The sequence below is a fragment of the Coregonus lavaretus genome (assembly GCF_964263955.1).
Source record: "Coregonus lavaretus genome assembly, chromosome: 1".
Classification (NCBI taxonomy): Eukaryota; Metazoa; Chordata; class Actinopteri; order Salmoniformes; family Salmonidae; genus Coregonus; species Coregonus lavaretus.
In genome coordinates, this window is record NC_139988.1 from 75641775 (window position 1) to 75785953 (window position 144179).

At 44.7% G+C, this 144179-nt stretch overlaps 1 protein-coding gene across 1 annotated transcript; it reads left to right on the forward strand.

Annotated features, from left to right (window-relative positions):
* Positions 1–8337: 8337 nt before the first annotated feature.
* Positions 8338–119321, forward strand: LOC311099758 (transient receptor potential cation channel subfamily M member 4-like). The gene is made up of 27 exons (XM_084140502.1): positions 8338–8560; positions 10675–10736; positions 11090–11267; positions 11643–11823; positions 22523–22692; positions 22887–23064; positions 27780–27844; positions 28058–28291; positions 28590–28692; positions 46712–46833; positions 48509–48805; positions 50679–50780; positions 51078–51336; positions 53661–53806; positions 54097–54209; positions 54506–54607; positions 60332–60378; positions 60779–61011; positions 63097–63212; positions 69676–69808; positions 74399–74573; positions 76042–76207; positions 76584–76765; positions 87425–87557; positions 91539–91611; positions 113688–113781; positions 119268–119321. Exons 1-27 carry the CDS (start codon positions 8504–8506, stop codon positions 119297–119299), a joined length of 3753 nt encoding a protein of 1250 aa, XP_083996628.1. The 5' UTR covers positions 8338–8503; the 3' UTR covers positions 119300–119321.
* The last annotated feature ends 24858 nt before the right edge of the window (positions 119322–144179 follow it).

Below are 144179 nucleotides of genomic sequence, written 5' to 3' on the forward strand. Positions count from 1 at the left end.
TACACCCATCATTATCTTATTTCCCAGCATGCTCTATTGTAGGTTAATTTTCAGAATTGTTTATTGCAATATCTGTGTTTTTGCATGTACAGTGACTGTTTGATTAATCTTATGCTACACAAAGATAAATAACATACATTTTTCTAAACTAATCCATTCTGTTAAAAGTTGGATTTATTGCACCCGTTACTGAGATGGTTGTTCCAATTTAGATGATTTAGGTAGTCCTGTTTACAAATTTTTCACATCCAGGCTGTCATTCTAAATGCATTTTGTGGGTGATTGAAACAGTGGCGACCCGTCACTCAGGGCAGGTGGGTTTTGAGCCCCACAGTTTTAGCTAAAAATATATATATAAAAATAAAAACAATTAGTGGCGGGGGGGGCTTGCCTTGCCTGTTTTGCATGTTATTTTGGCATTAATACGTGTTACATATCAGTTAAAAAATAATACAAAATCATTGAGTTAATAAAGCGGCATACAAACATGGTCTCTTTTTTCTTTCTTGAGTAAGGCAGCTCCAAAATGCAGGTGTTTCAGCCTAGCTCAGTGCTTTCTGTGGTGGTGGGGCAGCGAGCGGGAAATACAGAGTGTAGGGGTTGGTAATATTGTCTTGTTGAGCCGTGATTGGCTCAGTGTTCTGTTACTCATGGGGACACTACGTCTCTGCCAAGTCTAAGGGTAGAGCTCGAAAATTCAAGCCCCTTGGGTGCTGCCATAGAGTTACATTAGAAGTGCCCATCCAAGAAGGCTTAAGGTCATTGGCCACAGATAAAATGACGTCAAATCACGTTATATCTACAGTAGCTTTCATTGGACTGATCATGTCAACATCATGCTTTCAAAATCTTAGCTAGCAGTCATCATCATGAATCAAGTCGACAATCTACTGGCAAATCCTTTTTAATCCTTGTCATATGAAGAGAAATAATGAAGAGAAATGGTGCTCATCAGCCTCTGGACATAAACATTACACAACAAGTTGGAAATCGCAATTTCAACAAAGAGTGGTTTGGAAGGAATCAGTGGCTAACTGCAAGCATTGCAAAGCAATCACTAGCCTGCTATTCAGTGGAGTGGCTAGTGGAGGCTAGCTAGCTCTCTAGCTGGAGGTAAGCAAACTTCTCATTTGGTGTTGAGTATAGCTTAACCATGCATTAGATCGTAGGTTGGTAGTTAGTTGTAGTTAGGTATTGTATTTATTATAGGTTAGTATTGTTGTTATTGTAGGTCATTGTAGGTTAGTATCGAAGCACGAGGCTAGCTAGCTAGCGGGTAGCTACTGGTAACGATTAGCTGTTCCCACTGTTAAATGTGCTTCTAGCCAACGTTTAATTTTTGCTGTGTTCTGCGTTAGCTGGAGGTAAGCAAAGCTGGAGGTAAGCGTAGCTGGAGGTAAGCAAACTTCTCATTTGGTGTTGAGTATAGCTTAACCATGCATTAGATCGTAGGTTGGTAGTTAGTTGTAGTTAGGTATTGTATTTATTATAGGTTAGTATTGTTGTTGTTGTAGGTTTCCGTAGGTTATTGTAGGTTAGTATCGAAGCACGAGGCTAGCTAGCTAGCGGGTAGCTACTGGTAACGATTAGCTGTTCCCACTGTTAAATGTGCTTCTAGCCAACGTTTAATTTTTGCTGCGTTCTGCGTTATGTAAGGAACTAGACACGGACATGAATCATCTGTTTAGTGTGCTAACACACTCTTGGCAGTTTGTTGTAACCAAGTATTGGTGCTAATTGTGTGTTAATGGATGCTAGCTTGCTAGTTAGCTACGGCGTCATAGCTAGGTATCGTGGGTAGCTACTGTGTCTTGGCAGTGTCTTCCGCCGTGCCGGCTGTAGCACGAAGCGAGCTAATTAGCCGTTTTTTTCGAACAGAGTCAGAGTCAACACAGTAGCCATTGTGTGCCGGGTGTAGCACGAAGCTAGCTAGCTAGCCGTTCTTCAAACAAAGCCAACACAGTGGCCATTGCTAGCTACCCAGCACGACCAGCGAACGGTGCGGTAGTAGCTAATTACAATATACTTGTCCTAGCTAGCCAATGTTGAATCATTGCTGCGTCATGAAAGGAACTTGACACAGACACGAATGATCTGTTTAGTGTGTTATCACACTATTGGTGGTTTGCTGTGACCAAGTGTTTGTGCTTGGCTGTGTGTTACTGGATGCTGGCATGCTGGTTAGCTAGTTAACACACTATTGGTGGTTTGTTGTGAGTATTGGTGCTTAACTGTGTGTTAAACTGTGTGTTATTGGATGCTAGCATGCTAGTCAGCTATGGTGTCATAGTTGGCTAGCTGAATAAAGTGGGTTTGAGTTTATTCCTTTAAACATTGAACAACTGTTCAGTGAAACAATTTTAGTTTCTGAGGTAGAAGTTTTTGGTGAGGGAGGCCCCCCTCTCTCCTCTCCCAGATGCTTAGCTCATTTCATTCCGATCTCCTCTGCATTTTTGTAGCCATTTGCTACAGCCTGTCAACTATGCCTCTGCCTATCCCTGTTCTCTCGTCTCTGCACAGGCTACACAAACAACGCACAACACCGCGCGGCTGCTGCCTCTCCAACCTGGTGGTCCCTGCTCGCACCCCTCACCTGGAGTTCCAGGTCGCAGGCAGCCTCTGGAACTGCCGTTCTGCTGCCAACAAAGCTGACTTCATCCCAGCCTATGCCAACCTCCAGTCCCTCGACTTCCTGGCGCTGACGGAAACATGGATCACCACTGAAAACACGGCTACTCCTACTGCTCTCTCCTCGTCTGACCATGTGTTCTCGCATACCCCGAGAGCATCTGGTCAGAGGGGTGGTGGTACAGGAATCCTCATCTCTCCCAAGTGGACATTCTCAATTTTTCCCCTAACCCATCTGTCTATCTCCTCATTTGAATTCCATGCTGTCACAGTCACTAACCCATTTAAGCTTAATATCCTTGTCATCTATCGCCCTCCAGGTTCCCTTGGAGAGTTCATCAACGAGCTTGACGCCTTGATAAGTTCCTTTCCTGAGGATGGCTCACCCCTCACAGTTTTGGGGGATTTCAACCTCCCTATGTCCACGTTTGACTCATTTCTCTCTGCCTCCTTCTTTCCACTCCTCTCCTCTTTTGACCTCACCCTCTCACCGTCCCCCCCTACTCACAAGGCAGGCAATACGCTTGACCTCATCTTCACTAGATGCTGCTCCTCTACTAATCTCACTGCAACTCCCCTCCAAGTCTCCGACCACTACTTTGTTTCCTTTTCTCTCTCGCTCTCCTCCCACACTACTCACTCTGCCCCTACACAGATGGTAATGCGCCGCCGCAACCTTCGCTCTCTCTCTCCCACTACTCTCTCCTCTTCCATCCTATCATCTCTTCCCTCTGCTCAATCCTTCTCCCTCCAATCTCCTGATTCTGCCTCCTCAACCCTCCTCTCCTCCCTTTCTGCATCCTTTGACTCTCTGTGTCCCCTATCCTCCCGGCCGGCTCGGTCCTCCCCCCCAGCTCCGTGGCTTGATGACTCACTGCGAGCTCACAGAACAGAGCTCCGGGCAGCGGAGAGGAAATGGAAGAAAACTAAACTCCCTACCGACCTGGCATCTTTTCACTCCCTCCTCTCTACATTTTCTTCATCTGTTTCTGCTGCTAAGGCCACCTTCTACCACTCTAAATTCCAAGCATCTGCCTCTAACCCTAGGAAGCTCTTTGCCACATTTTCCTCCCTCCTGAATCCTCCCCCCCCCCCCCCCCCCTCCTCTCTCTCTGTGGATGACTTCGTCAACCACTTTGAAAAGAAGGTTGACGACATCCGATCCTCGTTTGTTAAGTCTAATAACACTGCTGGTCCTGCTCACACTGCCCTACCCTATGCTTTGACGTCTTTCTCCCCTCTCTCTCCAGATAAAATCCTGCGACTTGTGACTGCAGGCCGCCCAACAACCTGCCCGCTTGACCCCATCCCCTCCTCCCTTCTCCAGACCATCTCCGGTGACCTTCTCCCCTACCTCACCTCGCTGATCAACTCATCCTTGACCGCTGGCCATGTCCCTTCCGTCTTCAAGAGAGCGAGAGTTGCTCCCCTCCTCAAAAAACCAACACTCGACCCCACTGATGTCAACAACTACAGACCAGTATCCCTTCTTTCTTTTCTTTCCAAAACTATTGAGCGTGCCGTCTTTAGCCAACTCTCTTGCTATCTCTCTCAGAATGACCTTCTTGATCCAAACCAATCAGGTTTCAGGACTGGTCATTCAACTGAGACTGCTCTTCTCTGTGTCACGGAGACTCTCCGCACTGCTAAAGCTAACTCTCTCTCCTCTGCTCTTGTCCTTCTAGACCTGTCTGCTGCCTTTGATACTGTGAACCATCAGATCCTCCTCTCCACCCTCTCCGAGATGGGCATCTCCGGCGCGGCTCACTCCTGGATTGCGTCCTACCTGACCGGTCGCTCCTACCAAGTGGCGTGGCGGGAAGCTGTCTCCGCACCACGTGCTCTCACCACTGGTGTCCCCCAGGGATCGGTTCTGGGCCCTCTCCTTTTCTCCCTATACACCAAGTCACTTGGCTCTGTCATATCCTCACATGGTCTCTCCTATCATTGCTACGCTGACGATACACAACTAATCTTCTCCTTTCCCCCTTCTGATAACCAGGTGGCGAATCGCATCTCTGCATGTCTGGCAGACATATCAGTATGGATGACGGATCACCACCTCAAGCTGAACCCTGGCAAGACGGAGCTGCTCTTCCTCCCGGGGAAGGACTGCCCGTTCCATGATCTCGCCATCACGGTTGACAACTCCGCTGTGTCCTCCTCCCAGAGTGCGAAGAGCCTAGGCGTGACCCTGGACAACACCCTGTCGTTCTCCGCCAACATCAAGGCGGTGACCCGCTCCTGCAGGTTCATGCTCTACAACATTCGGAGAGTGCGACCCTGCCTTACACAGGAAGCGGCGCAGGTCCTGGTCCAGGCACTTGTCATCTCCCGTCTGGACTACTGCAACTCGCTGTTGGCTGGGCTCCCTGCCTGTGCCATTAAACCCCTACAACTCATCCAGAATGCCGCAGCCCGTCTGGTGTTCAACCTTCCCAAGTTCTCTCACGTCACCCCCCTCCTCCGCACACTCCACTGGCTTCCAGTTGAAGCTCGCATCCGCTACAAGACCATGGTGCTTGCCTATGGAGCAGTGAGGGGAACGGCACCTCTGTACCTTCAGGCTCTGATCAGTCCCTACACCCAAACGAGGACATTGCGTTCATCCACCTCTGGCCTGCTGGCTCCCCTTCCTCTGCGGAAGCACAGCTCCCGCTCAGCCCAGTCAAAACTGTTCGCTGCTCTGGCACCCCAATGGTGGAACAAGCTCCCTCACGACGCCAGGACAGCGGAGTCACTCACCACCTTCCGGAGACATTTGAAACCCCACCTCTTTAAGGAATACCTGGGATAGGATAAAGTATTCCTTCTAACCCCCCCCCCCCCCCCCAAATTGTAAAGTGGTTATCCCACTGGCTATAGGGTGAACGCACCAATTTGTGAGTCGCTCTGGCTAAGAGCGTCTGCTAAATGACGTTAATGTGCCCTTGAGCAAGGCACTTAACCCTAATTGCTCCTGTAAGTCGCTCTGGTTAAGAGCGTCTGCTAAATGACTAAAATGTAAATGTAAAAATGAGTGGCTGTGTGGTCCCAAGTCTGGGATTAAGGGTCTCTTTTCCAAGCTTAAAATGATAAACATTCAACATTGGCCATGCTGTCAATTAAGCATGATTTGTGACGTGCTCAAAACAACTGTTAACTCGGAATTGGGAAATCTAACTTCAGTGAGTTCAAGACAACTGGGAACTCGGGTGAAAAACGAGGTCCGACTGGGAAAATACGTTTTGAACGGTCATCTAACTTGGAATTGTAAATTGGGAACTTGGGCCTCTTCTAGAGCTACGACCTGAAGATCACTGACGTCATCATGATTCGACCTTGTTTTTTTTTCGAGTTCCTAGTTGTCTTGAAAGCACCATAAATCCAGAGAATGCCAGGCTTTGATGACGTCCTGTTCAAGTGAGCACAGCACAACAAGGTGAGTCCAAAAATGTATTGTATGCTGCTGCATAAATTATGTAATATGCCAGGGAGATATGTATACTGTAGCTAAGAAAGTAATACTAATTGTATGTTGTGTAGTAAGCTGTTAGTAGCCCATGTGCCTCACTCTAATAATTTGGTCTCTTTTCCCCTCTTAATTCCACCTACTGTTCTGACTTGGTGGTGCACATGTAGCCTATAACCTGTTTTAGAGAAAGGTAATCATCGAATATTGTAAGTGTTTTCATTGTCTGCTTATATGCCCCCTTTATTTATCCTGCTGTTCTGACTTGGTGTACAGGGAGAACACTGTATTTCAAAAGTGCTGAACAAATAGTTATATTGACTACGTCCGTCTTAGCTCGCTCATTAATGTCTTAATCGAAATTACCTCTTATCTGCTTGTCGTCCCCTTATGCCATAGTTTGTACATCTCAATTGTCAGTAGAACCACATTTGTTTAAGCAAGTCAGCCATATCAGCTATGTTTTATTAAAAGGCAGTAAATGAGGATGAATGAAATGTTTCGCTGCCAGACAAAGCTCCGCTGATAGCCAGGTGTTGCAGTGGTAAGATGTTGGGACTGCTGTTGGGACTCTGCTGTTGGGACAGCTTTATGTAGGCCCTAACGTTTGTCACCGTTATAGTGCAATTCATGTATTGTTTGGTGTTGTGCTGTGCTGTGTTGTGTTGTGTTGTGTTGTGTAGTGGCTTTGCTGGAATGCATCCCACATTTTGTTGTTGTTTGCCCCACCAAGATTTACATGCTAAAATCGTCACTGGATTGAAATGTCCAATTGTTGGATAAACTCACTCTGGCTGGATTCCAATAAGAATTACACATCACTCTGCTAGTGACAGGAAACCGAGGCTTTGCCACTTTCACCATATTATGCTGAAAAACTGTTCAATACTCAGAGCTTCATTATCTGTTCACAATGCACATTAGGGACCTCTGCCGGCCAGCAATAAATAGCAGCGTGTGATTTTTAGACATACAACAGTGCAGAAAGTGTGGTTTCACATAAGACAATTTCACCACATACCCTCACATCACTAAATGTTCCATAGTTCCCTACTCTACCTGCTAAGCTACCAGTCAGGTGAAACTTTTAGTACAAAATCCAGTAGAGGTCGGTGTTTGAAAGCAGCTTGGAATCGAAGAAAGCACTGGAACCACAGTGAAATCAATGGGATCTCACATTTTGCTACACACGGTATGAAAAACCATGTGATCAGATGTGTATTGTGTGACAAAACAGCACATTTTAGAGTGGCCTTTTATTGTCCCCAGCACAAGGTGCACCTGTGTAATGATCATGCTGTTTAATCAGCTTCTTGATATGCCACACCTGTCAGGTGGATGGATTGTCTTGGCAACAGATAAATGCTCACTAACAGGAATGTAACAAATGTGTGCACAGAATTCGAGAGAAATAAGCTTTTTGTGCATATGGAACATTTCTGGGATATTTTATTTCAGCTCATGAAACATGGGACCAACACTTTACATGGTGCATTTATATTTTTGTTCAGTGTATTATGAACTGTTAAAGGTGGAGAGTTTGGAGCATATTCAACTTTATTATCTGCATTATTACATTATAACAACGTTATTATCCCACCACTTGAGTGTGCTCACCGATGGACTGGTACATTCATCAAAATGTTTTGCTCCAAAATCAAAGTTTGTCAGTCCGATGTTGAGAGGGGTCCATGTTCAGCTATATGTTTCAATCCTAAAGGAATGGGAACTAAAGGGACAGTCTTGTGTCTTATCTTTCTCATTGATTTGGGATTGAGGCATAACTGGATCTACACAACAGATGGAGTGGGGCGTGGACTCATCTCAACATGACTACTTTTGAGGTTATCACTTTAACAGTGCTCTGCACCCAGGAGATTATTGTGTGTGTGAATGACAAATATAATCAAAGGTTTTGTGAGGTTATCACTTTAACAGTGCTCTGCACCCAGGAGATTATTGTGTGTGTGAATGACAAATATAATCAAAGGTTTTGTACAAAGAGAGATGCGTCTATATTTAAATGTATTGTAAAATAAAATTATAATATAAATGTCTGTAGAATTGTGTTTGGTTGTGGTTTGACTTTCCCTTATTTTACAATTTCGGCTCAATCTACCGTTTGTCAAATCCTGCACATGCCTTAAGTATCTGTCTAGACTTGACTTGTTATTCATAGGCTGCATTGGTGTTCCCCCATTTTCACGATACATTTTTTTTTCAGATTTCCTTCTATATACCTTTTCATGATTCTAACCACACCTACCTAGCACGGACACGTCGCCGAATGTAACCACAACGAAACTGGATTTTCATACTCAATTCTGAACCCTCAACACATGGCCACTCATTTAGAAAAGTTTCAAACAAATGGATAACCTATCGGTTCATAGCTTTACTTGAATAAAACGACAGATATTTGAGATGAGCGATGCGGAAGGAGAAGGCGGCGGCGAAATGTCAAAGACGGAGAAAGATGAGGTGGGAATGCTTCAAAAAGTTGTGAGAAATTGTATTCCGTTGTAAACTAAAGTTTACTGTACTATACGGTATTGATTTACCGCATGATTTTACGTGGGAGCAGTTCATGTGGGGGTATTTATTATGTGGGGACTAGGCTACGATTGAAAAAGGCTGAGCGTGCGGTGGATCTTTGAATGCGTGGGTGGCGCGGCAGCGTGAAGCTTTCAACACCGCTTCAATCAACATTTTGAAACTTGTCTTAAGAGTAGCCTAGCTATGCACTACTGTAGAATGTGGGATAACAACATATTTAGGGTATTATTCGTTTGTAAAATATATGTAGGCTATTCCTCCTGGTATCACATTATCTTACAATTGATCAAGTTTTAAATCTCAGTGGGCATTTATGCATTGTCATTTTGTAACACTTTCACTGTGTTCCAAGCATCGCCAAAAGTAAACATGCTGCATAAACATGGATTTTTAGATACACAGCAAATTCCCCAGTGTTAAATCAACACTGAGAGTGTTACATCTACCACTGGTCTGATTTAACACTGGTCCAGTGTCTATAGGGGTCCACACCTTTCAGTGTTAAATTAACACACTACTTAGTGTAAAGCCTTATTTGCATATTTCCCAGAGTGCCTTGCCTTTCGAGTATAGCTTCTGGAAGTAGTACTGCAGCACCCCCTGATCAATCACAATTAGAAAATAATATATATATATTTAAAATGTTTCCCCCGCACCAAATTAGTGCACTAGGCCTGTATTACTCCTGAATGAGCTGAGAAAAATTCTCATCAGCAGAGCAGGGAGAAAAATACCCATTTTCCATTTCAGTCCTGTGGCCTTCACCAAGTGTGAACCTAAGCAAATATATTATCATTAAACTTAAATTCTTTAACACAATACAACACATATTTTATAAGGCCTTATGTTGAGGGCCTAGTTTTACCCCTTTACAGTGGCCTGAAACTCATGGTGTACAGGTAACATCAGGACTGCAAGTCACATTATGCTGGCTTGCAAAGTGATGTGTAATTTCTATTGGAATTCAGCCAGAGTGGTGATATCCAACATTTTGAATTTTTATTTCCCCGCAACCTGCATTCAGAATGACGGCCGGGTTGGGGAGATTAAGATATGAGACTACCTAAAGCATCTAAACTGAAACAGCCATTTCAGTAACGGGTGCAAAAAGTCCAAGTAACATGTTGGATTAGTTTAACAAACTGTATGTTATTTATATTTGAGTAGCATAAGATTAATTAATCAATCAATGCAAAAACATAGATATTTAAACAAAAAAATCTACCTGCAATAGAGCATGCTGGGAAATATGAAAATGATGGTTTTTAATACCTGAATCAACACTAGAATGTTACACTGAAGATCAACACTAGGTCAGACTGGGCTATTTGCTGTGTAGGAGTAATAATATGGCAAATGGGTGGGAAACTGGTGGCAGAGTTTATTGAAAATTATGCCATTGTTGATTAGAGGTTTTTTTCATTAATTATTTTCTCTTGAACAATATGGTCTATCCACTAGAAACTGATGACATGGACAATATGGACACATATATAAATATGAAGAAAAAAATGAATATGTTAATACATTAAAACAATTGTTATTCAAGTATAAATTACCAAAGTTACCATATATTGCCATAGATTACCTGTTTATTACTGAAATTACAGAAAATTCTGGTAACTTTGGTAAATTACCTGTAGTTTTGCAACACTACATGGCACTTATTTCAAAGCACCTATTACTCTCAACCTTTGGGGGCCTCGGTGAGGTTTCAAGGTGTCCCAGAAAAAGCTGGAGAAAACGTACAAATAGAAAACAGCAGCAAGACCAATATTTTTCACATGTAATGGATGAGCACAGTTTGACAGGGGTTGAAATATAAAAAACAGTGTCATATTTTGCAATTAATATTGCAGAAGGCCTAACAGTTAGGCCTACTCTTAATCTAGTGGGGCCCCAGAGTTTTTGAAAGTCTCAGAGTGGAAACAGAACCCCTGCCATAACGCACCAAATCATGTGTATTTTGGATCTTGAATCAATCAAATATCATAAATCTTGATGGTTATAAACTAACCTTCTCCTAATTATAATTTCAGAGCTGGATACCCAAAATTATCAAGAAACGAGTGTGCACAACTTTCGTAGAGGATTCTTTCAGGTAAAGTCTAATTGCATTCCCAGTTTCCCACATTCTCTACATTTATTTTATTAACATTTCTAATTTTTCACCTATTGCGCAAAACAATGCAAGCTCAGGAGGCCAATAACTGTGTAAAGCTTGAATATGGTAATGATGAAGAAAATTATGATGGTTATGCTTATAATGTAAATGATCAATGTAATGATGATGGTGCTGACTATAATGATGATGCTGATAATTATTGTATATTATAAAGAGACTCTGCACACTACACTCTATTTGTTTATATTGAGCACCTGCCAAAAACATTGGATGTGCGTATGGAATCTTTTCCTATGCTGCTGCTGATTGTCCCATTCCCTCTCCCTTAGTAATGGCAGGCTGTGTCAGTGTGGGGGTACGCGGGACACACATGAGTCAGTGGCTCTGGGGGATTATTTCAGCACAGCCATCGTCAGCCACTGGGACAGCTCCCAGCATTCCTCCGAGTACCCCACCGACGCCTTCGGAGAGCTGGAGTTTGCCGGCGCCAGCAAGAGACACAGCAAAGTAGGTGTTTGTGAGTGTGTGTGTCTGTCTGTCTGTCTGTCTGTATGCTTCTCCCTCTCCCGCTATCTAGATCTGTTTGCTTTCTCTTGCTATGTATGTACTTGTCTGTCTGTGTCTGACTGTTTCTCACTCTGCTGCTTCCACCTTTCATAGACCTTTCTTTCCCCTGTCAACATTCCTTTTGTCCCTGAATTGATTAATCATCATCACTATGGCTTTCTGGTAGTAATGAGAGAGCAGAGACACAGATCTTTTACATTAGTGCAGATGAAGGGAAGGAGATGAAGAGAGTATACTATACTATATACTTTATACTATATTATAGTATAGACTGTCTACTATTGACATTTACCGTTCTTTCTCTCTCTCTCCTAGTTCCTGCGTCTCTCGTGGGACACCCCTCCTGCCATCGTCTACACCCTGTTGACGACCCACTGGGGGCTACCTCCGCCCAACCTGGTTGTGTCAGTGGTGGGCGGGGAGGGGAGGGCAAAGGTCAAGACGTGGGTACGGGAGGTCCTGAGGCAGGGATTGGTCAAAGCCTCCCAGAGCACAGGTACTGATGGAACCATTTTACATTTACATTTTAGTCATTTAGCAGACGCTCTTATCCAGAGCGACTTACAGTTAGTGAATACATATATTTTTTTTTATACTGGCCCTCTGTGGGAATCGAACCCACAACCCTGGCGTTGCAAACGCCATGCTCTATCAACTGAGCTACATCCCTGCCTCCTCTCCCTACTCAATGGCACTTTCTCAACATGCATGTGCATAAAGATGGCAGAATACAGATATGACGTCATTGTTTTAGCACTATGTACAGAGTTTTAAACTATGGCGCAAAACATTGTTCAATTGGGATCATGTATACTGTGCTAAATACAGATATAAAAAGACAGTAACGGTGAGAAAGCTACAATACAGCAAACTTATCAAACGAGGTAAGTCCATGGAGGCCGCCAACTTTGTGCACGTCCGCTATTGTAAATCATAATGAGTAGGTGAGTTTATTTATATACTGTAATCAGTGTCGGTCGGTGCCGTTTAAGATGAGGACAATTTATTTTTCCTTTTTTTATTCCATTCAGCCAGCTCAATGTAACGTCGACAGGTTTAGGCTACTACATGATACTCTAATTTTCCCTGTACACGTCATGAGGTTGCTACAACCTAGCCTATGAATGAAAGTTTACAACGTAGGAGCACAGTTCGAGAGACATGTTTTTGTAATCAAGGTGACAGACAGTGACACATTCAATACCGCCTTCTACACTCTTGCCTGCATCTAGCTGATCTAGGGTGTAATCATTAGTCCAACAGTTGCAAACGAGAGTTTCTGCTGGATGAATTCAGGTATGTTAATCCCCGTTTCGTTCCGTTTGCTTCCGTTTATCCCCGTTATTCAACAGAATCGGTGGAATGAATACAGCCCTGATCACACGCACACACAGTTCACTTTCATAGCAGCCAAATACAAACAGCATGATCACTTTTATGTTGTATAATTCCTTCTCGCATCTATGCGATCTCCTCCTCTCACATTTTCCCTTCACTTGTGGACTTCAGTGCACAACACATCAGCTGTCTGTGACCAGGCAAAAAAAACTTCCCAAGCTAAACCTTCATATCATAACCGCTAACCGCTACACACAGCCTATGTTGTTGTCACCATATTAGTTAACGTCATAGCCGTACAGTGTACTGTCAGCAAGCAGTTTAGCAGTTAAACCGGCGGGCCCCGGTGGCATTAAATTAATAAAACCAGAAGCTTACCTTGACTTGTAAGAGTTCCAGTGTTGGATAGCCAAAGCCAGCTAGCTAACATAGCACCCCTCTCTGTTTGAGCCAGGTGTTTGAGTAGGGTAAACTAGCTAGCTACATTCACTACCTAAGTAAGTGAGGTGGGAAAAAAATACAACGAAAGGTAGCTCTCTCTCTCTCTCTTTCTTCTCCTTCATTTTGGAAGAAATTGATTTGTTCAAAACTGTTCAAGGATTGTCTTTCTCTCTCTTTGAGTCAACTTCTCACCACATTTTATGCACTGCAGTGCTAGCTAGCTGTAGCTTATGCTTTCAGTACTAGATTCATTCTCTGATCCTTTGATTGGGTGGACACCATGTCAGTTCATTTACATTTTAGTCATTTAGCAGATGCTCTTATCCAGGGCAACTTACAGTTAGTGAGTGCATACATATTTTTTTTATTTTCATACTGCCCCCCCGTGGGAATCGAACCCACAACACTGATATCCTACAGACCCGACAAGGCCCAAATCCCCGTCATTCGCATGAGGAAGAGACAGAGATATCGTGGACGTAGGTCGGGGTGCCTTGTAAGGATCCGACGGCGAGCGAGTAAACTGCCGCTCCCATCAATCCTATTAGCCAATCTTCAATCATTGGAAAACAAATGGGATGACCTAAGATTACGGTTATCCTACCAACGGGACATTAAAAACTGTAATATCTTATGTTTCACCGAGTCGTGGCTGAACGACGACATGGATAACATACAGCTAGCGGGCTATACGCTACATCGGCAGGATAGAACGGCTGACTCCGGTAAGACAAGGGGTGGCGGTCTGTGTATATTTGTAAACAACAGCTGGTGCACAAAATCAAATACTAAGGAAGTCTCGAGGTTCTGCTCGCCTGAGGTAGAGTATCTTATGATAAGCTGTAGACCACACTATTTACCAAGAGAGTTTTCATCTATATTTTTCATAGCCGTCTATTTACCACCACAAACCAATGCTGGCATTAAGATTGCACTGAATGAGCTGTATAAGGCCATAAGTCAACAGGAAAACGCTAATCCAGAGGCAGCGCTCCAAGTGGCCGGGGACTTTAATGCAGGGAAACTTAAACCCGTTCTACCTAATTTCTACCAGCATGTTAAATGTGCAACCAGAGGAAAAAAAACTCTAGACCACCTTTACTCCAAACACAGAGACGCATACAAAGCTCTCCCTCGCCCTCCAGTTGGCAAATCTGACCAAAGCTCTATCCTCCTGATTCCGGCTTATAAGCAAAAACTAAAGCAGGAAGCACCAGTGACTCGGTTAATAAAAAAGTGGTCAGATGACGCAGATGCTAAGCTACAGGACTGTTTTGCTAGCACAGACTGGAACATGTTCCGGGATTCTTCAGATAGCATTGAGGAGTACACCACATCAGTCACTGGCTTCATCAATAAGTGCATCGATGATGTCGTCCCCACAGTGACCGTACGTACATACCCCAACCAGAAGCCATGGATTACAGGAAACATCCGCACTGAGGTAAAGGGTAGAGCTGCCGCTTTCAAGGAGCGGGACTAACCCAGACACTTATAAGAAATCCCACTATGCCCTCCGACGAACCATCAAACAGGCAAAGAGTCAATACTGGACTAAGATTGAATCGTACTACACCGGCTCTGACGCTCGTCGGATGTGGCAGGGCTTGAAAACTATTACAGACTACAAAGGGAAGCACAGCCGCGAGCTTCCCAGTGACACAAGCCTACCAGACGAGCTAAACCACTTCTATGCTCGCTTCGAGGCAAGCAACACTGAAGCATGCATGAGAGAACCAGCTGTTCCGGATGACTATGTGATCACGCTCTCCGTAGCCGATGTGAGTAAGACTTTTAAGCAGGTCAACCTTCACAAGGCCGCAGGGCCAGACGGATTACCAGGACGTATACTCCAAGCATGTGCTGACCAACTGGCAAGTGTCTTCACTGATATTTTCAACATGTCCCTGATTGAGTCTGTAATACCAACATGTTTCAAGCAGACCACCATAGTCCCCGTGCCCAAGGACACTAAGATAACCTGCCTCAATGACTACCGACCCGTAGCACTGACTGTAGCCATGAAGTGCTTTGAAAGGCTGGTCATGGCTCACATCAACACCATTATCCCAGAAACCCTAGAGCCACTCCAATTTGCATACCACCCCAACAGATCCACAGATGATGCAATCTCTATTGCACTCCACACTGCCCTTTCCCACCTGGACAAGAGGAACACCTACGTGAGAATGCTATTCATTGACTACAGCTCAGCATTCAACACCATAGTGCCCTCAAAGCTCATCACAAAGCTAAGGATCCTGGGACTAAAAACCTCCCTCTGCAACTGGATCCTGGATCCTGGACTTCCTGACGGGCCGCCCCCAGGTGGTAAGGGTAGGTAACAACACATCTGCCACACTGATCCTCAACACAGGGACCCCTCAGGGGTGCGTGCTCAGTCCCCTCCTGTACTCCCTGTTCACCCATGACTGCATGGCCAGGCACGACTCCAACACCATCATTAAGTTTGCCTACGACACAACAGTGGTAGGCCTGATCACCGACAACGATGAGACAGCCTATAGGGAGGAGGTCAGAGACCTGGCCGTGTGGTGCCAGGATAACAACCTCTCCCTCAACGTGACCAAGACAAAGGAGATGATTGTGGACTACAGGAAAAAAAGAGGACTGAGCACGCCCCCATTCTCATCGACGGGGCTGTAGTGGAACAGGTTGAGAGCTTCAAGTTCCTTGGTGTCCACATCACCAACGAACTATCATGGTCCAAACACACCAAGACAGTCGTGAAGAGGGCACGACAAAGCCTATTCCCCCTCAGGAGACTGAAAAGATTCGGCATGGGTCCTCAGATCCTCAAAAAATTCTACAGCTGCACCATCGAGAGCATCCTGACTGGTTGCATCACCGCCTGGTATGGCAACTGCTTGGCCTCCGACCGCAAGGCACTACAGAAGGTAGTGCGTACGACCCAGTACATCACTGGGGCCAAGCTTCCTACCATCCAGGACCTCTATACCAGGCGGTGTCAGAGGAAGGCCCTCTAAATTGTCAAAGACTCCAGCCACCCTAGTCAAAGACTGTTCTCTCTGCTACCGCACGGCAAGCGGTACCGGAGTGCCAAGTCTAGGTCCAAAAGACTTCTCAACAGCTTCTACCCCCAAGCCATAAGACTCCTGAACAGCTAATCATGGCTACCCGGACTATTTGCACTTCCCCCCCACCCCATCTTTTTACGCTGCTGCTACTCTGTTAATTATTTATGCATAGTCACTTTAACTCTACCCACATGTACATATTACTTCAACTACCTCTACTAGCCGGTGCCCCCGCACATTGACTCTGCAGCGGTACCCCCCTGTATATATAGCCTCCCTACTGTTATTTTATTTTACTTCTGCTCTTTTTTTTCTCAACACTTTTTTGTTGTTGTTTTATTTGACTTTTTTATTAAAAATAATTGCTCTGTTGGTTAAGGGCTGTAAGTAAGCATTTCACTGTAATGTCTGCACCTGTTGTATTCGGCGCTTGTGGCCAATAAAATTTGATTTGATTTAATTTAATTACTGTGTAAGTCTATGGAAGGGAGTGAGAACCATGAGCCTGCTAGGTCAATGTACCCAGAGGAGGACGGAAACTAGCTGTCCTCCAGCTACAACATGGTGCTACTTTACAGAGTGCTGTTGAGGCTGCTGTAGCCCTTCATTGCAAAACAGTGTGTTTTAATAAATTATTTGGTGACATTAATATATTTTTATCTAAAAAGGATAACCTTTTTAATATCTCACTATTTTTATTTTTATGAAATCCATTAACTGTAATATATTGTGACCATCAAGGACAATACAGTGGCTTGGAAAGTATTCACCCCCCTTGGCATCTTTCCTATTTTGTTGCCTTACAACCTGGAATTAAAATGGATTTTTTTGGGGGGGGTTTGTATCATTTGATTTACACAACATGCCTACCAATTTGAAGATGCAAAATATTTTTTATTGTGAAACAAACAACAAATAAGACCAAAAAAAAAGAAAACTTGAACGTGCATAACTATTCACCCCCCCTGACTAGACCATTCCAAGACATTTAAATGTTTCCCCTTAAACCACTCAAGTGTTGCTTTAGCAGTATGCTTAGGGTCATTGTCCTGCTGGAAGGTGAACCTCCGTCCCAGTCTCAAATCTCTGGAAGACTGAAACAGGTTTCCCTCAAGAAATTTCCCTGTATTTAGCGCCATCCATCATTCCTTCAATTCTGACCAGTTTCCCAGTCCTTGCCGATGAAAAACATCCCCACAACATGATGCTGCCACCACCATGCTTCACTGTGGGGATGTTGTTCTCGGGGTGATGAGAGGTGTTGGGTTTGCGCCAGACATAGCGTTTTCCTTGATGGCCAAAAAGCTCAATTTTAGTCTCATCGGACCAGAGTACCTTCTTCCAAGTTTGGGGAGTCTCTCACATGCCTCTTGGCGAACATCAAATGTGTTTGCTTATTTGTTTCTTGAAGCAATGGCTTTTTTCTTGCCACTCTTCCATAAAGCCCAGCTCTGTGGAGTGTACGGCTTAAAGTGGTCCTATGGACAGATACTCCAATATCCGCTGTGGAGCTTAGCAGCTCCTTCAGGGTTATCTTTGGTCTCTTTGTTGCCTATGATTAATGCCCTCCTTGCCTGTGTGAGTTTTGGTGGGCGGTCTTCTCTTGGCATATTCTTTCAATTTTTTAATAATGGATTTAATGGTGCTCCGTGGGATGTTCAAAGTTTCTGATATTTTTTTTATAACCCAACCCTGAGCTGTACTTCTCCACAACTTTGTCCCTGACCTGTTTGGAGAGCTCCTTAGACTTCATGGTGCAGCTTGCTTGGTGGTGCCCCTTGCTTAGTGGTGTTGCAGACTCTGGGGCCTTTCAGAACAGGTCATGACAGATCATATGACACTTAGATTGCACACAGGTGGACTTTATTTAACTAATTACGTGACTTTTGAAGGTAATTGGTTGCACCAGATCTTATTTAGGGGCTTCATAGCAAAGGGGGTGAATACATATGCACGCACCACTTTTCCGTTATTTATTTTGTATTATTTTTTTAAACATGTTATTTTTTTCATTACACTTCACCAATTTTGAACTCTTCCCAGCCTGGTGCAGGTCTACAATTTTGTTTCTGGTGTCCTTTGACAGCTCTTTGGTCTTGGCCATAGTGGAGTTTGGAGTGTGACTGTTTGAGGTTGTGGACAGGTGTCTTTTATACTGATAACAAGTTCAAACAGGTGCCATTAATACAGGTAACGAGTGGAGGACAGAGGAGTCTCTTAAAGAAGAAGTTACAGGTCTGTGAGAGCCAGAAATCTTGCTTGTTTGTAGGTGACCAAATACTTATTTTCCACCATAATTTGCAAATAAATTCATAAAAAATCCTACAATGTGATTTTCTGGATTTTTTTTCCTCAATTTGTCTGTCATAGTTGATGTGTACCTATGATGAAAATTACAGGCCTCTCTCATTTTTTAAGTCGGAGAACTTGCACAATTGGTGGCTGACTAAATACTTTTTTCCCCCACTATATACTGAGATCATGTGACAGATCATATGACACTTAGATTGCACACAGGTGGACTTTATTTAACTAATTATGTGACTTCTGAAGGTAATTGGTTGCACCAGATCTAATTTAGGGGCTTCATAGCAAAGGGGGTGAATACATATGCATGCATCACTTTTCTGTTATTTATTTTTTTGAATTTTTTGAAACAAGTTATTTTTTTCATTTCACTTCACCAATTTGGACTATTTCGTGTATGTCCATTACATGAAATCCAAATAAAAATCCATTTAAATTACAGGTTGTAATGCAACAACAAAATAGGAAAAACGCCAAGGGGGATGAATACTTTTGCAAGGCACTGTATATTGGGATTTTAGGCTAATTCTGAAACTCTCGGTTTTACTAAGTCATAACATTTGCTGATTTGTAAACTTAGCCACAAAAAAAAGGAACAGATTGAGGAACTGCAACAGTTTATTTCTGTAAGTGCGTACTTATAGCAACAGGAAAGACACTAAGAACTGAGGAGGACAATTCTCACACTACTGTATGACCTCTGCCTTGAACAACCACTATAAAACTCTCTCTCCGTGCAAATTCCACATTGACTGTGAGCATATTTATTGTTTTCTCTTGAACTCTTACAGTGGGGAAAAAAAGTATTTAGTCAGCCACTAATTGTGCAAGTTCTCCCACTTAAAAAGATGAGAGAGGCCTTTAATTTCCATCATAGGTACACGTCAACTATGACAGACAAATTGAGAATTTTTTTCCCAAAAAATCACATTGTAGGATTTTTAATGAATTTATTTGCAAATTATGGTGGAAAATAAGTATTTGGTCACCTACAAACAAGCAATATTTCAGGCTTTCACAGACCTGTAACTTCTTCTTTAAGAGGCTCCTCTGTCTCTCGTTACCTGTATTAATGGCACCTGTTTGAACTTGTTATCAGTATAACAGAAACCTGTCCACAACCTCAAACAGTCACATTCCAAACTCCACTATGGCCAAGACCAAAGAGCTGTCAAAGGACACCAGAAACAAAATTGTAGACCTGCACCAGGCTGGGAAGACTGAATCGGCAATAGGTTAACAGCTTGGTTTGAAGAAATCAACTGTGGGAGCAATTATTAGGAAATGGCAGACATACAAGACCACTGATAATCTCCCTCGATCTGGGGCTCCACGCAAGATCTCACCCCGTGGGGTCAAAATTATTACAAGAACGGTGAGCAAAAATCCCAGAACCACACGGGGGGACCTAGTGAATGACCTGCAGAGAGCTGGGACCAAAGTAACAAAGCCTACCATCAGTAACACACTACGCCGCTTGGGACTCAAATCCTGCAGTGCCAGACATGTCTCCCTGCTTAAGCCAGTACATGTCCAGGCCCGTCTGAAGTTTGCTAGAGTGCATTTGGATGATCCAGAAGAGTATTGGGAGAATATCATATGGTCAGATGAAACCAAAATAGAACTTTTTGGTAAAAACTCAACTCGTCGTGTTTGGAGGACAATGAATGCTGAGTTGCATCCAAAGAACACCATACCTACTGTGAAGCATGGGGGTGGAAACATCATGCTTTGGGGCTGTTTTTCTGCAAAGGGACCAGGACGACTGATCCGTGTAAAGGAAAGAATGAATGGGGCCATGTATCGTGAGATTTTGAGTGAAAACCTCCTTCCATCAGCAAGGGCATTGAAGATGAAACGTGGCTGGGTCTTTCAGCATGACAATGATCCCAAACACACTGCCCGGGCAACGAAGGAGTGGCTTCGTAAGAAGCATTTCAAGGTCCTGGAGTGGCCTAGCCAGTCTCCAGATCTCAACCCCATAGAAAATCTTTGGAGGGAGTTGGAAGTCCGTGTTGCCCAGCGACAGCCCCAAAACATCACTGCTCTAGAGGAGATCTGCATGGAGGAATGGGCCAAAATACCAGCAACAGTGTGTGAAAACCTTGTGAAGACTTACAGAAAATGTTTGACCTGTGTCATTGCCAACAAAGGGTATATAACAAAGTATTGAGAAACTTTTGTTATTGACCAAATACTTATTTTCCACCATAATTTGCAAATAAATTCATTAAAAATCGTACAATGTGATTTTCTGGAGAAACAAAATCTCAATTTGTCTGTCATAGTTGGCATGTACCTATGATGAAAATTACAGGCCTCTCTCATCTTTTTAAGTGGGAGAACTTGCACAATTGGTGGCTGACTAAATACTTCTGGGTAACGACAAGTAGCTGGTGCGGGCCCGTGGCCTTGTCACTTCAGGAGAGAGGAAATGGTCATTGTACTCCAAATTAGTCCCGTACCCCGAGGGGTGATGGGGAATCGTAGCAATCCACTACTGTTCACAGCAGTCCCGCCCTCTACACTCTCTGACCCTTTGGTTACCAAAGTTTTACAAGCTGTGACCCACCTTTATGAGCCTTTTTGAATTTTCCTGTGACCCTTTGAATATACTAGGATGACTAAATATTTGGAAAATCTTGCTCTCTAACCTGTCATTTCCATAGGAAGGAGAGGGGTCTTTCAAGAGATAATACAATTGCATGTGTTAGGTTCTGACAAATAACCAGTAAAAATGCACGGACTACTACGGAAAGCTCCAACCAAGTTTATTCACCCAGAGGGTCAAACAGCTGAAAAGACAAAAACATATTTACATAAGCACATATATTTATGGCTTCCTCCTATGCTGAGTCTCCTCCTTACACCTCTGGACAGCCAATACTTCTCTGTTGCTAGACAGGACTTTAGTGATGCCTGTTCTTTCTCGCTTCATCTGACCTGACCTCTGCCCAAATTCCTCAGTCCTCCCCAACTCACGGCTGCCCTGTTGACTTAATAATAATAATAATAATAATAATAATAATATAATATAGACTTGTACCAGACTGTTGCCCTACTCCTTTCCATAGGATCCCTGATGTCTAACCATAACATTTTCTAATACAATGTAAACATCATGCATTCCCCTCTCTCCCTTATTGACATGATTAAAGATCTTTCAAGTTGTCCCCTACCAAGGAGTTCATATCTCTAGGTATTCAGCTCCATCTAGTTTATTAGTAAGTGTGTTTATTTATTAAATCTTTCCACCTTTGCTATGTCTCAGCCTCCTATGTTACGCGACATATAACATTCCTTTATGTGAGTTGCTCTGGTTTTTAGCATTTCATGGAGAAGCTCTACTCCCACTACTACCACTCCCCCACTCCAGCTTCACATACGACACCCACCATTATCTAGGTTAAAAGCTATTGCTGATGCAAGCACAAATAACATTGAACTTAAGAGTGGGAGTAAAGAGAGAGTAATTGGCTCAATAAGGAGAGGGGCGAGGAGAGGACAGATGTATTTAGACAATCAATAATCCTGAATTAAATATAGAAAATTATGAATAAAGAACCAGTGATAATGAGTGAGTGAGTTGCCATGACTTTTGATTTTGTAGCATTTAGTCTCTATAAAAGTGGTCTCACCATTCTACAACATTAGGCCTACTCAGTTGTTTTCCTAGCAAGCAACTGACAATGACAGAATTGTCTGTTAACTTTATTAGCTATTTCTCTTGAATCATAGTTGCTCCAAGTAACCATCATTACTTGTCAATGTAAAACCATCTTACCACTTTGAACTGGAAATATACTTGATCATGTAATAACACCTCATGATATTATTTATTTATTTTCTCTCTCTCTCTCTCTCTCTCTCTCTCTCTCTCTCTCTCTCTCTCTCTCTCTCTCTCTCTCTCTCTCTCTCTCTCTCTCTCTCTCTCTCTCTCTCTCTCTCTCTCTCTCTCTCTCTCTCTCTCTCTCTCTCTCTCTCTCTCTCTCTCTCTCTCTCTCTCTCTCTCTCTCTCACACACACACACACACACACCTACTACTACAGGAGCGTGGATACTGACGGGAGGCTTGCGTGAGGGTGTGGGGAGGTGTGTAGGGGAGGCGGTAAGGGACCATGCCACCGCTGCCGCCTCTGTCTCCCTGACCAAGGTGGTGGCTCTGGGCATCGCTCCCTGGGGCCTGGTCCACAACCGCCAGCAGCTGGTCAATCCACAGGTAACGCACGCACGCACCCACGCTATCGTGCCGAACCAAACTGTGCAAACTCAGATATTTCCTTTCCACATTGTCGTTTTCAGTATGGTTCCAGAAACTATGGTAGAAATTATGGTGGATGTCTTGGCTCGGTTTGGCTCAATAGTATGAAAATCACTCACGTTCTGACCATGTCTAGTTTCCCCCTCTCTCAGGGTAGCTTCCCTGCTAGGTACTACTTCCAGAACACGTCCCGTGACTCATGCTGCCTGGACAACAACTACCAGGCCTTCCTTCTGGTGGATGATGGGAGTGTAGGCCGCAGAGGTGGCGAGGCAAGCTTCAGGGCCCGGCTGGAGGATTACATTTCCCATCAGCGCACAGGCATCTGGGGTGAGAGACATTGGATTCAAATACTTCAATTTAGTCTCTGTTCTAATTCAGGCTAAACAAAAGCACATGCCTCAGGTAAACCATGTGAGAAATAAGGGCACTACTTCCGGTGGAGGGCATCTTTATTCGAATCCATAGTAGTACAGTGGGGAAAAAAAGTATTTAGTCAGCCACCAATTGTGCAAGTTCTCCCACTTAAAAAGATGAGAGAGGCCTGTAATTTTCATCATAGGTACACGTCAACTATGACAGACAAAATGAGAAAAGAAAATCCAGAAAATCACATTGTAGGATTTTTAATGAATTTATTTGCAAATGATGGTGGAAAATAAGTATTTGGTCAATAACAAAAGTTTCTCAATACTTTGTTATATACCCTTTGTTGGCAATGACGCAGGTCAAACGTTTTCTGTAAGTCTTCACAAGGTTTTCACACACTGTTGCTGGTATTTTGGCCCATTCCTCCATGCAGATCTCCTCTAGAGCAGTGATGTTTTGGGGCTGTCGCTGGGCAACACAGACTTTCAACTCCCTCCAAAAATGTTCTATGGGGTTGAGATCTGGAGACTGGCTAGGCCACTCCAAGACCTTGAAATGCTTCTTACGAAGCCACTCCTTCGTTGCGCGGGCAGTGTGTTTGGGATCATTGTCATGCTGAAAGACCCAGCCACGTTTCATCTTCAATGCCCTTGCTGATGGAAGGAGGTTTTCACTCAAAATCTCACGATACATGGCCCCATTCATTCTTTCCTTTACACGGATCAGTCGTCCTGGTCCCTTTGCAGAAAAAAAGCCCCAAAGCATGATATTTCCACCCCCATGCTTCACAGTAGGTATGGTGTTCTTTGGATGCAACTCAGCATTCTTTGTCCTCCAAACACGACGAGTTGAGTTTTTACCAAAAAGTTATATTTTGGTTTCATCTGACCATATGACATTCTCCCAATCCTCTTCTGGATCATCCAAATGCACTCTAGCAAACTTCAGACGGGCCTGGACATGTACTGGCTTAAGCAGGGGGACATGTCTTGCACTGCAGGATTTGAGTCCCTGGCAGCGTAGTGTGTTACTGATGGTAGGCTTTGTTACTTTGGTCCCAGCTCTCTGCAGGTCATTCACTAGGTCCCCCCGTGTGGTTCTGGGATTTTTGCTCACCGTTCTTGTGATCATTTTGACCCAACGGGGTGAGATCTTGCGTGGAGCTCCAGATCGAGGGAGATTATCAGTGGTCTTGTATGTCTTCCATTTCCTAATAATTGCTCCCACAGTTGATTTCTTCAAACCAAGCTGCTTACCTATTGCAGATTCAGTCTTCCCAGCCTGGTGCAGGTCTACAATTTTGTTTCTGGTGTCCTTTGACAGCTCTTTGGTCTTGGCCATAGTGGTTTTTGGAATGTGACTGTTTGAGGTTGTGGACAGGTGTCTTGTATACTGATAACAAGTTCAAACAGGTGGCATTAATACAGGTAACGAGTGGAGGACAGAGGAGCCTCTTAAAGAAGAAGTTACAGGTCTGTGAGAGCCAGAAATCTTGCTTGTTTGTAGGTGACCAAATACTTATTTTCCACCATAATTTGCAAATAAATTCATAAAAAATCCTACAATGTGATTTTCTGGAAAAAAAATTCTCAATTTGTCTGTCATAGTTGACGTGTACCTATGATGAAAATTACAGGCCTCTCTCATCTTTTTAAGTGGGAGAACTTGTACAATTGGTGGCTGACTAAATACTTTTTTTCCCCACTGTATATGAGACTAGCTTGTTGTTGCTTGTTGGGCGGCAGGTAACTTAGTGGTTAAGAGCGTTGTGCCAGTAACCGAAAGGTCGCTGGTTCTAATCCCCGAGCTGACTAGGTGAAAAATCTGTCGATGTGCCCTTGAGCAAGGCACTTAACCCTAATTGCTCCTGTAAATCGCTCTGGATAAGAGCGTCTGCTAAATGACGTAAATGTAAATGTTGCCACCTGACTGCATGGCTTCACCCTATCCAGTTCTACCAGAAACACAGCAGCAGGGCAACAGAGACAAAAGGAGGCCCAGTTTGAATCCTTTCATCCTCCCTTTCTTGAAGTAATCACTCATCAGCATGACTAGACAATCATGTTAAATCAGTGATCACCTCAAGGAAGGGAGAGGCATTTGAAAGTATTCGAACAGGGCCTCCTTTTGTCTCTGTTGCCCTGCTGTCGTGGTTCTGGTTGAACTGGATAGGTTAAAGCTGTCAGGTGGCAACAACAAGCTATTACCATATTACTTATACTAGTATTGATTTGAATTTTAGAGGATGATTAATCTTTACATTTACATTTACATTTACATTATTTAGCAGACGCTCTTATCCAGAGCGACTTACAGGAGCAATTAGGGTTAAGTGCCTTGCTCAAGGGCACATCGACAGATTTTTCACCTAGTTGGCTCGGGGATTAGAACCAGCGACCTTTCGGTTACTGGCACAACGCTCTTAACCACTAAGCTACCTGCCGTTACCACAGGGGTTCTCCCCCCCCCCCCCAAAAAAAATAAAATAAATATATATTGTAACTTTTTTTTTTAAATATCCATGGCATTATAACCATTCCATGCTGTTATAATAACCTATGACCTCTGACGTCAACTAGTTGGGTGCTGAAATGCCTAGAATAGCTATTGCATTTTCAGGTTGACATCTTGAGAGTGCACAATGCAATCTTGTGGCGATAGTAAAGCACTGCATGCATGATAGTAAGATTTTACTACAAATGCATCTGTTGGACATCAGCCATGGCATACAGTGAGGGAAAAAGTATTTGATCCCCTGCTGATTTTGTACGTTTGCCCACTGACAAAGAAATGATTAGTCTATCATTTTAATGGTAGGTTTATTTGAACAGTGAGAGACAGAATAACAATAAAAAAATCCAGAAAAACGCATGTCAAAAATGTTATGAATTGATTTGCATTTTAATGAGGGAAATAAGTATTTGACCCCCTCTCAATCAGAAAGATTTCTGTCTCCCAGGTGTCTTTTATACAGGTAACGAGCTGAGATTAGGAGCACACTCTTAAAGGGAGTGCTCCTAATCTCAGCTTGTTACCTGTATAAAAGACACCTGTCCACCGAAGCAATCAATCAATCAGATTCCAAACTCTCCACCATGGCCAAGACCAAAGAGCTCTCCAAGGATGTCAGGGACAAGATTGTAGACCTACACAAGGCTGGAATGGGCTACAAGACCATCGCCAAGCAGCTTGGTGGGAATTGGTGCGATTATTTGCAAATGGAAGAAACACAAAATAACTGTCAATCTCCCTTGGCCTGGGGCTCCATGCAAGATCTCACCTCGTGGAGTTGCAATGATCATGAGAATGGTGAGGAATCAGCCCAGAACTACACAGGAGGATCTTGTCAATGATCTCAAGGCAGCTGGGACCATAGTCACCAAGAAAACAATTGTTAACACACTACGCCGTGAAGGACTGAAATCCTGCAGTGCCCGCAAGGTCCCCCTGCTCAAGAAAGCACATATACAGGCCCGTCTGAAGTTTTCCAATGAACATCTGAATGATTCAGAGGAGAACTGGGTGAAAGTGTTGTGGTCAGATGAGACCAAAATCGAGCTCTTTGGCATCAACTCAACTCGCTGCGTTTGGAGGAGGAGGAATGCTGCCTATGACCCCAAGAACACCATCCCCCCGTAAAACATGGAGGTGGAAACAGTATGCTTTGGGGGTGTTTTTCTGCTAAGGGGACAGGACAACTTCACCGCATCAAAGAGACGATGGACGGGGCCATGTACCGTCAAATCTTGGGTGAGAACCTCCTTCCCTCAGCCAGGGCATTGAAAATGGGTCATGGATGGGTATTCCAGCATGACAATGACCCAAAACACACGGCCAAGGCAACAAAGGAGTGGCTCAAGAAGAAGCACATTAAGGTCCTGGAGTGGCCTAGCCAGTCTCCAGACCTTAATCCCATAGAAAATATGTGGAGGGAGCTGAAGGTTCGAGTTGCCAAACGTCAGCCTCGAAACCTTAATGACTTGGAGAAGATCTGCAAAGAGGAGTGGAACAAAATCCCTCCTGAGATGTGTGCAAACCTGGTGGCCAACTACAAGAAATGTCTGACCTCTGTGATTGCCAACAAGGGATTTGCCACTAAGTAATGTTTTGCAGAGGGGTCAAATACTAATTTCCCTCATTAAAATGCAAATCAATTCATAACATTTTTGACATGTGTTTTTCTGGATTTTTTTGTTGTTATTCTGTCTCTCACTGTTCAAATAAACCTACCTTTAAATTTATAGACTTATCATTTCTTTGTCAGTGGGCAAACGTACAAAATCAGCAGGGGATCAAATACTTTTTTCCCTCACTGTAGTCTAGTTATTCTGCCAAGTGTAGGAGAGCATGCCGGACTAGCCATTACATGTCACATCATGTCTTTTCAATGAGCTTATCAACATGTAAATGCAGGCACACAGAGTTGAAAAGGTAATCTTAGACGATTAACTCTTAGTACAGTAACACACATTAACAAAATGCATTGCGCTAAAAACGTATTCTTCAAATTATGTTTCTCATATATCTTTGTAGGAACCCTGTAATTACACTAGTGCTTTCTTGGTTTAGCTGCACTACCTGCCACAAATAGTCACAGAAACTTTTGAGAAATTTCAAGCTGTTACTTAGTTGTTTTTGTTGGAAGTTGTAATAATTTCTGAATGTCTGTCTGTCAGGCAGTGGAAGCATTGACATCCCCGTCCTGTGCATGCTGATATCTGGAGAGACAACCATGCTGGAGGTACAATCACATGATTTAATTTCTTATAGTCTGAGTAGTTTTATTTACTAACTCTTTTTGATAATCAATCCATTAGTTGCTCATTGCTATCTGTGTATATTGCAAGGCTTGTATATCACTCTCACTCCTCCCTCCCGTACTTCCCTCCTCCGTCCTCCCTCCCCTCTTCTCTCTCGCTCTCTCGCTCTCTTACTCTCTCGCTCTCCTTTTCAGCGGTTGGATCTCTCTCTGAGGAACTCCATGCCCTGGCTGGTGCTGGCTGGGTCAGGGGGTGTGGCCGACCTCGTGAGTGACATCCTGGAGAGCCTATCGTCTACGCCCCCTTTGCTGTCCTCCACTGAGGGGGAGGGGGAGGCGGGACCTAGTGTGGACCTTAAAGACAGAGTGGCCGAGAGGGTTAGAAAGCACTTTCCGTCCGAAACAGAGATGGACAAACTGGTAGAACGGGTAAGAGCAGGGGAGAATGTGGAGCAGCCTTTTGCTGCAAAGGATAATTTTCTCCACTAAGCATTGTCTTGTAATAAATACTCTTTGACGGCTTCCTCTCTTCATCTCCTTTCCCTCATTACCACAAACAGGTGAAAGGATTGGATAGGTTTTCAACATATTTATTTCAATTGACATTGAAAAGCCTGACCACAATAAAGAGCCTCTCAAATATTGTCCTAGAACAGTTTGCCAAACTGGTCATCATACTATTTTCACCTACACCTCAGCATCTCTCCTCACTCTCCCATGTCCACAGGTTCTGAGCATCTACCAGAACAGGGATCTGATCACTGTATACCATGGAGAGCAGGAGGGACCAGACGACTTTGACACGGTCCTGCTCAAAGCCTTGGTTAGAGGTATGATACACCGTATCACCCCCGTTTCGCAAATGCAAACATTGCAGTGGGATAATTTGGCTTCAGCCCATATGTATCCACGGTTCACACCGCTGATCCATACTGTATAAGCTGATGCAGGACATAATTCCAAACCAGTCCTCTATTTTTTATTATTATTATTTTTGAACATTTTATTTAGCATTTTCCATACAGACAAAACCAACAATAACAAAGAGCAATGAACATGTCCAAAATACATACAAGCAAAAAGACAGAGACAAATACACAGTCCCCTCCCCGATTTCATCATGGTGACAAAAAAATGAACAGAAAAACCCAGCGATGTCTATGTCTTCCAAGAGTAAAACAAGCTAGAATAGGCAAATGAGAAAATAATGTCACTGCATTTTACAGTTATCTTTTTTAACAATTGTTCTTCGATGATAAAGATGTATATCCCTTCCCTTTCCCATCCCTCTCCCTATTCCCCTTCCCACCCAAACAAATTATTAGAAGTATTGAATTCCAATGGTACAAACAGCAACACCCAGATGCTTGGTGGGTTATGGGTTGTCAATCCCCTTCAATAGTATATTTGCACACTCATCTCCTATAAACCGAACTACAGGGCTCCAGATACAGTGCCTTCTGAAAGTACTCAGTCCCCTTGACTTTTTCCACATTTTGTTACGTTACAGCCTTATCCTAAAATGCATTTTTTTTTAAAGAATCCTCATCGATCTACACACGATACACCATAATGACAAAGCAAAAACAGATTTTTAGACATTTTTGCAAATGTATTAAAAATAATAACAGAAATATCTTATTTACATAAGTATTCAGACCCTTTGCTATGAGACTCAAAATTGAGCTCAGGTGCATCCTGTTTCCATTGATCATCCTTGAGATGTTTCTACAACTTGATTGGAGTCCACCTGTGGTAAATTCAATTGATTGCTCATGATTTGGAAAGGTCCCACAGTTGACAGTGCATGTCAGCCCAGAAACCAAGCCATGAGGTCGAAGGAATTGTCATTAGAGCTCCGAGACAAGATATTGTCGAGGCACAGATCTGGGGAAGGGTACCAAAACAATTCTGCAGCATTGAGAACACAGTGGCTTCCATCATTCTTAAATTGAATAAGTTTGTAACCACGAAGACTCTTCCTAGAACTGGCCGCCCGGCCAAACTGAGCAATCGGGAGAGAAGGGCCTTGGTCAGGGAGGTGACCAAGAACCCGATGGTCACTCTGACAGAGCTCTAGAGTTCCACTGTGGAGATGGGAGAACCTTCCAGAAGGACAATCATCTCTGCAGCACTCCACCAATCAGGCCGTTATAGTAGAGTGGCCAGATGGAAGCCACTCCTCAGTAAAAGGCACATGACAGCCCGCTTAGTTTGCCAAAAGGCACCTAAAGACTTTCAGACCATGGAAAACAAGATTTAACTCTTTGTGCCACATCTGGAGGAAACCTGGCACAATCCCTACGGTGAAGCATGTTGGTGGCAGCATCATGCTGTGGGGATGTTTTTCAGCGGCAGGGACTGGGAGACTAATCAGGATTGAGGGAAAGATGAACGGAGCAAAGTACAGAGAGATCCTTGATGAAAACCTGCTCCAGAGCGCTCAGGACCTCAGACTGGGGCGAATGTTCACCTTCCAACAGGACAACGTCCCTAAGCACAGAGCCAAGACAACGCAGGAGTGGCTTTGGGACAAGACTCTGAGCCCGGGCTTGAACCCAATCAAACATCTCTGGAGAGACCTGAAAATAGCTGTGCAGCAACGCTCCCCATCCAACCTGACAGAGCTTGAGAGGATATGCAGAGAAGAATGGGAGAAACTCCCCATATACAGGTGTGCCAAGCTTGTAACGTCATACCCAAGAAGACTCGATGCTGTAATCTCTGCCAAAGGTGCTTCAACAAAGTACTGATTAAAGGGTCTGAATTCTTATGTAAATGTACTATTATTATTGTATTTGTTATAAATTAGCAATGTATTTTTTGTTTTTACTGTTTCTTTGTCATTGTGGGGTATTGTGTGTAGATTGATGACGGGGAAAAAAAACAATTTAATACATTTTAGAATAAGCCTATAACATAACAAAATATGGAAAAATACAAGGGGTCGGATTACTTTCCGAAGGCACTGTATGCATAAACTTGTCAGTCTTTCCAGGAAACAACCACAACAGGTTTCTGAGCCACCAGGAATTTTTTTGTTTTCGTGTCATTGAAGTATTGAAGAATTGAAGAATTGTTAATCTAGCCGCGTACCACATTAGAGCAAAGATTTTTAAAATGACATTTCAGTGCAGGGTTTGCCGAGTGTAGACCCAGAACGCATTGGAGAGGCTGTAAACCAACTGGAGAGGCCAAAATATTTGAGATGTCCCTTTCCACCTCTTTCCAGAAATCTTAAACAATGGGACAGTACTAGATAAGATGTATATACATACTTTGTGCTGCTTACATTTGGGACATTCCCCAGAACATGCATGGTCATATTTATTTCTGACAACTGGTGTAGTTTGTAACTTATGTATAATTTTAAACTGTAGCTTGTGAGTTTTATAGGAACAACATATTTTCTTTCCATTGGTAAGATATATATATATATACAGTTGAAGTCGGAAGTTTACATACACCTTAGCCAAATACATTTAAACACAATTCCTGACATTTAATCCTAGTAAAACTTCCCTGTCTTAGGTCAGTTAGGATCACCACTTTATTCTAAGAATGTGAAACGTCAGAATAATAGTAGAGAGAATGATTTATTTCAGCTTTTATATCTTTCATCACATTCCCAGTGGGTCAGAAGTTTACATACACTCAATTAGTATTCGGTAGCATTGCCTTTAAATTGTTTAACTTGGGTCAAACGTTTTGGGTAGCCTTCCACAAGCTTCCCACAATAAGTTGGGTGAATTTTGGCCCATTCCTCCTGACAGAGCTGGTGTAACTGAGTCAGGTTTGTAGGCATCCTTGCTCGCACACGCTTTTTCAGTTCTGCCCACATATTTTCTATAGGATTGAGGTCAGGACTTTGTGATGGCCACTCCAATACCTTGACTTTGTTGTCCTTAAGCCATTTTGCCACAACTTTGGAAGTATGGTTGGGGTCATTGTCCATTTGGAAGACCCATTTGTGACCAAGCTTTAACTTCCTGACTGATGTCTTGAGATGTTGCTTCAATATATCCACATAATTTTCCTTCCTTGAAATACATCCACAGGTACACCTCCAATTGACTCAAATGATGTCAGTTAGCCTATCAGAAGCTTCTAAAGCCATGACATCAGAAGCTTCTAAAGCCATGTCATCAAGGCAAAGGGTGGCTATTTGAAGAATCTCAATATAAAATATATTTTCATTTGTTTAATACTTTTTTGGTTACTACATGATTCCATATGTGTTATTTCATAGTTTTGATGTCTTCACTATTATTCTACAATGTAGAAAATAGTAAAAATAAAGAAAAACTCTTTGATGAGTAGGTGTTCTAAAACGTTTGACCAGTAGTGTATGTTATACTGATCGCACTATTCATTTTTGTGGGTGTAGATATGGTTGTCCTTGTTCGATAGGAAGATCTCTGAAAGACGTCCAATGGCTCTATCAGCGGATTCATTGCTAAATATACAAGCAGACACATTTGTTCCTGTCACGATCGTTGAGAGACGGGTCAGACCAAGGTGCAGCGTGGTATGCGAACATGTTTATTATCTGAATACACACTGACAAAACAACAAAAGTCAACGAAACGTGATGTCAGAAGGCTATACACAAACAAGCCAAACTCACCGAAACACAAACAAGATCCCACAACCCAGGCAGGAAAACTGGCTGCCTAAGTATGATCCCCAATCAGAGACAACGAGCGACAGCTGCCTCTGATTGGGAATCACACCCGGCCAAACGTAGAAATAGCAACCTAGATCTAAACATAGATCTACCACAACATCGAACTAAACATGCACACCCTGACCAAACTAACTAGAGTTCTATAGGTCAGGGCGTGACAGTACCCTCCCCCAAAGGTGCGGACTCCGGCCGCACAAACCTGACTTAACAGGGGAGGGTCCTGGTGGGCTTCCAGCCTCGGTGGCGGCTCCGGCTCCGGGCGTGACGTCTCCTCCCTTACTGACTCCGCGTTGCACCCCTGGACCGGTCTGGACCTCAACGCGGAGCTTTCCCTCTCAGTCCTCCCACGATGCACCGATCCCTGTCTGGACCCTGGTGTGGGAAACTCCGAACCTAGAGAGGGGCTGACTTCTGGACCCGGAGTGGAGCCGCTGACCGGAGCTGAACCGGATCCCGGTGGAGCGGACTGCTCTGGCTCTGGAGTGGAGCTGCTGACCGGAGCTGGCTTGGGCACCGGTGGAGCGGACTGCTCTGACTCCGGAGTGGAGCCGCTGACCGGAGCTGGCTTGGGCACCGGTGGAGCGGAATGCTCTGGCTCCGGAGTGGAGCAACCGACCGGAGCTGGATCAGGCACCGGTGGAGTGGACTGCTCTGGCTCCGGAGTGGAACCGCTGATCGGAGCTGAACAAGGCACTGGTGGAGCGGACCGCTCTGGCTCCGGAGTGGAACAACCGACCGGAGATGGACCACTGGTCTGGTGCGAGGAGCAGGAACGGGCCGGGCCGGACTGGAGACACGCACCACTGGTCTGGTGCGAGGAGCAGGGACGGGCCGTACTGGACTGGGAACATGCACCACTTGTTTGGTGCGAGGAGCAGGGACGGGCCGTACTGGACTGGGAACACGCACCATTGGCTTGGTGCGGGGAGCAGGTACGGGCCGGGCCGGACTGTGGACACGCACCACTGGTTTGGTGCGAGGAGCAGTTATGGGCCATACCGGACTGGGAACACGCACCACTAGCTTGGTGCGAGACGCAGGCACGAGGTGTACCGGACTGGGAACTGACGTTAGAGATCTCCGACTGTACCAGTCTTTTACTCTCCGTGCCCAGTCCTACTCCAGTGAGGACTCCTCCCTGAGCCCCCACGAGTGCAGTGGTCGGGGCTCTTCTTTATCGATCCCCTACCAACCTTTTAGCCCCCCAATCTTTTTTTATTGGGGCTGTCTCTCGGGCTTCCTCCTCGGCCGGCGCCTTCTGTGTTCCTCTCCTGCCTAGGCTTCCTCCTTCGCCCAAGGTCCTCCACCAGCCAATATCTCCTCCCAAGTCCAAAATGACTTCCCCACCTGTGTCCAGGGTGTCTGCTCCTGGGCACGCTGCTTGGTCCATTTTTGGTGGGATCTTCTGTTACGATCGTTGAGAGACGGGTCAGACCAAGGTGCAGCGTGGTATGCGAACATGTTTATTAACTGAATACACACTGACAAAACAACAAAAGTCAACGAAACGTGACGTCGGAAGGCTATACACAAACAAGCCAAACTCACCGAAACACAAACAAGATCCCACAACCCAGACAGGAAAACTGGCTGCCTAAGTATGATCCCCAATCAGAGACAACGAGCGACAGCTGCCTCTGATTGGGAATCACACCCGGCCAAACGTAGAAATAGCAACCTAGATCTAAACATAGATCTTCCACAACATCGAACTAAACATGCACACCCTGACCAAACTAACTAGAGTTCTATAGGTCAGGGGTGACAGTTCCAGTCTCTGAAAGACTACAACTTGTGGGGGGAAATCAGATAATTTTTATGTTTGCTAACTTAGCTAGCCAGGTAGCTAGCTAAGCAACTTCCGGTAGCCATATCTATGACAAAAAATAGAAGAGGTTTTACAATCGGAGATCTTTTGTATCTAGATTGTAAAAACTTCTTCTTTTTTGTTGTTGTAGATATTGCTAGCTACTAAACAGTAAGCTACAACGTTACAACTAGCCACCCAAAGGTACGTTTACCAGGAAACGTTAGCACATGACTGGAGTTAGCTAGCTAGTTAGCCTGGCTCCTGTTAACTTATGCGCCCCGCCTCGCATTTGTAACATGTTCGCTAACATGTGTAACATCAGCAACTGTAAATCATTTTACTAGCTAGCTATGTAACATAATTGACCAGGGTTGACATTGGTTATGATAATGAACGTGGATGCATTTAAATCTCACAAAATTATAGGCATGACGCAAGAATGTATGATGGTGCCAGAGGGGATGGCTGCCGTTTTATGGACTTTTAACCAACCGTGCTATTTTGTGTGTTTTTTCCGCATTGTTTGTAACTTATTTTGTACATAATGTTGCTGCTACCGTCTCTTATGACCGAAAAGAGCTTCTGGACATCAGAACAGCGATTACTCACCTTGAACTGGACGAATCATTTTTATTTTATGAGTCGGACGAGAGGGATTTGCTCCAGATACCCGACAGGGCCCTCATCCCCCTCATCCCCGTCTGGCTCCCAGGTGTATTTTATACAGGTAACGAGCTGAGATTAGGAGCACACTCTTAAAGGGAGTGCTCCTAATCTCAGTTTTTTACCTGTATAAAAGACACCTGTCCACCGAAGCAATCAATCAATCAGATTCCAAACTCTCCACCATGGCCAAGACCAAAGAGCTCTCCAAGGATGTCAGGGAAAAGATTGTAGACCTACACAAGGCTGGAATGGGCTACAAGACCATCGCCAAGCAGCTTGGTGAGAAGGTGACAACAGTTGGTGAGATTATTCGCAAATGGAAGAAACACAAAATAACTGTCAATCTCCCTTGGCCTGGGGCTTCATGTAAGTTCTCACCTTGTGGAGTTGCAATGATCATGAGAACGGTGAGGAATCAGCCCAGAACGGGAGGATCTTGTCAATGATCTCAAGGCAGCTGGGACCATAGTCACCAAGAAAACAATTGGTAACACACTACGCCGTGAAGGACTGAAATCCTGCAGCGCCCGCAAGTCCCCCTGCTCAAGAAAGCACACATACAGGCCCGTCTGAAGTTTGCCAATGAACATCTGAATGATTCAGAGGAGAACTGGGTGAAAGTGTTGTGGTCAGATGAGACCAAAATCGAGCTCTTTGCCATCAACTCAACTCGCCGTGTTTGGAGGAGGAGGAATGCTGCCTATGACCCCAAGAACACCATCCCCACCGTCAAACATGGAGGTGGAAACATTATGCTTTGGGGGTGTTTTTCTGCTAAGGGGACAGGACAATTTATCGTATCAAAGGGACGATGGACGGGGCCATGTACCGTCACATATTGGGTGAGAACCTCCTTCCCTTAGCCAGGGCATTGAAAATGGGTCGTGGATGGGTATTCCAGCATGACAATGACCCAAAACACACGGCCAAGGCAACAAAGGAGTGGCTCAAGAAGAAGCACATTAAGGTCCTGGAGAGGCCTAGCCAGTCCCCAGACCTTAATCCCATAGAAAATCTGTGGAGGGAGCTGAAGGTTCGAGTTGCCAAACATCAGCCTCGAAACCTTAATGACTTGGAGAAGATCTGCAAAGAGGAGTGGGACAAAATCCCTCCTGAGATGTGTGCATACCTGGTGGCCAACTACAAGAAACGTCTGACCTCTGTGATTGCCAACAAGGGTTTTGCCACCAAGTACTAAGTCATGTTTTGCAGAGGGGTCAAATACTTATTTCCCTCATTAAAATGCAAATCAATTTATAACATTTTTGACATGCATTTTTCTGGATTTTTTTGTTGTTATTCTGTCTCTCACTGTTCAAATAAACTTACCATTAAAATGATAGGCTGATCATGGCTTTGTCAGTGGGCAAACTTACAAAATCAGCAGGGGATCAAATACTTTTTTCCCTCACTGTAGAACTGCTACCAAAATAATTTTGTCATCCATGATTCACCAAACAATATTTTGAACTAGGAAGCAAAGTACTTGTAACGAGGTGAGTAGGACGGAGCCAGGCGCAGGAGGTGTGAATCAAAGCATAAGGTTATTTGGCCAATACAGCAGTCCGCAGCAATGCGTAAACCAAATACAGTGCTACTTAAATGCATTCCTGGAAAACAAAACACACGGGTGAAAATCCCGGTGATAAAAGTAACATAATGCTCAACACGAGCTAGCGACACCTCCGCATGGAACAATAACACACAAAGACATGGGGGAGCAGAGGGAATAATTATACAGAGACTGATGAGGGGATATGTACCAGGTGTGTGTGAAAACCAAGCCAAAACAAATGGAATGATGAAAAGAGCAGCGGCATTGGCTAGAAGGCCGGTGACGACGAAAGCCGAAAGCCTGCCCGAACAAGGAGATGAGGCAGCTTCGGAGGGAGTCGTGACAGTACTCTAAGAATATGTTTTCATTTCAGTCTTCTCCATCTCCATTAACAGCTGTACAGAAAGACTCACGTGAAGGACTAATTACAGAGGAGGAACTTCTAGACTCTCAGACCATGAGAAACAAGATTCTCTGGTTTGATGAAACCAAGATTGAACTCTTTGGCCTGAATGCCTATCATCACGTCTGGAGGAAACCTGGTACCATCCCTACGGTGAAGCATCTTGGTGGCAGCATCATGCTGTGGGGATGTTTTTCAGCGACAGGGACTGGGAGTCTAGTCAGGCTCGAGGGAAAGATGAATGGAGCAAAGTACAGAGAGATCCTTGATGAAAACATGCTCCAGGGCGCTCAGGACCTCAGACTGGGGCGAAAGTACACCTTCCAACAGGACAACGACCCTAAGCACACAGCTAAGACAACGCAGGAGTGGCTTCATGTCAGGGTTGACTGTAGAGGTAACGTGGAATCACACGCAGGACACACAGAGGTTCGAAAATAGATGTCTTTAGTGAAGTCCAAGGAAACAAGCCAACCACGGCAACAGGCCACAGGCGAACAATTACGCACACTGGTAAGTACCAAAATCAAAAGCGCACAACATGCGGGACACTCTCTAACAAAACGAATACAGAGAGAACAGAACAACGAACGAAATACAACACGTGACATCGAACAATTACACACAACACCTGACCAAACACAAGAGAACTAAATAGGACGCATAATGAACACTAACAAGGAACAGGTGTAACAAACAGACAAAACCAATCAAACATAGAAACATAGAACGGTGGCAGCTAGTACTCCGGAGACGACGACCGCCGAAGCCTGCCCGAACCAGGAGGAGGAGCAGCCTCGGCCAAAACCGTGACAGTACCCCCCCCTTGACGCGCGGCTCCAGCCGTGTGCCGACCCCGGCCTCGGAGACGACCAGGAAGACGCGGAGCAGGGCGCGTAGGATGACCACGATGGAACTCGGTCAGAAGAGACGGGTCTAGGATGTCTCTCCTCGGCACCCAGCACCGCTCCTCCGGGCCGTACCCCTCCCACTCCACGAGATATTGGAGACCCCCCATCCGGCGTCTCGAATCTAGGATGGACCGAACAGTGTACGCCGGAGCCCCCTCGATGTCCAATGGGGGCGGAGGAGTCTCTTCTATCTCATAGTCCTGGAGTGGACCAGCTACCACCGGCCTGAGGAGAGACACATGGAACGAGGGGTTAATATTCCTGTAATCAATGGGCAGTTGTAACCTGTAACACACCTCGTTCAATCTCCTCAGGACTTTAAAAGGCCCCACAAACCGCCGACCCAGCTTCCGGCAGGGCAGGCGGAGGGGCAGGTTTCTGGTTGAGAGCCAGACTCGATCTCCAGGTGCGTACACTGGCCCCTCACTGCGGTGGAGATCAGCGCTCGTCTTATGTCGACGGATGGCTCGCTGCAGATGGATGTGGGCAGCGTTCCACGTCTCCTCCGAGGGCCGCACCCACTCATCCACCGCAGGGGCCTCGATCTGGCTCTCATGCCAAGGTGCCAGAACCGGCTGGTACCCCAACACACACTGGAAAGGGGTTAGTTTAGTGGAGGAGTGGCGGAGAGAGTTCTGTGCCATCTCGGCGCAGGGAACATATCCCGCCCACTCCTCCGGCCAGCCCTGGCAATACGACCTCAGAAACCTACCCACATCCTGGTTGACACGTTCGACCTGCCCATTACTCTCCGGGTGGTAACCCGAGGTAAGGCTCACCGAAACCCCCAACCGTTCCATAAACACTCTCCAGACTCTGGAGGTAAACTGGGGGCCTCGATCAGACACTATATCCTCGGGTACCCCGTAATGCCGGAAGACGTGGGTAAATAAAGCCTCAGCGGTCTGTAGGGCAGTAGGCAGACCCGGCATGGGAAGGAGACGACAGGCCTTCGAGAACCGATCCACAACGACCAGGATGGTTTTATTGCCCTGTGAGGGGGCAAGGTCTGTAACAAAATCCACCGAGAGGTGAGACCAGGGTCGTTGTGGAACGGGCAGGGGTTGTAACTTACCCCTGGGCAAGTGTCTGGGCGCCTTACACTGGGCACACACTGAGCAGGAGGAGACATAAATCCTCACATCCCTGGCTAACGTTGGCCACCAGTACTTTGTGCTAAGGCAGTGCACTGTCCGGCCAATACCTGGATGCCCAGAGGAGGGTGACGTGTGATCCCAATAAATGAGTCAATCCCGGACCTCGAGCGGGACGTACGTCCGACCCACCGGACACTGTGGAGGGCTAGGGTCGGTGCGTAACGCCCGCTCGATCTCCGCATCGATCTCCCATACCACCGGTGCAACCAGACAAGACTTAGGTAGTATGGGAGTGGGCTCAACGGACCTCTCCTCCGTGTCATACCGCCGAGACAGGGCATCTGCCTTCCCGTTCTGGGACCCAGGGATGTAAGTGATCTTAAACACGAACCGGGCTAGAAACATAGTCCACCGAGCCTGGCGAGGATTCAGTCTCCTTGCTTCCCGAATGTATTCCAGGTTACGGTGGTCAGTCAAAATGAGAAAAGGGTGTTGAGCCCCCTCAAGCCAATGCCTCCACTCCTTTAGGGCTTGTACCACGGCTAACAGCTCCCTGTCCCCTACGTCATAATTACGCTCCGCCGGACTGAGCTTTTTCGAATAAAAGGCACAGGGGCGGAGTTTAGGTGGTGTGCCGGACCGTTGTGAGAGAATGGCCCCGATACCGGCTTCAGACGCGTCCACCTCCACTTGGAATGGTAAAGCGGGATCCGGGTGCGCCAGCACTGGAGCCGAGGTAAACAGGTCCTTCAGTCTCCCAAAAGCCCTGTTCGCCTCAGCTGACCACCGCAAGCGCACCGGACCCCCCTTCAGAAGGGACGTTATGGGAGCTGCCACCTGTCCAAAACCCCGGATAAACCTCCGGTAGTAATTCGCAAAACCCAAGAACTGCTGCACCTCTTTAACCGTGGTTGGGGTTTGCCAATTACGCACGGCTGACACACGGTCAACCTCCATCCTCACCCCTGACGCAGACAACTGATAACCCAAAAAGGAGACCGACTCCTGGAAGAACAGACATTTCTCTGCTTTGACATACAGGTCATGCTCCAACAGCCTCCTCAATACTCGGCGCACCAGGGCTACATGTTCGGCTCGGGTAGAACTGTACACCAGAATATCGTCTATGTACACGACTACCCCCTGCCCCTGCATGTCCCGGAAAATCTCATCAACAAAGGATTGGAAGACTGATGGAGCATTCATTAACCCGTATGGCATGACGAGATACTCGTAATGTCCGGAGGTAGTACTAAATGCTGTCTTCCATTCATCGCCCTCTCTAATGCGCACCAAGTTATATGCGCTCCTGAGGTCCAATTTTTTAAAGAACCGTGCCCCGTGTAATGACTCCGTCATAGTCGCAATCAGAGGGAGTGGATAACTATATTTCACAGTAATCTGATTGAGACCGCGGTAATCAATACACGGGCGCAAACCTCCATCATTTTTCTTCACAAAAAAGAAGCTCGAGGACGCGGGTGAAGTGGAGGGCCGTATGTATCCCTGTCTCAGAGACTCGGCAATGTATGTCTCCATCGCCCTCTTCTCCTCCTGTGACAAAGGATACACATGGCTCCGCGGGAGCGCAGCTCCTGCCTGGAGGTCTATCGCACAGTCCCCCTGTCTATGAGGTGGCAACCGCGCCGCTCTATTCTTGCTAAACACGAGTGCCAAATCCTCATACTCGGGGGGAATGTGCAGTGCGGGCATTTGGTTCGGACTCTCCACCGAGGTCGCCCCTACGGAAACACCCAGACATAGCCCCTCACACTGAGCAGACCACCCCTTAAGAGCCCTCTCTCGCCACGAAATAGTAGGATCATGTGTAATCAACCAGGGAAGTCCCAGCACCACCGGATACGCAGGAGAGTCGATCAGATAGAGCTGAATCGTCTCCTCATGACCCCCCTGCGTCTCCATCCTAAGTGGCACTGTGACGACAGAAAGCTCTGGGTAAGTGGGGCGCCTACTCACCTGGGAGGACTCCCCAATGTGTGGCCTGCCTTCTCCTCCACCAGGAGACCCTCCCCAGCACCTAGCCGCGGTGTGCCCTCCACGGTGCAGGGGACGGCCCCCCTCGGGCTCCTTCTCCTCCGTCCTCTAGCGCCAGCACCTCCGAGCTCCATAGGGCTCGGCTCGGAGGTGCTGGAGGGTGGAATGGGCGACCCCCACCCGGGACGCCCGCGGGTAGCGAGCAGGGTGTCCAGCCGAATGGCCATGTCAACCAATTGGTCAAATGATAGCGTGGTATCCCTGCACGCCAACTCTCTGCTGACGTCCTCCCGGAGGCTGCAGCGGAAGTGGTCTATGAGTGCCCGCTCATTCCACCCTGCATCTGCCGCTAGAGTCCGGAACTCCAGTGCAAACTCCTGAGCGCTCCTCATCCCCTGCCGGAGGTAGAATAGACGCTCCCCCGCCGCCTTTCCCTCCGGTGGATGGTCAAACACTGCACGGAAGCGGCGGGAGAACTCCGCATAGGTGATAGTTGCGGCGTCTATTCTCCTCCATTCGGCATTGGCCCACTCCAACGCCTTGCCGGTGAGACAGGAGATGAGGGCGGAAACGCTCTCGTGTCCCGAGGGCGCCGGGTGTACGGTGGCGAGGTAGAGTTCAACTCGCAACAGGAACCCCTGACACCCGGCAGCGGTGCCGTCGTACGCCCTCGGGAGCGAGAGCCGAATCCCACTGGGTTCCGGAAGTTGGACAGGCGGGCTGACCGATGGTGATGGTGTAGTAGGTGGAGGTGTGGGTACTCCGCTGGTCTCCCATCGATGGAGGGTGTTCATCACTCTGTCCAGGGCGTGCCCGATTTGGTTAATCCTGTCCTCCTGTCCACGAAGGCGCTCCTCGATGATCTCCGTGGGTGCGGTTGCTCCTGCTGATTCCATTGAGATGGTGTGTAATTATGTCAGGGTTGAGTGTAGAGGTAACGTGGAATCACACGCAGAACACACAGAGGTTCGAAAATAGATGTCTTTAGTGAAGTCCAAGGAAACAAGCCAACCACGGCAACAGGCCACAGGCGAACAATTACGCACACTGGTAAGTACCAAAATCAAAAGCGCACAACATGCGGGACTCTCTCTAACAAAACGAATACAGAGAGAACAGAACAACGAACGAAATACAACACGTGACATCGAACAATTACACACAACACCTGACCAAACACAAGAGAACTAAATAGGATGCATAATGAACACTAACAAGGAACAGGTGTAACAAACAGACAAAACCAATCAAACATAGAAACATAGAACGGTGGCAGCTAGTACTCCGGAGACGACGACCGCCGAAGCCTGCCCGAACCAGGAGGAGGAGCAGCCTCGGCCGAAACCGTGACACTTCAGGACAAGTCTCTGAATGTCCTTGAGTGGCACAGCCAGAGCCCGTATTTTAACCTCATCGAACATCTCTGGAGAGACCTGAAAATAGCTATGCAGCAATGCTCCCCATCCAACCTGACAGAGCTTGAGGATCTGCAGAGAAGAATGGGAGAAACTCCCCAAATACACGTGTGCCAAGCTTGTAGTGTCTTAGCCAAGAAGACTCGAGGCTGTAATCGCTGCCAAAGGTGCGTTTACTGAGTAAACGGTCTGAATACTTATGTAAATGTCATATTTCCATGTTTTATATTTAATACATTTTCAAAAAATTCTAAAAACCTGTTTTTGCTTTGTCATTATGGGGTATTGTGTGTAGATTGATGAGGGGAATTTTTTTAGAATCCATTTTAGAATAAGGCTGTAATGGAACAAAATGTGTTAAAAGTCAAGGGGTCTGAATACATGTTTTGTGATATCGAAAAAGAAATATAAGGATAGGGAAATGCTACAATAGCCTACTATCGTACCGGCAATAGCCTAATCTATAATAGTCCAGTTATTTAATTAATTACGTAGTTTGTTTTCACACATTTTGGTCAGAAATATCCATTCTGCATGTAGGTCCTACTACAAATTAAGGGATAGGCCTATTGGTGAAAAATATTGCCTAAAGAAAGGGGCAGCGGGACAATACTTTCATAATGCTCTCAATGAAAGGAGAAACGTAGATCTGCATTTTAACCAAATGAGCATAGATCATGTTATAAAAAAAAGAAAGGACCTTTAAAATTACTGTTTGTTGGGCAAATTACTTCATGCCTGTTTAGTTGGCTAAGCATAATTAATGGTTGGATTTGGTTAGGGTAAACATGGGTACCCTCATAGATATCATCCTGACTAACATACCCTCTAAATACACCTCAGCTGTCTTCAACCAGGATCTCAGCGATCACTGCCTTATTGCCTGCGTCCGTAACGGGTCCGCGGTCAAACGACCACTCCTCATCACTGTCAAACGCTCCCTAAAACACTTTAGCGAGCAGGCCTTCCTAATTGACCTGGCCCAGGTATCCTGGATGGATATAGATCTCATTCCGTCAGTAGAGGATGCCTGGTTGTTCCTTAAAAATAATTTCCTCTCAATCTTAAATAAACATGCCCCATTCAAAAAATACAGAACTAAGAACCGATATAGCCCCTGGTTCTCATCAGACTTGACTGCCCTTGACCAGCACAAAAACATCCTGTGGCGTACTGCATTAGCATCAAATAGCCCCCGCGATATGCAACTTTTCAGGGAAGTTAGGAACCAATATACACAAGCAGTCAGGAAAGCAAAGGCTAACTTTTTCAAACAGAAATTTGCATCCTGTAGCACTAACTCCAAAAAGTTTTGGGACACTGTAAAGTCCATGGAGAATAAGAGCACCTCCTCCCAACTGCCCACTGCACTGAGGCTAGGAAACACTGTCACCACTGATAAATCTACAATAATCGAGAATTTCAACAAGCATTTTGCTACGGCTGGCCATGCTTTCCACCTGGCTACCACTACCCTGGTCACCAGCTCTGCACCCTCTCTATGCGGACGACACCATTTTGTATACATCTGGCCCTTCATTGGACACTGTGTTAACAAACCTCCAAACGAGCTTCAACGCCATACAACACTCCTTCTGTAGCCTCCAACTGCTCTTAAACACTAGTAAAACTAAATGCATGCTCTTCAACCGAATGCTGCTTGCACCCGCCCACCCCACGTCTGACCTAGAGTATGTGGACAACTACAAATACCTAGGCGTCTGGTTAGTCTGTAAACTCTCCTTCCAGACTCACATTAAGCATCTCCAATCAAAAGTTAGATCTAGAATCAGCTTCCTATTTCGCAACAAAGCCTCCTTCACTCATGCTGCCAAACATGCCCTCGTAAAACTGACTATCCTACCGATCTTTGACTTCGGCGATGTCATTTAAAAAATAGCCTCCAACACTCTACTCAGCAAATTGGATGTAGTCTATCACAGTGCCATCCGTTTTGTCTCCAAAGCCCCATATACTACACACCATTGTGACCTGTACGCTCTTGTTGGCTGGCCCTCACTACATATTCATTGCCAAACCCACTGGCTCCAGGTCATTTATAAATCACTGCTAGGCAAATCCCCGTCTTATCTTAGCTCACTGGTCACCATAGCAACACCCACTCGTAGTCTGCGCTCCAGCAGGTATATCTCACTGGTCATCCCCAAAGCCAACACCTCCTTTGGCCGCCATTCCTTCCAGTTCTCTGCTGCCAATGACTGGAACGAATTGCAAAAATCTCTGAAGCTGGAGACTCTTATCTCCCTCACTAACTTTAAGCATCAGTTGTCAGAGCACCTTACCGATCACTGCACCTGTACACAGCCCATCTGAAATTAGCCCACCCAACTACCTCATCCCTATATTGTTATATATTTAGCTCTTTTGCACCCCAGTATCTCTATTTGCACATAATCTCTTGCACATCTAGCATTCCAGTGTTAATACTATTGTAATTATTTTGCACTATAGCCTATTTATTGCCTTACCTCCATAACTTGCTACATTTGCACACACTGTATATATATTTTCTGTTGTATTTTTGACTTTATGTTTTTTTTACCCCATATGTAACTCTGTGTTGTTTTTATCGCACTGCTTTGCTTTATCTTGGCCAGGTTGCAGTTGTAAATGAGAACTTGCTCTCAACAGACTTACCTGGTTAAATAAAGGTGGAATAAAAATAAATAAAATAAATAAAAAGGGTGTAGCCTACAAGGCTTCGCCCTAGGCCCAAAAATCAGTCCACGATTTAAATCAGTAAACAATATACAGTATGTCCATGAATCCTATCATATTGTGATTATCTGTAATCATATTTTTGGTTGACTCTTATCTGCTAGGTAAATTAACTAGAAGAGCCTATCAAAATACCTTATCATATCAGCAGTCATTTTGGGAAAGATCTTTAACTTCATCCCACGAAAGTTAATATCTCCTTTCTTCCTTGACCAAATCAAATTTTATTTGTCACATGCGCCGAATACAACAGGTGTAGACCTTACAGTGAAATGCTTACTTACAAGCCATTAACCAACAATGCAGTTTTAAGAAAAATAAGTGTTAAGTAAACCATTTTTAGGGCCTTCTGCTGACACTGCGTGGTATAGAGGTCCTGGATGGCAGGAAGCTTGGCCCCAGTGATGTACTGGCCGTACGCACTACCCTCTGTGCCTTGCGGTCGGAGGCCGAGCAGTTGCCATACCAGGCAGTGATGCAACCAGTCAGGATGCTCTCGATGGTGCAGCTGTATAACTTTTTTGAGGATCTGAGGACCCATGCCAAATCTTTTCAGTCTCCTGAGGGGGAACAGGCTTTGTCGTGCCCTCTTCACGATTGTCTTGGTGTGTTTGGACAATGATAGTTTGTTGGTGATGTGGACATCAAGGAACTGGAAGCTCTCAACCTGCTCCTCTACAGCCCCGTCGATGAGAATGGGGGCGTACTCTGTCCTTCTTTTCCTGTAGTCCACAATCATCTGTATGACCACTGTATGATTGCGTGTTTGACCTGGTAGCGCTGCATCCTCACGATCATCACACGGGGTCTGTCAGCATGCCAAGATGGTTTTGATCCAATTTGATGTGTGTTCTCCACGGCTGGTTCACTGGGAAGTTCCTCAGCCTGGAACAGTTCTGTGAAGAAAGCTGCCATGTAAGCCATTGGATTTCCCTGTTCAATGTCGTTATCAAATCCTGTGACACGAAGATTACATTTACGATTGTGCATTTCCAAAACTTCAAGCTTGTCGCGAAGTTTGGTGTTTTCCTCAAGGAGAGAAGTGTGGGATTCTTCAAGTTCAGTCACCCTGCCATCCACATTAGAAATGGCTTCTTCGACTACGGCTATCTTCTCGTTGCATTCGGCGACTGATGTCTTAATTGTTTCCAGACTTGGTTGGAGCTTGTTGTCTATGGCTGTGCCTATCTCTTCATATATGATATAACAGATGGGGATAGGCAGTTCGGATTCATTCAGCTCATTTTCTCTCACTGCAGCTTGCGAACCCGATTCGGTGCCCGCCATTGCGCCGACAGTGCGGTTTCTTAGTTTTCTCAGTGATCTTCTCAGCATTCCGTGCTCACTCCATGCGACCGGAACAGGAAGTGATCTCTATTTGTATTTGAACTAAAGATGTTAGGTGTTCAAGTGAATTATGGTGTCTGACATTATAATAGACATCTTAGTCTGACATTATGGTGAAGGTGATGTATGTGTACACTATCCTCAAGTCAAGACATGTGTGTGTGTGTGTGTGTGTCTATCTGTGTCTATGCGTGTGTCTCTATGCACGTGTGTGTTTGTGTCAGCGAGTAAGCAGCGTGTGTCGAGTGAAGCCAGCCCCTACACTGAAGAGCTGAAGCTGGCTGTTACCTGGAACAGAGTGGACATCGCCAAGAGTGAGCTCTTCAATGGAGACATCCACTGGAGGGTGAGACACTCATGTGCCCAATCAACACCTAGACCCTAGGCCAGGATTCCCCAACTGGCAGCACACGGCCGTATTCCCCAAGCTTTTTTTGGGGAAATAATAGACTAAAAACACCAGGAAATCAGCTCCAAGTGATATTAATTTAAGAAATCTGTTCCCAGGTATTCCCATGCATAATAGAGAGAAACGTGATCGTATACAAATGTAAGCCAAGTTTGAAATGATTATATTTTAGTCAAACATTATATCTGTTTGGGCTTCTTGTGGTCAATTTGCCATCTACATATTATTTGTAATTATATTCCGTCCACCCGACCATCCGCTCAAGACAAAAATCGGCCCGCGGCTGAATCTAGTTGATGATCCCTGCCGTAGGCCCTAGGCACTATGGTGAAAATTCCACCAAGCCTATCAGAGGGCAGGTAGACTTTTTACCATATTGCATAAACATCTCTACAAATGTTTAAGGTCTAGGAGGATTGGGAAATGGAGGGGATCAAATCGGGACAGGGTTTCTCAATGCTTTCATGGCTAAAGTAGTACGTTATTTTCTCCACAGAGAACTTAGTAGTAAATGATTTCTCTCTTACAGCCACAAGAGATTAACAACTATAGAATTGATGTGTGACTGTTGATCTTCTGTGTGTGAGCAAAGTGGCATGAGTCTGGGTCGTCGAGAGAAATAATACACTACTTTAGCCACAAAGGCTTTGGGAGACCCAGCCTGTTCCATCTATACAGCAGCTGTCAAAGACCTATTCCATCAGATTCAGATTCAAATTGATGTGCCATTTCATTGTAGGTTTAGATATACACTGAGTATACAAAACATTAAGAACACCTGCTCTTTCCATGACATAGACTAACCAGGTAAATCCAGGTGAAAGCTATGATCCCTTATTGATGTCACTTGTTAAATCCACTTCAGTCAGTGTAGATAATTGAGACATGGATTGAGTATGTTTGCCATTCAGAGGATGAATGGGCAAGACAAACGTTTTAAGTGCCTTTGAACAGGGTTTGGTAGTAGATGCCAGGCACACCGGGTTGTGTCAAGAACTGCAACGCTGCTGGGTTTTTCATGCTCAACAGTTTCCTGTGTGTATCAAGAATGGTCCACCACCCAAAGGACATTCAGCCAACCGTGGGAAGCATTGGAGTCAACATCCCTGTGGAACGCTTTCCATGCCAGATTAATTGAGGCTGTTCTAAGTGAGTGTAGAGGTCATGAACATCTCATGCACAGTAAGGTAGCTCCCATGACACTGTATTGGTAGACTGCTGTGCTCATTAGTGAACATAGGAGAGTGTTTATATTTGTCCTATGTCACACATGTACAAGCGTGTATTGGAAATGTTTTTTTTGCATATCCCAAATCCCCCTGAGAGTGAGCTCACAGCCAGGGTCTGCCATTATCAACGGCAACCCTGGAGCAATCAGGGTTAAGGGCCTTGCTCAAGGGCACATCAACAGATTCTTCACCTTGGTGATTCGAACTAGCAACCTTTCCATTACTGGCCCAACGCTCTAACCACTAGGCTACCTGCTGCCCATAGGCACCACGTGGAAGAAAACAAGCAAGGGACTACCTGTACTTATACAATAAGAAACAATAATTTTTGTTTTGTGTTACCTCTCACCTTTGACCTCTCAACCTCCCTAACTCCCCTGCAGTACCAGGACCTGCAGGACTCCATGACGGACGCGCTGGTCAATGACAAGCCACAATTTGTGCGCCTCTTCACCGAGAACGGACTAAACATCCTGGACTACCTGACCTACGGGCGGCTGGAGAGCCTCTACCGCTCGGTGGCCGACAGCTCTCTAGCCTACGCCCTGCTGCAGCGCCGCCTAGGGGAGCGCCAGGGTATGACAGGTTCGCAGGCCATTCTGCTGGATGTCTCTCCCGCCAAAGGGTCCGGTGGGTCGCCGGGGGGCCTGCGGCCTGCAAATAAGTTCAGTTTGTTTGAGGTAAGAGATTCGTGTTTTTAGGAAATGTTTATTAAATGTACTAATTTCAAGTACAGTGCATACAGTGCATTCGGAAAGTATTCAGACCCCTTGACTTTTGTTACGTTACAGCCTTATTCTAAAATTGATTAAATCGTTTTTTCCCTCCCGAGTGGCGCAGCAGTCTAAGGCACTGCATCTCAGTGCTTGAGGCGTCACTACAGACCCCCTGGTTCGATTCCAGGCTGTATCACAACCGGCCGTGATTGGGAGTCCCATAGGGCGGTGCACAATTGGCCCAGCGTCGTCCAGGTTTGGCCGGTGTAGGCCGTCATTGTAAATAAGAATTTGTTCTTAACTGTCTTGCCTAGTTAAATACACAATACCCCATAATGAAAAAGCAAAAACAGGTTGTAAGAATTTTTTTGCAAGTAAGTATTCAGACCCTTTAGTCAGTACTTTGCTGAAGCAGCTTTGGCAGCGATTACAGCCTTGATTCTTCTTGGGTATGACGCTACAAGCTTGGCACACCTGTATTTGGGGAGTTTCTCCAGTTCTGCTCTGCAGATCCTCTCAAGCTCTGTTAGGTTGGATGGGAGCGTCGCTGCACAGCTATTTTCAGGTCTCTCCAGAGATGTTAGATCTGGTTCAAGTCCAGGCTCTGGCTGGGCCACTCAAGGACATTCAGAGACTTGTCCCGAAGCCACTCCTGCGTTGTGTTCGCTGTGTGCTTAGGGTCGTTGTCATGTTGGAAGGTGAACCTTCGACCCAGTCTGAGGTCCTGAGCGCTCTGGAGCAAGTTTTCATCAATGATCTCTCTGTACTTTGCTCCGTTCATCTTTCCCTTGATCCTGCCTAGTCTGCCAGTCCCTGCCGCTGAAAAATATCCCCACAGCATGGTGCTACCACCACCATACTACACCGTAGGGATTGTGCCATGTTTCCTCCAGACGTGACACTTGGTATTCAGGCCAAAGAGTTCAATCTTGGTTTCATCAGACCAGATAATCTTGTTTCTCATGTTCTGAGATTCTTGAGGTGCCTTTTGGCAAACTCCAAGCGTGCTGTCATGTGCCTTTTACTGAGGAGTGGCTTCTGTCTGGCCACTCTACCATAAAGGCCTGATTGGTGGAGTGCTGCATAGATGGTTGTCCTTCTGGAAGGGGCTGTTTTTCATGGTTCAGGCCCCTTAGTTACAGCATACAATGACATTATAGACGATTCTGTGCTTCCAACTTTGTGGCAACAGTTTGGGCAAGGCCCATACAGAAATGGTTTGTCGAGATCGGTGTGGAAGAACTTGACTGGCCTGCACAGAGCCCTGACCTCAACCCCATCGAACACCTTTGGGATGAATTGTAACGCCGACTGTCAGCCAGGCCTAATCGCCCAACATCAGTGCCTGACCTCACTAATGCTCTTGGCTGAATGGAAACAAGTCCCTGCAGCAATGTTCCAACATCTAGTGAAAAGCCTTCCCAGAAGAGTGCAGGCTGTTATAGCAGCAAAGGCGGGACCAACTCCATATTACTGCCCATGATTTTGGAATGAGATGTTCGATGAGCAGGTGTCCACTTTTGATCATGTAGTGTACTTTGGTTGGGTTTGCACTTTTGGGTTCCATTGCACCAGGCAAGCTCATTCAGGTGAATGAAAAGGAATACTATTTTAATCTAGTTCTGGGGGGTTAGGTTTTTCTGTTAGATTTGGAAATGCTTAGTTGTGGATCATGGCTGTGTGAAAACAGCACTTGCTGTTATTTGAAATGGACATGACAAAACATCTGCATGCTTTTAATATGATTTATCCATCCTTCCTCATTCTCCTTTTCTTGTCATATTATCTTACCCCTCCATCTTGTCCACCACCTTGTCCTCTCTCCCTTTATTCTCAGGTGTCAAGAGTCCTGGAGGACTTGATGGGGGATGTGTGTCAGCCATTTTACCACGCACCACTGGAACTGGAGAACATCACCTCCCAGAGAAAGGCTCTCAAGGTGTACTCTCAATTACATAGATTTTCCTCTCTCTTTCTTTCGTTTTGCATAGTTTATATTTTTCTTCATTTCCCCCCATTTTCTCCTTGTATTCACTCTTTGTGGGCTTTGTATTTTGATACGTGTAAATTAAATGGCATATTTGGTCCAAGATATTTAAATTCTTTATTGGAATCTCTCTCTCTCTCTCTCTCTCTCTCTCTCTCTCTCTCTCTCTCTCTCTCTCTCTTCCTCACCCTCCCCCCATCTCTCTCTCCCCCTCTCTCTCTCTCCCATCCCCCTCTCCCTTTCTCTCAGCGTGTGAGTAAGTTGTTGCGGGGCAACTGTGTGTACCGGGACAAGCGCTGTCTCTTTCCCTGGGCTAGTCTCTTCGTCTGGGCTGTGCTGCAGAACCGCAACGACATGGCCGTCTTCTTCTGGGAGATGGCAGGCGAGTCAGTCCTCAGTGCTCTGAGCGGCTGTAAGATCCTACGGGAGCTGTCCAAGCTGGAGAGCCAGACGGAGACCAAGCTGGCCATGAAGGAGCTAGCGCAAAGGTTCGAGAACCTGGCTCACGGTGAGACGAGAGGATAAACATTTGGAATAGAAACATGAAAAGTGATAATGGAGAGGTTGTTATGTCATTTCGTCCATATAAAGGTTGAAAAGCGGAAAACAGTGCAGAGCCTGGTGTAGTGGTAACACTCCTCGCTCTCATCTCACATGCGACTCCCCGCCGGAGACCAGGGGCTCTATTTTAACAACCCTAACGCAATGGTTAATCAAAGCACTGGTGGTAGCGCTATAGGTTCGGGGCTGTGCCAGAAATATTGTTGCTATTTTCACAATCATAATTATGGACGCAGTTGCTGGCGGTGGCGCGAAAGTGCTGGGTTTTGATGAATAAACTATACGGCTTGGCCCCTCACTGGCCAATCAGAACCTGCTCCATGGCTAAATATGTGGTTGCTTCAAGTTGTGTATTTACGGTCTTTCATGTATTGCGTTGTCATCAACTCCAATTCGAATGTTAGTCCGTTATTGCCTTGTTCGTTAAATAGCCTGCCCCATATTTGCAAAATATATTGAACATGTTTGCAGTCCACAATGTTCTAATTGCATTGCTTCAATACGGAAATACATTGTTAAAAATATGCTATAGCAGTCACACTGATATATGGGCTAGGCCTACTGTAAATTGCAGTCTGTGGACATGCCAAACGTAGTCAATGAGCAAGATTAAATTCACTAGGCCTGAAAAGACAGTATATAATTCTAATCAAATTCTAATAAAAACAAAACAAAAACTTGTTTTAAATAGGCTAAATACAGTTAGAGGCACCATAATTGTTCCCCGTGGGCGTATAATACAGACAAGGCAACTTATATATCCAAACTTTTCACAGGAGCTGGGTAAAGATCCAATATAATGAGAAAGGGGGAATGTCTACTCACCTTTATACTGCTCCCAAATATAATGTTTTATAAACATTGGAACCATCTTACAGATCGCATACACACTTCTCCAGAAGTTGCATTGCATGCACGCCACAGATGTTCTCACCAGGACGGTGATTCATGTTGGGTTAATGAAGGAACCCAGTCCCGCTCCTCGCACCAATCAAGTGGTGCGTGTCGCCAGTCCGGTCCGGCCCGTTCCTGATTCCCGCACTAAGCCAGTGGTGGGTGTTCCCAGTATGGTTCGGCCCGTCCCTGCTCCTCGCATCAAGCCAGTGGTGCGCGTCGCCAGCCCGGCCCGGCCTGTTCCTGCCCCGTGCACCAAGCCAGTGGTGCGCGTCGCCAGCCCGGTCTGACCTGTTACTGTCCCTCGCACCAAGCCAGTGGTGTGTGTCGCCAGCCCGGCCCGGCCTGTTCCTGCTCCCCGCACCAGGCCAGTGGTGTGCGTCGCCAGTCCGGTACGGCCCGTTCCTGCTCCCCGCACCAAGCCAGTGGTGCGCGTCGTCAGCCCAGTCCGGACCGTTCCTGCTCCCCGCACCAAGCCAGTCGTGCGCGTCGTCAGCCCAGTCCGGCCCGTTCCTGCTCCCCGCACCAAGCCAGGGATGCGCGTCGTCAGCCCAGTCCGGCCCGTTCCTGCTCCCCGCACCAAGCCAGTGGTGCGTGTGTCCAGTCCGGCGCGGCCCGTGCCTGTTCCACTGGTGCCTGGTCCAGCTCCGGTCAGCGGCTCCACTCCGGAGCCAGAGCAATCCGCTCCACCGGGGTCCAGTCCAGCTCTGGCCAGCGGCTCCACTCCGGAGCCGGATCCGCCTCCGAGGCGGAATGCCCACCCGGCCCCTACCCTGTTAGGTTTATGTGGCGCGGTCAGAGTCCGCACCTTTGGTGGGGGTGGGGGGGGGGGTACTGTCACGCCCTGACTCTAGGGACTTGTATTGGTTGAGTCAGGGTGTGTATTTTCTGTGTTGGGTTTGTCTATGTTAGTTTCTAGATCGTTTAGATCTATGTTGGCCAGGGTAGTTCCCAATCAGAGGCAGCTGTAGCTCGTTGTCTCTGATTGGGGACAATACTTAGGCAGCCTTTTGGCACCTGTTAGTTGTGGGATCTTGTTCCGTGTAAGGTATGTTGTGTGTATGCTACCTTGGACTTCACGTTTCGTTTGTTGTTTTGTCGTGGTGTTTATTCGTTAAATAAACATGTATGCTTATCACGCTGCCCCTTGGTCCTTCTCATTCGTAAACGATCGTGACAGATAGCCTACAGAGGGCTTGGGTTTTGAACATATGAAATGGAAAACAAACAATTGTTACAGGAAAATAACTTCTAAAAAGGTTCACCGATATTCACCGAGGAGGTTCTGTAGCCTACATCATGGAGGGGATTTTATGTACGTCCAAAACTGGAGCTGCATCGCTAAAATATTGTAGGCCTTTAAATCTGTCCCTGTAGATGTATTCAGTAAGTGTTACCAGAGCAGTGAGAGTCGCTCCTTCACCCTGCTGATCAGGAAGTCTCCCGTGTGGGGAGGGACCACCTGTCTAAAGATGGGCATGGCCGCCGACGCCCGCCTCTTCTTCAGCCATGATGGAGTGCAGGTCTGTCTGTCTGTCTGTCTGGCTGGCTGGTTGGCTGGCTGGTTGGCTTGTCTGTCTTGTCTGTCTGTCTACTTGGCTGGGCTATTCTGCCTTCTAATTAAACAAAACATTTCAACCTGCGTATTCTTTTCACCGTCTGTAATCATATTTCACTGTGTCTGGGATTCTCCAGATGTGCATAGAATGTAACCATGTACATTTGAAGTTGCATGCAGGAGCATAACATGATATCATAGGCTACAATAGAATGAATCAATTGCAAACCTAGACATCTCTTGCCTCCCCTCCAGTCTCTCCTGTCTCAGATCTGGTGGGGGGATATGAAGAGGAGCACGGAGGTGTGGAAACTCCTCCTCACCTTCTTCTGTCCCGTTCTGATGTACACCCAGCTCATCTCCTTCAGGTACCTTTAGTACCTCCTCCACATCCACCTCTGTCTGGTAGTGTCTGTTCTCTGTGCACTCTGGGCTGTTCTTTTCTGACCCAGATTAAAAACATGCTCAATCGAGAATCTCCATTTGTGTTTGGAAAACTCTTCCTCTCTGTGTGCTTTTCTTTCTGCCCCTCCCTATTATCACTAGCAATGTGCGGGATTAAGTCGCTGATTACGTAAACCATGCATTGATGTCAATGGTTAGGATTTGGCCCTCAGTACCTTAGTTTCAAAGTTATTTATACTTTCAACTCTGTCTTTCACAGGGAACTGGAGGAGCCGGGGAAGCCTGATGAGGTTGCGCAGGGTAGAGACAATGACAGCCTTTATGGAGAGACAATTTTCTCCTTCTCTGACATCAAGCACATGTAACTTTCCCTCTAAAAACCCAATTATATTGTTGTGTGTGTGTTAAAGTTTGTACATACTGTATGTCTCACTACATGTTTGCTTTCTTCTCTGTGTTTTGTGCACATGTTATGTGTTTGCATGTGCATATACAGTGGGGAAAAAAGTATTTAGTCAGCCACCAATTGTGCAAGTTCTCCCACTTAAAAAGATGAGAGAGCCCTGTATTTTTCATCATAGGTACACGTCAACTACGACAGACAAAATGAGAAAACAAATCCAGAAAATCACATTGTAGGATTTTTAATGAATTTATTTGCAAGTGATGGTGGAAAAATAAATATTTGGTCACCTACAAACAAGCAAGATTTCTGGCTCTCACAGACCTGTAACTTCTTCTTTAAGAGGCTCCTCTGTCCTCCACTCGTTACCTGTATTAATGGCACCTGTTTGAACTTGTTATCAGTATAAAAGACACCTGTCCACAACCTCAAACAGTCACACTCCAAACTCCACTATGGCCAAGACCAAAGAGCTGTGAAAGGACACCAGAAACAAAATTGTAGACCTGCACCAGGCTGGGAAGACTGAATCTGCAATAGGTAAGCAGCTTGGTTTGAAGAAATCAACTGTGGGAGCAATTATTAGGAAATGGAAGACATACAAGACCACTGATAATCTCCCTCGATCTGGGGCTCCACGCAAGATCTCACCCCGTGGGGTCAAAATGATCACAAGAACGGTGAGCAAAAATCCCAGAACCACACGGGGGGACCTAGTGAATGACCTGCAGAGAGCTGGGACCAAAGTAACAAAGCCTACCATCAGTAACACACTACGCCGCCAGGGACTCAAATCCTGCAGTGCAAGACATGTCCCCCTGCTTAAGCCAGTACATGTCCAGGCCCATCTGAAGTTTGCTAGAGTGCATTTGGATGATCCAGAAGAGGATTGGGAGAATGTCATATGGTCAGATGAAACCAAAATAGAACTTTTTGGTAAAAACTCAACTCGTCGTGTTTGGAGGACAAAGACTGCTGAGTTGCATCCAAAGAACACCATACCTACTGTGAAGCATGGGGGTGGAAACATCATGCTTTGGGGCTGTTTTTCTGCAAAGGGACCAGGACGACTGATCCGTGTAAAGGAAAGAATGAATGGGGCCATGTATCGTGAGATTTTGAGTGAAAACCTCCTTCCATCAGCAAGGGCATTGAAGATGAAACGTGGCTGGGTCTTTCAGCATGACAATGATCCCAAACACACCGCCCGGGCAACGAAGGAGTGGCTTCGTAAGAAGCATTTCAAGGTCCTGGAGTGGCCTAGCCAGTCTCCAGGTCTCAACCCCATAGAAAATCTTTGGAGGGAGTTGAAAGTCCGTGTTGCCCAGCGACAGCCCCAAAACATCACTGCTCTAGAGGAGATCTGCATGGAGGAATGGGCCAAAATACCAGCAACAGTGTGTGAAAACCTTGTGAAGACTTACAGAAGACGTTTGACCTGTGTCATTGCCAACAAAGGGTATATAACAAAGTATTGAGAAACTTTTGTGATTGACCAAATACTTATTTTCCACCATAATTTGCAAATAAATTCATAAAAAATCCTACAATGTGATTTTCTGGATTTTTCTTCCTCATTTTGTCTGTCATAGTAGACGTGTACCTATGATGAAAATTACAGGCCTCTCTCATCTTTTTAAGTGGGAGAACTTGCACAATTGGTGGCTGACTAAATACTTTTTTTCCCCTCTGTACCTACTATACCATTTGTTACTATGCAATTATACAGTGTTTTCCACTAGTGCCGGCTGTCGGCTATACAGCTGATTACAGACTCATTTTCAACCAGCTACTTTTTCCACTTAAATTAATTAGGCTACTAGCATTTCGCTAGTCAGAAAAAGCTCTGCGGAGCCCTCTCCCACTAGAATGAACAATATGCATCTAATAGCGATCTATTGTGGCGGCAGGTAGCTTAGTGGGTAAGAGCGTTGTGCCAGTAACCGAAAGGTTGCTGGTTCTAATCCCCAAGCTGACTAGGTGAAAAATCTGTCGATGTGCCCTTAAGCAAGGCACTTAACCCTAATTGCTCCTGTAAGTCGCTCTGGATAAGAGCGTCTGCTAAATGACTAAAATGTAAATGTAAATGTCTATTGACAGGACAGGCGCTTGTCAGTCACAAAGTGAGCAATTACAAGGAAACACTGCTGGTTTGACAGTCTGCTCTCACTGGGCACACACTGGTTTAATCAATTTCGTGTCCACGTCATTTCAAGGAAATTATGTTGAACCAACATGGAATAGACGTTGAATTGACATCTGTGCCCAGTTGGCTGTCTGTCCCGCCTCCGTACCTGGAGGAGAGAGCATGAATTTGCACATCCCATATAATGTGAGTGAATTTGTACGTCCCATATAATGTGGTAACGATGAGTCGAAATCCAATTAGGCTATTGTTTTCTGGCACATTCACTTATTTTGTTTTGCGTGCAGGGTCTAACATTAACGATGGCCCACTGGCCTGGGGCCAGTAAAAACATGTCGGGCCCGTGGATCTCGTCAGCCACTGGCCCGACATGCTATTTGTATTTGAGCAATATGATTGGACGTTCATTCAAGCACCACCACGCTCACGTGAGTCACAATTTCTTGAGAAGTACAGAAGTTGATGCCTTCACACAGCACACGCAAGCTGTCCAGAGCAAAAAGAAGCGCCTATCAATCTACTCGTTTATTTATTTGAGATAAAGTGATATACAAAAGTAAACCTTCAATGGTGAACGTACTAGCAATATGCTGGCTACTGTTGATAGTCTGCAAAAAGAAAGCTACAAAAAAAACACCTAGCATTCGGCTTGGCTAGCCTACTGTAGCCATGTCAATATATATTTTGGAAAGTGTGTATTGAAAGGGGCAGCATCCTATTTTCAAATCTTCTCAGAATTACATGCTTTATAAACAAAAATGTATGCAATTAATACAATGCAATTCTAAAGAATAGAGTAATGACTTGCATTGCTAAATTATATTACACAGCTTTTTAATACATATCATAATAACCAAATGTAGCCTATTAATAGCTGAATATAGAGAGAAAGCATGCCAACCTATAGGCTTTGCATGACCCGAATGCATTTAAGAACTACACCATGTCCGGGACAGTAGAAATTCTGTTTGGGCCAGTAAGTTTTTGGCCTACTGGCCTGACCGGGCCATTGATAAAAATGTTCACGTTCAAACCCTGTCGTGTTTCATATGCAGCCATGTAGTGGTGGCACATGTGCTTTTTACTGTGCTTTGATTGATGAACAGCAAGCTTGACAAGTTTCTAAAAGTTGTCGAACTGACTGAATAAAGTCGTTCTCATATATCCTTGCCATTCATAAATCTTACAACGCAGGTATATGTCCATGGTATCGCATCGGGACAAGTAAACTAAAGATGTAGTTTATATTTTTGATATACCGTGCCTATAGAAAGTGTACATCCCGTGAACTTTTTTTCACATTTTGCTGCCTTAAAATTAAATCTAAAATATATTTTCTTCCTACAGATCTACACAACCTGAAAGAAAGTTATAGATTCTACCAACTTTGCACAAGTCTTAGCGCAACATACAGTGGGGAAAAAAAGTATTTAGTCAGCCACCAATTGTGCAAGTTCTCCCACTTAAAAAGATGAGAGAGGCCTGTAATTTTCATCATAGGTACACGTCAACTATGACAGACAAATTGAGAGAAAACAATTCCAGCAAATCACATTGTAGGATTTTTAATGAATTTATTTGCAAATTATGGTGGAAAATAAGTATTTGGTCACCTACAAACAAGCAAGATTTCTGGCTCTCACAGACCTGTAACTTCTTCTTTAAGAGGCTCCTCTGTCCTCCACTCGTTACCTGTATTAATGGCACCTGTTTGAACTTGTTATCAGTATAAAAGACACGTGTCCACAACCTCAAACTGTCACACTCCAAACTCCACTATGGCCAAGACCAAAGAGCTGTCAAAGGACACCAGAAACAAAATTGTAGACCTGCACCAGGCTGGGAAGACTGAATCTGCAATAGGTAAGCAGCTTGGTTTGAAGAAATCAACTGTGGGAGCAATTATTAGGAAATGGAAGACATACAAGACCACTGATAATCTCCCTCGATCTGGGGCTCCACGCAAGATCTCACCCCGTGGGGTCAAAATGATCACAAGAACGGTGAGCAAAAATCCCAGAACCACACGGGGGGAACAAGTGAATGACCTGCAGAGAGCTGGGACCAAAGTAACAAAGCCTACCATCAGTAACACACTACGCCGCCAGGGACTCAAATCCTACAGTGCCAGATGTGTCCCCCTGCTTAAGCCAGTACATGTCCAGGCCCGTCTGAAGTTTGCTAGAGTGCATTTGGATGATCCAGAAGAGGATTGGGAGAATGTCATATGGTCAGATGAAACCAAAATATAACTTTTTGGTAAAAACCCAACTTGTCGTGTTTGGAGGACAAAGACTGCTGAGTTGCATCCAAAGAACACCATACCTACTGTGAAGCATGGGGGTGGAAACATCATGCTTTGGGGCTGTTTTTCTGCAAAGGGACCAGGACGACTGATCCGTGTAAAGGAAAGAATGAATGGGGCCATGTATCGTGAGATTTTGAGTGAAAACCTCCTTCCATCAGCAAGGGCATTGAAGATGAAACGTGGCTGGGTCTTTCAGCATGACAATGATCCCAAACACACCGCCCGAGCAACGAAGGAGTGGCTTCGTAAGAAGCATTTCAAGGTCCTGGAGTGGCCTAGCCAGTCTCCAGATCTCAACCCCATAGAAAATCTTTGGAGGGAGTTGAAAGTCCGTGTTGCCCAGCGACAGCCCCAAAACATCACTGCTCTAGAGGAGATCTGCATGGAGGAATGGGCCAAAATACCAGCAACAGTGTGTGAAAACCTTGTGAAGACTTACAGAAAACGTTTGACCTGTGTCATTGCCAACAAAGGGTATATAACAAAGTATTGAGCAACTTTTGTTATTGACCAAATACTTATTTTCCACCATAATTTGCAAATAAATTCATAAAAAATCCTACAATGTGATTTTCTGGATTTTATTTCTTCTCATTTTGTCTGTCATAGTTGACGTGTACCTATGATGAAAATTACAGGCCTCTCTCATCTTTTTAAGTGGGAGAACTTGCACAATTGGTGGCTGACTAAATACTTTTTTCCCCCACTGTATATCCAACGTTTATGCCGAAATTGCTCAGCCTCAGTAAATTTGGTTGGGGATCATTGATGGGCAGCGACGAAACCTTGTCTCTGATTTTTAAGCAGATTTAAGTCAGGACTGAGACTACACCACTCAGGAACACTCAACACCTCTTGGAAAGCCATTCTGGTGTATATTCTGCATAAAAACGTGTGTAATTGTCCCGAAGAAAAATAAAACCCTAGCAATACACTGTATTAACACAGTTTCAGTAATTTAAACACAATACCACAACTGATTTTTCCAATCTGGGAGGTAAACTCAAAAAGTATTAAATTTTTCGCTGTATATTTCGGATGGAATCAAGCCATTAGAATGTACCAAAGGACAGCAAAATACAGCTTGTTCTGCAAAAATCTGTGGCCCGGTGGACAAATAGGCAAATTTTTCATTTTGGCTGGCTACTCCATGTGCTTGTGGAAAACACTGACTATTTGAATGGACATCAATGTAATGCCTCATTGCAATCTTATATTTTTACTTCAGTGAACATCATACACAGGGTCCTAATAGTCCCAGATATCCTCTAAAAGGTGAGTAAAATATTACATTCTCTCATATCTCCATTTCTCTATTTTCTCCAATTTCCCTCTCACTCATAGAGCTCCATACACTGCAAATCTACCAAGCCATACAAACCCATCAAGTCATAGGTTAATAATTGCTACATTTCTTCAGCATGCTTCAGTTCAGAATGTTGTCTAGCAGGTTTCAACATTCTGCATCAAGCTATTATTGATTTTGTGCTTCATGAATGCTTTAAGTTGTTCTAAAGTTCTAGACTTAAGAGTCTGTTATATACCTGAAACAGGTCTATTGGTTTTGTAATGGTACAGTAGTACTGGATATAAATGTATGTGTACATTATTGCTTTATGTAAATGGTTGTGCAGTAGTTCCGTATTTATATGTACACCTTTCTCTGGTTCTTTAGGCAGGCCCAACACCCCACCTAAAAGGCCTTTTGTGGTATCCCGATGGCGGCAGTTTTGGTTCGCACCCGTCACTTCCTTTTTAGGCAACGTTCTGATGTACTTCCTGTTCCTCCTGCTGTTTGCCTACGTGCTATTGGTGGACTTTAAGCCGCCGCCCCCGCGAGGCCCCGCTATCGCCGAGTGTGTGTTGTACTTCTGGGTGTTCACAATCGTCTGTGAGGAGATCCGAGAGGTGGGAAGAGAAAGATGACTGAAGGAAGTGTTTCTCAATCCTGGTCCTGGATTGTTTTAGCCCTTGCAGCACTAACACACTTGATTCAACTAATCAAATCATCATCAAGCCTTTAGTTGAATCAGGTGTCTTAGTGCTAGGGCAAAAACTCCAGGATCAGGATTGCGTCCCTAGAACCAGGATATACTGCATTGTTATTGCCCCTGCATAAGAAAATGGCCTGCAGTTGACTTCAGAGGCAAAAACCCTAACCCTAACTTATATACGGGTGTATTGTCATGTGTACAGTGTCTACATACAGTGGGGAAAAAAAGTATTTAGTCAGCCACCAATTGTGCAAGTTCTCCCACTTAAAAAGATGAGAGAGGCCTGTAATTTTCATCATAGGTACACGTCAACTATGACAGACAAATTGAGAAAAAAAATCCGGAAAATCACATTGTAAGATTTTTTATTAATTTATTTGCAAATTATGGTGGAAAATAAGTATTTGGTCACCTACAAACAAGCAAGATTTCTGGCTCTCACAGACCTGTAACTTCTTCTTTAAGAGGCTCCTCTGTCCTCCACTCGTTACCTGTATTAATGGCACTTGTTATCAGTATAAAAGACACCTATCCACAACCTCAAACAGTCACACTCCAAACTCCACTATGGCCAAGACCAAAGAGCTGTCAAAGGACACCAGAAACAAAATTGTAGACCTGCACCAGGCTGGGAAGACTGCATCTGCAATAGGTAAGCAGCTTGGTTTGAATAAATCAACTGTGGGAGCAATTATTAGGAAATGGAAGACATACAAGACCACTGATAATCTCCCTCGATCTGGGGCTCCACGCAAGTTCTCACCCCGTGGGGTCAAAATGATCACAAGAACAGTGAGCAAAAATCCCAGAACCACACGGGGGGACCTAGTGAATGACCTGCAGAGAGCTGGGACCAAAGTAACAAAGCCTACCATCAGTAACACACTACGCCGCCAGGGACTCAAATCCTGCAGTGCCAGACGTGTCCCCCTGCTTAAGCCAGTACATGTCCAGGCCCGTCTGAAGTTTGCTAGAGTGCATTTGGATGATCCAGAAGAGGATTGGGAGAATGTCATATGGTCAGATGAAACCAAAATATAACTTTTTGGTAAAAACTCAACTCGTTGTGTTTTGAGGACAAAGAATGCTGAGTTGCATCCAAAGAACACCATACCTACTGTGAAGCATGGGGGTGGAAACATCATGCTATGGGGCTGTTTTTCTGCAAAGGGACCAGGACGACTGATCCGTGTAAAGGAAAGAATGAATGGGGCCATGTATCGTGAGATTTTGTGTGAAAACCTCCTTCCATCAGCAAGGGCATTGAAGATGAATTGTGGCTGGGTCTTTCAGCATGACAATGATCCCAAACACACCGCCCGGGCAACGAAGGAGTGGCTTCGTAAGAATCATTTCAAGGTCCTGGAGTGGCCTAGCCAGTCTCCAGATCTCAACCCCATAGAAAATCTTTGGAGGGAGTTAAAAGTCTGTGTTGCCCAGCGACAGCCCCAAAACATCACTGCTCTAGAGGAGATCTGCATGGAGGAATGGGCCAAAATACCAGCAACAGTGTGTGAAAACCTTGTGAAGACTTACAGAAAACGTTTGACCTGTGTCATTGCCAACAAAGGGTATATAACAAAGTATTGAGACACTTTTGTTATTGACCAAATACTTATTTTCCACCATAATTTGCAAATAAATTCATTAAAAATCCTACAATGTGATTTTCTGGAATTTTTTTTCTCATTTTGTCTGTCATAGTTGACGTGTACCTATGATGCAAATTACAGGCCTCTCTCATCTTTTTAAGTGGGAGAACTTGCACAATTGGTGGCTGACTAAATACTTTTTTTCCCCACTGTATGTCATGTTTATACATTATTAACTCTTTATGGCACTTTTAATGGTTGTAAGACTTAATTTAGCTAACTAGCAATATCGATTAGCAATTAGCTATCTACCCTCACCCTGGATGACTGGGACTTACTTACAGTAACTATATGTTCTTACTGGAGGTAACAGTGTTTGATTGACCCCATGTCATCTCTTATCCCAGACGTTCTTAATGGGCAGCATGACGTGGCATCAGAGAATGAGGAAGTATGTCCAGGACGTTTGGAACAAGTGTGTCCTCACCGCCGTCATACTCTTCATCATAGGCCTCACCTGCAGGTGGGCAACAAGATTTCACAGCAGCGATAGTCCAGAGATATAGGCCCTGTTTGAATACTTAAAAAAATACACCCTTCCTTCATTCTTTCCTTGAGGAAATCGCTGATTTGTAAACACAATGGGGTGGACACCATGTTTGAACTTATCCTCTCCCTTATAGGTCAGGTTACCTAAAGGAAAAGACGAAGGAATGATGCATTTTTAAGGTATATGAACAGGGCCAATGTCTAACAATATAATAATATGCCATTTAGCAGACGCTTTTATCCAAAGCGACTTACAGTCATGCGTGCATACATTTTTGTGTATGGGTGGTCCCGGGGATCGAACCCACTACCTTGGCGTTATAAGCGCCGTGCTCTACCAGTTGAGCTACAGAGGACCATAAACTGGGAGTTATGAGTTTGTTGTCATCCGTCAAGGTATCATTCTCTGATCATGGAAAAAAAAAACATACAAAGGGAGCCACACAATTATCCCCCTCTTATTCCTAGTGCACATAAACAGGCCTGTATTCACAATGAATAAGAGTGCTGATTATAGGATCAGTTTAGCCTTTTAGACCATAATGATTAAGATTATATGGACGGGGTGGACCTGATCCTTGATCAGCACTCCTACCCTAAAACGGGCCCAACTTTTCCACATGTGGACATTGATGAGGGTGCTTTTGTCCTTGGGACCAAATTATACTCCCACATGGTTCAGTGTGCTATGAATGCTGAATCCAGCTAACACTCCCTAGACACTCCTGCAGATATTAGAAGAATGGTTAGGTTGAAGCAATATAATAATTGCTTTACCTTCACCTTTGATAAGCTAGGTGGAATTTCCATCATTGCTTACACCTATCCATTATTTTCAGCTTTACAGGAGTGCCTTGGCATATTTGGAATTAAGCACCACTCTTATCGTCTGAACAGGGTGATATTCATTAGTTCACACCGTAGCAAAACTTAGCAAAACACTTTGCCATGGAAAACGTAACTTATTTGACAAGTTCAGATTGTTCAGGTAGGTTTCTTCCATTTGGTGCCTAATGAATACGACTCAGGGGTCAATCTGTTTTCTTATGTTAATAATGAGGTGGCTAGACCAGTTTTAGTCTTTATGACTTCATTTCTTTATCAGCACTATCATGTGTGATTTACATGTAGGCATATTATGTATATATCATATTATAGTAATGGGTCTTTCTATAAACTAGGGTACCAGTTAGGATTTCCTACACTGGACAACTTGTTACAGCTGTTGATAAGTCATTGATAATAATCTCTTTTTTTTTCTTAATGTTATTACATGAAGATATAAGGGGGATCATAGCTATATTCAATAAAATTCATGAGTTGATTTAAAACCTACAGTGCCTTGCAAAAGTATTCATCCCCCTTGGCATTTTTCCTATTTTGTTGCATTACAACCTGTAATTTAAATGGATTTTTATTTGGATTTCATGTAATGGACATACACAAAATAGTCCAAATTGGTGAAGTGAAATGAAAAAAATAACTTGTTTCAAAAAATTCAAAAAAATAAATAACAGAAAAGTGATGCATGCATATGTATTCACCCCCTTTGCTATGAAGCCCCTAAATTAGATCTGGTGCAACCAATTACCTTCAGAAGTCACATAATTAGTTAAATAAAGTCCACCTGTGTGCAATCTAAGTGTCATATGATCTGTCACATGATCTCAGTATACAGTGGGGGAAAAAATTATTTAGTCAGCCACCAATTGTGCAAGTTCTCCCACTTAAAAAATGAGAGAGGCCTGTAATTTTCATCATAGGTACACATCAACTATGACAGACAAATTGAGGGAAAAAAAGCTGGGACCAAAGTAACAAAGCCTACCATCAGTAACACACACTACTCCACCAGGGACTCAAATCCTGCAGTGCCAGACGTGTCCCCCTGCTTAAGCCAGTACATGTCCAGGCCCGTCTGAAGTTTTCTAGAGTGCATTTGGATGATCCAGAAGAGGATTGGGAGAATGTCATATGGTCAGATGAAACCAAAATAGATCTTTTTGGTAAAAACTCAACTCGTCGTGTTTGGAGGACAAAGAATGATGAGTTGCATCCAAAGAACACCATACCTACTGTGAAGCATGGGGGTGGAAACATCATGCTTTGGGGCTGTTTTTCTGCAAAGGGACCAGGACGACTGATCCGTGTAAAGGAAAGAATGAATGGGGCCATGTATTGTGAGATTTTGAGTGAAAACCTCCTTCCATCAGCAAGGGCATTGAAGATGAAACGTGGCTGGGTCTTTCAGCATGACAATGATCCCAAACACACCGCCCGGGCAACGAAGGAGTGGCTTCGTAAGAAGCATTTCAAGGTCCTGGAGTGGCCTAGCCAGTCTCCAGATCTTAACCCCATAGAAAATCTTTGGAAGGAGTTGAAAGTCTGTGTTGCCCAGCGACAGCCCCAAAACATCACTGCTCTAGAGGAGATCTGCATGGAGGAATGAGCCAAAATAGCAGCAACAGTGTGTGAAAACCTTGTGAAGACTTACAGAAAACGTTTGACCTGTGTCATTGCCAACAAAGGGTATATAACAAAGTATTGAGAAACTTTTGTTATTGACCAAATACTTATTTTCCACCATAATTTGCAAATAAATTCATTAAAAATCCTACAATATGATTTTCTGGATTTATTTTTCTCATTTTGTCTGTCATAGTTGACGTGTACCTATGATGAAAATTACAGGCCTCTCTCATCTTTTTAAGTAGGAGAACTTGCACAATTGGTGGCTGACTAAATATTTTTTTCCCCACTGTACATACATCTGTTCTGAAAGGCCCCAGAGTCTGCAACACCACTAAGCAAGGGGCACCACCCAGCAAGTGGCACCATGAAGACCAAGCAACTCTCCAAACAGGTCAGGGACAAAGTGGAGAAGTACAGATCAGGGTTGGATTATAAAAAAATATCCCAAACTTTGATCATCCCATGGAGCACCATTAAATCCATTATAAAAAAATTTAAACAATATGGCACCACAAGAAACCTGCCAAGAGAGGGCCGCCCACCAAAACTCACGGACCAGGCAAGGAGGACATTAATCAGAGAGGCAACAAAGAGACCAAAGATAACCCTGCAGGAGCTGCAAAGCTCCACAGCGGAGATTGGTGTATCTGTCCATACGGCCACTTTAAGACGTATACTCCACAGAGCTGGGCTTTACGGAAGAGTGGCCAGAAAAAAAGCCATTGTTTAAAGAAAAAAATAAGCAAACACGTTTGGTGTTTGCCAAAAGGCATGTGGGAGACTCCCCAAACATATGGAAAAGGTACTCTGGTCAGATGAGACTAAAATTGAGCTTTTTGGCCCTCTAGGAAAACGCTATGTCTGGCGCAAACCCAACACATCTCATCACCCCGAGAACACCATCCCCACAGTGAAGCATGGATGGCGCTAAATACAGGGAAATTCTTGAGGGAAACCTGTTTCAGTCTTCCAGAGATTTGAGACTGGGACGGAGGTTCACCTCCAGCAGGACAATGACCCTAAGCATACTGCTAAAGCAACACTCGAGTGGTTTAAGGGGAAACATTTAAATGTCTTGGAATGGCCTAGTCAAAGGCCAGACCTCAATCCAATTGAGAATATGTGGTATGACTTAAAGATTGCTGTACACCAGCGGAACCCATCCAACTTGAAGGAGCTGCAGCAGTTTTTCCTTGAAGAATGGGCAAGAATCCCAGTGGCTAGATGTGCCAAGCTTATAGAGACATACCCCAAGAGACTTGCAGCTGTAATTGCTGCAAAAGGTGGCTCTACAAAGTATGCCTACCACAAGTTCTGTTTTTTTGTCTTATTTCTTGTTTGTTTCACAAAAAAATGTATTTAGCATCGTCAAAGTGGTAGGCATGTTGTGTAAATCAAATGATACAAACCCCCCAAAAATCTATTTTAATTCCAGGTTGTAAGGCAACAAAATAGGAAAAATACCATGGGGGTGAATACTTTCGCAAGCCACTGTATGTTTAACCCTTTAAAACATTACTTTTCTGTTCTTTCATTTGTGGCAGTGTAAGTTGTCGTTATATCATATATTAAGCATTAATCAGTTAAATTAGACATTGAACTTGAACCCTGTAAGAATCCTGGATCAAGCTGTCAGACAGTTTTTTGTATAGAGATCTCAGAAATGCAGTGTCTCCTTATGTTATGGGGTGAAAACAGTTTTCATGGGCACACAAATCCAACATAATAAATGTGATTGCAAAATCGAATGTTTCTAACAGAAAGAGTCACCTTACCTTGATACTGAAAACCTAAATCGATACTGTCATTAACGTGGTTCTTCAAAATTATGCATAATACTTGTTGGATCCAGCTGATATGTTACATTTGGTATGGTTACATAAGACAGATCAACCTGGTCTCAGAGCTTTTCATATTATTCTGTAAATAAATCTGGGACACTCCATTTAGTATGATATGTTACGTTTTAATTTGTGGTTGCCCATCTCCCTTTTCGTATGATATATTACGAATTACAATTCGTATTAGATGTTACGAATTAGCAAAACGTACAATATGCAATAATTCTGCAGAGCGTTTGATATGTTACGAATTCTAGCTAGCTGGCTAACGTTAGCTAGGTTAGGGGTTAGGATTAAGGTTAGGGTTAAGTTTAGGAGTTAGGTTAAAGGGTTAAGGTTAGGGGAAGGGTTAAGGTTAAGGTTAGGGGAAGGGTTAGCTAAATGGGTTACGGTTAGGGTTTGGGGAAGGGGTTAGCTAACATGCTAAGTAGTTGCAAAGTAGCTAAAAAGTAGTAAGTAGTTGAAAAGTTGCTAAAGTTGTCCGTGATGAGATTTAAACTTGCAACCTTTGGGTTGCTAGACGTTCACGTTATACGTCCACCCATCCACCCTACTTTTTTGCCTTAAGTAACCATCTGTCTTATGTAACCATACCAAACTTAACATATCCTACTAATTTGAGTGTCCCGGATTTTTGTTTACTATGTTATGTCTAGTCTATGAGACCAGGCTGGACAAATGGTTACTTATAGAGTGGTTGGTCGGGGTGGATGGGTGGGCGTATAACACGAACCCAAAAGGTTGCGAGTTTGAATCTCATCACGGACAACTTTAGCATTTTAGCTAATTAGCAACTTACTACTTTTTAGCTACTTTCAACTACTTACCATGTTAGCTAACCCTAACCTTAACCCTTTTAGCTAACCCTTCCCCTAACCTTAACCCTTTAACCTAACTCTTAACCTTAACCCTAACCCCTATCTTTACCTTAGCCAACTAGCTAGAATTCATAACATATAATATGCTTTGCAAATTCGTAACATTGTACATTTAGCAAATTTGTATATATTGTACTTTTAGCAAATTTGTTACATATAATACGAATTATAATACGTAACATATACGAAATGGGCGATGAACATCCACAAATGAATACATACCATACCAAACATATACTATTGTAAATGGAGTGTCTCGGATTTATGTACAGAATAATACGAAATGCTCTCATTTTCACACATCTGATCCAGGAAATAAGGTGGGATTCAAATGGTGAGATTAATGCTACCGCTATTCATGGATTTATTATGTGTGCCTGCGTCTGCCACATAGGCTACAGAAAAATCGTCATGCATGCATCCAATCTATTTAGTCAGGCAATGTCCACATTATTCTCACATAGAATGTAATAATAATTTCACATTTTTAGCAGACGCTCTTATCCAGAGCGACTTACAGGAGCAATTAGGGTTAAGTGCCTTGCTCAAGGGCACTGACAGATTTTTCACCTAGTCGGCTCAGGGATTAGAACCAGCAACCTTTCGGTTACTGGCACAACGCTCTTACCCACTAAGCTACCTGCCGCCTTTCAATATCAATTGAAATTGGGCAAGGCCCCAAAAAAAGCATTATTCTTAAAGTGGTAATGGCCTACTTTTTTAAAAACACTTTTTGCATGCTTTTTGGGGGGAGGGGGGCGGGGTTCTATTTTAGGCCCTATATGTACAATTATATAAATTATACAAATGTATAACATTGAGGTCTTTGAAAATTACAATTAAGTGCTTGAAAAAGTCCCTAAAAGTCTTTGAATTTGACTTGCCAATGTCTGTATGAACCCTGCTTAAAGGATGTATAGTCCTAGGCCTATGCTGTTGTATAGGTGGTTATGGGTCAATTTGCATATATTCACTTTTATTCCTCTAAGTACACATGTGGAACTGCATGAAAATCCTTTTCATTTTAGTTTTCAAATTATTTAGAAATGTTGATCCCAATGTCACACATTGGCCCCATTATTTATAGAATACACTTACATTTGCTCTACTGTGTGTGTGTGTGCTTGTGTGCGTGCGTTTGTGTGCATGTGCATACTGTACGTATGTGTTTGTTTGTGTGTGTCACTGTGTCTGTATGTGTTTCTTTGTGCGTTTGTGTGTATGTATGCATTTGTGTGCATGTCAGGATGTTCCAGTGGTCCTATGAGTTTGGCCGAGCAGTCCTGTGTGTGGACTACATGGTCTTCACCCTTCGTCTCATCCACATCTTCGCCATTCACAAACAACTGGGGCCAAAGATCATCATCGTCGGCAAGATGGTAAGACTTACTGAAGCAACAAAATGAGACATGACTACGGCTGGGTTCAGTTATTAGAAAAAACATTTTTGGAATGCAAAGCTAACGTGTCCAATTAGTGGTTGGAGGTGTGAAAATAAGCACATTGATAAAAACCTTTCCCAGGTGTTTTATCCAAGAGGATAACGTATAAATTTGCACACTGGTATGATGCTCCCTAAGTCTTTAATGGTCTTGGCAAAGACCCTTGTTGGGTCGAAACGTTGCGCTTTTCTCATTTAACACTGTGGGACCATCATACATTTACATCATTTAGCAGACACTCTTATCCAGAGCGACTTACAAATTGGTGCATTCAACTTATGATAGCCAGTGGGACAACCACTTTTTTTTCATTATTTTTTTATTATTTTTATGGGGGGGTGGGGGAGAGAGGGGTAGAAGGATTACTTTTATACTATTACAGGTACTCCTTAAAGAGGTAGGGTTTCAAGTGTCTCCGGAAGGTGGTCAGTGAATACAGCTTTCCTGTATTCCTGTTATCTGAGAGAAAGGCTTTGGTAGTACACATGTTTTGACAGAATATAAACTTTCTGCACTCCCCCTTGTCTCACTCAGTAACTTTCCATACACCTGGTTCTTATCCACCCTCCATTGACCCCAACATATACATTCCTTATACATGTAAAGTAATCAATAAGTTATAGTATGGTAACATGAATAAGTATATTTCAAGCTAGAACCCAACAGAGCTTATTTAGAGCTTATGGACATGGACTTTTTCCACATTTTCTTACGTTACAGCCTTATTCTAAAATTGATTAAAATGTTTTCCCCCTCATCAATCTACACACAATACCCCATAATGACGAAGCAAAAATAGGTTTGTAGACATTTGTGCAAATGTAAATAAAATAAAAAACTGAAATGTAACATTTACATAAGTATTCAGACCCTTTACTCAGTACTTTGTTGAAGCCCCTTTGGCAGCGATTACAGCCTCGAGTCTTCTTGGGTATGACGCTACATTTTCAGGTCTTTCCAGAGATGTTTGATCAGGTTCAAGTCCGGGCTCTGGCTGGTCCACTCAAGGACATTCAGAGACTTGTCCCGAAGCCACTCCTGCGTTGTCTTGACTGTGTGCTTAGAGTCGTTGTCCTGTTGGAAGGTGAACATTCGCCCCAGTCTGAGGTCCTGAGCGCTCTGGAGCAGGTTTCCATCAAGGATCTCTCTGTACTTTTCTCTGTTCATCTTTCCCTATATCCTGACTCCCAGTCCCTGCCTCTGAAAAACATCCCCACAGCATGATGCTGCTGCCACCATGCTTCACCATAGGGATGGTGCCAGGTTTCCTCCAGATGTGACACTTGGCCTTCCCCAGATCTGTGCCTCGACATAATCCTGTCTCGGAGCTCTACAAACAATTACTTCGACCTCATGGCTTGGTTTTTGCTCTGAAATGCACTGTCAACTGTGGGACCTTATAGACAGGTGTGTGCCTTTCCAAATCATGTCCAATCAATTGAATTGACCAATTGAATTGACCACAGGTGGACTCCAATCAAGTTGTAGAAACATCTCAAGGATGATCAATGGAAACAGGATGCACCTGAGCTCAATTTCGAGTCTCATAGCAAAGGGTCTGAATACTTATGTAAATAAGGTATTTCTGTTTTTTAATTTTTAATACATTTGCAAAAATATCTGGTATTGTGTGTACATTAATAAGATTTGTATTTATTTAATCCATTTTAGAATAATACTGTAACATAACAAAATGTGGAAAAAGGGAAAGGTCCTGAATACTTTCAAATGCACTGTAATGCAATGTCTTGGCGTAATCCATCAGTGGAGGCAAGTGACTTGAAACATTTAGGAGGATGGGAGACCCACCGTATAGGCGTGGAATGCACGGAGACGACAAAGTGTCTTTCAAAAATCGTCAAAGACTAATTATTTTAACCTAAATCATTCAATAAGGAAATGTATAGTACAATATTATGGGGAATGGGAATGAGAGGGCTACTTACACAGTTTGGGAAGGGATTGCAGCAATGATTGAATGAGGGTATGAGGCATGAGTTGAGTTGTTCAGAGGCTTGACTTCAGTGCAGGACAGAATTTGACTGGGAAGACAAAAAAACAATAACACAACACACTACACAGTTAGACTAAAGAGCTAAGAATGAGTTAGTCCAGGCAAGGAGTAAAATCATTGATGTCTAATAATGTGATTGTGTTTGCGTATGTGATTGACTACATACAGTAATAAGAGAAAATTGATAGGGGGACTCACAGTGCTTGGAGAGGAAACATTCAATGTGCCAGTAAATGAGTGGGCACATGAGATGTGGCTTCAGTTCATGTCAGGAGAGAGTTGACAATGGTAGTGGAGTGGAGCTGTCATCACCTCTTAATCAGAGAACAGGAGGGGACTTAGCTGTAAATGCAAATAGCAGATACATTCCTTTACAGCTGCGCCGTCGTAGGTTTGAACAACAAGTTTCTCCATGAAGTTAAACTCACAAAGTCAAACAGACTGCGCAAAAGTTCCTGAATAAAGCCCTGATCATCCACATACCTGACGATAACTGACAACCGCAAGCAGAGTGGTGGGGAAATGTATACCCCCTGGGGCCTGGAGTTTTTCCTTATCTGATTAATCAGTTGTAAAAAGGTTTTATAAGGGCTATGATGGGACAGGTTTTTCCTAATCAGGTCACATTGTTTTAAAAAACAAAAAAAACTCCTGGCCCTGGGGAGATGAAAACCCTGTCAATCTGCAGCAACCTTATACTTGTTCATAGGAATTATATTTAGACTAGATTAGGAGGGGGATTTCCTCTACCCAGACACAGAGACAACAACTGATAGACAATTTAACTAACAGGGCTGAGCTTGCTTTATGCATGTTTGCATCATGCAGACCTATGCAACTGTAGGCCTTATAAAAAATCTGTCATGTTGATTGAGTAATTCCAGTTAATAATTTTGGATTGAAAACGTATTGGCAGCCTAGCCAGCCCAATTTTGAATATAAACCAAATTTGATCACATTCACATTTTCTCCTGACACACAATGGACTATAAATACATAATATTACCAATTAGTTACCCTGACCAAATGGTCAGCGCACATAGGCTGTATGCAGCTGCTCTTATTAGTAGCCTACAGTTGATCAGACTGAACATTTTTCTCGTTTTCATCCCATACAACATGTCAGATCTCTAAGGGTTAGGTGTAGCCTAGGCTGCTGCAACATTTATGTAATTAGTTTTTGCTTGTGTCTGTCCGGAGTGATTATGTGTTATCATCTTTGCTAAATAAAAACAGGAGGAAAGTGGAAAGCCTACTTGAGCGCGCTCGAAAAAATGCGCTGCATCAACCTCTCTCTTTAATCTAACTTTTAATAGATGATGGGATGGAAGCTATCAAATCATTCTGAATTGATTTCGACATCCCAGAAAAGACAGTACAAAGTTCCATATGTTCAGCAAGTAAAGCAGCAAGTACCGCTGCAAGCTCCTAGTAGTTGCAGTTGTTAGCGGAACTTTCCCTCTCGTTGTGTCCTCTAAAAACCAATTATTGCATGCCAAAAACGCAGTGGTGTTGATAAGCCGCTTGAGAACATCCCTGTTTCTTCTTACTTTCTCGTTGTGTTGCGCAGTTTGAATGCACAGACCTTCGTTCTTCAGGTCACTGTACCCCCCTTTCGCCCAAGACTTTCAAAAAGCAGGCAAGGCCAGTAATACAGGCGGCTTGATGAAAGGCTCCCTGTTAACCAGCTATACTTTTGATACCAATTGGTATTGAACGGCCTCACCTTTTCATCCTTCTTCATGAAACTGATCTCAGGCAGTGTACCCCAGAGAATGAAAGTGGTTCTTCTACAAAAAGTCAACAAAATTTGCAGTAGTGTTGGCGGTGAAAACTGCACGCTCGAGCTGGTAGCTAGCTACTGCTACTTGCTACTGAAGTTAGCAGGGCAAATTGAAATAGATTGCACTAACTGGACACAAAAATAAAGTTCTAAAATCAAGAAAACAATTTATAATCTACCTCCTCTGTCTCCTGTAATTTGAAGAAACTAATTTGAATTGAATAATATCCAAAAAATGCTCAACTAGAACTTTTCAATCTCTACCAATAATGTCACCAACTCCCCAAGATTCTCAACACATAGAACGCCCTCATAATGCTTTGCGGCACAACCCCAAAACAACACACTAAGTTCATTTTCTGATCGTAATCCTATGATTGGATGGACAACATGTCAGTTCATACTGCAAAAACCTACGAGCCTCCTAGGTTTTGTATTGAAGTCAATGTACCCAGAGGAGGACAGAAGCTAGCTGTCCTCCGGCTACACCATGGTGCTACCCCAGAGAGTGCTGTTGAAGTTACTATAGACCTTCATTACAAAACTGTGTGTTTTAATCAATTATTTGGTGACATGAACATATTTAGTATAGTTTTATCTAAAAAGGATAACTTTTTTAGTGTTTCACTATTTGTATTTTTATGAAATGTCACTGAGGAGGATGGTCCTCCCCTTCCTCCTCTGAGGAGCCTCCACTGTAATCCATGTTATATGTTTTGCTCTCCTATAGATGAAGGATATCTTCTTCTTCCTCTTCTTCCTGGGGGTGTGGCTTATGGCATACGGGGTGGCCAATCAAGCGCTGCTGTACTCCTATGACCCCCGCCCCGCCTGGATCTTCCGGCGCCTGTTCTACAGGCCATACCTGCACATATTTGGACAGATCCCAGTGGAGGAAATAGATGGTATTATGTGTGTAACGCCCGTACAAATTATACAGTGGGGGAAAAAAGTATTTAGTCAGCCACCAATTGTGCAAGTTCTCCCACTTAAAAAGATGAGAGAGGCCTGTAATTTTTATCATAGGTACACGTCAACTATGACAGACAAATTGAGAAAAAAATAATCCAGAAAATCACATTGTAGGATTTTTAATGAATTTATTTGCAAATTATGGTGGAAAATAAGTATTTGGTCACCTACAAACAAGCAAGATTTCTGGCTCTCACAGATCTGTAACTTCTTCTTTAAGAGGCTCCTCTGTCCTCCACTCATTACCTGTATTAATGGCACCTGTTTGTACTTGTTATCAGTATAATAGACACCTGTCCACAACCTCAAACAGTCACACTCCAAACTCCACTATGGCCAAGACCAAATAGCTGTCAAAGGACACCAGAAACAAAATTGTAGACTTGCACCAGGCTGGGAAGACTGAATCTGCAATAGGTAAGCAGCTTGGTTTGAAGAAATCAACTGTGGGAGCAATTATTAGGAAATGGAAGACATACAAGACCACTGATAATCTCCCTCGATCTGGGGCTCCACGCAAGATCTCACCCCGTGGGGTCAAAATGATCACAAGAACGGTGAGCAAAAATCCCAGAACCACACGGGGGGACCTAGTGAATGACCTGCAGAGAGCTGGGACCAAAGTAACAAAGCCTACCATCAGTAACACACTACGCCGCCAGGGACTCAAATCCTGCAGTGCCAGACGTGTCCCCCTGCTTAAACCAGTACATGTCCAGGCCCGTCTGAAGTTTGCTAGAGTGCATTTGGATGAACTCAATGTATCGTGAGATTTTGAGTGAAAACCTCCTTCCATCAGCAAGGGCATTGAAGATGAAACGTGGCTGGGTCTTTCAGCATGACAATGATCCCAAACACACCGCCCGGGCAACGAAGGAGTGGCTTCGTAAGAAGCATTTCAAGGTCCTGGAGTGGCCTAGCCAGTCTCCAGATCTCAACCCCATAGAAAATCTTTGGAGGGAGTTGAAAGTCCGTGTTGCCTTATTACTTATTTTCCATCATAATTTGCAAATAAGTTCATTAAAAATCCTACAATGTGATTTTCTGGAGAAAAAAAATCTAATTTTGTCTGTCATAGTTGACGTGTACCTATGATGAAAATTACAGGCCTCTCTCATCTTTTTAAGTGGGAGAACTTGCACAATTGGTGGCTGACTAAATAATTTTTTTCCCCACTGTATGTGATGCTTTCCAACTCAAAGCTGCCAAACTTTTCAATAAGATAAGAGTGGAAAACTCTGTAAACCTCTGTCCCTCTTGTCCTCCGTATTGTTTGTATCTGTCTGTCTGTCTCTCTCTCTCTCTCTTTCTCTCTCTCTCTCTCTCTCTCTCTTGCTCTCTCTCTCTCTCCCTCTCTGTCTGTCTGTCTGTCTGCATGCCCGTCTGTCTGTCTGTCTGTAGTGGGGAAGGAGTGGGACATGGAATGCACTGACAATGTGACGCTGATCGAGGGAGGCGCGGAGCCCTGCAGGAGCCAGTATGCTAACTGGCTAGTGATCATATTACTGGTCATCTACCTACTGGTCACCAACATCCTGCTCATCAACCTACTCATCGCCATGTTCAGGTAAAGGATGGACACTCTCTTTTCCCCTTTTCTCTATCTGTCTGTCTGTCTGTCTTTCTTTCTTTCTTCTCTCCTTTCTTTCTTCTCTCCTTTCTTTCTCTCTCTCTCTCTCTCTCTCTCTCTCTCTCTCTCTCTCTCTCTCTCTCTCTCTCTCTCTCTCTCTCTCTCTCTCTCTCTCTCTCTCTCTCTCTCTCTCTCTCTCCTTCCCTCTCACCTCCCTGAATCTTCAGTCTCTTATAAAATCTAGTCTGTCAACATAATTTTTACTGAAATTTTTACTATCATTTTCAGCTAAATACAATGCCTCGTCTTGTGTCCATTGTGGACCACATTATGTTAATTATGAATCCTTTCTCTTCTTCCCCTCTCCACACAGTTACACATTCTCTAAGGTGCAGTTCCAGAGTGACACCTACTGGAAGTTCCAGCGCTACAACCTGATTGTGGAGTACCACTCCCGGCCCTCCCTTGCTCCCCCTTTCATTTTCCTCTCCCACTTTCACCTCTTCATCAAGAGATACATCCGCAAGGTACCCTCGGTCAAGATCCTCCATTTTGGTGAGAATTCAACCCAGGTATTAATTCAAAAGGAATTTTAATATCCTGACTATCACTATAGGATCTCAATTGCTTAAAGGTGAAATCAGCAGTTGCTACATCAATTTTTGGACTTATACATTTATGATATGTACCCATTGAATCTTGAAGAATATAACTTATAAATGCCTCATGAGCTTGGTTTAACAGTCAGAACCAAAAATATGTTTGTTTTACTTCAATGTTTATAAACAAAGTAAATGTAAATAAACACTGTATAGCTTCAAAACATGGTTAACACGATACTTTTGATATCATGGATGGTCAGTTCTTGAATCCTTAGCTCTGTCTATGAATTTGAGAATGATTACATTTCTCATTACATTTACATTACATTTTAGTCATTTAGCAGACGCTCTTATCCAGAGCGACTCACCAATTGGTGCGTTCACCCTATAGCCAGTGGGATAATCACTTTACAAATTTTTTTTTTGGGGGGGGGGGGGGGGGGGGGGTAGAAGGATTACTTTATCCTATCCCAGGTATTCCTTAAAGAGGTGGGGTTTCAAATGTCTCCGGAAGGTGGTGAGTGACTCCGCTGTCCTGGCGTCGTGAGGGAGCTTGTTCCACCATTGGGGTGCCAGAGCAGCGAACAGTTTTGACTGGGCTGAGCGGGAACTATGCTTCCGCAGAGGAAGGGGAGCCAGCAGGCCAGAGGTGGATGAACGCAATGCCCTCGTTTGGGTGTAGGGACTGATCAGAGCCCGAAGGTACAGAGGTGCCGTTCCCCTCACTGCTCCATAGGCAAGCACCATGGTCTTGTAGCGGATGCGAGCTTCAACTGGAAGCCAGTGGAGTGTGCGGAGGAGGGGGGTGACGTGAGAGAACTTGGGAAGGTTGAACACCAGATGGGCTGCGGCATTCTGGATGAGTTGTAGGGGTTTAATGGCACAGGCAGGGAGGCCAGCCAACAGCGAGTTGCAGTAGTCCAGACGGGAGATGACAAGTGCCTGGATTAGGACCTGTGCCGCTTCCTGTGTAAGGCAGGGTCGTACTCTCCGAATGTTGTAGAGCATGAACCTGCAGGAGCGGGTCACCGCCTTGATGTTGGCGGAGAACGACAGGGTGTTGTCCAGGGTCACGCCTAGGCTCTTCGCACTCTGGGAGGAGGACACAGCGGAGTTGTCAACCGTGATGGCGAGATCATGGAACGGGCAGTCCTTCCCCGGGAGGAAGAGCAGCTCCGTCTTGCCAGGGTTCAGCTTGAGGTGGTGATCCGTCATCCATACTGATATGTCTGCCAGACATGCAGAGATGCGATTCGCCTCCTGGTTATCAGAAGGGGGAAAGGAGAAGATTAGTTGTGTATCGTCAGCGTAGCAATGATAGGAGAGGCCATGTGAGGATATGACAGAGCCAAGTGACTTGGTGTATAGGGAGAAAAGGAGAGGGCCTAGAACTGAGCCCTGGGGGACACCAGTGGTGAGAGCACGTGGTGCGGAGACAGCTTCTCGCCACGCCACTTGGTAGGAGCGACCGGTCAGGTAGGACGCAATCCAGGAGTGAGCCGCGCCGGAGATGCCCAGCTCGGAGAGGGTGGAGAGGAGGATCTGATGGTTCACAGTATCAAAGGCAGCAGACAGGTCTAGAAGGACAAGAGCAGAGGAGAGAGAGTTAGCTTTAGCAGTGCGGAGAGCCTCCGTGACACAGAGAAGAGCAGTCTCAGTTGAATGACCAGTCCTGAAACCTGACTGGTTTGGATCAAGAAGGTCATTCTGAGAGAGATAGCAAGAGAGTTGGCTAAAGACGGCACGCTCAATAGTTTTGGAAAGAAAAGAAAGAAGGGATACTGGTCTGTAGTTGTTGACATCAGTGGGATCGAGTGTTGGTTTTTTGAGAAGGGGAGCAACTCTCACTCTCTTGAAGACGGAAGGGACATGGCCAGCGGTCAAGGATGAGTTGATCAGCGAGGTGAGGTAGGGGAGAAGGTCACCGGAGATGGTCTGGAGAAGAGAGGAGGGGATGGGGTCAAGCGGGCAGGTTGTTGGGCGGCCTGCAGTCACAAGTCGCAGGATTTTATCTGGAGAGAGAGGGGAGAAAGAAGTCAAAGCATAGGGTAGGGCAGTGTGAGTAGGACCAGCAGTGTCATTAGACTTAACAAACGAGGATCGAATGTCGTCAACCTTCTTTTCAAAGTGGTTGACGAAGTCATCCACAGAGAGAGAGGAGGGGGGGGGGCGGGGGGGGGGGGGGATTCAGGAGGGAGGAAAATGTGGCAAAGAGCTTCCTAGGGTTAGAGGCAGATGCTTGGAATTTAGAGTGGTAGAAAGTGGCCTTAGCAGCAGAAACAGATGAAGAAAATGTAGAGAGGAGGGAGTGAAAAGATGCCAGGTCAGAGTTTAGTTTTCTTCCATTTCCGCTCCGCTGCCCGGAGCTCTGTTCTGTTAGCTCGCAATGAGTCATCAAGCCACGGAGCTGGAGGGGAGGACCGAGCCGGCCGGGAGGATAGGGGACACAGAGAGTCAAAGGATGCAGAAAGTGAGGAGAGGAGGGTTGAGGAGGCAGAATCAGGAGATTGGAGGGAGAAGGATTGAGCAGAGGGAAGAGATGATAGGATGGAAGAGTAGAGAGTAGTGGGAGAGAGAGAGCGAAGGTTGCGGCGGCGCATTACCATCTGTGTAGGGGCAGAGTGAGTAGTGTGGGAGGAGAGCGAGAGAGAAAAGGAAACAAAGTAGTGGTCGGAGACATGGAGGGGAGTTGCAGTGAGATTAGTAGAAGAGCAGCATCTAGTAAAGATGAGGTCAAGCGTATTGCCTGCCTTGTGAGTAGGGGGGGGATGGTGAGAGGGTGAGGTCAAAAGAGGAGAGAAGTGGAAAGAAGGAGGCAGAGAGAAATGAGTCAAATGTGGACATAGGGAGGTTGAAATCCCCCAAAACTGTGAGGGGTGAGCCATCCTCAGGAAAGGAACTTATCAAGGCGTCAAGCTCATTGATGAACTCTCCAAGGGAACCTGGAGGGCGATAGATGACAAGGATATTAAGCTTAAATGGGCTAGTGACTGTGACAGCATGGAATTCAAATGAGGAGATAGACAGATGGGTTAGGGGAAAAATTGAGAATGTCCACTTGGGAGAGATGAGGATTCCTGTGCCACCACCCCTCTGACCAGATGCTCTCGGGGTATGCGAGAACACATGGTCAGAGGAGGAGAGAGCAGTAGGAGTAGCAGTGTTTTCAGTGGTAATCCATGTTTCCGTCAGCGCCAGGAAGTCGAGGGACTGGAGATTAGCATAGGCTGGGATGAAGTCAGCTTTGTTGGCAGCAGAACGGCAGTTCCAGAGGCTGCCTGAGACCTGGAACTCCAGGTGTGGGGTGCGTGCAGGGACCACCAGGTTAGAGAGGCAGCAGCCACGCGGTGTGGGGCGTTTGTGTAGCCTGTGCAGAGAGGAGAGAACAGGGATAGGCAGAGGCATAGTTGACAGGCTGTAGCAAATGGCTACAATAATGCAGAGGAGATCGGAATGAAATGAACTAAACATCGGGAGAGTAGAGAGCAGGGCCTCCCTCACCAAAAACTTCTACTTCTAACAACTATAATTGTTTCACTGAACCACCCGAACAAAAACTCTACCAACTTCCACCTTTAGAAATCAGAATTGTTGTGAACCACAGCGGTTCAATGTTTAAAGGAATAGACTCAACCCACTTTATTCAGCTAGCTAACTATGACACCATAGCTTTCTCCAGCCCCATCCTTCAGCTTTTTACCGAAACAGTGGTGGGGCAAACGCTTTGTTATTGTTTAGACTTCTGATTGACCCTTTAAAAATATGTCCCCTCTCCTAAAGTTTTTTTTTTTTTTTTTCCTCACCTTTATTTAACCAGGTAAGCCAGTTGAGAACAAGTTCTCATTTACAACTGCGACTTGGCCAAGATAAAGCAAAGCAGTGCGATAAAAACAACAACACAGAGTTACATATGGGGTAAACAAAACATAAAGTCAAAATACAACAGAAAATATATATACAGTGTGTGCGAAGTAGTAAATTATGGAGGTAAGGCAATAAATAGGCCATAGTGCAAAATAGTTACAATTTCGTATTAACACTGGAATGATAGATGTGAAAAAGATGATGTGCAAATAGAGATACTGGGGTGCAAATTAGCAAAATAAAAAACAATATGGGGATGAGGTAGTTGGATGGGCTGTGTGCAGGTGCAGTGATCGGTAAGCTGCTCTGACAACTGATGCTTAAAGTTAGTGAGGGAGATAAGAGTCTCCAGCTTCAGAGATTTTTGCAGTTCGTTCCAGTCATTGGCAGCAGAGAACTGGAAGGAATGGCGGCCAAAGGAGGTGTTGGCTTTGGGGATGACCAGTGAGATATACCTGCTGGAGCGCAGACTACGGGTGGATGTTGCTATGGTGACCAGTGAGCTAAGATAAGACGGGGATTTGCCTAGCAGTGATTTATAAATGACCTGGAGCCAGTGGGTTTGGCAATGAATATGTAGTGAGGGCCAGCCAACAAGAGCGTACAGGTCACAATGGTGTGTAGTATATGGGGCTTTGGAGACAAAACAGATGGCACTGTGATAGACTACATCCAATTTGCTGAGTAGAGTGTTGGAGGCTATTTTGTAAATGACATCGCCGAAGTCAAAGATCGGTAGGATAGTCAGTTTTACGAGGGCATGTTTGGCAGCATGAGTGAAGGAGGCTTTGTTGCGAAATAGGAAGCTGATTCTAGATCTAACTTTTGATTGGAGATGCTTAATGTGAGTCTGGAAGGAGAGTTTACAGACTAACCAGACGCCTAGGTATTTGTAGTTGTCCACATACTCTAGGTCAGACGTGGGATGGGCGGGTGCAAGCAGCGTTCGGTTGAAGAGCATGCATTTAGTTTTACTAGTGTTTAAGAGCAGTTGGAGGCTACGGAAGGAGGGTTGTATGGCGTTGAAGCTCGTTTGGAGGTTTGTTAACACAGTGTCCAATGAAGGGCCAGATGTATACAAAATGGTGTCGTCCGCATAGAGGTTGATCCGAGCGTCACCAGTAGCAAGAGCGACATCATTGATATACACAGAGAATAGAGTCGGCCCGAGAATTGAATCCTGTGGCACCCCCATAGAGACTGCCAGGGGTCCAGACAACAGGCCCTCCGATTTGACACATTGAACTCTATCTGATAAGTAGTTGGTGGACCAGGCGAGGCAGTCATTTGAGAAACCAAGGCTATTTAGTCTGCCAATAAGCCTTGGCCAGGTCGATGAAGACGGCTGCGCAGTACTGTCTTTTATTGATCGCGGTTATAATATCGTTTAGGACCTTGAGCGTGGCTGATGTGCACCCATGACTCGGAAACCGGATTGCATAGCGGAGAAGGTACGGTGATTTTCGATTGGGTCAGTGATCTGTTTGTTAACTTGCCTTTCAAAAACTTTCGAAAGGCAGGGCAGGATGGATATAGGTCTGTAACAGTTTGGATCTAGAGTGTCACCCCCTTTGACCGCGGCAGACGTTACGAAAGAGAGGTTGAACAGGCTAGTAATAGGGGTTGCAACAATTTTGGTGGCTAATTTTAGAAAGAAAGGGTCCAGATTGTCTAGCCCAGCTGATTTGTAGGGGTCCAGATTTTTCAGCTCTTTCAGAACATCAGCTGTCTGAATTTGTGTGAAGGAGAAGCGGGGGGGGGGGGCATGGGCAAATTGCAGCGGAGGGTGCAGAGCTGGTGGTCAGGGTAGTGGTAGCCAGGTGGAAAGCATGGCCAGCCGTAGCAAAATGCTTGTTGAAATTCTCGATTATTGTAGATTTATCGGTGGTGACAGTGTTTCCTAGCCTCAGTGCAGTGGGCAGTTGGGAGGAGGTGCTCTTATTCTCCATGGACTTTACAGTGTCCCACAATTTTTTGGAGTTAGTGCTACAGGATGCAGATTTCTGTTTGAAAAAGCTAACCTTTGCTTTCCTAACTGATTGTGTATATTGGTTCCTGACTTCCCTGAAAAGTTGCATTTCGCGGGGGCTGTTCGATGCTAATGCAGTACGCCACAGGATGTTTTTGGCTGGTCAAGGGCAGTCAAGTCTGAGGAGAACAAGGGGCTATATCTGTTCTTAGTTCTGCCAAGGCACAACACACTGTGTGACCTCAGGCCCCGTGTCTGTGCCTATGTTTGTGTTGCTTCATAGTCCCCGCTGTTCCATAAGATGTCGTTTTTATCTCTTTTTTAAATCAAATTTTACTGCTTCCATCAGTTACTTGATGTGGAATAGATTTCCCTGTAGTCATGGCTCTATGTAGTACTGTGCGCCTCCCATAGTATTTTCTGGATTTGAGGTATGCATGAGTGTCCGAACTGTGCGCCATTAGTTCAAACAGACAGCTCGGTGTATTCAACATGTGAATACCTCTGATAAATACAAGTAGTGATGAAGTCAATCTCTCCTCCACTTTGAGCCAGGAGAGATTGACATGCATATTATTAATGTTAGCTCTCTATGTATATCCAAGGGCCAGCCGTGCTGCCCTCTTCAGAGCCAATTGGATTTTCCTAAGTCCCTTTTTATGGCACCTGACCACACGACTGAACAGTAGTCCAGGTGTGACAAAACTAGGGCCTGTAGGACCTGCCTTATTGATAGTGCTGTTAAGAAGGTAGAGGAGTGCTTTATTATGGACAGACTTCTCCCCATCCTAGCTACTGTTGTAAACATTTGTTTTGACCATGACAGTTTACAATCCAGGGTTACTCCAAGCAGTTTAGTCACCTCAACTTGCTCAATTTCCACATTATTTATTACAAGATTTAGTTGAGGTTTGGGGTTTAGTAAATGATTTGTCCAAAATGCAATGCTTTTAATTTTTGAAATATTTAGGACTAACTTATTCCTTGCCACCCACTCTGAAATTAACTGCAGCTCTTTGTTAAGTGTTGCAGTCATTTCAGTCGTTGTAGTAGCTGACGTGTATAGTGTTGAGTCATCCACATACATAGACACACTGCCACATACATAGACACACTGGCTTTACTCAAAGCCAGTGGCATGTTGTTAGTAAAGATTTTAAAAAGTAAGGGGCCTAGACAGCTGCCCTGGGGAATTCCTGTTTCTACCTGGATTATGTTGGAGAGGCTTCCATTAAATGACACCCTCTGTGTTCTGTTAGACAGGTAACTCTTTATCCACAATATAGTCGGGGGTGTAAAGCAATAACTCATACGTTTTTCCAGCAGCTGACTATGATCGATAATGTCAAAAGCCGCACTGAAGTCTAACAAAACAGCCCCCATGATATTTTTATCATCAATTTTTCACAGCAAATCATCAGTCATTTGTGTAAGTGCAGTGCTTGTTGAATGTCCTTTCCTATAAGTGTGCTTGAAGTCTGTTTACTGTAAAATAGCATTGTACCTGGTCAAACACCATTTTCCCCAATAGTTTACAAAGGTTTGGTAACAGGCTGATTGGTAGGCTATTTGAGCCAGTAAAGGGGGCTTTACTATTCTTAGGTAGCATAATGACTTTTGCTTCCCTCCAGGCCTGGAGGTACACACTTACAGTAGGCTTAAACTGAAAATATGGCAAATAGGAGTGGCAATATCGTCCGCTATTATCCTCTGTAAATTTCCATCCAAGTTGTCAGACCCCGGTGGCTTGTCATTGTTGATAGACAACAATAATATTTTCACCTCTTCCACACTCAGTTTATGGAATTCAAAATGACAATGCTTGTCTTTCATAATTTGGTCAGATATACTTGGATGTGTAGTGTCAGTGTTTGTTGCTGACATGCCTATGTTTGCTAATCTTGTCAATGAAAAAATCATTAAAGTAGTTGGCAATATCAGTCGGTTTTGTGATGAATGAGCCTATCTGATTCAATGAACGATGGAGCTGAGTTTGCCTTTTTTCCCAAAATTTCATTTAGGTGCTCCAAAGCTTTTTACTATACTTGTTTATGTCATTTATCTTTGTTTCATCATATTTTTATTCAGTTTAGTCACATGATTTCTCAATTTGCAATATGTTTGCCAGTCGGTTGTGCAGCCAGACTTATTTGCCATTAGTTTTGCCTCATCCCTCTCAACCATACAATTTTTCAATTCCTCATCAATCCACTGGGATTGAACAGTTTTTACAGTCACTTCCTTAATGGGTGCATGCTTATTAGTAACTGGAATAAGCAATTTCATAAATGTGTCAAGTGCAGCGTCTGTTTGCTCCTCATTACACACCACCGACAAACACAAATTATTTACATCAACAACATAGGAATCACTAAAAAACGTATTGTATGACCTCTTATACACTAAATTAGGCCCAGCCTTTGGAACTTTGCTTTTCCTAGATATGGCTACTATATTGTGATCACTATATCCGATGGATCTGGATACTGCTTTCAAGCTAATTTCTGCAGCATTAGCAAAGATATGATCAATACATGTTGATGATTTCATTCCTGTGCTGTTTGTAACTACCCTGGTAGGTTAACTGATAACCTGAACCAGGTTGCAGGCACTGGTTACAGTTTAAAGCTTTTTCTTGAGTGGGTAGCTTGATCAAAGCCAGTCAATATTTAAATCACCCATAAAATATACCTCTCTGTTGATATCAGAGAGGTAGCTCAGTTGGTAGAGCATGGCGTTTGCAACGCTAGGGTTGTGGGTTCGTTTCCCACGGAGGGCCGGAGGGCCAGGGGGCCAGTATGAAAAAAAAATTATGCACTCACTTAACTGTAAGTCGCTCTGGGTAAGAGCGTCTACTAAATGACTAAAATGTAAAATCACATACATTATCAAGCATTTCACACATGTTATCCAGATACTGACTGTTAGCACTTGGTGGTCTATAGTAGCTTCCCAAAAGAATGGGCTTTAGGTGAGGCAGATGAACCTGTAGCCATATTACTTCAACTGTATTTAGGCAAAGACTAGGAGTTTGCATATACCAGTAATTTCCTTTCAAATTCGTGAAGGTAAGTGATCAAGCACACACTTCAGGAGGCCATGTCTTCTTTGTGTATGGTAAACTGATATAGGTGGTGAAGTCGGCGCAGTCTTGTTGGATCTTAAAAAAGCCTTTGAAACTGTGAATCATGTCCTCCTATCCAAACTATCCTCCCTTAATGTGTCCACTGAAGCCATTAGTTGGATCTATTCCTATCTGAGAAACAGAAGTCAAAAGGGTTCGTCTGGGGGACACTCAGTCGGACTCTTTTTACTATAACATTGGGGTCCCACAAGGGTCAATATTAGGCCCCCTTCTGTTTACCATCTATATAAATGATCTCCCACTTGCTTGCCCACAAGTTAACATGCCAATGTATGCAGACGATACGTATGTACACAAACAGACAAGTTGTTAACAAGTTAACTGAAGCTATGATACACGTTTCTAAATGGATTACTGATTCTTGTTTGCATTTAAATATCGACAAGACTGTTTGTATGTACTTCTCAAAAAAATCCATTGATTCTTCCCAACGAGCTGTTCTTGTTAATGGGGAGAATATGAAAGTTGTGTCTAACTTCAGGTATCTCAGCGTCATTTTGGACTCCAACTTGAAATTTAAGAAACATGTGAAGAAGGTGGTAAACACGGTAAAGTTTGGATTATCCAAATTTAGGTTTATAAGACCTTACCTTCCTCTGGAGGCTGCCAAACTATATATGCATGCTATGATCTTCTCACATCTGAGATATTCACAAGCAGGAGCTACTATTCTGAAACCAATTGAATCACTCTACAAACAAACACTTAAGATTTTTGATAACAAACCAAACAGTTGCCACCATTGTCACATCAATCACAAACATTATTTATTCAGTCTGGATAGCTTTAAGCAGTATATAGATGCAAGCCTTGTCTTTAAGATCATGCATGGTCTTGCCCCTCCACCGTTATGCCGACATATCATGCTCAAGGAAAGCACCTGCAGGATAACAAGGGCAGTAACTAGAGGGGATTGCGTTGTCCCTTTTCGACACAGAAAATTCTCTGTTAGAGCTACAATATAGTAGAATGTAATACCCATGGACTTGAAAAGCTGCACTGATTATTGCACTTTTACATTTAAATTGAAAACATGGCTCAAATCTATCCAAACCTGTGCACATTAGTTATCTGTGGTTCCTCATACTGTATGTAAGACGACAGTGTTTTCATTACGAAGAAGTTGTTGTTGTTGTTAGAATTATATATTATTGGATGTAATGTATTTGTATTTTGTATTGTTTTAGTGTGTATATGTATTGTGGCTGTGTAATTGCCTTTACCTGCCCTGGGACTACAGGTGCAAATTAGCTTTTGGCTAACCCCTGCACATTTACATGGATGTTGCATTATTGTAATATTAATGCTGATTAATGTGCATTGTCCCCTATAAATAAATACATAAATAAATAAATAAAAAAGGAGAGATTATTGGGCAACAACCTCTGTGTCTGACAGAGAGTTTAACATGCTAACTACTGGTTTCCTACCACAGGAGGTTGGTGGCACCTTAAATGGGGAGGACAGGCTCGTGGTAATGGCTGGAGCGGAATAAGTAGAATGGTATCAAATACATCCCTTTCATTTGCTCCGTTCCAGCCATTATTATGAGCCATTCTCCACTCAGCAACCTCCTGTGTTTCCTACCTCACGCTAACCATCAGCACGACTAACACATTTTCCACCTCTGTTAGTATTGGAGCTGAAGGGGAAAGCAGCTAACAGGCTAATGACATGGGAGGCCATTCAGAAGGAGAACTTCCTGACAGCCCAGAGCAAGATCCAGAGAGGGAGTGACTCTGAGAGGCTCAAACGGATGTCAGTCAAGTGAGTCAACCTTTACACCCACCCTCCAGTTTGGTTCCATCTCTCTTTCAGCATTTTTCTCTACCAATTTAACTACAGCCTTTTCTAGATATTGTGGATATTTATGGATATTATGAATATATTTATATTTACATGTTACATGTACAGTAGTCTACATATAAATGTATTGTATACAGTACCAGTCAAAATTTGGTACACTCCTACTCATTTTTCTTTATTTTTACTGTTTTCTATATTGTAGAATAATAGTGAAGACATGAAAACTATGAAATAACACATATGGAATCATGTAGTAACCAAAAAATATTATTCAAAGTAGCCACCCTTTGCCTTGATGACAGCTCTTGGCATTCTCTCAACTCATGAGGTAGTCACCTGGAATGCTTTTCCAACAGTCTTGAAGGAGTTCCCACATATGCTGAGCACTTGTTGGCTGCTTTTGCTTCACTCTGCGGTCCAACTCATCCCTAACCATCTCAATTGGGTTGAGGTCGAGTGATTGTGGAGGCCAGGTCATCTAATGCAGCACTCCATCACTCTCCTTCTTGGTAAAATAGCCCTTACACAGCCTGGAGGTGTGTTTTGGGTCATTGTCCTGTTGAAAAACAAATGATAGTCCCACTAAGCGCAAACCAGATGGGATGGCGTATCACTGCAGAATGCTGTGGTAGCCATGCTGGTTAAGTGTGCCTTCAATTATAAATGAATCACAGACAGTGTCACCAGCAAAGCACCCCCACACCATCACACCTCCTAATCCATGCTTCACGGTGGGAACCACACATGTGGAGATCATCCGTTCACCTACTCTGCGCAATATGTACAGTGCCCTCCACAATTATTGGCACCCCTGTTTAAGATGTGGTCGAGGACTTCCAAAAATTCTCCTTTTTTTTTAAACATCATAGAACCCAAATGCAAAAAAATAGAAAAATCCAACCTTTTATTTAAGTACATTACTTTGGTGTAAAAAAAAAAATTCACACATTTAGAAAAAAAAAAACTTGAAATCATGTGTCCCACAATTATTGCCACCCCTGATGTTAATACTTTGTACAACCCCCTTTTGCCAACAAGACAGCACTTAATCTCCTCCTATAACATTTCACAAGATTGGAGAACACAGAGAGAGGGATCTTTGACCATTCTTCTTTGCACAATCTTTCTAGATCATCCAGTGCACTCTCCTCTTTAGCTCGCCCCACAGGTTTTCGATTGGGTTGAGGTCTGGGGACTGAGATGGCCATGGGAGGACCTTGAGTTTGTGACTGCTGAACCATTTATGTGTAGATTTTGCCACATGTTTTGGATCATTATCCTGCTGAAAGACCCAATGACGACCCATCTTCAGCTTTCTGGCAGAGGCCATCAGGTGTTTATTTAAAATGTCCTGGTAGTTCAAAGCGTTCATAATGCCATGCACCCTAACAAGGTTCCCAGGGCCTTTGGAAGAGAAACAGGCCCACAGCATCACAGATCCTCCACCATACTTCACGGTGGGCATGAGGTGCTTTTCGGCATACTCATCTTTTGTTTTACACCAGACCCACTTAGAGTGTTTGTTGCCAAAAAGCTCAATCTTAGTCTCATCTGACCAAAGCACACGATCCCAGTTGAAGTCCCAGTGCCGCTTAGCAAACTCCAGACGTTTACGTTTGTGAGTGTTAATGAGAAAAGGCTTTTTCCTTGCATGCCTCCCAAACAGCTTGTTGGCATGTAGATAGCGTCTGATGGTTGTTTTGGAGACTTTGTGACCCCAATATGCCACTCTTTGATGCAATTCTGTGACAGTGAGCTTAGGACTTTTTTTTACTTCTCTTACCATCCTCCTCACTGTGCGTTGTGGCAAGATAAACTTGGGACCTCTTCCAGCCTTGTTTGTCACCTGTTTCAGTTGTTTTAAACTTCTTAATGATTCCTCTGACTGTAGATACGGGCAAGTTAAGGCGAGTGGCTATTTTCTTGTAGCCATTGCCTGACTTATGAAGGTCGACACAAATCTGCCTTACTTGAATGGTGTGTTCTCTTGTCTTTGCCATGTTGACAAATGGGTAAGAGAATTAGGCCTCTGTGTCACGTCATATTTATACCCCAGGGAAACAGGAAGTCATGAATTACTAATTAAAAGTTCCTAGATACCCTGACCAACTTTAGCAACTACAGAAAAATATATTTAAAAAAAAATCAATTAAAATTTTCAGCGAAATTGTTAGGGGTGCCAATAATTGTGGGACACATGATTTCAAGTTTTTTTTTTCTAAATGTGTGATTTTTTTTTTTACCACCAAAGTAATGTACTTAAATAAAAGGTTGGATTTTTCTCTTTTTTTGCATTTGGGTTCTATGTTGTTTAAAAAAAAAAGGAGCATTTTTGGAAGTCCTCGACCACATCTTAAACAGGGGTGCCAATAATAGTGGAGGGCACTGTACATGTGTTTTGGGGAAGAAGGGATTGGGGGCAAATGTTTTAAATTGTGCAGTATTTAGCAATCATAATAAAAGTCTGGTAGCAGCAGTTGTGATGTGTGTGTAGCATGAATGTGTGTGTGTGTGAATGCATGTGTGCTAAGGTGCAGAGAATCAGAGCAGGTGAACAGTCCAGTTCAAGTGTTTAGCGGTCTGATGGCTTGTAGATTGGCGTACCAGGCCGTGATGCAACCGGTCAGGACGCTCTCGATGGTGCCGCTGTAGTATTCGGAGAGGACCCGGGGTGGCATGCCACATTTCTTCAGCCGCCACAACAGTGGTGGTGTTGTTGGTCCGTGTCAAGTCCTAGGGGATATGGAGGCCGAGGAATTTAAAACTGCTGACTATCTCTACTGCAGTCCCGTTGATGTGAATCGGGGCATGTTCCCTCCTCTGCGTCTTGAAGTCAACAATCAACTCCTTTGTTTTGCTGATGGTGATGGAGAGGTTGTTGTCCTGGTACCACAATGCCAATTATTTTACCTCCTCCCTATAGACTGACTCATCGTTGCTGGTTAACCATGGTGTCATCAGCAAACTTGATGATGGAGTTGTGGGTGAACAGGGAGTACAGCAGAGGGTTGAGGACACACCCCTTGAGGGCCCCTGTGTTAACAGTCAGTGTGGAGGAGGTGTTGTTGCCAATCCTCTTAGGCTGTGGTCTGCCTGTCAGGAAGTCCAGGATCCAGTTGCAGAGGGTGGTGTCCAGACCCAGGGCTCTGAGCTTGGTGTCGAGCTTGGAGGGAAAAATAGTGTTGACTGCTGAACAGCATTCTCACATAGGTGTTCCTCATGTCCAGATGTGTTATGGGCGTGTGAATAGCGATGGAAATGGCATCTTCCGTGGTTCTGTGTGGTAGGTAATTTGGAGTGGGTCCAGTGTGCCTGGCATGCTGAGGTACAGATGTTACATTTACATTTTAGTCATTTAGCAGACGCTCTTATCCAGAGCAATTTACAGTTTTTCATACTGGTCCCCCGTGGGAATCAAACCCACAACCCTGGCGTTGCAAGCACCATGCTCTACCAACTGAGCTACACAGGACTATGATGTAGGATCTTAATTTAAGGCAGTTTGCTACAGAAGGAAAATTATCCTGCAGCAACAGGAAATGTGAGTTATTATGTGGATTATATTTAATGGACATTTTTGTAGTGGTACATTTTTCGTTTGGACAAATCACATTTCTACGTGGAAATTACAAACTTTAGAAGCCTTTTTAAACCTCAAATACACTACAAGTTTGCAGCGACAAAAGTGATCAAATTAAGATCCTACATCTGTATTGAAAGGTATTGAAAACAGGGATTCCAATAATTTTGACACCTATCTTTTTGAGCAAAACAAATTATTACTTGTTAAACAAAATCTCTTTCTCTGAGCAATTGTATTAGTGTAAATGTTTTGCATACAATATAGTTCTGTATTTGTATTCTTTATTTTATACAGTATTTTTTGCTTATCTTTATCAAGGGTGCAAATAATTTTGGACCTATGTGTTTGCTGTGTGACAGGGTGGACAGTGTGCTGAAACAGATGGCTGAGACAAGGGATCATGATCGCAGACTGAGGGCTCTGGAATCGGAGGTCAGGCTTACAGTTTGTTCCAACATTCTGTGTATGTGTGTGTATGTGTGATTTAGATTAGCTGTCTCAGTATGTGTGTGCTTGATTGTTTCCACCTGCAGACAAAGAGAGAGTAAGGGCAGGGTTGCTCCAGCTTTTTTAGCTTGTGATTGTTGCTTGTGATGCCAATTGAGCCATTTATTTATATGAAATGGAAGTGTGTGTGTGTTTCAAGTTTCAAGTTTTATTAGTTGAATGTACAGGATACACATGGTACACTGTCCAACGAAATGCTTACTTGCAGGTTCCTTCCCGACAATGCAAGTAAATAGCTCAGTATATATTTTTTTGTACGCAAGTATAATACAGGAAGGCACAATTTATAGAACAATATTTACACATGTATCAGGGAAGGGGGGATTGTGTGTGTGTGTGAGTGTGTGTGTGTGTGTGTCACTTCACTTATCCCCGTCACGCCGGCTGGCGCATAGGGCAGAAACAACGGCACTCCATTTCTGTCTGTCTCTGGCCATCTTCTCCACCGTGCCCCTGCTCTGCTGATGTTGGAGCTTGGTCTCCATTGTTCTATGCCACGTTGTCTTGGGACTCCCCCTCTTACGTCTGCCCTCTGAAGTTCAATAGACAGCTATTCTTGGGATAGAGTCTGTACTCTTTATCAGGACGTGTCCAATCCAGCTCCAGCAGCGTATCGAGTATGGCATCCTGCTTCGTTTGTCTAAGGAGGTTGATCTTTAATATTGTGTTTGGCCAGAAGATGTGTATGATTCTCCAGAGACAAGTTGTGTGGAAGGTACAGTGGCTTGCGAAAGTAATCACCCCCTTTGGCATTTTCCTATTTTGTTGCCTTACAACCTAAATAATAATAATAATATGCCATTTAGCAGACGCTTTTATCCAAAGCGACTTACAGTCATGCGTGCATACATTTTTGTGTATGGGTGGTCCCGGGGATCGAACCCACTACCTTGGCGTTACAAGCGCCGTGCTCTACCAGCTGAGCTACAGAGGACCACCTGGAAATAAAATGGATTTTATGGGGGTTTGTATCATTTGTTTTACACAACATGGCTACCACTTTGAAGATGCAAAATATGTTTTATTGTGAAACAACAATAACAACAACAATAAGACAAAAAAACGGAAAACTTGAGCGTGCATAACTATTCACTTCCCTAAAGTCAATACTTTGTAGAGCCACCTTTTGTAGCAATTACAGCTGCAAGTCTCTTGGGGTATGGTTCTATAAGCTTGGCACATCTAGCCACTGGGATTTTTGCCCATTCTTCAAGGCAAAACTGCTCCACTTCCTTCAAGTTGGATGGGTTCTGCTGGTGTACAGCAATCTTTAAGTCATACCACAGATTCTCAATTAGATTGAGGTCTGGGCTTTGACTAGGCCATTCCAAGACATTTAAATGTTTCCCCTTTAAACTACTTGAGTGTTGCTTTAGCAGTATGCTTAGGTTCATTGTCCTGCTGGAAGGTGAACCTCCGTCCCAGTCTCAAATCTCTGGAAGACTGAAACAGGTTTCCCTCAAGAATTTCCCTGTATTTAGCGCCATCCATCATTCCTTCAATTCTGACCAGTTTCCCAGTCCCTGCCAATGAAAAACATCCCCAGAGCATGATGCTGCCACCACCATGCTTCACTGTGGGGATGGTGTTCTAGGGATGATGAGAAGTGTTGGGTTTGCGCCAGACATAGTGTTTTCCTTGTTGGCCAAAAAGCTCAATTTTAGTCTAATCTGACCAGAGTACCTTCTTCCATATGTTTGGGGAGTCTCCCACATGGCTTTTGGCGAACACCAAACGTGTTTGCTTATTTTTTTCTTTAAGCAATGGCTTTTTTCTGGCCACTCTTATGTAAAGCCCAGCTCTGTGGAGTGTATGCAAATGTATGCACTCACTAACTGTTAGTTGCTCTGGATAAGAGCGTCTGCTAAATGACTAAAATGTAAAGTGTAAATGTACGGCTTGAAGTGGTCCTATGGACAGATACTTCAATCTCTGCTGTGGAGCTTTGCGACTCTTTCAGGGTTATCTTTGGTCTCTTTGTTGCCTTTCTGATTAATGCCCTCCTTGCCTGGTCCGTGAGTTTTGGTGGGCGGCCCTCTCTTGGCAGGTTTGTTGTGGTGCCATATTCTTTCCATTTTTTTATAATGGATTTAATGGTGCTCTGTGGGATGTTCAAAGTTTCAGATATTTCTTTATAACCTAACACTGATCTGTACTTCTCCAAACTTTGTCCCTGACCTGTTTGGAGAGCTCCTTGGTCTTCATGGTGCCACTTGCTTGGTGGTGCCCCTTGCTTAGTGGCGTTGCAGATGCTGGGGCCTTTCAGAACAGGTGTATATATACTGAGATCATGTGACAGATCATGTGATACTTAGATTGCACACAGGTGGACTTTATTTAACTAAAAATGTGACTTCTGAAGGTAATTGGTTGCACCAGATCTTATTTATGGGCTTCATAGCAAAGGCGGTGAATACATATGCACGCACCACTTTTCCGTTATTTATTTGTTCTAATTTTTTGAAACAAGTTATTTTTTTCATTTCACTTCACCAATTTGGACAACTTTGTGTATGTCCATTACATGAAATCCAAATAAAAATCAATTTAAATTACAGGTTGTAATGCAAAAAAATAGGAAAAAATAACAAGTTCATCTGGAAACTTTCATTATGCTCCACACCCTAAGAAGGCCTCTGTAAAACGGAGGTACTCCCTCCCTAGAAATCTGGCTACTATCAACCAAAAATAAAGCCTTCTTTAAACCTAATCCTCCAACCTGCTGTAATACAAGACCTGCCACCCCTCTCCAAACCACAATTTCCAGTCCATAAAGCAACCTTTGAATAAACTGAAAGCAGAAAGCAGCAGCCCTACTAGCAAGATGTACAAGCCCTTGTCCCCCCTCCTCTTTTGACAAATACAAAAGACTTTGTGGAACCCAATGATATTTATCCCAAAATATATCTACAATAATCACCTGTAGCTTAGCCAGAAGGCCAGATGGTGGCTCTAAAACTGACAACCGATGCCACAGTGCAGAGGCAATCACATTGTTAACTATAATAGTGCGCCCCCTATATGACATACGAGATAACAACCAATGCCATCTCCTCATCCTCCCTTCCACCATTTCAACCACCCCAATCCAATTCTTTTCCATTGTCCCCTCATCTCCTAGGTATACTCCAAGATACTTAAAACCTCCATTACACCATTCCAGCCCCCCTGGCAAAGCCATGATCCCTCCAGACCATTCTCCAATCTGTAAAGCACAACTTTTTTCCCAATTTACCTTTGCAGAGGATATTCCCCTAAAACGATCAACCATTAGACTCAAACTATCCACCTCCGCTTGATTTTTCACTAAAACAACTACATCATCAGCATAGGCTGAGAGACGAATAGGAGGAATATCTTCTGAAAGGTACACCCCTTCAATGCGACTTCTAATGCTATTTAGTAGTGGCTCTATAGCAATGGCATATAACATTCCCGACAAAGAACATCCCTGCCTAATACCTCTACACGCTTTAAAAGGAGCACTCAAACCACCGTTAACTTTCAATACACTTTCAATGTCACCATATATCACCTTTATGATGGCAATAAAACCAGAGCTGAACCCAAACGCCTCAAAAGTGTGCCATAAGTATTGATGTTCAACTCGGTCAAATGCCTTTTCCTGATCAATTGAAATTAGACCAGCATCCAACCCAATAGCTCTAGAGACGTCCAAAAAATCACGAATCAGAGAAATGTTATCTGCCTGCCTGTCATGAGCCTCTCACTCCACCGGGTTGCCACCTTAATTTTCTTCCACTCTGCTCACCACTCTCTCTACTCAGCCTAACTAGCTCCACCTGTCCCTGCTCTGCTCTGCTCTAATTACTCTGCCAGCTGCGCTGCATTACCCACTACCTCTCCCAGTATTTAAGGCCCTGTCTTTCAGCTCTCCGGTGTCAGATCGTCTGCAAAGCTCACACCCGGAACCTGTTTGCTCGCGCTTCTGGCTCACCCTGGTTTTGTGACCCCGGACCTGCCTGATTTTTGGATACTCTTCTGCCCCAGGAGATCCAGACCTGCTTCTGCCATAACGACTCCTGACTACTCTTCAATCCCGGTAACTCTGACCAGCCTTCTGCCTTGCTACTACGTATTTTGGATTTCCCTTGAACTGTACTGCTGCCTTGTTTCATTCCGCCCTGTTGTGTCTGTGTCTCCCCCCCCCAGGACTTCTGGACCACCCACCACCGGCTTCATAGGACGCATCGCTGCCACTGGGGGGGGCACAGACCCAGCACATTGGACGGGATCCCTGTTACCCCTGGAGCCTTCATTCACTCCCTACTTCCCTTTTCCCTTAAGTTTAATAAACTTTCTGGTGTGACGCAATTGTGGTCCTCTGGTCGTCTGTCTGAACCGTGACAGTACGATCTGACCATTATGGACTCAGCGCACACTTTCCCCGACATGGAAACCGATGAGCATGAGCAGCAGTTCCAGCAGCAGCAACAACAACTCGCCATGATCATTCAACTCCTCACCAACCTTACCCCAGCCAGTCTGCCCACCAGCCCTGCCCCCGAGTTACCTGCCCCGGTCATTGCAGCCGCTGCTCCGGAACCCAAGATTGGAAACCCCGAGCGGTTCAACGGCGATTCAACCCAGGTCCGGCCATTCCTGACTAGCTGCCGACTTCAGTTCTCCTTGCAGCCAAGGACCTTCGCCACGGAGGGGGCTAAAGTTGGGTATGCCATCACTCACCTGACGGGCCGAGCTCGACTCTGGGGAACAGCAGAGTTCGAACGTCAAACCCCCGCATGTGCAACCTTCGACCTGTTTGCTGAGGAGATGCTGAAGGTGTTTGACCTGGATTCACCAACCGCAGAGGCGTCTCGTGAACTGTTCAGTATTCGACAAGGCAGACGTACAGTCGCAGACCATTCCATCGACTTCCGAACCCTGGCTAGACGAAGTTCTTGGAACACACCATCGTTGGTGGACGCGTTCTTCCATAGTTTGGCTGACTATATCAAGGACGAGTTGGTCTCCCATGAACTGCCTTCCACTCTTGATGAAGCCATCGCACTGACTGTCAGGATCGACAGAAGGATACAGACCCGTCGTCGTGAGAGGGGGCGCCAAGGTCCACCTACTACCGGCATTCGGAGAGATCCGACTGGGCTCCTGTCATCTACTGCCACTCACCCAGGTCAGCTTGATCAGTCTGAGCCTATGGAGATTGGGCGAGCCTCTCTCACTCCTGCAGAGCGCCAGCGCCGCTTCACCTCAAACCTCTGCCTCTATTGTGGAGGTGATGGACATCGTGTGGTAACCTGCCCTTTAAAGGGCCGAAGCTCACCGGGCATAGGGGGAGTCCGGTTGAGTTCAATGACCATCCAGTCCTCCGACCGCAAACCCCTGCTGCAAGTTCACCTCCGCCTCTCTGACTCAACTCACACCCTGGCTGCTCTGGTGGATTCTGGCGCCGAAGCCAACATAATGGACATCAAGCTGGCACGCCAACTGGGACTGGAGAACCTCCGTTTGACACCTCCTATTCCTGCCCGGGCACTGGACGGACACCTACTCGGATCGGTCACTCATGTCACGGCCCCGGTCTCGATGGGTCTGTCCGGAAACCATCAAGAAACTATCCAGTTTCACCTGCTCCCCTCTCCAGGCCAACCCCTCATCCTGGGTTACCCATGGCTCCGCCGGCACAACCCTCAGCTCGACTGGGTGACCGGGGTGATCAGGGAGTGGGGAGAGGACTGCCACCGAACCTGCCTGCTTGCTGCCGCACTACCCCCTCGGCCAGTACCTACTAACTCCGCTCCTGACCTCTCCAATGTCCCAGAATGCTACCATGGTCTCAGAGAGGTGTTTAACAAAGCAAGAGCCACATCTCTGCCCCCTCACCGACCGTACGACTGTGCCATCGACCTCCTCCCTGGAACAGCCCCTCCAAAGGGTCGTCTTTATTCGTTGTCTGCTCCTGAAAGAAAGTCCATGGAGGACTACATCAATGGCTCTCTGTCCGCAGGATTAATCCGTTCATCTTCATCTCCTGCTGGTGCTGGCTTCTTCTTTGTGGGGAAGAAGGACGGATCTCTTCGCCCCTGCATCGACTACAGGGGACTCAACGACATCACAGTGAAGAACCGTTACCCTCTGCCTCTGCTCACCTCTGCTTTTGAGTTGCTCCAGGGAGCCACTGTTTTTACCAAGTTGGATCTCAGAAACGCTTACCACCTAGTGCGGATCCGGGAGGGAGATGAATGGAAAACCGCATTCAATACACCAACAGGCCACTACGAGTATCTGGTTATGCCTTTTGGCCTCACCAATGCTCCTGCTGTGTTCCAGGCTCTAGTGAATGATGTACTGCGGGACATGTTAAACAAGTTTGTCTTCGTTTACCTGGATGACATCTTAATCTACTCCAGAAACCTGTCTGAACACACCCGCCATGTCCAGCAAGTCCTTCATCGTCTTCTGGAGAATTCCCTCTACGCCAAGGCAGAGAAATGTGAGTTTCACGTCAAGACAGTGGCCTTCCTGGGGTACATAGTGGCAGAGGGAAGTATCCAAATGGATCCTGCCAAAGTATCAGCAGTCACTTCATGGCCAGTTCCGGAGAACAGAAAGAAGCTGCAACAGTTTCTGGGGTTTGCTAACTTCTATAGAAAGTTTATCCGGAACTACAGTACCGTTGCTGCCCCTCTCACTGCTCTAACCAGCACCAAGCAACCCTTCACCTGGACCCCAGCAGCCGACAAAGCCTTCAGTACCCTCAAGGTGAGGTTCACCTCCGCTCCCATCCTCCAGATGCCTGATGTGGACCGGCAATTCATTGTGGAGGTGGACGCCTCGGATGTGGGAGTTGGTGCTGTGATTTCTCAGTGGGCTGCGGAGGATAGGAAGCTCCATCCCTGTGCCTTTTTCTCACGTCGGTTGTCCCCCTCTGAGTGCAATTACGACATAGGGAACCGTGAGCTGCTGGCTGTGAAGCTTGCCTTGGAGGAGTGGCGTCACTGGCTGGAGGGGTCCACCATTCCATTTCTCGTTTGGACCGATCATAAGAACTTGGAGTACATCCGCACGGCCAAACGGTTGAACTCCAGGCAGTCCCGCTGGGCCCTGTTCTTCACCAGGTTTAATTTCACTCTGTCATACCGGCCTGGATCACGCAACACCAAGCCAGACGCCCTCTCCCGTCAATTCCAGAAGGATGACACCCCCTCCAAGGACCCTGTGTCGATTCTGCCAAGTCCCTGCATCGTTGCAGCTCTGACCTGGGCTGTTGAGGAACAGGTGCTGGAGGCTCTCCGTAACCAGCCAGGTCCCAGCACTTGCCCAGCTGACCGCCTTTTTGTCCCCGAAGACCTGAGGTCCCAGGTCGTTCAGTGGGGACATGACTCCCGCCTAGCTTGTCACCCTGGCTCCACCCGCACTTACAACCTGCTCGCCCAGAGGTTCTGGTGGCCCTCTCTGAGAAAGGATGTACGGGAATTCGTCCAAGCCTGCCCCATCTGCAACCAACACAAGTCGTCCTGCCAGCCCCCAGCCGGATTGCTGCAGCCCCTGCCTGTGCCCAGACGTCCCTGGTCTCACATCGCCCTTGACTTTGTCACGGGGCTGCCCCCTTCAAGTGGCATGACCGTCATTCTCACCATAGTTGACCGTTTCAGCAAGATGGCACACTTCATTCCCCTCCCCAAGCTCCCAACCGCCAAGGAGACCGCCCAGGTGGTCCTGGAACACGTCTTCCGGATCCACGGACTGCCAAAGGATGTAGTTTCTGACCGTGGTCCACAATTCTCCTCCGCTTTTTGGAAGGAGTTCTGTCACCTGCTGGGAGCCACAGTCAGTCTGACTTCCGGATTCCATCCCCAATCCAATGGGCAGTCAGAGCGGGCTAATCAGGAGCTCGAGAAGGCACTGCGATGCATGACTTCACGCAACCCCCACTCCTGGTCGCAGCAATTGACATGGGTGGAGTACGCACACAATTCTCTGACCTGCTCTGCCATCGGTATGTCCCCTTTCCAATGTGTTTATGGATACCAGCCTCCTCTATTTGCCAGCCAGGAAGAGGAGGTTACTTGCCCATCTGCACTTGCTTTTGCCCGTCGATGTCGCCGCACCTGGTCACAAGCCCGAGCCACACTCCTCAGATCCGTTGCCAGCTACACTACCGGGGCCAACCGTCGGAGAATTCCTGCTCCCACCTACCATGTTGGTCAAAGGGTGTGGTTGTCATCGAAGAACCTGCCACTCAGGGTGGAGTCGCAGAAGCTGGCACCTCGGTTCATTGGCCCATTCCCTATCATAAGAGTGATTAGCCCAACTGCTGTCCGGCTCCAACTGCCTAATTCCCTGAGGGTGCACCCCACTTTCCATGTGTCTAAGATTAAGCCCATCCATGAGAGTCCGCTGGTCCCTGCTGCGCCTTGTCCTCCTCCTCCACGGCTCGTCGATGGTGGTCTGGTTTACACCGTCCGCCGCCTGCTTCGGTCCAGACGGAGGGGTAGGGGTCTCCAGTACCTCATTGACTGGGAGGGCTATGGACCTGAGGAAAGGACCTGGGTGCCAGCTAGTCGGATTGTGGATAGGACTCTCATCACCGCTTTCCACCAACGGCATCCTGATCAACCTGCAATCCGTAGGGGCCGCCCCAGAGGGGTCCCTAACCGTCCTGCCCGCTCGGCTTCCTGTCCTGTGCCTGATCCTGTCTCGGGACCTGTCCCATCTCCCGACCACGGCCCTCCGGCTTCCTCCGAGGATGAGGACGTTCACTCGGACCGTTCGGAGGAGTTCTAGCCCTCCTCCGGCTCCCCTCCTCCCGCCCGGCGTGGTGTTGCTCTTGGGACTTCTGGGGCCGTCCCTTGGGGGGGGGGTTCTGTCATGAGCCTCTCACTCCACCGGGTTGCCACCTTAATTTTCTTCCACTCTGCTCACCACTCTCTCTACTCAGCCTAACTAGCTCCACCTGTCCCTGCTCTGCTCTGCTCTAATTACTCTGCCAGCTGCGCTGCATTACCCACTACCTCTCCCAGTATTTAAGGCCCTGTCTTTCAGCTCTCCGGTGTCAGATCGTCTGCAAAGCTCACACCCGGAACCTGTTTGCTCGCGCTTCTGGCTCACCCTGGTTTTGTGACCCCGGACCTGCCTGATTTTTGGATACTCTTCTGCCCCAGGAGATCCAGACCTGCTTCTGCCATAACGACTCCTGACTACTCTTCAATCCCGGTAACTCTGACCAGCCTTCTGCCTTGCTACTACGTATTTTGGATTTCCCTTGAACTGTACTGCTGCCTTGTTTCATTCCGCCCTGTTGTGTCTGTGTCTCCCCCCCCCAGGACTTCTGGACCACCCACCACCGGCTTCATAGGACGCATCGCTGCCACTGGGGGGGGCACAGACCCAGCACATTGGACGGGATCCCTGTTACCCCTGGAGCCTTCATTCACTCCCTACTTCCCTTTTCCCTTAAGTTTAATAAACTTTCTGGTGTGACGCAATTGTGGTCCTCTGGTCGTCTGTCTGAACCGTGACACTGCCAGGAACACAGTAGGACTGGTCTGTATGTATGATTTGCCCCATCACCTCCCTCAGCCTGTTGGACAAAGCCTTTGACAGGATCTTATAATCAGTGCACAATAAACCCACTGGCCTCCAGTTCTTCACCTCCCTAGGGTCAACCTTTTTGGGCAGTCGGGTGAGGATAGCCCTTCTGCAGCTTATTGGTAGTAACCCTCCGGTTAAACTATCATTAACTACTGCTAGCCAATCCTCTCATCCAACATAGCCCAAAAATACTTAAAAAAGTCAACGGGAAGCCCATCAGTGCCTGGTGCCCTTCCATTTTCCATGCCTTTTAATGCAGTGTATAGCTCCTGCAAAGACAATGGTTGCTCTAGCTCAACCTGAGGTTCTGCAGCCACCTGTGAGAGCCCATCAAGGAACTGCTGTGTCACTGTTTTATCCCCTTTGTACTCACACTTGTAGAGCTCAGCATAGAACTCTACTGCCCTCTTTCTAATTTCACTAGGGCTAGTGAGCTCCTGTCCAACAGCTGATTTGAGACAATGAATAATTCATCTTTGTCCATTCTTTTTCTCTAAACCAAAGAAAAATGTGGATGAGGCATCCATTTCAGAGATTCCCTGAAACTTACTTCTCACCAATTCCCCCTGTGCTCTGATACCCAGCAGGTCTGCCAATGCAGATTTTTTCCTCTTGAGGGCCTGAGTATGGCCTCGATCTCCTGTGGTCTCAACCAACGTCATGAGTTCCACTATTTCAGTCTCTAGGGCTTTCATTGATCTGGTGATATCCTTGGTGACATTCCTCGTTTATTGATTACAGAATTGTTGAATATGGATTTTCCCTATATCCCACCACTGTTGAAGGGATACAAAACTGGCCTTTTGAGACCTCCACCTCTCCCAGAAAAAAACTAAAACATTTCCTGAAGTGAGCATCACTCAATAAAGTTATATTAAAATGCAGTATGCGCTTTTGGGTTTTACATCGTTAATGAACACCACCTCTGTTATTAAACAATGATCAGAAAATCCCACTGGGGTTATCACACTTGATTTACAGACCTGAGATTGATGCTCAAAACAATAAAACCTATCTAACTTGGCCATAGAGATGGTGTTCTCTCTTACATGCGCCCAGGTGTACTGTCTCGTGCCTCCATGTTGACTTCGCCAAATATCACACAGTTCATGTGTTACAATGAGGCGTTTTAAAAAAGTCCTTGAGGCTATATGAGGTTCTTTGTGATTTCTATCTGAATCACTGATTGTGCAGTTAAAATCCCCAGCAATAAATAAATAATCTTCATTATTACATTTCTCAATGGTATTTGATAATGTCTCTAAAAAACATACCCTCTCAACTGCCACCACTGGGGCATATACATTTATCAGACACATAGTGATGTTTTCATACCTTGCTCTAACTTTTAATAACCTCCCCTCAACTACCTCTTCAACCTCATATGACAAAGGCAAAAACCCTTTTGAGAACAAGATGGCCACACCCCCACTTTTTGAGTTTTTATGACTACACACCACTGCCCCCCCTGACTCCTGTTGCCACACAACTTCATTTTTCAAATTACTATGCGTTTCTTGTAGAAAATGTATGTCACTTCCCTTTCCCCTAATTAACTCATACACTATGGCTCTTTTTTTTTTACGTCTCTTGCCCCATTTACGTTTAAAGAAGAAATCTTAAAACTGCTCATGGATGGAAAAAAAAAATACAGAGGAAGACACAGAAACCACATCTCTTTACAGAGTTAAGGCTGCGACTGAACTCTTTCATTTTCTTTAGAATTTCCATCACTTATCACTCTCGTGACCACTTTCTTGAGTCTAGCAATTGTAGGGCTTGTCAAACCTCCCCCTGTTATTTTTGACATCAGAAACTTTGCTGATTCAATAAACAATTCACTTTCAGGGAAAAAAATCTGTTTTTCAACTTCAGAAATTGACGTACCTTCTCAATCCCATACCTCCCTTCCACCCCATTTATCTCACTATTTTGTTGTGACGCATCAGATGACTCACTCTCGCTATCCTCCCCAGAAGAAAACTCCACCATCTCTACAACCTGTTTATCTTCAACTGATTTATCAATCTCTACCTTCCTCTTGGAATTAGACCCTTCACCACCCCTTACATTCTTCTTCTTACTCCTCGGTGCTTTGAAAACAGCTGCTTCCTTTTCCATTATTTCAATCTCCTAATTTTTCCAGCACCCCCTCAGCGACTGCAGTCGCAATCTCACCGACTTTTTCCCCTCCTTCTTTGTTCTGATCTACCACAATTGCCCCCGTATACACACTGCCTCTCCTACTTTTCCAACCACATCTGCCCACCTTCTCCCTTCCCCTGCACCCTTAGCATGTTCATCCCTTCACGTTGGTGCATTAGCTGCACCAGCACTAGAGCTGCTACCAGACTCTGCGCGCTCGTTCTTGGGACAATTACGTACCAAATGCCCCTCTCTTCCACAGCCAAAGCATTTCATTGATTCAGTAGAAGCGTAGAATACATAATCAAATCCATCAATCTTAAAAATGAATGCTAAATTCAGTTCATCAATGTCCTTTTTTAAAACCATATTCACTTGTCTCCTATGAGACACGACATGTTTCAGCAACAGAGATTTGCATCCAAAAATAACCTTCTTTATTGTAGATACAATTTGACCATGACGAGATAACTCTCGCTCCAACACTTCATCTCTAACAAATGGTGGCACGTTAGAAAGTATAACTTTCTTCGCCGGATTCATAAGCGGAAATACCAGCGTCTATGTCTCCCGCAACACAACACCACTCTCAACTATCTTATTCACCTTTTCAATGGAATCTAAAAATATCACTACAGCGCTATTCATCCTTGAGGCTTATTTGATGCTATCATACACAATGATAGCACCCACTGCCAAGCTACATTCTTCCACTGAACACCCTGCCGCAGCAGGAATCTTTACTCCATGCCACCGACTAAGTTTTTCAAACTCCAAACTTCCACGAGTGGCCATTGCAACCAGCCCCACCCGCTGGTTGTGCCCTCGCGAAAAACAACCTCAACGATCCTACCACCCCTATACGTGCTTAGTGATACTTAGACAAGATAACCTTAAAACAACTAAACTAATCAATATATATATATATATATATATATACAGTGGGGAAAAAAAGTATTTAGTCAGCCACCAATTGTGCAAGTTCTCCCACTTAAAAAGATGAGAGAGGCCTGTAATTTTCATCATAGGTACATGTCAACTATGACAGACAAAATGAGAGAGAAAAAATCCAGAAAATCACATTGTAGGATTTTTTATGAATTTATTTGCAAATTATGGTGGAAAATAAGTATTTGGTCAATAAAAAAAGTTTCTCAATACTTTGTTATATACCCTTTGTTGGCAATGACACAGGTCAAACGTTTTCTGTAAGTCTTCACAAGGTTTTCACACACTGTTGCTGGTATTTTGGCCCATTCCTCCATGCAGATCTCCTCTAGAGCAGTGATGTTTTGGGGCTGTCGCTGGGCAACACAGACTTTCAACTCCCTCCAAAGATTTTCTATGAGGTTGAGATCTGGAAACTGGCTAGGCCACTCCAGGACCTTGAAATGCTTCTTACGAAGCCACTCCTTCATTGCCCGGGCGTTGTGGTTGGGATCATTGTCATGCTGAAAGACCCAGCTGTGTTTCATCTTCAATGCCCTTGCTGATGGAAGGAGGTTTTCACTCAAAATCTCACGATACATGGCCCCATTCATTCTTTCCTTTACACGGATCAGTCCCTGGCGGCGTAGTGTGTTACTGATGGTAGGCTTTGTTACTTTGGTCCCAGCTCTCTGCAGGTCATTCACTAGGTCCCCCCGTGTGGTTCTGGGATTTTTGCTCACCGTTCTTGTGATCATTTTGACCCCACGGGGTGAGAACTTGCGTGGAGCCCCACATCGAGGGAGATTATCAGTGGTCTTGTATGTCTTCCATTTCCTAATAATTGCTCCCACAGTTGATTTATTCAAACCAAGCTGCTTACCTATTGCAGATTCAGTCTTTCCAGCCTGGTGCAGGTCTACAATTCTGTTTCTGGTGTCCTTTGGCAGCTCTTTGGTCTTGGCCATAGTGGAGTTTGGAGTGTGACTGTTTGAGGTTGTGGACAGGTGTCTTTTATTACATTTACATTTTAGTCATTTAGCAGACGCTCTTATCCAGAGCGACTTACAAGAGCAATTAGGGTTAAGTGCCTTGCTCAAGGGCACATTTACGTCATTTAGCAGACGCTCTTATCCAGAGCGACTCACCAATTGGTGCGTTCACCCTATAGCCAGTGGGATAACCACTTTACAATTTTTTTTTTTTTTGGGGGGGGGGGGGGGGGTAGAAGGATTACTTTATCCTATCCCAGGTATTCCTTAAAGAGGTGGGGTTTCAAATGTCTCCGGAAGGTGGTGAGTGACTCCGCTGTCCTGGCGTCATGAGGGAGCTTGTTCCACCATTGGGGTGCCAGAGCAGCGAACAGTTTTGACTGGGCTGAGCGGGAACTATGCTTCCGCAGAGGAAGGGGAGCCAGCAGGCCAGAGGTGGATGAACGCAATGCCCTCGTTTGGGTGTAGGGACTGATCAGAGCCCGAAGGTACAGAGGTGCCGTTCCCCTCACTGCTCCATAGGCAAGCACCATGGTCTTGTAGCGGATGCGAGCTTCAACTGGAAGCCAGTGGAGTGTGCGGAGGAGGGGGGTGACGTGAGAGAACTTGGGAAGGTTGAACACCAGACGGGCTGCGGCATTCTGGATGAGTTGTAGGGGTTTAATGGCACAGGCAGGGAGGCCAGCCAACAGCGAGTTGCAGTAGTCCAGACGGGAGATGACAAGTGCCTGGATTAGGACCTGTGCCGCTTCCTGTGTAAGGCAGGGTCGTACTCTCTGAATGTTGTAGAGCATGAACCTGCAGGAGCGGGTCACCGCCTTGATGTTGGCGGAGAACGACAGGGTGTTGTCCAGGGTCACGCCTAGGCTCTTCGCACTCTGGGAGGAGGACACAGCGGAGTTGTCAACCGTGATGGCGAGATCATGGAACGGGCAGTCCTTCCCCGGGAGGAAGAGCAGCTCCGTCTTGCCAGGGTTCACTTTGAGGTGGTGATCCGTCATCCATACTGATATGTCTGCCAGACATGCAGAGATGCGATTCGCCACCTGGTTATCAGAAGGGGGAAAGGAGAAGATTAGTTGTGTATCGTCAGCGTAGAAATGATAGGAGAGGCCATGTGAGGATATGACAGAGCCAAGTGACTTGGTGTATAGGGAGAAAAGGAGAGGGCCTAGAACTGAGCCCTGGGGGACACCAGTGGTGAGAGCACGTGGTGCGGAGACAGCTTCTCGCCACGCCACTTGGTAGGAGCGACCGGTCAGGTAGGACGCAATCCAGGAGTGAGCCGCGCCGGAGATGCCCAGCTCGGAGAGGGTGGAGAGGAGGATCTGATGGTTCACAGTATCAAAGGCAGCAGACAGGTCTAGAAGGACAAGAGCAGAGGAGAGAGAGTTAGCTTTAGCAGTGCGGAGAGCCTCCGTGACACAGAGAAGAGCAGTCTCAGTTGAATGACCAGTCCTGAAACCTGACTGGTTTGGATCAAGAAGGTCATTCTGAGAGAGATAGCAAGAGAGTTGGCTAAAGACGGCACGCTCAATAGTTTTGGAAAGAAAAGAAAGAAGGGATACTGGTCTGTAGTTGTTGACATCAGTGGGATCGAGTGTTGGTTTTTTGAGAAGGGGAGCAACTCTCGCTCTCTTGAAGACGGAAGGGACATGGCCAGCGGTCAAGGATGAGTTGATCAGCGAGGTGAGGTAGGGGAGAAGGTCACCGGAGATGGTCTGGAGAAGAGAGGAGGGGATGGGGTCAAGCGGGCAGGTTGTTGGGCGGCCTGCAGTCACAAGTCGCAGGATTTTATCTGGAGAGAGAGGGGAGAAAGAAGTCAAAGCATAGGGTAGGGCAGTGTGAGTAGGACCAGCATTTTATACTGATAACAATTTCAAACAGGTGCCATTAATACAGGTAACGAGTGGAGGACAGAGGAGCCTCTTAAAGAAGAAGTTACAGGTCTGTGAGTGCTAGACATCTTGCTTGTTTGTAGGTGACCAAATACTTATTTTCCACCATAATTTGCAAATAAATTCATTAAAAATCCTACAATGTGATTTTTAGGATTTTTTTTCTCAATTTGTCTGTCATAGTTGACGTGTACCTATGATGAAAATTACAGGCCTCTCTCATCTTTTTAAGTGGGAGAACTTGCACAATTGGTGGCTGACTAAATACTTTTTTTCCCCACTGTATACACCAAAACCCAATAGAGTGAAAATAATTCCAGTCGCTCTAACAATCACTCCTGCTTCATGACTCACTCCCAGCATGCACTCCGACGAGAGAGAGAGAGAGAGAGAGAGAGAGAGAGAGAGAGAGAGAGAGAGAGAGAGAGAGAGAGAGAGAGAGAGAGAGAGAGAGAGAGAGAGAGAGAGAGAGAGAGAGAGAGAGAGAGAGAGAGAGAGAGAGCTGAGGCCAGGTAGTCCTGAGGCATGGGGGAGAGAGAATTAGAGGGAGCATACTTAAATTCACACAGGACACCAGACAGGAGTATTACACCAGATATAACAGACTGACCCTAGCCCCCCTGCACATAGACTATTGCAGCATAGATACTGGAGGCTGAGACATGGGGGAGTCGGGGGACACTGAGGCCCTGTCCGACGATACCCCCAAACAGGGCCAACCAGGCAGAATATAACCCCACCCACTTTACCAAAGCACACACAGCCCGCACACCACCAGGGATATCAACAGACCACCAACTTACTACCCTGAGACAAAGCTGAGTATAGCCCACGAAGATCTCCTCCACCACACCAGCCCGAGGGGAAGCAAAACCAAAACCAGACAGGAAATCACGTCTTTGACTCAACCCACTCAAGTGACGCACCCCTCCTAGGGACGGCATGGAAGAGCACTAGTAAGCCAGTGACTCAGCCCCCATATTAGGGTCAGAGGCAGATAATCCCAGTGGAGAGAGGGTAGCCGGCCAGGCAGAGTCAGCAAGGGCGGTTCGTCGCTCCAGTGCCTTGCCGTTCACCTTTGCACCCCTGGGCCAGACTACACTCAATCATAGGACATACTGAAGAGACTTCAGTAAAGACAAAGGTCGAGACCGAGTCTGTGTCTCTCACATGGATAGGCAGACCATTCCATAAAAATTGAGCTCTATAGGAGAATGCCCTGCCTCCAGCTGTTTGCTTAAAAATTCTAGGGACAATAAGGAGGCCTGCGTCTTGTGAACGTAGCGTACGTGTAGGTATGTACGGCAGGACCAAATCGGAGAGATAGGTAGGAGGAAACCCATGTAATGCTTTGTAGGTTATCAGTAAAACCTTGAAATCAACCCTAGCCTTAACAGGAAGCCAGAGGCTATCACTGGAGTAATATGATCACATTTTTTTGTTCTAGTCAAGATTCTAGCAGCCGTGTTTAGCACTAACTGAAGTTTATATGGTGCTCCCAAGGTAAGTAAAACTGTGGGATTTTGACTGCTTTTGCTGTGTTGATGTTGATGGGCGTGACCTTTGCCTTGCTGCAGTTGATAACCAGGCCGACTTGCTGGCCAAAGGACCGGACTCTTGTCAGTTTTATCTTGTAGATGTTGGTGTGTGTGTGATAAAATGAGCCAGGTCTTCTGTGAAGTCAAGGTCTTCTAGAGTAGAATACAAGGTCTATCATATTCCTCTTGCCTGCTCTTCTGTTGTTCGCCGCATGACCCAGTCTATTGCCCGGTTGAAGAGTAAGTCTGACATCACACAACCTTGACGAACTCCAGACTTCACAGCAAAGCTCATGTTGCTCGTTCGCACAATGCATGAAAAGTTGCTGTAGAACTGTTTTATGATGTTAACAACATGGGTGGGGATTCCATAAATTCTTAAGATCTTTCATAGGCTTTCGCAGTGAATGCTGTCAACAGCCTTCTGGAAGTCAATAAAATTGATGTAGAGTTTACGTTGCCACTCACTACATTGCTCAATGATGTTCCTGAGGGCGAAGACCTGGTCTGTACATCTCCTTCCTCCCCTAAAACCTGCTTGTTCATTCCTAAGCACTTTGTCTATAGCTGAAGACATCCTTTGTATGATAATCTTGCGAAAGATCTTGCTGGGAACGGATAAGTGTGATGCCCCTCCAGTTGTTGCAATCGGATACTGTGCCCTTCTTAGGTACCTGTATGATGACCCCCTTGGTCCAATCTGAAGGTATCTTTCCCTTCATCCAGATGTGAGTGAAGAGTGGAAGAAGGATGTTTGCAGCCAATACTGGATCGATTTTGAAAAGCTCTGCATTGAGGTTACCAGGACCTGGAGCTTTCCCATTCTTTATTGGTTGGTCAGTGTTTATGTCTAGATCTTCTGGAGCAGCTTCAGGTGTGTTAATTGAATCCATAGGGGGTTCTCTGTTAAGAACCTCTGAAATGTTCTGTCCATCTTGCTTGCTGTTAATTTTTCTGTAGTCAGGAGATTGCCTTCGATTTGAGTATTTCACTTGAATTTTCTGCCACAGGTTAGTGATTTTGTATACTGCTCCTTTTTCAGCTGCATTTGCCTCCTCCTCCATGTAGGACCCTTTGTCTCTTCTTACTCACCTTTTGACTTGTGTGTTGATTTTTCTGTACTGCTCCTCCAATTTTAACATTTTTGATTTGGCATCTGTTGTTTTCTTTTTCAGGTCCCTTCTTTCCACAATCATTTCCCATGTTTCTGGGGTGATCCATTCCTTGCGTTGCCTTCTTCTGTGTCCTATGGTTTTCTTGCTGCTTTACATTTTAGTCATTTAGCAGACGCTCTTATCCAGAGCGACTTACAGTTAGTGAGTGCATACATTATTCTTTTTTATATATATATATTTTTTTACTGGCCCCCCATGGGTAGTGAACCCACAACCCTGGCGTTGCAAACACCATGCTCAACCAACTGACCTACATCCCTGCCGGCCATTCCCTCCCCTATCCTGGACGACGCTGGGCCAATTGTGCACCGCCCCATGGGTCTCCCGGTCGCGGCCGGCTACGACAGAGCCTGGATTCGAACCAGGATCTCTAGTGGCACAGCTAGCACTGCAATACAGTGCCTTAGACCACTGCGCCACTCGGGAGATTACTGTTTTCACTGTAAGTTTTAACCACTTTCTCCCACTTTCTGTCTATATTTCCTTCAGTTGCCTCCTCATCTTCTTCTTCTGTGTTGTTTGAAAGGGCTTGATACTTGTTGCGAACTTGCATTATGAAGGTTTTCTTGACGGTTCGGTCCCTCAGCATGCCAACATCAAATCTTGTTGTTCCTTTTGTCGGTGGTCTTGAACATTTCAGCTTTATTTTGGCTGTCGGCAGTCACAAGATGGTGGTCACTTGCGACAACTGCCCCCCTTCGCACCTTGACGTCCCTCAGCGAGGCTCTCCACTTGCCATTGATCATCAGGTGGTCAATATGGTTATTCTCTCTTCCATTAGGAGAGTACCATGTCAGCTTGGATATTCTTGTGGGGAAACAGGATGCCACCAATCACCAGGTTATTTGTGATGCAGAATGTTGCCAGTCTCTCACCATTGTCATTCATCTCTCCACAGCCGTGCTTCCCTATTGTGGTCCTCTGTAGCTCAGCTGGTAGAGCACGGCGCTTGTAACACCAAGGTAGTGGGTTCGATCCCAGGGACCACCCATACACAAAAATGTATGCACGCGTGACTGCAAGTCGCTTTGGATAAAAGCGTCTGCTAAATGGCATATTATATTATTATTATTGTTCTCTCGTAGTTGGTGTTGTCGGTGCCAACCTTTGCATTCAGGTCTCCGATGACAAGGAGCAGGTCTTGAACAGGTGTCTTCTCTACTTCAGATTGGAGGGTGTTATAGAACAGATATTTTTCTTCATCTTTGGCATCGTTTGTGGGAGCATAACATTGGATTATTGTTAGTTTGATATGTTGTCCATTGAGTCTGGCTTTTTTAATTCTGCTGCTGATTAGTTTCCATTCCATTATAGTTTTCTCTACCCCTTTCTGAAGGATGATGGCGACACCTTCATGATGTTGTCCGTCCTCCCGTCCAGAGTGTAGTACTGTTCCTCCAGTGCTGGTTATTGTGGAACCAGAGCTAGTCCACCTGGCTTTACTCGCTCCCAGGTAACCTGTGCCAGCTTTCCAGACTCAAACATTTTTAGAACATTCCATAAGCCAAATTGCAGTTTTGGTGTTCAGTGCTCCCATCTTCACGTCACCAGTTTCCCGTAGGCTTTGTCATGACTCTCCCTTGGTGAGGATCAAAGGTGCCAGATCAGCTTGGCAAATGGCTGACAGATAGCCAGACCCCCCCCTCTCTCCCACAGGAGAGGAGAAGGGGGAGTTAGGATGGTTTTATGACTTTTAGTTTGCAGAAAAGGACTCCTTTTGGTCTCTAGTATGGGAAAAAATAAATATCTTTGTTACAGAGAGACTCTTGACGCCTAAAAACTCTAACGTCAAAAGATTGGACATTGGAACATTATTCCTGACCTCCAAATGTTTGGAATGGTCAGTGGGGATCTAAAGAATAATCATGTCATATTGTTTATTATTTTGTTATGTCATTAATGATGGTATCAAGAAATAACTGTAACTTGGAAAGTGTACATATTCTATCTATCAAGTTTACATCTAAATGTTGTATAAAATATATGATTAAGTATGAGAGTATTTTGGTGAAGATAGGAATGTGATTTTAGTCTTCTAATGAGATAATAGTTTTTCATATAAACTATGTACAGTGACTAGCCACGCCCCGAGTGACATCAGAGATCGTGTTATCACGATGGAAAACACACTTTTACCCAGAGGGCATAAAAAGCCTTGAAATCAACCTTTAGACCAGGAAGCGTGGAGCTGTGGCTACATGGCTTAAAATGGTTAGACCAGAAAGACCAGCAAATGTGAGCATTGCGACTGCACATTTAGAATGGTTAGAACTTTGAATGAGAAAGATCAGCCGACGTGAAGCGCGATCTCACGTTACAAATGGTTGAACCTCTACAGACCAGAAAACGTGAGACGGTAGTCCATACGTTTGAAATGGAGAAACTCTGAAACTCTCAATCTCTACACGAGAAGAAGACCACGCACTAGACCTTATCATATCAGTCTGCAGCTGTACATGTAAAGTTGTCAGAACTTTCACTAAAGACACGAGTTGGGAAGGACAATCCCTCTCAGACAACCGTTGGTACATCTGAAGTATCTATTCTAACGAACACTCCACTCTAAGACAAGCCGAGTCTCACCGAAGTGGGATAGGACACTCAAACCCTTTTTGAGAAAGTGGTTCAACAGAGAGACGACAATCAAGGACAGCTACGCTTAAATATGCCTTGCATTTCTTATCCGAATGAGCGGTGGTTTCCAAATGTAACAACAATAAGTTGAATATCTGCCTCTCCCCTTCACTCTCTTTCTATTCACCCCTCATTCCCCTAACCAAGCAGTCATGCTATTGTCAGTCCAGTCCACTAGGGACCTGTTTTCATTGTATTACATTAGTAATCAGTAACCTATACCGTGTGTGTGTATTTGTATTCTGTGTTATTATTTAGTTATTTAATTAAGCCAATTTGTGTATTGCTGATTCATCAATAAGGTTAGGATTCTTGCAGGTTCAACGATTATGCGACACTCCGAATGAGACTGATGAGGTAATGATTTAATAAGTGACTGTTATCGATATATAACATACTGTATATATATATCTTCTAAGAGTTTAATTCGGGAGATGGTAACTCGTTAAACAACTTCTTCCGTGGTGCCCCAAATTCCTAATGAGTTAATTGTTACATTATTAATTTAATTGAGTGACAATTAAACATAGTTAGTTGATTCGATAAATAACAGTCATCACATTAATATAAGTCACGTCACGACAGCTTTCACTGATGGCGGTCATACAAGTCTAGGACTCTGGGAGATCTTAGCATCTAGTTGTAGGATTGTTATTTGTTGCTGTAGTACAAAGGTTTTACGGGATGGGGTTGCTAGCCCCATGCCCAACCATCTACCATTTCTGGTTTTGGGAGATGTGTGTGTGTCTGTGGTGGTTAAAGGTGGGCGGGTATCCAGGTTATCTGGAGCTGCCTTCTTGGCTAGGGGTGACATTCACAATGGATTCACAAGCCATTTCTTCTTATCTGCCTTTTCTTATGTCAACAATAGACAAGATGAACGTTATGAGATGTTGCTGTCTCTCATAAAGGTTATTGGAAATGGCTTTCAGTCTTGTCTTATGTTGGTTCTTATGAAGACGGTTAAAGGGATTCCTGAAAATGGGGTGTTAACTTAACGGTAGCTACATTTGTGTAAGTCACAGTTGTGAGAGAACAAGCTTGCACTGGAATATATTTAGTTGAACTTGACTCTCAAACTAATAATAATAATATTTTTAACCCTTTCTTTCCCAGTTGGAGTATTGCTCCAGTGCACTCAGCTGGATAGTGGAAGCCCTCTCACAGAGCAACATGGTCAAACCCACTCGCCCCCCGCCAACACTTAGAGGTACCTCCCAATATACAGTGCATTCGGAAAGTGTTCAGACCCCTTGACTTTTTCCACATTTTGTTACGTTACAGCCTTATTTTAAAATTGATTAAATTGTTTTTTCCCCATCATCAATCTACACACAACACCCCATAATAACAAAGCCAAAACAGGTTTTTTGAAATGTTTGCAAATGTATTAAAATAAAAAAAATGGAAATATCACATTTACATAAGTATTCAGAACCTTTAGTCAGTATTTTGCTGAAGCACCATTGGCAGCGATTATAGCCTCGATTCTTCTTGGGTATGACGCTACAAGCTTGGCATACCTGTATTTGGGGAGTTTCTCCCATTCTTTTCTGCAGTGTTTTTCGATCGGGTTCAAGTCCGGGCTCTGGCTGGGCCACTCAAGGACATTCAGAGACTTGCCCCGAAGCCAATCCTGCGTAGTCTTATCTGTGTGCATCTGGAGCAGGTTTCCAGCAAGGATCTGGAGCATATTTCCCTTGATCCTGACTAGTCTCCCAGTCCCTGCTGCTGAAAAACATCCCCACAGCATGATGCTGCCACCACCATTATTAACCGTAGGGATGGTGCTAGGTTTCCTCCAGACATGACGCTTGGCATTCAGGCCAAAGAGTTCAATCTTGGTTTCATCAGACCAGAGAATCTTGTTTCTCATTGTCTGAGAGTCCTTTAGGTGCCTTTTGGCAAACTCCAAGCGGGCTGTCATGTGCCTTTTATTGAGGAGTGGCTTCCGTCTGGCCACTCTACCATAAAGGCCTGATTGGTGGAGTGCTGCAGAGATGGATGTCCTTCTGGAACGTTCTCCCATCTCCACAGAGGAACTCTGGAGCTCTGTCAGAGTGACCATCGGGTTCTTGGTCACCTCCATGACAAAGGCCCTTCTCCCCCGATTGCTCAGTTTGGCCGGGTGTCCAGCTTTAGGAAGAGTCTTGGTGGTTCCAAACTTCTTCCATTTAAGAATGATGGAAGCCACTGTGTTATTGGGGACCTTCAATGCTGCAGACATTTTTTGGTACCCTTCCCCAGATCTATGCCTCGACACAATCCTGTCTCGTAGCTCTACGAACAATTCCTTTGACCTCATAGCTTTGTTTTTGTTCTGACATGCACTGTCAACTTTGGGACCTTATATAGACAGGTGTGTGCCTTTCCAAATCATATCCAATCAATTAAATTTACCACAGGTGGACTCCAATGAAGTTGTAGAAACATCTCAAGGATGATCAATGAAAACAGGATGCACCTGAGCTCAATTTTGAGTCTCATAGCAAAGGGTCTGAATACTTACTTATTTACAAATGTTTTACTAAAATGTCTAAAAACCTGTTTTTGCTTTCTCATTATGGCGTGTTGTGTGTAGATTGATGATGAAAAAAATGTATTTGATCAATTTTAGAATAATGCTGTAATGTAACAAAATGTGGAAAAAGTCAAGGGGTCTGAATACTTTCTGAATGCACTGTGTCCCCACAACCTTAATGCTGAGAACATGATTAGTAAACACGTTTCATTCATCTGCTAAATCTCTTATCCAGAGTTTTTAACCAGTACATACCAATGATGTACAGTGGGCTTGTGAAAGTATTCAACCCCCTTGGCATTTCTTCTATTTTGTTGCCTTACAACCTGGAATTAAAATTGATTTTCTGGTGGGTTTGTATCATTTGATTTACACAACATGCCTACCACTTTGAAGATGCACAATATGTTTTATTGTGAAACAAACAAGAAATAAGACCAAAAAAAAAGAAACTTGAGTGTGCATAACTATTCACCCCCCCAAAGTCAATACTTTGTAGAGCCACCTTTTGCAGCAATTACAGCTGCAAGTCTCTTGGGGTATGTCTCTACAAGCTTGGCACATCTAGCCACTGGGATTTTTGCCCATTCTTCAAGGCAAAACTGCGCAAGCTCCTTCAAGTTGGATGGGTTCCGATGTTGTATCTTTAAGTCATACCACAGATTCTCAATTGGTTTGAGGTCTGGGCTTTGACTAGGCTATTCCAAGACAATCTTTCCCCTTAAACATTTTAGCAGACACTCTTATCCAGAGCAACTTACAGTTAGTGGATGCATACATGTATTTATTTATTTTTATTTTGGTTCATACTGGCGCCCCGTGGGAAACGAACCCACATCCCTGCCAGCCAAATCCTCCCCTACCTTGGACAACGCTGGACCAATTGTGCACTCCCATGGGTCTCCCGGTCGCGGCCGGCTGCAACAGAGCCTGGACTCAAACCAGGATCTCTAGTGGCACAGCTAGCACTGCGATGCAGTGCCTTAGACCACTGCGCCACTCGGGAACCAATCGAGTGTTGCTTTAGCAGTATGCTTAGGGTCATTGTCCTGCTGGAAGGTGAACCTCCGTCCAAGTCTCAAATCTCTGGAAGACTGAAACAGGTTTCCCTCAAGAGTTTCCCTGTATTTAGCGCCATCCATCATTCCTTCAATTCTGACCAGTTTCCTAGTCCCTGCCGATGAAAAACATCCCCACAGCATGATGTTGCCACCACCATGCTTCACTGTGGGGATGGTGTTCTCAGGGTGATGAGAGGTGTTGGGTTTGCGCCAGACATAGCGTTTTCCTTAATGGCCAAAAAGCTCAATTTTAGTCTCATCTGACCAGAGTACCTTCTTCCATATGTTTGGGGCGTCTCCCACATGCCTTTTGATGAACACCAAACGTGTTTGCCAATTTTTTCTTTAAGCAATAGCTTTTTTCTGGCCACTCCTCTGTAAAGCCCAGCTCTGTGGAGTACTCCACAAGTATCCTCTGTGGATACTCCAATCTTCGCTGTGGAGCTTTGCAGCTCCTTCAGGGTTATCTTTGGTCTGTTTGTTGCCTCTCTAATTAATGTCCTCCTTGCCTGGTCTGTGAGTTTTGGTGGGCGGCCCTCTCTTGGCAGGTTTGTTGTGGTGCCATATTCTTTCCATTTTTTAATAATGTATTTAATGGTGCTCTGTGGGATGTTCAAAGTTTCAGATATTCTTTTATAACCCAACCCTGATCTGTACTTCTCCACAACTTTGTCCTTGACCTGTTTGGAGAGCTCCTTGGTCTTCATGGTGCCGCTTGCTTGGTGGTGCCCCTTGCTTAGTGGTGTTGCAGACTCTGGGGCCTTTCAGAACAGATGTATATATACTGAGATCATGTGACAGATCATGTGACACTTAGATTGCACACAGGTGGACTTTAACTAATGATATGACTTCTGAAGGTAATTGGTTGCACCAGATCTTATTTAGGGGCTTCATTGCGAAAGGGGTGAATACATGTGCACGCACCACTTTTACGCTATTTATTTGTAATCATTTTTTGAAACAAGTTATTTTTGTTATTTCACTTCACCAATTTGGACAATTTTGTGTATGTCCATTACATGAAATCCAAATAAAAATTCATTTAAATTACAGGTTGTAATCCAACAAAATAGGAAAAACGCCAAGGGGGATGAATACTTTTGCAAGGCACTATATGCTACGTACAACAAACCCAATTGCATTTTATCGATGGCAATTTGAATGCACAAAAATACCGTGACGAGATCCTAAGGCCCATTGTGAGGCCCATTTTTTAAAAGTTATCGGTGACCAACAGATGCATATCTGTATTCCCAGTCATGTGAAATCCATAGATTAGGGCCTAATGCATTTATTTCAATTGACTGATTTCCTCAAATGAACTGTAACATGTTGCGTTTATATTTTTATCAGTATACAGTGGGGAAAAAAAGTATTTAGTCAGCCACCAATTGTGCAAGTTCTCCCACTTAAAAAGATGAGAGAGGCCTGTAATTTTCATCATAGGTACACGTCAACTATGACAGACAAATTGAGAATTTTTTTTCCAGAAAATCACATTGTAGGATTTTTTATGAATTTATTTGCAAATTATGGTGGAAAATAAGTATTTGGTCACCTACAAACAAGCAAGATTTCTGGCTCTCACAGACCTGTAACTTCTTCTTTAAGAGGCTCCTCTGTCCTCCACTCGTTACCTGTATTAATGGCACCTGTTTGAACTTGTTATCAGTATAAAAGACACCTGTCCACAACCTCAAACAGTCACACTCCAAACTCCACTAAGAGCTGTCAAAGGACACCAGAAACAAAATTGTAGACCTGCACCAGGCTGGGAAGACTGAATCTGCAATAGGTAAGGAGCTTGGTTTGAAGAAATCAACTGTGGGAGCAATTATTAGGAAATGGAAGACATACAAGACCACTGATAATCTCCCTCGATCTGGGGCTCCACGCAAGATCTCACCCCGTGGGGTCAAAATGATCACAAGAACGGTGAGCAAAAATCCCAGAACCACACGGGGGGACCTAGTGAATGACCTGCAGAGAGCTGGGACCAAAGTAACAAAGCCTACCATCAGTAACACACTACGCCGCCAGGGACACAAATCCTGCAGTGCCAGACGTGTCCCCCTGCTTAAGCCAGTACATGTCCAGGCCCGTCTGAAGTTTGCTAGAGTGCATTTGGATGATCCAGAAGAGGATTGGGAGAATGTCATATGGTCAGATGAAACCAAAATATTACTTTTTGGTAAAAACTCAACTCGTCGTGTTTGGAGGACAAAGAATGCTGAGTTGCATCCAAAGAACACCATACCTACTGTGAAGCATGGGGGTGGAAACATCATGCTTTGGGGCTGTTTTTCTGCAAAGGGACCAGGATGACTGATCAGTGTAAAGGAAAGAATGAATGGGGCCATGTAATGTGAGATTTTGAGTGAAAACCTCCTTCCATCAGCAAGGGCATTGAAGATGAAACGTGGCTGGGTCTTCAATATGACAATGATCCCAAACACACCGCCCGGGCAACGAAGGAGTGGCTTCGTAAGAAGCATTTCAAGGTCCTGGAGTGGCCTAGCCAGTCTCCAGATCTCAACCCCATAGAAAATCTTTGGAGGGAGTTGAAAGTCCGTGTTGCCCAGCGACAGCCCCAAAACATCACTGCTCTAGAGGAGATCTGCATGGAGGAATGGGCCAAAATACCAGCAACAGTGTGTGAAAACCTTGTGAAGACTTACAGAAAACGTTTGACCTGTGTCATTGCCAACAAAGGGTATATAACAAAGTATTGAGAAACTTTTGTTATTGACCAAATACTTATTTTCCACCATAATTTGCAAATAAATTCATAAAAAATCCTACAATGTGATTTTCTGGATTTTTTTCTCTCATTTTGTCTGTCATAGTTGACGTGTACCTGTGATGAAAATTACAGGCCTCTCTCATCTTTTTAAGTGGGAGAACTTGCACAATTGGTGGCTGACTAAATACTTTTTTCCCCCACTGTATATATACAATTTTATTCAATTCTGTTCTTTTTGTTATTGATATTTGTTTTGTAAGTATTTTATCTGATTGCGTTTGACTGGTTTGCACAAAGTCAGTGTCTATAGTAATTTGAGTCAAAGATCAAATGTATTGTCCCTTCTCTGTTTTTCTCTCATTCTCCAGAACCATTCCCTTCCTCATCCGCTTCCATCTGATCCTGTCTTTGTTTACATGCCAAGCCATTCAGGGTCACTGAAAGGAAAAGTTGATACGCTGTTTCTTTCCGCTTCGGCTGCTTCTTTATCAACAAGTCTTCACTGTATTCAACTGCTGCCAATTGTTTTTGTTGACATTTTAAAATGGTCTGTATTCGTTGAGGTTGTGTATTTCATTTGTAAAAGTTTCCCCAAAGACTACAGTTGGATCCAGGGGAAAGGACTGGAAAATACACTGTCAATAAACTTTTATTTTATTTTTTATTTTTATTTTTTTGGGGGGGATGGATCAGCTTAATATTGCAGATTGTATCTTCTATCAACGTAATTGTCTGCATCACTTCCAATCCCCCATGTTTTTTATATATATACTCCCCTTTATTACTTTTCAACCCCGCCATCCTTTCCCTACTTGGAGTAAATTAGTGAACAACAATGCCCAGGCCTTTACTTCCGGTCTATACTTACTATCTACACCTTATGGACACAGTTAATTTTACAATAATTCTCTCTCTCTCTATATATATATATATATATATATATATATATATATATATATATATATTATTCTTTATTTTTTTGCTCCTGAACTTCTTCTACTCTCAACCTCTCCGATCATTTTCATGATGTCCATCCGGTTTGCTTCTATATGCCATATCTTTCTAACTGTGCTCTTTCCCAAAAGCTCCCAACATACAACCTATATACTTATTATGGACACAGTATGCTTACATTATTAGCTATCTTTGTTATTATTTGTTGTTATTTGTTATTAGTCCCATCCTTCAACTCTATTCAATACCTCCCATCTATCTCTTAACACCATCCATATAGGATTTGTATTTGCCATATATATTTCAACCGTACTGTGATGTTTTACAAAAGTTCTGAACCTTTCTATTCTCATTGCTTCTACAGATTGTGAATTAAAAATAAACATTTTTGCTAAAAGTATTATTATATTACTGATCGATTGACTATGACTTTTCAGATCACCCAGTAATGCTATCTGCAAGGTTAGCTCCAGGTAAATATTGCAATCCTTTAGCCATTCCAAGACTCTTCCTAAAGCTGGCCACCCGGCCAAACTGAGCAATCGGGGGAGAAGGGCCTTTGTCATGGAGGTGACCAAGAACCCTTTAGTGTCCAAAAACAAGCTACAAATGGACAGAACCAAAACAAATGATCTAATGATTCTTTCTCTTCACAGCAAAATCTGCAGAGCTGGGAAGATTGTATCCCCCATATAAATAACATTCTATTGGTAGCAAGAGTTTTATATAATAATTTAAATTGAAAGATTCTCATTTTTGAATCCGGTGTCGTTTTGCGTTTCAGTTCATAAACACTATGCCATGGGATCGGTACGTCAAAGATCTCTTCCCAACTATTTTGCAATCTATATGGGACGGCTGTCAATCCTTGGGTCCTTAAGTGAAACTGATATACTTTTTTATTTATCACAGTTTTCCTTAACCAATTCTGTTCTTTAATGCAAGGCCGACAGACAAGTTCCTTACTTTCTCCCCCTTCCACTTTCCTCTTCCACTTTTGTGGTAAGGCTGCAATTATTTGGTTGTAATTTTGGGTAGAGCAGACATTTCCATATGTTTTTGTTAGCTGCATGTGCGACATAACTCCACCAGTCCTACCGATGATATAATTTACGAAGATTATACCTTTTTTAAACATTCTGTCAAAAAATTAAGTTTTTTTGTCAATTAGTAGATTTGAATTTAACCACAATATTTGTTGCATTATTTGTTCTGTCGTTTCTGGAGGATTAAATTGAAATTGCAACCAACTTTCTACGGCTTGTTTTAGAAATGCTGATATTTGGGAGATGATTTCCTTTTCAAATAACTGCAAATGAGTTGTTGTAATCTGAATAAAGGGAAAAAGGCCTTTCTTGAACATTGGGTGAGACAATCTTACTAATTTGCTTGAGAACCAGTTCGGATTTAAGTATAACTTTTGTATGACTGAAGCTTTTAGTGATAGGTCTAATGCTTTAATATTTAATAATTTCTGTCCTCCAAATTCATATTCATTTTATAAATATGCCCTTTTAATTTTGTCTGGCTTGCCGTTCCAAATAAAATTGAATATTTTTTTCTCATATAATTTAAAAAACTGTTCGCTAGGCGTAGGCAAGACCATAAGAAAATAGGTAAACTGGGATAATACTAAAGAGTTAATCAGGGTGATTTTCCACAAATTGACAGGTATTTTCCTTTCCATGGTAGTAAAATCTTATCTATTTTTGCTAACTTTCTATTAAAATTTATTGAAGTGAGATCATTTATTTCCTTTGGGATATGTATTCCGAGTATATCCACATCACCATCAGACCATTTTATTGGTAAACTACATGGTAATGTAAAAATTGTATTTTTTTGTGATCCAATACATAATATAGTACATTTGTCATAATTTGGTTGTAATCCAGAGAGGTTAGAAAATGTATCTAGATCCTCTATGAGGCTGTGGAGGGATTATAGTTGTGGATTTAAAAGAAAACAAGAATCATCAGCGTACAATGACACCTTTGTTTTTAAGCCCTGGATTTCTAATCCTCTGATATTATTATTCGATCTGATTTTAATAGCTAACATCTCGATGGCCACAATAAATAGATATGCCGATAGTGGACAACCTCGTTTCACTCCTCTTGACAGTTTAAAACTTTCTGAGAAATAGCCATTATTTACTATTTTACACCTAGGGTTACTATACATGATTTTGACCCATTTTATAAGAGATTCTCCAAAATTGAAATGCTCCAGGCATTTATATATAAACCCCAGTCGAACTTTATCAAATGCCTTTTCGAAGTCTGCTATGAATAGCAGGCCTGGTTTCCCATATTTTCCATAGTGTTCTATTGTTTCCAATACTTGCCTTATATTATCTCCAATGTATCTTCCATGTAAAAAACCTGTCTGATTAGAATGAATAATATCCGACAATACCTTTTTAATTCTATGCGCTATACATTTTGCTAGGATTTTTGCATCACAACACTGAAGTGTAAGGGGCCTCCAATTTTGTAAATGGACTGGATCTTTATATTTTCCACTTGTATCCTGTTTCAGTAATAATGAGATCGGACCTACTTCTTGAGTGTCAGATAATCTACCATTTACATAGGAGTGGTTAAAACATGCTAATAACGATCCTCTTAGTATATCAAAAAAGGTTTGGTATACCTCGACTGGTATGCCATCCAACCCTGGAGTTTTCCCAGACTTAAAGTATTTAATTGCATCCAGAAGTTCCTCCTCTGTAATTTCACCTTCACATGAGTCTTTGTGTGTGGCTGTTAATTTGACATTATCAATAGAAAACAAATCTCTACAATTAGCTTCAGTTAGAGGAGATGGAGGCGACTGAAAAGAAAACATATGCTTAAAGTACTTTGTTTCTTCCTTCAAATATCATTTGGTGAATTATGGGTGACTCCATCAATTGTAAGCAGTTTCATTAAGTTCTTTTTGGTAGCATTCCTATGTTAAAACAAAATAATTTTGTGCATTTTTCCCCATATTCCATCCAGTTTGCTGTATTTTTATAATATATTACACTTGATCTTTCTTGAATAAGTTTCTCCATTTATTTTTGTTTTTCCTCTAATTTATTCTGAGCCTCTATGTTACAGTTTTTATTGCCATCTATCTGTTCTGTTAGACTTTCTATTTCCTTTCTTAGTATAAACTATTTTGACCTAAATTGCTTTTGTTTTCGAGATGAGTACTGAATTGCATGGCCTCTAAAGGCACATTTAAAGGTGTCCCATACAATAAGGGGATTCGCTGTACCTATGTTATGTTGGAAAAAGTCAGTTATAATTTCCTTTGTTCTAATTATGAATAAATTATCATCCAATAGGCTTTGATTAAATTTCCAATATCCTCGCCCACGTGGAAATTCAGTAAGAGTAATGTATATGCCTATTATATGATGGTCTGACCGCATTCTGTCCCCTATCAACACTTTTTTTTTTACTTTTGGTGCCAACGAGAATGAGATAAGAAAGAAGTCAAGACGACTAGCTTGATTCAGTCTCCGCCATGTATATCTCACTAGATCAGTATATTTAAGCCTCCATATATCTACTAGTTCTAATGTATCCATGACATTCACAATTTCCTTAAGAGCATGTGGGTGATTGTTTGTGGTGTGATTTCCTTTACGGTCCATTGAGCTATTTAAAACAGTATTATAATCCCCCACCATAATAATATTGTCTTGAATTGCTTGCAGGGTTGATCATTTATTATATATATTGTCAAAGAATTGTGGATCATCATTATTTGGTCCATAAAGGTTAATGAGCCATATCTGTTTATGGTCCAATAACATATTTAAAATAATCCATCTACCTTGCATATCTATTTTGACAATTTGCACATTCGGATCGAAATTACTATTAATTAATATCATCACCCCTTTTGAATTTCTTTGCCCATGGGAGAAGTATATCCCCCCCCCCCCATTCTTTTTCCCACACTACTTCATCTCGAATTGTTGAATGAGTTTCCTGTATACAATAGATATTATATTCCTTCTCTTTAGCCATGTAAATATTGTTCTTCTTTTGTTATTATCAGCTAAGCCATTACAATTATAACTGGCTATACTTATTTCACCATACACCATAATGAGATACAAGTTTCAAGTCTATTTATCATTATATATGTTTGTAAATTTACCAATAAAAAATACCATAATGATTGAGTGTCCATATAGCTGTACCGTGATATTTGCATTGCTACGGAGTAACCCTTCAATTGTTCTCCACTAATTCCCCCGCTAAAGCCCCTCCCCATCCCAAGTTGAGCCGTCATCCCAGTGATCAGCATCCCACCCACGTCCCTCCGGATCCCTAAGGCCCCGAGAGGCCAGGACCCATCCATTGAAAACAGCACACAGTGCCACCCACAAAACAGAAGCAGATTAACCGCCAAAAGCATTTCCAATGCTTTCACCTTATATATATATATAGCTATTTTTTTTAAAATTATACATATCCTATTTTCCATCATTATCAATTAATATGCGTAATAATGTCGGCAGTTCACGCGTAGGATTCTAACATATAACCCGGATTGCCATTGTATTACATTTAATTAATTGACAAGCAATTATTATCCTAGCAAATAATTCCCGTGGTCCATCCCATACCCCCCCCCCCAACATCCCCACCCCCCCCACAACAGATGCCAGACAAGCACATACTCACATACTCCAACACACTCAACCCCCCTCCTCCACAATCCACCATAAAATCAGATACTCAACGGCTGTTATATCCCAGAGCCCAACTCGAGAAATAACCTGATTTACGAGTGCACATACAGTTAAAACTGATTGAGAAAGCATGCAGATTGAGCAGAAATTGATAACAATGTGAGATTTGATTAATCTACTTAATCTATGTCAAGTCCTAGGTAATGGAGATCAGATCCACCCTCTTCACCTGAGACACAAACACTCTGATCCCCTGTTGTAACCATTTTCCCAAGCCTCTCCGTGCGGTCAGACCTTTGATTATTTTGTGCCACCTGGGCCACAATGATAAAACCCCCTCTCTGATTGTCCGAGTGTGACCCCCTCCCCATGGGTTACTGCAGCCAGTGTTGCCAGCACTGCCACTACCTGGGTGGGCGTACTCCACCGGAATCCCCACCGGCTAGGTAAAAGGTCGTCAAGGTTCTCATTAGCAGCTTTGAGAATTTCCTTGTATATTATGCTCTCCCATCAGGGGGCTCTGGCTTTGTAGGACCAACCCTGCCAGGCAGGCTCAGAATCTTGAGGGGGCGGTGCTGCTCAAGTAGGTTTCTGACCGCATTTATTTCTCTGTTTAGGCTGTATACTCACAGCAGGTCCATAAAAGAGATGGGAACTTCTCTTTGGTGTATGGGTCGCTCAGGTGGGTGTCCAGGTTATAGGGTTAGGGATCTTTCCATCATGATAGGACAATGAAAAATTAGATTAGATGTATACTATATTTAAAAATGTATATCCCTCATCTACACAAAATTGAAAGCTCTCTCTCACTACCCCTGCTCATAGACCCCCGGTCGGCTCTGGGATATGCAACCATTTCCCCTCTCACTCACTTAACGCCACACCTTTTCAAACACAAAAATGCACACCACATGGTTGACTGCGGAAGAAATGGGCAGAGCGTGCAAACGCACCCACATCTGCCGCAAGGGGGAAAGGACGCCAGAGAGAACACAGGACCAACCACAACAACCTCCCGCCAAAAATGTTCTAATTATTTGTATTTAAAGATATATTATACGTTTTATCCTTTTATAAAATACTATACTTACTATAAATGTTATTTAATATTACAATCCCTATCATTGCTAGTATCAGGTGCTCCAACATTCGACTCCTCTATTACAACTTTTAGAATAGCCATGGAGTAGTCTTTGTGTCTCTGAACATTTGGTTGTCAATACATAGTTTATCCACCACGAGTGCAACATGTTTCCCTTTTAATCTGTTTTCCTTGAAGATTGGATACAGAACTTTGCGCCTTTCTACAATCTTCCTCGGGAACTGATCATTCATGCCTATTTTCGTGCCAGCAAGTCTTTTTCCTAGGCTTTTCACCATAGCTTTATCTTTAAAAAAAGCAAATTTGGCAACGTTGGGCGCTCATCTTTCTGTCCTCTTTTTCCAAAACGGTGTACACGTTCGAGTTGGATTTTATCGACAGCCTCGAGTGGGATTTGTAGCGCTGTATGCAGGAAGTCCTTCATAATATTCTCTGTTATTTCTCCCTTCTTTTCCTGAATACCCGTAAGTACTATATTTTCCCTCATCGATCTAGTTTGGATGTCTAGTAAGGCTTCTCTCAGAAGGTTGTTCTCCTTTTTTAGTTCCCTAACGTCCGTTTCCAAATTTTTTTGAAATTTTTTGGTTTCTTTCTCCATTACCAACGCTTTTTCGTCACTCATTTGAAGACTCGCTTTCAACTCTTTTACATCTTTACTGACCAATTCTAGTAAGCCCAATTTGTCATTTATCGACTTCAACAGGTCGCTTTCCACACTTGCCATACCCAGTGGTGAAAAGCATATATCATCTGTATCAGTCGATGAGTCGCGTTTCCTTTTGGGAATCGGCTCTCCACGCTTATCTTCAGTCATGTTTGGGTGTTGTGTGTTGTTGTAATATTTGTCGATATATTTCTCTAGCCTTATGATCTGTTTTGTGTTATTATCCAGATTGAATTATATTAACTGCGAATATATTAAATGCTAATACAGGGGGGAAAAAGTATTTAGTCAGCCACCAATTGTGCAAGTTCTCCCACTTAAAAAGATGAGAGAGGCCTGTAATTTTCATCATAGGTACACGTCAACTATGACAGACAAACTGAGGAGAAAAAATCCAGAAAATGAATTTATTAGCAAATTATGGTGGAAAATAAGTATTTGGTCACCTACAAACAAGCAAGATTTCTGGCTCTCACAGATCTGTAACTTCTTCTTTAAGAGGCTCCTCTGTCCTCCACTCGTTACCTGTATTAATGGCACAAAATTGTAGACCTGCACCAGGCTGGGAAGACTGAATCTGCAATAGGTAAGCAGCTTGGTTTGAAGAAATCAACTGTGGGAGCAATTATTAGGAAATGGAAGACATACAAGACCACTGATAATCTCCCTCGATCTGGGGCTCCACGCAAGATCTCACCCCGTGGGGTCAAAATGATCACAAGAACGGTGAGCAAAAATCCCAGAACCACACGGGGGGACCTAGTGAATGACCTGCAGAGAGCTGGGACCAAAGTAACAAAGCCTACCATCAGTAACACACTACGCCGCCAGGGACGCCGCCAGGGACTGTAAGCCAGTACATGTCCAGGCCCGTCTGAAGTTTGCTAGATTGCATTTGGATGATCCAGAAGAGGATTGGGAGAATGTCATATGGTCAGATGAAACCAAAATATAACTTTTTGGTAAAAACTCAACTCGTCGTGTTTGGAGGACAAAGAATGCTGAGTTGCATCCAAAGAACACCATACCTACTGTGAAGCATGGGGGTGGAAACATCATGCTTTGGGGCTGTTTTTCTGCAAAGGGACCAGGACGACTGATCCGTGTAAAGGAAAGAATGAATGGGGCCATGTATCGTGAGATTTTGAGTGAAAACCTCCTTCCATCAGCAAGGGCATTGAAGATGAAACGTGGCTGGGTCTTTCAGCATGACAATGATCCCAAACACACCTCCTGGGCAACGAAGGAGTGGCTTCGTAAGAAGCATTTCAAGGTCCTGGAGTGGCCTAGCCAGTCTCCAGATCTCAACCCCATAGAAAATCTTTGGAGGGAGTTGAAAGTCTGTGTTGCCCAGCGACAGCCCCAAACATCACTGCTCTAGAGGACATCTGCATGGAGGAATGGGCCAAAATACCAGCAACAGTGTGTGAAAACCTTGTGAAGACTTACAGAAAACGTTTGACCTGTGTCATTGCCAACAAAGGGTATATAACAAAGTATTGAGAAACTTTTGTTATTGACCAAATACTTATTTTCCACCATAATTTGCAAATAAATTCATTAAAAATCCTACAATGTGATTTTCTGGATTTTCTTTCTTCTCATTTTGTCTGTCATAGTTGACGTGTACCTATGATGAAAATTACAGGCCTCTCTCATCTTTTTAAGTGGGAGAACTTGCACAATTGGTGGCTGACTAAATACTTTTTTCCCCCACTGTATTTAGTCTAACTTACTGATTTTGAATATTATGTTTTTATCTTGAGGTGTTTTGTACCGCTTTCTATTCAATACACCATCTTGTCTATGCGTGCCCCGCCCCCTCACGTTTGCCCATGTCTGTCAAGAAACTTTGGTGAACGAGATACTAAGATGTTTTTTTCAGAGTGCATGTTTTATTAAAGTTACAATTTGTGGTGTGTGTGTTGTGTAACATGATATACTAGATATTTGTCATATACTTTTTTGCACCACTCTCTTATGAATTTTACACAATCTTTTGCACAATTAGTTTTGTACTTTTTGAAGTTTTACATGGTTTTATATTGGGTATTTGTTGCTGCATCTAGACCACTTCTAGGTTTATACTGTACATTTTGTGTTATAGAGGTATCGCACATATTTTAGGACGTAGATTGGTGTATTCCTTATTCATTAATTTAACTGCTTGCAGTCAGGTCCACTATTAATAGTCACTTCTGTATTACTTTTGTTTCCGACCACTAGAGCTCTGCTACCTGATCCGAGCCCGACAGGCCGACATTAAAAATTGGGTTAGGGCCAGGTAGGGCCTGTTTTTTAATCAATAACTAGGGTACGTGTAGGGCTCGGGTATCACTAAATTGATCACTAACATTTTGAAGCTGAGCAATTTACTCGTACTCTGCTGCGCAGTGCAGTCATCTGACTAAGATCATAACATGGTGTCAGAATTGCTTCAACCCCGTCAAATATAAGACATGAGAGATTATTATTGTAGTCCCGTGTAGCTCAGTTGGTAGAGCATGGCGTTTGCAACGCCAGGGTTGTGGGTTCGATTTCCACGGGGGGGCAGTATGAAAATGTATGCACTCACTAACTGTAAGTCGTTCTGGATAAGAGCGTCTGCTAAATGACTAAAATGTTAAATTATTAAACAGAAAATACTAATCTCAGTTTTGAGCAGAGCAGCCCAAGCGGAGCCGTTGTTATGGATACTCACCGACTCAGAGCCGCCATGAGCAGAGTGCATGCAGAGCAAGCGGCCTTTGCGCAGGGAGCGAGTGAAAGACACAGTAGCAGCTAATGTATTTACTAACAGAGGAAGTTATTTCGGGTTTTGGGTAGAGCTTTAAATTTGGCAGAAGCAATCGAGCCTTGGTAGGGTAGGGCTTGGGCTAAAAATTCCTGCCCGTGCAGGCCTCTACCGACCACTAGTTGGCCCCATATACACTCAGGTAATACAACTAATGTACAATGCATTTGACACAATAGTTGTGACACAATGGATATTTTTGTGATACAACAGAGTTTGTCTGGACAAACATTTTGACACAACCACCACTACGGAAAAACTCTCTGTTGTATAACAACAGTTGCGTCAAATGGATTGTATAACCCAAGTGTGTACAGGGCCATTGTTACACTATTGGGGATACATGTAATTGTAGCCATGTTCTGTCCATTAAAAGGATAGAAGGCTTTTTAACTTCTCAGCTGAAATGGGTCATGTGGAAAAGCATGATCGACACATACTGTATAACATGTAGTCACATTTCCTAAGCATTAAGTTGCCTCGCTGTCTTTCCATCATGCATACTCTGACTCACACGTGTGTATCATGTTATGCAGCTTCTGATCTTGTACTTCAATTAAGTAAATGCCATACTCAGTTGTAAAATTGTGATGATACTGTAAGGTTGATCCGTAAGGAAGTACCATTTGGTAACCCCTAACTGCAGTGATGTGACCAAAACATAGAAATGAGCTACATGGTTACAGACTGCCAACTATACAGCCAACTATACAGGACATGTATTTTTACTTCACTCTTTTTGTCAATCCATAATTTTTATCACACAGTTTTTAGGACAAGTGAAAAACTAGACAAAAGGGTATTAGTCACTGTAAGAGCAGTTGATGGAAAGGAGTGATGACCTGTAAATGAGTGAGAGGAAAGGAAGAGGGGGTAGAGGGTTAGAGAGCTAGAGGGGGAGAGAGCTACAGGGGGAGAGGTGTAGCTGGATGCCGAGTTTCAGTCACACGGAGCTCTATAAAGGTCAAACACTGAACAGCTATTGAGGGCCACATTTAATAGACGACAGACCCCCCTTCCAATCCTACCAGCCTGACCAGCGGAGGTGTCAACACATGTAAGCACCAGGTATAAACTGGGCTTTTGTTTCTCTCTCTCTCACTCTCTCTCTGCCCCCCCCCCCCTTCACTCTCTTTCTGTCACACACTCACTCAATTCAATTTGATATAAAGAATTGGCGTCACAAGCAACAAGAGAGCTGGAGCACCCTCTCCCTTCTCTCTCTTCTTCCTCTGCTAGTGCTAGTATTTAGAACTGGTAATGTTTGCTGCTGGAGTTTATCATTATTATTTTCATGCTGTTATGTTCTTTTACAAAAACTCCTCTGGCAAATGGTTCAGGTCAATCATGACCAAAACCACCCGCCACCTGAACAATTCCTTTCCCTGTGCTGTGGCTCTCACCAATCAGCCATCTGGTCCAAAGAGACTAAAGGAATATGCACTCTGTGTTGCACACTGCATCAAGCCATCCTTGAACTGCAAATATAATAACTGCGCTATACTGCAATTGCACCCTGTTCATCGCTGCACAACACTGTATATACACTGTACATAGGCACCTTTCATTGCACTACGTCACGGAGCATCCCTACCTCTGCATATAGATATATTTAGGGCGGCAGGTAGCTTAGTGGTTAAGAGCGTTGTGCCAGTAACCGAAAGGTCGCTGGTTCTAATCCCCGAGCCGACTAGGTGAAAAATCTGTCGATGTGCCCTTGAGCAAGGCACTTAACCCTAATTGCTCCTGTAAGTCGCTCTGGATAAGAGCGTCTGCTAAATGACCAATTAATTATTTATATTTCCACTGTAAAATGTGTATCTATTTTGTATATAATCTTTCTGTAAATTCCTGTCTCTGTATGTTCTCTATTGCCAGCAGCTCCATATCACCAAGTATACAATTCTGGGTATGTGTAGATGTACATGGCGAATAAAGGTAATTCTGATTCTGATTAAAGGGGAGTTCCATAAATGGTTAAATAATAAGCTTTTAAAAGTCAAAAGTCTCCCTTCTCCTCTGGTACATAATCCCCAGAGACATGTAAAGGTCCAGTTCAAGCTATGTGTCAGTGGAATGTCAGCTGTCAACATACAGAACTAGTGTAACCAACTTTGCACATGTCTAGAATGTCCCCTTCTCTCTTTCTATATACAAATATTACCATGGATTACGCGGTTTTGAAATTAGAAAAGGTGTGTTTTTTTCTGGTGACACGTTACAAAAAGGACAAACCTATTCATCCTTTGTGGTTTGGCAAATAAGCTCTTCCCTGGTAGAAGCTCTTCCCCTGATTCTTACAAGATGGTAGCTGTGAAATGGATGGTGGGCCTAACGCTGGTGCTCCTGTGCTCATTCCAGAGCCCTCTCCTCGGGGCTGTGGGTGCCCAGGAGGTGGCTGAGGCCGAGGTGGAGGTTATGGGAGAGGAACTCCCTGGAGATGACTCAGGGGAAGGGGGACACCTTGACATCGGCGTTGCAGACAACCATGCCCATATTTACCATGAAGAAGCCTTTTCAGATGAAGTTATTGAAGAAGTAGCTGCTCCTGTTGAAGTAGCCACTCCTGTTGAAGTAGCTGCTCCTGTTGAAGTAGCTGCTCCCATTGAAGAAGATGCTCCTGTCGAAGTACCTGCTCCCTTTGCTGATGTTGATGCTGAGGCACCTGCACCGGAGGTGGTTGTTGAGGAAGTGGTCGCAGCTGAAGTAGTCTCTGAGGTGGTTGCTGCACCTGTAGCCATTTCTGAGGAAGTTGTTGAGGCCGAGATTGTGGCTGAGAGCGCAGAGGAAGTGGAAGTGGCTGTTGCAGAGGCTGTTGCAGAGGTTGTTGAAGGTAAGGCTAGTTTATCTGCACCACTAATACCATTCAAACATTACAGTATATGACTACACATTCATAATTTACTCGGAACAAGTTTAGTCAAAATCCAACAAATTGCACCTTACTACTGGACAGTCAGTGCAAGAGTTAACAGTGGAGATCAGACAATTCCAAAATTGGCCAATCACAGAACTGAACTACCTTATTGGTTACACCCCCTTTCTCATCAGCCAATTAAGCCAAGCCTTGTGAGTCCGGGGCATTAACATGCTGACTAGACCGGGCATGCGCGTGCGTTCACGTGCGCCATTGCATGCATGTTGATTTTGTACATCCACACCAGACACGATCCGGACACGTAGGTTGAAATATCAAAACGAACTCTGAACCAACTATATTAATTTGGGGACAGGTCTAAACACATGAAACATTAATGGGCATGCTGTTGCTAGCTAATTTGTCCTGGGATATAAACATTGGGTTGTTATTTTAGCTGAAATACACAAGATCTTTGTAGAATTTTGACCCATTTTGAGTCACACTAAATCATGTGTTATCTACTCCGACAATTAATCCACAGATAAAAGGGGAAACCTAGTTAGTTTCTAGTAATCTATCCTCTTTCAGTCTTCTTCTTCTTCTTCTTCTTCTTCTTCTTCTTCTTCTTCTTCTTCTTCTTCTTCTTCTTCTTCTGTGGACTTTATATGGCGGTTGGCAACCAACTTTAACCAACTAACTTTACCACCACCAACTGGACTGGAGTGTGGACCTCAGTTAATCTTTCAATCATCCACGTGGGTATATGCTCCTAAAAACCAATGAGGAGATGGGAGAGGTGGGACTTGCAGCGCCTTTATTTTGCAATGATCGCGCACGCAACGCGGGCGGTGTGGTCAGCATGTAAGAGAGATATTCTGATTTGTGATTTGCACGTCAAGGTCAGACTGACAGGTGCATTTTTGAGAACCAGTTAGGTGAACTGAGCTCCAGCTTGATCTTGAACAAGAATAACAAGTAATTAGTGTCAGGTGCCCATGGTATTCAGTAACACTCTATAACTGTGAATAAAGTCTTGGTAAATGCACAACTCAAGCAATTTACCTGATTAATAAATGTATAGAGAACCATTGATACCGCTTCACTGATGGAAGACTGTATCATACTGTAATCATACTGCAGCATATCAGACCTGTGATAACTATAGTTTAAAATATGCCTTGTGGAAAGTAAATATGTTTTTGAAAAAAGTTGACTATCATTTGGAGGTGACTACACTCTTAGATAAAAGGGTTCCATGGCTGTCCCTATAGGATAACCCTTTTTGGTTATAATATATGTCATTTGGCAGAGTTTTATCCAAAGCGAATGTGTACATATATCTTCTCTACGCATGGGTGGTCCCTGGAATCGAACACCCTATCCTGGCATTTCAAGTGTCATGCGCTACCTACTGAGCTACAGAGAATCCTGTGGAAAGGGTTGTACATGGAACCCAAAAGGGTTCTGCCTGGAACCAAAATGGGTTCTTTAAAGGGTTCTCCTATGGGGATAGCCAAATAACCCTTTTAGGTTCTAGATAGCACCTTGTTATCTAAGAGTGTACAACTATTTGAATACAGATCCCAGAAAGTAATTACTTAAGAAAAACTATTTTACTACAGATCTCAGAAAGTAACTACTTTTAACAATGATTTAAATACAGACCTGAAACCTGTATTTGAATATCAAAGGAAATAATAGCCTAACCATTTCTGTTCGAGTAGCTAATTAACTATTTTTGGCCCAGGTCTGTATGGTTGTAAAATGTTGTTAACTTTACCAAAATTCGGGGTCTCCCGAGTGGGGCAGCAGTCTAAAGCACTGCATCACTACAGATCCGAGTTCGATCCCGGGCTGTGTCGCAGCCGGCCGCGACCGTGAGACACAATTGGCCCAGCGTCGTCCGGGTTAGGGGAGGGTTTGGCCGGCTGGGATGTCCTTGTCCCATCACGCTCTAGCGACTCCTTGTGGCAGCCGGGCGCATGCACGCTGACTTCAGTCACCAGCTGTATGGTGTTTCCTCCGACACATTGGTGCGTCTGGCTTCCGGGTTAAGCGGGCAGTGTGTCAAGAAGTAGTGCGGCTTGGCGGAGTCATGTTTCGGGGGACGCATGGCTCTCGACCTTCGCCTCTCCCGAGTCCATACGGGAGTTGCAGAGATGGGACAAGACTGTAACTACCAATTGGATATCACGAAAAAGGGGTAAAAAACATATATACACTTTTTTAGAAATAAAAACACTTTTTTTTTAATTCCCAGGGTTTCCAGAAATCTCTGTTGGAAGAAACCTGGAATCAGGAGGGAATTAACGGGAACACTGAATATTCCGACCGGGATTTCTGGAAAACCAGGCAATTTGGGGAAAGTTATGAAAATGTTGCAACCCTACACACAACGAAATGAGGGTGCCTCAAGGGTTCTTTGGCAAGGGTGATGTGAAACCATAATGAGTCAAAGAACCCTTTGAGCTCTTCAATTGTTATTTGCAGTTCACAAAAGGGTTCTTTGCTCTTTTAGTGATCATTAAAATGTAGGGGAGGCGGCTCATTAGAATATTTTGTGGCTTGGTTTTCTCAAAGCTAATTTTTTGCAACCGTGAGTGAGAGTGTCATTCCAGTTTATCTAATGTGTTGTGTTATGCCATTGCATGTTTTATATTACTATGGTCATTGTGTATGGCCTTGGGTCAATTGAGAATGGTTGACTAAATCAGTCATTGGTTCTCAATTCTCTCCTCAGGGACACCCAGTTGTTCCAGAGGTAGCTCACTTGATCTAACTTGTCAATTAACACAACAATACATTTATAATATAATTTTAACAATATAATGTGGCTGACCAGAATAAAAAATATTGTATGGTTTTTCAAAAGGATCTACAAAGGACCTTTCAGATTGAGAAAGGTTCTTTATAGAACCATTCTCCATAAAGGTTCTATAAAGAACCATAAAAAAAGGTTATACAAAAGGGACTCTTTTTTGTAATGTTTTTTAAATATATTTTTTGAATGTTTCTTTATAGCACCGTACAGGTTCCATTTATGAGCACGGTTCTTTATTGAACCTTCAAAAAAGGGTTATATATAGCAGAAGGAAGGGTTCCAGTATAGTTACAAGCCAAATAACCCCTATATGGTCCTATTTAGATTTTTTTTTTTTGTATGTACAGTCGTGGTCAAAGGTTTTGAGAATGACACAAGTATTGGTCTTCACAAAGTTTGCTGCTTCAGTGTTTTTAGATATTTTTGTCAGTTGTTACTATGGTATACTGAAGTATAATTACAAGCATTCCATAAGTGTCAACGGCTTTTATTGACAATTACATTAAGTTTATGCAAAGAGTCAATATTTGCAGTGTTGACCCTTTTGTTTCAAGACCTCTGCAATCCGCCCTGGCATGCTGTCAATTAACTTCTGAGCCACATCCTGACTGATGGCAGCCCATTCTTGCATAATCAATGCTTGGAATTTGTCCGAATTTGTGGGTTTTTGTTTGTCCACCCGCCTCTTGAGGATTGACCACAAGTTCTCAATGGGATTAAGGTCTGGGGAGTTTCCTGGACATGGACCCAAAATGTCCATGTTTTGTTCCCCGAGCCACTTAGTTATCACTTTTGCCTTATGGCAAGGTGCTCCATCATGCTGGAAAAGGCATTGTTCGTCACTAAACTGTTCTTGGATGGTTGGGAGAAGTTGCTCTCGGAGGATGTGTTGGTACCATTCTTTATTCATGGCTGTGTTCTTAGGCAAAATTGTGAGTGAGCCCACTCCCTTGGCTGAGAAGCAGCCCCACACATGAATGGTCTCAGGATGCTTTACTGTTGGCATGACACAGGACTGATGGTAGCGCTCAACTTGTCTTCTCTGGACAAGCTTTTTTACGGATGCCCCAAACAATCAGAAAGGGGATCCATCAGAGAAAATGACTTTACCCCAGTCCTCAGCAGTCCAATCCCTGTACCTTTTGCAGAATATCAGTCTGTCCCTGATGTTTTTCCTGGAGAGAAGTGGCTTCCTCGCTGCCCTTCTTGACACCAGGCCATCCTCCAAAAGTATTCGCCTCACTGTGCGTGCAGATGCACTCACACCTGCCTGCTGCCATTCCTGAGCAAGCTCTGCACTGGTGGTGCCCCGATCCCACATGTCACGATCGTCTTCAAAAGGAGTAGTAGACCAAGGCGCAGCGTGTGAAAGAAACATGACTTTATTTAATAAAGTATCTAAATACAAACAAAAAACACGATTTGTAAAGTCCAACGGTTACACTGACCGACTAAGGAACAAAAACCCACAACCCCAAGGTGAACAATGACGGTTTAAATATGGCTCCCAATCAGAGATAACGAGCCGACAGCTGACACTCGTTACCTCCGATTGGGAGTCACTCAATACAAACATAGACATCGACAACCTAGACACCCAACATAGAACATGAACACATAGAATGCACACACCCTGGCTCAACATAAAGAGTCCCAGAACCAGGGTGTGACAGTACCCCCCCCTAAAGGCGCGGACTGCGACCGCGCCTCAAAAACCCCAAACAGGGGAGGGCTGGGCGGGCATACCTCCTCGGTGGCGGTTCTGGCTCCGGCCTAGACCACCACCCTCCGATACACCCCCCAAAGTACCCCTGGTCCTGTCTAGCCCCGCTGGCCGGAGCCGGACTGACGACACGCGCCCCTGGCTTGGTGCGTGGAACAGGAATGGACCGGAATGGGCTGGCGACGCGCACCACAGACCTGGTGCGGAGAGCAGGAACGAGCCGGACAGGGCTGACGACGCACCCCGTAGGCTTGGTGCGTGGAGGAGGAACGGGCCTTACCAGGCTGACGACTCGCACCCCTGGCTTAGTGCGAGTGGCAGGAACAGGCCGGACCGGGCTGGCGACGCGCATCGTAGGTTTGGTGCGAGTGGCAGGAACAGGCCGGGTCGGGCTGGCGACGCGCACCGTAGGTTTGGTGCGAGTGGCAGGGACAGGCCGGACCGGGCTGGCGACGCGCACCGTAGGTTTGGTGCGAGTGGCAGGAACAGGCCGGGTCGGGCTGGCGACGCGCACCGTAGACTTGGTGCGGGTGGCAGGAACAGGCCGGACCGGGCTGTGGAGACGGATAGGAGGCCTGGAGTGAACAGCGGCCACCACCCGTCCTGGCTGAATGCCTACCCTCACACACTCTGTGTGAGGCATCCGCACAGGACGTACAGGGCGGTGTACCCCTGGCCTGGTGGCCTCCTGGATACTCCCCCTTTTCTCCTCCGTCAGCCCCGTCGTCCATGCCGTGTGCCCCCCCCCCTAAAAATTTTCTGGGGTTGACTCACGACCGTCCGACGACGACCCTGATCACGCCGTAGCTCCTCTCTACGGCGCGCCTCCACCGTCTCACTCCATGGCCGGCGATCCATCCCGGCCAGGATTTCCTCCCAGGTCCAGGACCCCTGCCCGTCCAAGATCTGCTCCCACGTCCAGGCTGCCTGCTCCTGGACACGCTGCTTGGTCTTGGTATGGTGGGTTTTTCTGTCACGATCGTCTTCAAAAGGAGTAGTAGACCAAGGCGCAGCGTGTGAAAGAAACATGACTTTATTTAATAAAAGTATCTAAATACAAACAAAACACGATTCGTAAAGTCCAACGGTTACACTGACCGACTAAGGAACAAAAACCCACAACCCCAAGGTGAACAATGACGGTTTAAATATGGCTCCCAATCAGAGATAACGAGCCGACAGCTGACACTCGTTACCTCCGATTGGGAGTCACTCAATACAAACATAGACATCGACAACCTAGACACCCAACATAGAACATGAACACATAGAATGCACACACCCTGGCTCAACATAAAGAGTCCCAGAACCAGGGTGTGACACCACAGCTGAATCAACTTTAGGAGATGGTCCTGGCGCTTGCTGGACTTTCTTGGGCGCCCTGAAGCCTTCTTCACAACAATTGAACCTCTCTCCTTGAAGTTCTTGATGATCCGATAAATGGTTGATTTAGGTGCAATCTTACTAGCAGCAATAAGGATACAGCCTGTGAAGCCCTTTTTGTGCAAAGCAATGATGACGGCACCAAGCACCACCCTCCTTTTAAAGCTTCCAGTCTGTTATTCTAACAAAATCAGCATGACAGAGTGATCTCCAGCCTTGTCCTCGTCAACAGTCTCACCTGTGTTAACGAGAGAATCACTGACATGATGTCAGCTGGTCCTTTTGTGGCATGGCTGAGATGAAGTGGAAATGTTTTTTGGGGATTAAGTTCATTTTCATGGCAAAGAGGGACTTTGCAATTAATTGCAATTCATCTGATCATTCTTCATAACATCCTGAAGTTCTATAGCTGCAACATCGAGAGCATCCTGACTGGTTGCATCACCGCCTGGTATGGAAACTGCTCGGCCTCTGACCGCAAGGCACTACAGAGGGTAGAAACAAAAGAGGGACAAGAAGATTATTATTAGATTACTACTCATGCAGTTAGGGCCGGGGCATTGTCATATTGTTGTCCCTCATTAATCCCGGTGTTTCTATGTTTTGGTTCACCAAGGTCCGAGAAGAAATTGCCTTTTATAAACCTTTCTTGCAACTCTAGGTCATTTCACATGACTGGAGAACTTAGCAGAATATTTTTTAATACCCAGGGGCATCATGCACCCCAAAAATCTGAGGGGGCACAAAGCACGTGAGGATAGCAGGGGGGTGGTCCGGTGGGGGTTTAGGTCCCCTGTCCTGAAGCTGGAGAATATGTCATTTTTCAAACACATGAAACAGCTTTTTCCTGCAATCTAAAGCCATAATCATTATGCTTAATTCTATGTAAAAAAAATATGTCGATCTTTCTGCATATCTAAGCATATCTCTTGAGCTGTCTATAGTTTCAAGTTTTATTAGTTGTCTGTATGTACAGGATAGACATGGTATACACCGTCCAATGAGATGCTTACTTGCAGGTTCCTTCTCGACAAATGCAACAACAATAATAAATAATAAAAGATAAGAATATGAACATAAAGTAAATGGCTCAGGAGAACAGAATAAATTTTTTTGCATAACTGTAATGTAGTATTCTGGGAGGCTGAGAGATAAGTGTGTAGCTTCCGATTCATGATCCAGAAGTGTTTGTCAGTTGTAGTAAATTATTGCACGAACATTCAAAGTTCGCACTCTCGTACTCAAAGTTATAAATAACGCAAAAATTGCCATAAAAAAGCAATGTCGAGCAGGAACTGGCAAGACGCGCGCCCTCCTCAGCGCCGCCATCTCTTCTACGTATCTGTATCCTCCTGACTGGTGGTTCTTTTTTTTAAGAAACAAAATATGCTTCTCTGAATCTCTGCTAAAATCTGTGGAAAAGATTGAAATCAATGTGAATCATATTCAGTACATTTAATTATTGCTTGCTCTTCTAAAGTCTACCAACCTTGCCAGCAGCCATGCCAGCTAAAATAGTTTGACAAATTTGTCACGGTTTCGGCCGAGGCGGCTCCTTCTCCTTGTTTGGGCAGGCTTCGGCGGTCGTCGTCTCCGGAGTACTAGCTGCCACCGTTCGATGTTTCATGTTTGATTGGTTTTGTCTGTTTGTTACACCTGTTTATTGTTAAGTGTTCATTAGGCACCCTATTTAGTTCTCTTGTGTTTGGTCAGGTGTTGTGTGTAATTGTTCTATTGTCACGTGTTGTTGTTTGGTCCTCTGTTTGGTGCTCTCTTTATTTCGTGTTGTTTAAGAGTGTCCTGCACGTTGTGCGCTCTTACTTTGGACAGTCTAGTGTGCGTTTGTTTCGCCTGTGGCCTGTTGCCGTGTTTGGCGTGTTCTACGGACTTCACTAAAGACATCTGTTTTTTGAATCTCTGTGTCCTGCGTGTGATTCTACGTTCCCACTACACTCAACCCTGACAGAATTACACACCATCTTATGGAATCAGCAGGAGCACCCGCACCCACCGAGATCATGGAGGAGCGCGGCGGGGGAGCGTCTATTCTACCTCCGGCAGGGGATGAGGAGCGCTCAGGAATTTGCGCTGGAGTTCCGGATTCTAGCGGCAGATGCAGGGTGGAATGAGCGGGCCCTCATAGACCACTTCCGTTGCAGCCTCCGGGAGGACGTCCGCAGGGAGTTGGCGTGCAGGGATACTACACTCTCATTTGACCAGTTGGTTGACATGGCCATTCGGCTGGACACCCTGCTCGCTACCCGCGGACCTCCCCGGTGGGGGTCGCCCATTACACCCTCCAGCGCCTCCGAGCCGAGCCCGATGGAGCTCGGAGGTGCTGGCGCTAGAGGAAGGAGAAGAAGGAGCCCGAGGGGGGCCGTCCCCTGCACCAACTGTGGCCGTGGAGGGCACACCGCGGCTAGGTGCTGGGGAGGGTCCCCTGGTGGAGGAGACGGCAGACCACACATTGGGGAGTCCTCCCAGGTGAGTAGGCGCCCCACTTACCCAGAGCTTTCTGTCGTACACATAACTATACCTGTTTGTTTTCCACAGGTTGCACCTCGTTCCCAGCATAAGGCGCTAGTAGATTCAGGCGCAGCTGGGAATTTTGTAGATCGCAAATTCTGTGTAGAGTTAGGGATTCCCCTCCTTCCGGTTAATAATCCTTTCCCTGTACATACCCTAGATAGTCGTCCGTTAGGATCCGGGTTGATTAGGGAGGTCACAGCGCCACTTAGGATGGAGACGCAGGGGGGTCATGAGGAGACGATTCAGCTCTATCTGATCGACTCTCCTGCGTATCCGGTGGTACTGGGGCTTCCCTGGTTGATTACCCATGATCCTACTATTTCGTGGCGAGAGAAGGCTCTTAAAGGGTGGTCTGCTCAGTGTGAGGGGCTATGTCTGGGTGTTTCCGTAGGGGCGACCTCGGTGGAGAGTCCGAACCAGATGCCCGCACTGCACATTCCACCTGAGTATGAGGATTTGGCACTCGTGTTTAGCAAGACAAGAGCGGCACGGTTGCTGCCTCATAGACAGGGGGATTGTGCGATAGACCTCCAGGCAGGAGCTGCGCTCCCGCGGAGCCATGTGTATCCATTGTCACAGGTGGAGAAGAGGGCAATGGAGACATACATTGCCGAGTCTCTGAGACAGGGATACGTACGGCCCTCCACTTCACCCGCGTCCTCAAGCTTCTTTTTTGTGAAGAAAAAGGATGGAGGTTTGCGTCCGTGTATTGATTACCGCGGTCTCAATCAGGTGACTGTGAAATATAGTTATCCACTCCCGCTGATTGCGACTATGACGGAGTCATTACACGGGGCACGGTTCTTCACAAAATTGGACCTCAGGAGCGCATATAACTTGGTGCGCATTAGAGAGGGCGATGAATGGAAGACAGCATTTAGTACTACCTCCGGTCATTACGAGTATCTCGTCATGCCATACGGGTTAATGAATGCTCCATCAGTCTTCCAATCCTTTGTAGATGAGATTTTCCGGGACATGCAGGCGCAGGGAGTAGTGGTGTACATAGACGATATTCTGGTGTACAGTTCTACCCGGGCCGAGCATGTAGCCCTGGTGCGCAGAGTATTGAGGAGATTGTTGGAGCATGACCTGTATGTCAAAGCTGAGAAATGTCTGTTCTTCCAGGAGTCGGTCACCTTTTTGGGTTATCAGTTGTCTGCGTCAGGGGTGAGGATGGAGGTTGACCGTGTGTAATTGGCAAACCCCAACCACGGTTAAAGAGGTGCAGCAGTTCTTGGGTTTTGTGAATTACTACCGGAAGTTTATCCAGGGTTTTGGACAGGTGGCAGCTCCCATAACGTCCCTTCTGAAGGGGGGTCCAGTGTGCTTGCGGTGGTCAGCTGAGGCGGACAGGGCTTTTGGGAGACTGAAGGACCTGTTTACCTCGGCTCCAGTGCTGGCGCACCCGGATCCCACTTTACCATTCCAAGTGGAGGTGGACGCGTCTGAAGCCGGTATCGGGGCTGTTCTTTCACAACGGTCCGGCACACCACCTAAACTCCACCCCTGTGCTTTTTATTCGAAAAAGCTCAGTCCGGCGGAGCGGAATTATGACGTAGGGGACAGGGAGCTGTTAGCCGTGGTACAGGCCCTAAAGGTGTGGAGGCATTGGCTTGAGGGGGCTCAACACCCTTTTCTCATTCTGATTGACCACCGTAACCTGGAATACATTCGAGCAGCTAGGAGACTGAATCCTCGCCAGGCTCGGTGGACTATGTTTCTAGCCCGGTTTGTGTTTAAGATCACTTACATCCCTGGGTCCCAGAACGGGAAGGCAGATGCCCTGTCTCGGCGGTATGACACAGAGGAGAGGTGCGTGGAGCCCACTCCCATACTACCTGAGTCTTGTCTGGTTGCACCGGTGGTATGGGAGGTCGATGCGGAGATCGATCGGGCATTACGCACCGACCCTAGCCCTCCACAGTGTCCGGTGGGTCGGACGTACGTCCCGCTCGAGGTCCGGGATCGGCTTATTTATTGGGCTCACACGTCACCCTCCTCTGGGCATCCAGGTATTGGCCGGACAGTGCACTGCCTTAGTACAAAGTACTGGTGGCCAACGTTAGCCAGGGATGTGAGGATTTATGTCTCCTCCTGCTCAGTGTGTGCCCAGTGTAAGGCGCCCAGACACTTGCCCAGGGGTAAGTTACAACCCCTGCCCGTTCCACAACGACCCTGGTCTCACCTCTCGGTGGATTTTGTTACCGACCTTCCCTCCTCACAGGGGAATACCACCATCCTGGTCGTTGTGGATCGGTTCTCGAAGGCCTGTCGTCTCCTTCCCATGCCGGGTCTTCCTACTGCCCTACAGACCGCTGAGGCTCTATTTACTCACGTCTTCCGGCATTACTGGGTACCCGAGGATATAGTGTCTGATCGAGGCCCCCAGTTTACCTCCAGAGTCTGGAGAGCGTTTATGGAACGGTTGGGGGTTTCGGTGAGCCTTACCTCGGGTTACCACCCGGAGAGTAATGGGCAGGTCGAACGTGTCAACCAGGATATGGGTAGGTCTCTGAGGTCATATTGCCAGGGCCGGCCGGAGGAGTGGGCGAGATATGTGCCCTGGGCCGAGATGGCACAGAACTCTCTCCGCCACTCCTCCACTAAACTAACCCCTTTCCAGTGTGTGTTAGGGTACCAGCCGGTTCTGGCACCTTGGCATGAGAGCCAGATCGAGGCCCCTGCGGTGGATGAGTGGGTGCGGCACTCGGAAGAGACGTGGAACGCTGCACACGTCCATCTGCAGCAGGCCATCCATCGACAGAAGACGAGCGCCGACCTCCACCGCAGTGATGGGCCAGTGTACGCACCTGGAGATCGAGTCTGGCTCTCAACCAGAAACCTGCCCCTCCGCCTGCCCTGCCGGAAGCTGGGTCAGCGGTTTGTGGGGCCTTTTAAAGTCCTGAGGAGATTGAACGAGGTGTGTTACAGGTTACAACTGCCCATTGATTACAAAAATATTAACCCCTCGTTCCATGTGTCTCTCCTCAGGCCGGTGGTAGCTGGTCCACTCCAGGACTTTGAGATAGAAGAGACTCCTCCGCCCCCGTTGGACATCGAGGGGGCTCTGGCGTACACTGTTAGGGCCATCCTAGATTCGAGACGCTGGATGGGGGGTCTCCAATATCTCGTGGAGTGGGAGGGGTACGGCCCGGAGGAGCGGTGCTGGGTGCCGAGGAGGGACATCCTAGACCCGTCTTTCTGACCGAGTTCCATCGTGGTCATCCTACGCGCCCTGCTCCGCGTCCTCTTGGTCGTCTCCGAGGCCGGGGGCGGCGCACGGCTGGGGCCGCGCGTCAAGGGGGGGGGTGCTGTCACGGTTTCGGCCGAGGCGGCTCCTTCTCCTTGTTCGGGCAGGCTTCGGCGGTCGTCGTCTCCGGAGTACTAGCTGCCACCGTTCGATGTTTCATGTTTGATTGGTTTTGTCTGTTTGTCACACCTGTTTATTGTTAAGTGTTCATTAGGCACCCTATTTAGTTCTCTTGTGTTTGGTCAGGTGTTGTGTGTAATTGTTCTATTGTCACGTGTTGTTGTTTGGTCCTCTGTTTGGTGCTCTCTTTATTTCGTGTTGTTTAAGAGAGTCCTGCACGTTGTGAGCTCTTACTTTGGACAGTCTAGTGTGCGTTTGTTTCGCCTGTGGCCTGTTGCCGTGTTTGGCGTGTTCTACGGACTTCACTAAAGACATCTGTTTTTTGAATCTCTGTGTCCTGCGTGTGATTCCACGTTCCCACTACACTCAACCCTGACAAAA

What these genes read in the sequence shown, in the direction of transcription:
- LOC311099758 (XM_084140502.1), top strand. Translation starts at nt 8,504, where the DNA reads ATGAGCGATGCGGAAGGAGAAGGCGGCGGCGAAATGTCAAAGACGGAG. An exon ending in TTCGTAGAGGATTCTTTCAG is followed by an intron (nt 10,737 to 11,089) that starts GTAAAGTCTAAT and finishes CCTCTCCCTTAG; the next exon opens with TAATGGCAGGCTGTGTCAGT. An exon ending in CTACTCATCGCCATGTTCAG is followed by an intron (nt 76,208 to 76,583) that starts GTAAAGGATGGA and finishes CTCTCCACACAG; the next exon opens with TTACACATTCTCTAAGGTGC.